The sequence below is a fragment of the Schistocerca serialis genome, chromosome 11, assembly GCF_023864345.2.
Source record: "Schistocerca serialis cubense isolate TAMUIC-IGC-003099 chromosome 11, iqSchSeri2.2, whole genome shotgun sequence".
Classification (NCBI taxonomy): domain Eukaryota; kingdom Metazoa; phylum Arthropoda; class Insecta; order Orthoptera; family Acrididae; genus Schistocerca; species Schistocerca serialis.
The window spans coordinates 18,579,057-18,723,235 of NC_064648.1; positions in this window are offsets into that span (position 1 = coordinate 18,579,057).

Here is a 144,179-nt window from a genome sequence, read left to right on the forward strand (position 1 = left end):
TGTACTTAAGTCGGCATTGGGCCTTTTGTATTAAATTCGGATGCAATTTCTGGGTTTCATCGTTGATAAGAAGGTCCAAGGGATACAGTGAACCTGTAGTGAAGCATCGGAATCTAAAACTGGACTCACAGGAGAGGTTCAAATCATAGAAAGTTATTGTGTCAGTCCTCTTGTACTTTAGTCTTCATTGTGCCTTTTGTATTAAATTCGATGCAATTTCTGTGTTTCATCGTCAATAAGAAGGTCCAAGGGATACAGTAAACCCGAAGTGAAGCATCGGAATTTAGAACTGGACTCACAGGAGAGGTTCAAATCATAGAAAGTTAGAGTGTCAGTGCTCTTGTACTTAAGTCGGCATTGTAGCATTTTTATTAAATTCGGATGCAATTTCAGGGTTTCATCGTCAATAAGACGGTTCAAGGGATACAGTAAACTTGAAGTGAAGCATCGGAATCTAAAACTGGACTCACAGGACAGGTTCAAATCATAGATAGATAGAGTGTCAGTCCTCTTCTACTTAAGTCGGCATTGTGCCGTTTTTATTAAATTCTGATGCAATTTCTGGGTTTCATCGTCAATAAGACGGTCCAAGGGATACAGTAAACCTCAAGTTAAGCATCGGAATCTAAACCTGGATTCACAGGAGAGGTTCAAATCATGGAAAGTTAGATAGTCAGTCCTCTTGTACTTAAGTCGGCATTTTGCCCTTTGTTTTAAAGTCGGATGCAATTTCTGTGCTTCATCGTTAATAAGAAATTCCAAGGAATACAGTAAAAGTGTAGTAAAGCATCGGAATCTAAAACTGGACTCACAGGAGAGGTTCAAATCATGGAAAGTTAGTTAATCTGTCCTCTTGTACTTAATTTGGCATTGTGCCCTTTGTATTAAAGTCGGATGCAATTTCTGTGCTTCATCGTTAATAAGAAGGTCCAAGGGATACAGTGAACCTGTAGTGAAGCATCGGAATCTAAAACTGGACTCACAGGAGAGGTTCAAATCATGGAAAGTTAGTGTGTCAGTCCTCTTGTACGTAAGTCGGCATTGTGCCTTCTGAATTAAATTCGGATGCAATTTCTGTGTTTCATCATCAATAAGAAGGTCCAAGGGATACAGTAAACCTGAAGTGAAGCATCGGAATCTAAAACTGGACTCACAGGAGAGGTTCAAATCATAGAAAATTAGAGTGTCACTCCTCTTGTACTTAAGTCGGCATTGTTCCTTTTGTACTATATTCGGATGCAATATCTGTGTTTCATCGTCAATAAGAAGGTCCAAGGGATACAGTAAACCTGAAGTGAAGCATCGGAATCTAAAACTGGACTCACAGGAGAGGTTCAAATCATAGAAAGTTAGAGTGTCAGTCCTCTTGTACTTAAATCGGCATTGTGCCTTTTGTATTATATTCGGATGCAACTTCTGTGTTTCATCGACAATAAGAAGGTCCAAGCTATACAGTAGACCTGAAGTGAAGCATCGGAATCTGAAACTGGACTCACAGGAGTGGTTCTAATCATAGAAAGTTAGAGTGTCAGTCCTCTTGTACTTAAGTCGGCATTTTGCCCTTTGTTTTAAAGTCGGATGCAATTTCTGTGCATCATCATTAATAAGAAATTCCAAGGGATACAGCAAACCTGTAGTGAACCATCGGAATCTAAAACTGGACTCACGGGAGAGGTTTAAAGCGTAGAAAGTTAGAGTGTCAGTCCTCTTGTACTTAAGTCGTCATTGGGCCTTTTGCATTAAATTCGGATGCTATTTCTGTGTTTCATCGTCAATAAGAAGGTCCAAGGGATACAGTAAACCTGAAGTGAATCTTCGGAATCCAAAACTTGACTCACAGGAGATTTACAAATCATAGAAATTTGGAGTGTCAGTCCTCTTGTACTTACGTCGGCATTGTGCCTTTTGTATTAAATTCGGATGCAACTTCTGTGTTTCATCGTTAATAAGAAGGTCAAAGGAATCCAGTAAACCCGAAGTGAAGCATCGGAATCTAAAACTGGTCTCACAGGAGAGGTTCAAATCATAGATATAAGAGTGTCAGTCCTCTTCTACTTAAGTCGGCATTGTGCCTTTTGTATTAAGTTCGGATGCAGTTTCTGTGTTTCATCGTCAATAAGAAGGCCCAAGGTACACAGTAAACCTGAAGTGAAGCATCGGAATCTAAAACTGGACTCACAGGAGAAGTTCAAATCATAGAAAGTTAGAGTGTCAGTCCTCTTGTACTTAAGTCAGCATTGTGCCTTTTGAATTTAATTCCGATGCAATATCTGTGCTTTATCGTCAATAAGAAGGTCCAAGGGATACAGTAAACCTGAAGTGAAGCATCGGAATCTAAAACTGGACTCACAATAGATTTTCAAATCATAGAAAGTTATAGTGGTAGTCCTCTTGTACTTAAGTTGGCATTGTGCCTTTTTCATTAAATTCGGATGCAATTTCTGTGTTTCATCGTCAGTAAGACGGTCCAAGGTATACAGGAAACCTGAAGTGAAGCATCGGAATCTAAAACTGGACTCACAAGAGAGGTTCAAATCATTGAATGTTAGAGTGTCGGTCCTCTTGTACTTAAGTCGGCATTGTGCCTTTTGTATTAAATTCGGATGCAATTTCTGTGTTTAATCGTCAATAAGATTGTCCAAGCTATACAATACACCTGAAGTGAAGCAACGGAATCTGAAACTGGACTCACAGGAGAGGTTCAAATCATAGAAAGTTAGAGTGTCAGTCCTCATGTACTTAAGTCGGCATTGGGCCTTTTGTATTAAATTCGGATGCAATTTCTGGGTTTCATCGTCAATAAGAAGGTCCAAGGGATACAGTAAACCTGAAGTGAAGCTTCAGAATCTAAAACTGGACTCATAGGAGATTTACAAATCATAGAAATTTGGAGTGTCAGTCCTCTTGCACTTAAGTCTGCATTGTGCCTTTTGAATTAAATTCGATACAATTTCTGTGTTTCATCGTCAATAAGGTGGTCCAATTGATACAGTAAACCTGAAGTGAAGCATCGGAATCTAAAACTGGACTCACAGGAGAGGTTCAAATCATAGAAAGTTAGAGTATCAGTCCTCTTGTACTTAAGTCGGCATTGCGCCTTTTGTATTAAATTCCGATGCAATTTCTGAGTTTCATCGTTAATAAAAAGGTCCAAGGGATACAGTAAACCTGAAGTGAAGCATCGGAATCTTACACTGGACTCACAGGAGAGGTTCAAATCATAGAAAGTTAGCGTGTCAGTCCTCTTGTACTTAAGTCTTCATTGTGCCTTTTGTATTTAATTCGATGCAATTTCTGCGTTGCATCGTCAATAAGAAGGTCCAAGGGATACAGTAAACCTGAAGTGAAGCATCGGAATCTAAAACTGGACTCACAGGAGAGGTTCAAATCACAGAAAGTTAGAGTGTCAGACCACTTCTACTTAAGTCGGCGTTGTGCCATTTTTATTAAATTCGGAAGCAATTTCTGGGTTTCATCGTCAATAAGACGGTTCAAGGGATACAGTAAACCTGAAGTGAATCATCGGAATCTAAAACTGGACTCACAGGAGAGGTTCAAATCATAGAAAGTTAGAGTGTCAGTCCTCTTGTACTTAAGTCGGCATTTTGCCCTTTGTATTAAAGTCGGATGCAATTTCTGTGTTTCATCGTCAATAAGAAGGTCAAAGGGATACAGTAAACCTGAAGTGAAGCATCGGAATCTAAAACTGGACTCACAGGAGAGGTTCAAATCATAGAAAGTTTGTGTGTCAGTCCTCTTGTACTTAAGTCGGCATTGTTCCTTTTGAACTATATTCGGATGCAATATCTGTGTTTCATCGTCAATAAGAAGGTCCAAGGGATACAGTAAACCTGAAGTGAAGCATCAGAATGTAAAACTGGACTCACAGGAGAGGTTCAAATCATAGAAAGTTAGAGTGTCAGTCCTCTTGTACTTAAGTCGGCATTGTGCCTTTTGTATTAAATTCCGATTCAATTTCTGTGTTTCATCGTTAGTAAGAAGGTCCAAGGGATAAAGTAAACGTGAAGTGAAGCATCGGAATCTAAAGCTGGACTCACAGGAGAGGTTCAAATCAAAGAAAGTTTGAGTGTGAGTCCTCTCGTACTTAAGTCTTCATTGTGGCTTTTGTATTAAATTCGATACAATATCTGTGTTTCATCGTCAATAAGAAGGTCCAAGGGATACAGTAAACCTGAAGTGAAGCATCGGAATCTAAAACTGGACTCCCAGGAGAGGTTCATATCATAGAAAGTTAGAGTGTCAGTCCTCTTGTACTTAAGTCGGCATTGTGCCTTTTGTATTAAATTCGGATGCAATTTCTGTGTTTCACCGTCAGAAAGAAGGTCCAAGTTATACAGTAGACCTGAAGTGAAGCATCGGAATTTAACACTGGACTCACAGGAGTGGTTCAAATCATAGAAAGTTAGAGTGTCAGTCCTCTTGTACTTATGACGGCAATGTGCCTTTTGTATTAATTTCGAATGCAGTTTCTGTGTTTCATCGTCAATAAGAAGGTCCAAGGGATACAGTTAACCTGATGTGAAGCATCGGAATCTGAAATTGGACTCACAGGAGAGGGTTAATCATAGAAAGTTAAAATGTCATTCCTCTTGCACTTAAGTCAGCATTGTGCCTTTTGTATTAAATTCCGATGCAATTTATATGTTTCATCGTTAATAAGAAGGGCCAAGTGATACAGTAAACCTGAAGTGAAGCATCGGAATCTAAAGCTGGACTCACAGGAGAGGTTCAAATCATAGAAAGTTTGAGTGTGGGTTCCCTTGTACTTAAGTCTTCATTGTGCCTTTTGTATTAAATTCGATGCAATTTCTGTGTTTCATCGTCAATAAGAAGGTCCAAGGGATACAGTAAACCTCAAGTGAAGAATCGGAATCTAAAACTGGACTCACAGGAGAGGTAAAAATCATAGAAAGTTAGAGTGTCAGTCCTCTTGTACTTTAGTCGGCATTGTTCCATTTTCATTAAATTCGGATGCTGTTTCTGGGTTTCATCGTCAATAAGACGGCCCAAGGGATAGAATAAACCTGAAGTGAAGCATCGGAATCCAAAACTGGAGTCACAGAAGAGGTTCAAATCAAAGAAAGTTAGTGTCAGTCCTCTTGTACATAAGTTGGCATTGTGCCATTTTCTTTAAATTCGGATGCAATTTCTGGGTTTCATCGTCAATAAGACGGTCCAAGGGATACAGTAAACCTGAAGTGAAGCATCGGAATCTAAAATTGGACTCACAGGAGAGGTTCAAATCATAGAAAGTTAGAGTGTCAGTCCTCTTGTACTTCATTCGGCAATGTGCCTTTTGTATTAAATTCAGAAGCAATTTCTGAGTTTCATCGTCAATAAGAAGGTCAAAGGTATACAGAAAACCTGAAGTGAAAAATCGGAATCTAAAACTGGACTCACAGGAGAGGTTTAAAGCATAGAAAGAGTGTCAGTCCTCTTGTACTTAAGTCGGCATTGTGCCATTTTCTTTAAATTCGGATGCAATTTCTGGGTTTCATCGTCAATAAGACGGTCCAAGGGATACAGTAAACCTGAAGTGAAGCATCGGAATCTAAAACTGGACTCACAGGAGAGGTTCAAATCATAGAAAGTTAGAGTGTCAGTCCTCTTGTACGTAAGTCGGCATTGTGCTTATGAATTAAAATCGATGCAATTTCTGTGTTTCATCGTCAATAAGAACGTCCAAGGCATACAGTAAACCTGAAGTGAAGCATCGGGATCTAAAACTGGACTCACATTAGAGGTTCAAATCATAGAAAGTTAGAGTGTCAGTCCTCTTGTACTTAAGTCGGCATTGTTCCATTTGTAGTATATTCGTATGCAATTTCTGTGTTTCATCGCCAATAAGAAGGTCCAAGGGATACAGTAAACCTGAAGTGAAGCATCGGAATCTAAAACTGGACTCACAGGAGAGGTTCAAATCATAGAAAGTTACAGTGTCATTCCTCTTGTACTTAAGTCGGCATTGTGTCTTTTGTATTAAATTCGGATGCAATTTCGGTGATTCATCGTCAATAAGAAGGACCAAGCTACACAGTAGACCTGAAGTGAAGCATCGGAATCTAAAACTGGACTCACAGGAGAGGTTCAAATCATAGAAAGTTAGAGTGTCAGTCCTCTTCGACTTAAGTCGGCATTGTGCCTTTTGTATTAAATTCGATGCTATTTCTGTGTTTCATCGTCAATAAGAAGGTCCAAGGGATACAGTAAACCTGATGTGAAGCTCATAATCTAAAACTGGACTCACAGGAGAGGTTTAAATTATAGAAATTCAGAGTGTCAGTCCTCTTGTACTTCATTCGGCAATGTGCCTTTTGTATTAAATTCAGATGCAATTTCTGTGTTTCATCGTCAATAAGAAGGTCAAAGGTATACAGGAAACCTGAAGTGAAGAATCGGAATCTAAAACTGGACTCACAGGAGAGGTTTAAAGCATAGAAATAGTGTCAGTCCTCTTGTACTTAAGTCGGCATTGTGCCATTTTCTTTAATTTCGGATGCAATTTCTGGGTTTCATCGTCAATAAGACGGTCCAAGGGATACAGTAAACCTGAAGTGAAGCATCGGAATCTAAAAGTGGACTCACAGGAGAGGTTCAAATCATAGAAAGTTAGAGTGTCAGTCCTCTTGTACGTAAGTCGGCATTGTGCTTTTGAATTAAAATCGATGCAATTTCTGTGTTTCATCGTCAATAAGAAGGTCCAAGGCATACAGTAAACCTGAAGTGAAGCATCGGGATCTAAAACTGGACTCACATTTGAGGTTCAAATCATAGAAAGTTAGAGTGTCAGTCCTCTTGTACTTAAGTCGGCATTGTTCCATTTGTAGTATATTCGTATGCAATATCTGTGTTTCATCGCCAATAAGAAGGTCCAAGGGATACAGTATACCTGAAGTGAAGCATCGGAATCTAAAACTGGACTCACAGGATAGGTTCAAATCATAGAAAGTTAGAGTGTCAGTCCTCTTGTACATAAGTCGGCATTGTGCCTTTTGTATTAAATTCGGATGCAATTTCTGTGTTTCATCGTCAGAAAGAAGGTCCAAGTTATAAAGTAGACCTGAAGTGAAGCATCGGAATTTAACACTGGACTCACAGGAGTGGTTCAAAACATAGAAAGTTAGAGTGTCAGTCCTCGTGTACTTAAGTCGGCAATGTGCCTTTTGTATTAAATTCGGATGCAGTTTCTGTGTTTCATCGTCAATAAGAAGGTCCAAGGGATACAGTAAACCAGATGTGATGCATCGGAATCTAAAATTGGACTCACAGGAGAGGTTAAATCATAGAAAGTTAAAATGTCAGTCCTCTTGCACTTAAGTCAGCATTGTGCCTTTTGTATTAAATTCCGATGCAATTTATATGTTTCATCGTTAATAAGAAGGGCCAAGTGATACAGTAAACCTGAAGTGAAGCATCGGAATCTAAAGCTGGACTCACAGGAGAGGTTCAATTCATAGAAAGTTTGAGTGTGAGTTCCCTTGTACTTAAGTCTTCATTGTGCCTTTTGTATTAAATTCGGATGCAATTTCTGTGTTTCATCGTCAGAAAGAAGGTCCAAGTTATACAGTAGACCTGAAGTGAAGCATCGGAATTTAACACTGGACTCACAGGAGTGGTTCAAATCATAGAAAGTTAGAGTGTCAGTCCTCTTGTACTTATGACGGCAATGTGCCTTTTGTATTAATTTCGAATGCAGTTTCTGTGTTTCATCGTCAATAAGAAGGTCCAAGGGATACAGTTAACCTGATGTGAAGCATCGGAATCTGAAATTGGACTCACAGGAGAGGTTAAATCATAGAAAGTTAAAATGTCAGTCCTCTTGCACTTAAGTCAGCATTGTGCCTTTTGTATTAAATTCCGATGCAATTTATATGTTTCATCGTTAATAAGAAGGGCCGAGTGATACAGTAAACCTGAAGTGAAGCATCGGAATCTAAAGCTGGACTCACAGGAGAGGTTCAAATCATAGAAAGTTTGAGTGTGAGTTCCCTTGTACTTAAGTCTTCATTGTGCCTTTTGTATTAAATTCGATGCAATTTCTGTGTTTCATCGTCAATAAGAAGGTCCAAGGGATACAGTAAACCTCAAGTGAAGCATCGGAATCTAAAACTGGACTCACAGGAGAGGTAAAAATCATAGAAAGTTAGAGTGTCAGTCCTCTTGTACTTTAGTTGGCATTGTTCCATTTTCATTAAATTCGGATGCTGTTTCTGGGTTTCATCGTCAATAAGACGGCCCAAGGGATACAATAAACCTGAAGTGAAGCATCGGAATCCAAAACTGGAGTCACAGAAGAGGTTCAAATCATAGAAAGTTAATGTCAGTCCTCTTGTACATAAGTCGGCATTGTGCCATTTTCTTTAAATTCGGATGCAATTTCTGTGTTTCATCGTCAATAAGACGGTCCAAGGGATACAGTAAACCTGAAGTGAAGCATCGGAATCTAAAACTGGACTCACATTAGAGGTTCAAATCATAGAAAGTTACAGTGTCATTCCTCTTGTACTTAAGTCGGCATTGTGTCTTTTGTATTAAATTCGGATGCAATTTCGGTGTTTCATCGTCAATAAGAGGGACCAAGCTACACAGTAGACCTGAAGTGAAGCATCGGAATCTAAAACTGGACTCACAGGAGAGGTTCAAATCATGGAAAGTTAGAGTGTCAGTCCTCTTGTACTTAAGTCGGCATTGTTCCATTTGTAGTATATTCGTATGCAATATCTGTGTTTCATCGCCAATAAGAAGGTCCAAGGAATACAGTAAACCTGAAGTGAAGCATCGGAATCTAAAACTAGACTCACAGGAGAAGTTCAAATCATAGAAAGTTACAGTGTCATTCCTCTTGTACTTAAGTCGGCATTGTGTCTTTTGTATTAAATTCGGATGCAATTTCGGTGTTTCATCGTCAATAAGAGGGACCAAGCTACACAGTAGACCTGAAGTGAAGCATCGGAATCTAAAACTGGACTCACAGGAGAGGTTCAAATCATAGAAAGTTAGAGTGTCAGTCCTCTTCGACTTAAGTCGGCATTGTGCCTTTTGTATTAAATTCGATGCTATTTCTGTGTTTCATCGTCAATAAGAAGGTCCAAGGGATACAGTAAACCTGATGTGAAGCTCGGAATCTAAAACTGGACTCACAGGAGAGGTTTAAATTATAGAAATTCAGAGTGTCAGTCCTCTTGTACTTCATTCGGCAATGTGCCTTTTGTATTAAATTCAGATGCAATTTCTGTGTTTCATCGTCAATAAGAAGGTCAAAGGTATACAGGAAACCTGAAGTGAAGAATCGGAATCTAAAACTGGACTCACAGGAGAGGTTTAAAGCATAGAAAGAGTGTCAGTCCTCTTGTAGTTAAGTCGGCATTGTGCCATTTTCTTTAAATTCGGATGCAATTTCTGGGTTTCATCGTCAATAAGACGGTCCAAGGGATACAGTAAACCTGAAGTGAAGCATCGGAATCTAAAACTGGACTCACAGGAGAGGTTCAAATCATAGAAAGTTAGAGTGTCAGTCCTCTTGTACGTAAGTCGGCATTGTGCTTTTGAATTAAAATCGATGCAATTTCTGTGTTTCATCGTCAATAAGAAGGTCCAAGGCATACAGTAAACCTGAAGTGAAGCATCGGGATCTAAAACTGGACTCACATTAGAGGTTCAAATCATAGAAAGTTAGAGTGTCAGTCCTCTTGTACTTAAGTCGGCATTGTTCCATTTGTAGTATATTCGTATGCAATATCTGTGTTTCATCGCCAATAAGAAGGTCCAAGGGATACAGTATACCTGAAGTGAAGCATCGGAATCTAAAACTGGACTCACAGGATAGGTTCAAATCATAGAAAGTTAGAGTGTCAGTCCTCTTGTACTTAAGTCGGCATTGTGCCTTTTGTATTAATTTCCGATGCAATTTCTGTGTTTCATCGTTAATAAGAAGGTCCAAGGGATACAGTAAACCTGAAGTGAGGCATCGGAATCTAAAGCTGGACTAACAGGAGAGGTTCAAATCAAAGAAAGTTTGAGTGTGAGTCCTCTTGTACTTAAGTGTTCATTGTGCCTTTTGTATTAAATTCGATGCAATTTCTGTGTTTCATCGTCAATAAGAAGGTCCAAGGGATACAGTAAACCTGAAGTGAAGCATCGGAATCTAAAACTGGACTCCCAGGAGAGGTTCATATCATAGACAGTTAAAGTGTCAGTCCTCTTGTACTTAAGTCGGCATTGTGCCTTTTGTATTAAATTCGGATGCAATTTCTGTGTTTCATCGTCAGAAAGAAGGTCCAAGTTATACAGTAGACCTGAAGTGAAGCATCGGAATTTAACACTGGACTCACAGGAGTGGTTCAAAACATAGAAAGTTAAAGTGTCAGTCCTCGTGTACTTAAGTCGGCAATGTGCCTTTTGTATTAAATTCGGATGCAGTTTCTGTGTTTCATCGTCAATAAGAAGGTCCAAGGGATACAGTAAACCTGATGTGAAGCATCGGAATCTAAAATTGGACTCACAGGAGAGGTTAAATCATAGAAAGTTAAAATGTCAGTCCTCTTGCACTTAAGTCAGCATTGTGCCTTTTGTATTAAATTCCGATGCAATTTATATGTTTCATCGTTAATAAGATGGGCCAAGTGATACAGTAAACCTGAAGTGAAGCATCGGAATCTAAAGCTGGACTCACAGGAGAGGTTCAAATCATAGAAAGTTTGAGTGTGAGTTCCCTTGTACTTAAGTCTTCATTGTGCGTTTTGTATTAAATTCGATGCAATTTCTGTGTTTCATCGTCAATAAGAAGGTCCAAGGGATACAGTAAACCTCAAGTGAAGCATCGGAATCTAAAACTGGACTCACAGGAGAGGTAAAAATCAAAGAAAGTTAGAGTGTCAGTCCTCTTGTACTTTAGTCGGCATTGTTCCATTTTCATTAAATTCGGATGCAATTTCTGTGTTTCATCGTCAATAAGAAGGTCCAAGGGATACGCTAAACCTGAAGTGAAGCATCGGAACTAAAACTGGACTCACAGGAGATGTTCAAATCATAGAAATTTAGAGTGTCAGTCCTCTTGTACTTAAGTCTGCATTGTTCCTTTTGTATTAAATTCGGATGCAATTTCTGTGTTTCATCGTTAATAAGAAGGTCCAAGCTACACAGTAGACGTGAAGTGAAGCATCGGAATCTAAAACTGGACTCACAGGAGAGGTTCAAATCATAGAAAGTTAGAGTGTCAGTCCTCTTGTACTTAAGTCGGCATTGTGCCTTTTAAATTAAATTCGATGCATTTTCTGTGTTTCATCGTCAATAAGAAGGTCCAAGGGATACAGTAAACCTGAAGTGAACCATCGGAATCTAAAACTGGACTCACAGGAGAGGTTCAAATCATAGAAAGTTAGAGTGTCAGTCCTCTTGTACTTAAGTCCGCATTGTTCCTTTTGTACTATATTCGGATGCAATATCTGTGTTTCATCGTCAATAAGAAAGTCCAGGGGATACAGTAAACCTGAAGTGAAGCATCGGAATCTAAAACTGGACTCACAGGAGAGGTTCAAATCATAGAAAATTAGAGTGTCAGTCCTCTTGTACTTAAGTCGGCATTGTGCCTTTTGAATTAAATTCGGATGCAATTTCTGTGTTTCATCGTCTATAAGACGGACCAAGCTACACAGTAGACCGGAAGTGAAGCATCGGAATCTAAAACTGGACTCACAGCAGAGGTTCAAATTATAGAAAGTTAGAGGGTCAGTCCTCTTGTACTTAAGTCGGCATTGTGCCTTTTGTATTAAATTCGATACAATTTCTGTGTTTCATCGTCAATAAGAAGGTCCAAGGGATACAGTAAACCTTATGTGAAGCATCGGAATCTAAAACTGGACTCACAGGAGAGGTTCAAATCATAGAAAGTTATAATGTCAGTCCTCTTGTACTTAAGTCGGCATTGTGCCTTTTGTATTAAATTCCGATGCAATTTCTGTGTTTCATCGTTGATAAGAAGGTCCAAGGGATACAGTAAACCTGAAGTGAAGCATCGGAATCTAAAACTGGTCTCACAGGAGAGATTCAAATCATAGAAAGTTAGAGGGTCAGTCCTCTTGTACTTAAGTCGGCATTGGGCCTTTTGTATTAAATTCGGATGCAATTTCTGTGTTTCATCGTCAATAAGTTGGTCCAAGGGATACAGTAAACCTGAAGTGAAGCTTCGGAATCTAAAACTGGACTCACAGGAGATTTACAAATCATAGAAATTTGGAGCGTCTGTCCTCTTGTACTTACGTCGGCATTTTGCCTTTTGTATTAAATTCGGATGCAACTTCTGCGTATCATCGTCAATAAGAAGGTCAAAGGAATACAGTAAACCTAAAGTGAAACATCGGAATCTAAAACAGGACTCACAGGAGAGGTTCAAATCATAGAAAGTTAGAGTGTCAGTCCTCTTGTACTTAAGTCAGCATTGTGCCATTTTTATTAAATTCGGATCCAATTTCTGGGTTTCATCGTCAATAAGACGGTCCAAGGGATACAGTAAACCTGAAGTGAAGCATCGGAATATAAAACTGGACTCACAGGAGAGGTTCAAATCATAGAATGTTAGAGTGTCAGTCCTCTTGTACGTAAGTCGGCATTGTGCCTTTTGAATTAAATTCGAAGCTATTTCTGTGTTTCATCGTGAATAAAAAAGTCCAAGGGATACAGTAAACCTGAAGTAAAGCATCGGAATCTAAAACTGGACTCACAGGAGAGGTTCAAATCATAGAAAGTTAGAGTGTCAGTCGTCTTGTACTTAAGTCGGCATTGTTCCTTTTGTACTATATTCGGATGCAATATCTGTGTTTCATCGTCAATAAGAAAGTCCAGGGGATACAGTAAACCTGAAGTGAAGCATCGGAATCTAAAACTGGACTCACAGGAGAGGTTCAAATCATAGAAAATTAGAGTGTCAGTCCTCTTGTACTTAAGTCGGCATTGTGCCATTTGAATTAAATTCGGATGCAATTTCTGTGTATCATCGTCAATAAGACGTACCAAGCTACACAGTAGACCGGAAGTGAAGCATCGGAATCTAAAACTGGACTCACAGCAGAGGTCCAAATCAAAGAAAGTTAGAGTGTCAGTCCTCTTGTACTTAAGTCGGCATTGTGCCTTTTGTATTAAATTCGATACAATTTCTGTGTTTCATCGTCAATAAGAAGGTCCAAGGGATACAGTAAACCTTATGTGAAGCATCGGAATCTAAAACTGGACTCACAGGAGAGGTTCAAATCATAGAAAGATATAATGTCAGTCCTCTTGTACTTAAGTCGACTATGTGCCTTTTGTATTAAATTCGGAAGCAATTTCTGTGTTTCATCGTCAATAAGAAGGTCCAAGGGATACAGTAACCCTGAAGTGAAGCATCGGAATCTAAAACTGGACTCACAGGAGAGGTTCAAATCCTTGAAATTTAAAGTGTCAGTCCTCTTGTACTTAAGTCGGCATTGTGCCTTTTGTATTAAATTCGGATGCTATATCTGTGTTTCATCGTCAATAAGAAGGTCCAAGCTACACAGTAGACCTGAAGTGAAGCATCGGAAATTAAAACGGGACTCACAGGAGAGGTTCAAATCATAGAAAGTTAGAGTGTCAGTCCTCTTGTACTTAAGTCGGCATTGTGCCTTTTGTATTAAATTCGATGCAATATCTGTGTTTCATCGTAAATAAGAAGGTCCAAGGGTTACAGTAAACCTGAAGCGAAGCATCGGAATCTAAAACTGGACTCACAGAAGAGGTTCAAATCATAGAAAGTTAGAGTGTCAGTCCTCTTGTACTTAAGTCGGCATTGTGCCATTTTCTTTAAATTCAGATGAAATTTCTGAGTTTCAACGCCAATAAGACGGTCCAAGGGATACAGTAAACCTGAAGTAAAGCATCGGAATCTAAAACTGGACTCACAGGAGAGGTTCAAATCATAGAAAGTTAGAGTGTCAGTCCTCTTGTACGTAAGTCGGCATTGTGCTTTTGAATTAAAATCGATGCAATTTCTGTGTTTCATCGTCAATAAGAAGGTACAAGGCATACAGTAAACCTGAAGTGAAGCATCGGGATCTAAAACTGGACTCACATTAGAGGTTCAAATCATAGAAAGTTAGAGTGTCAGTCCTCTTGTACTTAAGTCGGCATTGTTCCATTTGTAGTATATTCGGATGCAATATCTGTGTTTCATCGCCAATAAGAAGGTCCAAGGGATACAGTAAACCTGAAGTGAAGCACCGGAATCTAAAACTGGACTCACAGGAGAGGTTCAAATCATAGAAAGTTACAGTGTCATTCCTCTTGTACTTAAGTCGGCATTGTGTCATTTGTATTAAATTCGGATGCAACTTCGGTCTTTCATCGTCAATAAGAAGGACCAAGCTACACAGTAGACCTGAAGTGAAGCATCGGAATCTAAAACTGGACTTACAGGAGAGGTTCAAATCATAGAAAGTTAGAGTGTCAGTCCTCTTCGACTTAAGTCGGCATTGTGCCTTTTGTATTAAATTCGATGCTTTTTCTGTGTTTCATCGTCAATAAGAAGGTCCAAGGGATACAGTAAACCTGAAGTGAAGCATCGGAATCTAAAACTGGACTCACAGGAGAGGTTCAAATCATAGAAAGTTAGAGTCTCAGTCCTCTTGTACTTAAGTCGGCATTGTGCCTTTTGTATTAGATTCCGATGCAATTTCTGTGTTTCATCGTTGATAAGAAGGTCCAAGGGATACAGTAAACCTGAAGTGAAGCATCGGAGTCTAAAACTGGACTCACAGGAGAGGTTCAAATCATAGAAAGTTAGAGGGTCAGTCCTCTTGTACTTAAGTCTTCATTGTGCCTTTTGTATTAAATTCGATGCAATTTCTGTGTTTCATCGTCAATAAGAAGTTCCAAGGGATACAGTAAACCTGAAGTGAAGCATCGGAATCTAAAACTGGACTCACAGGAGAGGTTCAAATCATAGAAAGTTAGAGTGTCAGTCCTCTTGTACTTAAGTCGATATTGTGACATTTTTATTAAATTCGTATGCAATTTCTGGGTTTCATCGTCAATAAGACGGTCCAAGGGATACAGTAAACCTGAAGTGAAGCATCGGAATCTGAAACTCGACTCACAGGAAATGTTCAAATCATAGAAAGTTAGAGTGTCAGTCCTCTTGTACTTAAGTCGGCATTGGGCCTTTTGTATTAAATTCGGATGCAATTTCTGTGTTTCATCGTCAATAAGTAGGTCCAAGGGATACAGTAAACCTGAAGTGAAGCTTCGGAATCTAAAACTGGACTCACAGGAGATTTACAAATCATAGAAATTTGGAGCGTCTGTCCTCTTGTACTTACGTCGGCATTTTGCCTTTTGTATTAAATTCGGATGCAACTACTGCGTATCATCGTCAATAAGAAGGTCAAAGGAATACAGTAAACCTAAAGTGAAACATCGGAATCTAAAACAGGACTTACAGGAGAGGTTCAAATCATAGAAAGTTAGAGTGTCAGTCCTCTTGTACTTAAGTCGGCATTGTGCCATTTTTTTAAATTCGGATGCAATTTCTGGGTTTCATCGTCAATAAGACGGTCCAAGGGATACAGTAAACCTGAAGTGAAGCATCGGAATCTAAAACTGGACTCAGATCAGAGGTTCAAAGCATAGTAAGTTAGAGTGTCAGTCCTCTTGTACTTAAGTCGGCATTGGGCCTGTTGTATTAAATTCGGATGCAATTTCTGTGTTTCATCGTCAATAAGAAGGTCCAAGTGATACAGTAAACATGAAGTGAAGCTTCGGAATCTAAAACTGGTCTCACAGGAGATTTACAAATCATAGAAATTTGGAGTGTCAGTCCTCTTCTACTTACGTCGGCATTGTGCCTTTTGTATTAAATTCGGATGCAATTTCTGTGTTTCATCGTCAATAAGAAGTTCAAAGGGATACAGTAAACCTGAAGTGAAGCATCGGAATCTAAAACTGAACTCACAGTAGAGGTTCAAATCATAGAAAGTTAGAGTGTCAGTCCTCTTGTACGTAAGTCGGCATTGTGCCTTTTGAATTAAATTCGATGCAATTTCTGTGTTTAATCGTCAATAAGAAGGTCCAAGGCATACAGTAAACCTGAAATGAAGCATCGGAATCTAAAACTGGACTCACAGGAGAGGTTCAAGTCATAGAAAGTTAGAGTGTCAGTCCTCTTGTACTTAAGTCGGCATTGTTCCTTTTGTACTATATTCGGATGCAATATCTGTGTTTCATCGTCAATAAGAAGGTCCAAGGGATACAGTAAACCTGAAGAGAAGCATCGGAAATTAAAACTGGACTCACAGGAGGGGTTCAAATCATAGAAAGTTAGAGTGTCAGTCCTCCTGTACCTATGTTGGCATTGTGCTCTTTTTATTAAAATTGGATGCAATTTCTGGGTTTCATCGTCAATAAGACGGTCCAAGGGATACATTAAACCTGAAGTGAAGCATCGGACTCTAAAACTGGACTCAAAGGAGAGGTTCAAATCATAGAAAGTTAGAGTGTCAGTCCTCTTGTACGTAAGTCGGCATTGTGCCTTTTGAATAAAATTCGATGCAATTTCTGTGTTTCATCGTTAATAAGAAAGTCCAAGGGATACAGTAAACCTGTAGTGAAGCATCGGAATCTAAAACTGAACTCACAGGAGCGGTTCAAATCATAGAAAGTTAGAGTGTCAGTCCTCTTGTACTGAAGTCGGCATTTTGCCCTTTGTTTTAAAGTGGGATGCCATTTCTGTGCTTCATCGTTAATAGGAAGGTCAAAGGAATACAGTAAACCTGAAGTGAACATCGGAATCTAAAACAAGACTCACAGGAGAGGTTCAAATCATAGAAAGTTCGAGTGTCAGTCCTCATGTACGTAAGTCGGCATTGTGCCTTTTGAATTAAATTCGATGCAATTTCTGTGTTTCATCGTCAATAAGAAGGTCCAAGGGATACAGTGAACCTGAAGTGAAGCACCGGAATCTAAAACTGTACTCACAGGAGGGGTTCAAATCATAGAAAGTTAGAGTGTCAGTCCTCTTGTACTTAAGTCGGCATTGTTCCTTTTGTACTAAATTCGGATGCAATATCTGTGTATCATCGTCAATAAGCAGGTCCAAGGGATACGGTAAACCGGAAGTGAAGCATCGGAATCTAAAACTGGACTCACAGGAGATGTTCAAATCATAGAAATTTATAGTGTCTGTCCTCTTGCACTTAAGTCGTCATTGTGCCATTTGTATTAAATTAGGATGCAATTTCTGTGTTTCATCGTCAATATGAAGGTCTAAGGGATACAGTAAACATGGAGTGAAGCATCGGAATCTAAAACTGGACTCACAGGAGAGGTTCAAATCATAGAAAGTTAGAGTGTCAGTCCTCTTGTACTTAAGTCGGCATTGTACCATTTTAATTAAATTCGGATGCAATTTCTGGGTTTCATCGTTAATAAGACGGTAAAAGGGATACAGTAAACCTGAAGTGAAGCATCGGAGTCTAAAACTGGACTCACAGAAGAGGTTCAAATCATAGAAAGTTAGAGTGTCAGTCCTCTTGTACTGAAGTCGGCATTTTGCCCTTTGTTTTAAAGTGGGATGCCATTTCTGTGCTTTATCGTTAATAGGTAGGTCCAAGGGATACAGTAAACCTGTAGTGAAGCATCGGAATCTAAAACTGGACTCACAGGAGTGGTTCAAAGCATAGAAAGTTAGAGTGTCAGTCCTCTTGTACTTAAGTCGGCATTGGGCCTTTTGTATTAAATTCGGATGCAATTTCTGTGTTTTATCGTCAATAAGAAGGTCATAGGGGTACAGTAAACCTGAAGTGAAGCTTCGGAATCTAAAACTGGACTCACAGGAGATTTACAAATCATAGAAATTTTGAGTGTCAGTCCTCTTGTACTTACGTCGGCTTTGTGCCTTTTGTATTAAATTCGGATGCAACTTCTGTGTTTCATCGTCAATAAGAGGGTCAAAGAAATACAGTAAACCTTAAGTAAAGCATCGGAATCTAAAACATGACTCACAGGAGAGGTTCAAATCATAGAAAGTTAGAGTGTCAGTCCTCATGTACGTAAGTCGGCACTGTGCCTTTTGAATTAAATTCGATGCAATTTTTGTGTTTCATCGTCAATAAGAAGGTCCAAGGGATACAGTAATCCTGAAGTGAAGCATCGGAATCTAAAACTGGACTCACAGGAGGGGTTCAAATCATAGAAAGTTACAGTGTCAGTCCTCTTGTACTTATGTCGGCATTGTTCCTTTTGTACTAAATTCGGATGCAATATCTGTGTATCATCGTCAATAAGCAGGTCCAAGGGATACGGTAAACCTGCAGTGAAGCATCGGAATCTAAAACTGGACTCACAGGAGATGTTCAAATCATAGAAATTTATAGTGTCTGTCCTCTTGTACTTAAGTCGGCATTGTACCATTTTAATTAAATTCGGATGCAATTTCTGGGTTTCATCGTCAATAAGACGGCCCAAGGGATACAGTAAACATGAAATGAAGCATCGGAATCTAAAATGGACTCACAGGAGAGGTTCAAATCATAGAAAGTTAGAGTGTCAACCCTCTTGTACTTAAGTCGGCATTGTGCCTTTTTTATTAAATTCGGATGCAATTTCTGTGTTTCATCGTCAATAAGAAGGTCCATGGGATACAGTAAACCTGAAGTGAAGCATCAGATTCTAAAACTGGACTCACAGGAGAGGTTCAAATCATAGAAAGTTAGAGTGTCAGTCCTCTTGTACTTAAGTCGGCATTGTGCCTTTGATATTAAATTCGGATGTAATTTCTGTGTTCCATCGTCAATAAGAAGGTCCAAGGGAAACACTAAACCTGAAGTGAAGCATCGGAATCTAAAACTGGACTCACAGGAGAGGTTCAAATCATAGAAAGTTAGACTGTCAGCCTTCTTATACTTAAGTCGGCATTGTGCCTGTTGTATTAAATTCGGATGCAATTTCTGTGTTTCATCGTCAATAATAAGGTCCAAGGGATAGAGTAAACCTGAAGTGAAGCATCGGAATCTAAAACTGGAATCAAAGGAGAGGTTCAAATCATAGAGATTTAGAGTTCCAGTCCTCTTGTACTTAAGTCGGCATTGTGCCCTTTGTATTAAATTCGGATGCAATTTCTGTGCTTCATCGTTAATAAGAAGGTCCAAGGGCTACAGTAAACCTGTAGTGAAGCATCGGAATCTAAAACTGGACTCACAGGAGAGGTTCAAATCACAGAAAGTTAGAGTGTCAGTCCTCTTGTACTTAAGTCGGCATTGGGCCTTTTGTATTAAATTCAGGTGCAATTTCTGTGTTTCATCGTCAATAAGAAGGTCCAAGGGATACAGTAAACCTGAAGTGAAGCATCGGAATCTAAAACTGAACACACAGGAGATTTTCAAATCATAGAAAGTTGGAGTGTCAGTCCTCTTGTACTTAAGTCGGCATTGTGCCTTATGTATTAAATTTGGATGCAATTTCTGTGTTTCATAGTCAATAAGCAGATCCAAGGGATACAGTAAAACTGAAGTGAAGCATCGGAATCTATAACTGGACTCACAGGAGAGGTTCAAAAGATACAAAGTTAGAGTGCAGTCCTCTTGTACTAAAGTCGGCATTGTTTCTTTTGAATTAAATTCGGATGCAATTTCTATGTTTCATCGTCAATACGAAGGTCCAAGGGATACAGTAAACCTGAAGTGAAGCATCAGAATCTAAAACTGGACTCACAGGAGAGGTTCAAATCATAGAAAGAGTATCAGTCCTCTTGTACTTAAGTCGTCATTCGGCCTTTTGTATTAAATTCGGATGCAATTTCTGTGTTTTATCGTCAATAATAAGGTCCAAGGGATACAGTAAACCTGAAGTGAAGCATCGGAATGTAAAACTGGACTCGCAGGAGAGGTTCAAATCATAGAAAGTTAGATTATCAGTCCTCTTGTACTTAAGTCGGCATTGTGCCCTTTGTATTAAATTCGGATGCAATATCTGTGCTTCATCGTTAATAAGAAAGTCCAAGGGATACAGTAAACCTGTAGTGAAGCATCGAAATCTAAAACTGGACTCACAGGAGCGGTTCAAATCACAGAAAGTTAGAGTGTCAGTCCTCTTGTACTTATGTCGGCATTGGGCCATTTGTATTAAATTCAGATGCAATTTCTGTGTTTCATCGTCAATAAGAAGGTCCAAGGGATACAGTAAACCTGAAGTGAAGCATCGGAACCTAAAACTTAAATCACAGGAGATTTTCAAATCATAGAAAGTTGGAGTGTCAGTCCTCTTGTACTTAAGTCGGCATTGTGCCTTTTGTATTAAAGTGGGATGTAATTTCTGTGTTTCATCGTCAATATGAAGGTCCAAGGGATACAGTGAACCTGAAGTGAAGCATCGGAATCTAAAACTGGACTCACAGGAGAGGTTCAAAAGATAGAAAGTTAGAGTGCAGTCCTCTTGTACTAAAGTCGGCATTGTGCCTTTTGTATTAAATTCGGATGCAATTTCTGTGTTTCATCGTCAATATGAAGGTCCAAGGGATACAGTAAACCTGAAGTGAAGCATCGGAACCTAAAACTTAAATCACAGGAGATTTTCAAATCATAGAAAGTTGGAGTGTCAGTCCTCTTGTACTTAAGTCGGCATTGTGCCTTTTGTATTAAAGTGGGATGCAATTTCTGTGTTTCATCGTCAATATGAAGGTCCAAGGGATACAGTGAACCTGAAGTGAAGCATCGGAATCTAAAACTGGACTCACAGGAGAGGTTCAAATCATAGAAAGTTAGAGTGTAGTCCTCTCGTACTTAAGTCGGCATTGTGCCTTTTGTATTAAATTCGGATGCAATTTCTGTGTTTCATCGTCAATAAGAAGGTCCAAGGGATACAGTAAACCTGAAGTGAAGCATCGGAATCTAAAACTGGACTCATAGGAGAGGTTCAAATCATAGAAAGAGTATCAGTCCTCTTGTACTTAAGTCGGCATTGTGCCCTTTGTAGTAAATTCGGATGCAATTTCTGTGCTTCATCGTTAATAAGAAGGTCCAAGGGATACAGTAAACCTGAAGTGAAGCATCAGAAACTAAAACTGGACTCACAGGAGATTTTCAAATCATAGAAAGTTGGAGTGACAGTCCTCTTGTACTTAAGTCGGCATTGTGCCTTTTGTATTAAATTAGGAAGCAATTTCTGTGTTTCATCGTCAATAAGGAGGTTCAAGGGATACAGTAAACCTGAAGTGAGGCATCGGAATCTAAAACTGGATTCACAGAAGAGGTTCTAATCATAGAAAGTTATAGTGTAGTCCTCTCGTACTTAAGTCGGCATTGTGCCTTTTGTATTAAATTCGGATGCAATTTCTGTGTCTCATCGTCAATAAGAAGGTCCAAGGGATACAGTAAACCTGAAGTGAAGCATCGGAATCTAAAACTGGACTCACAGGAGATTTACAAATCATAGAAATTTGGAGCGTCTGTCCTCTTGTACTTACGTCGGCATTTTGCCTTTTGTATTAAATTCGGATGCAATTTATGTGTTTCATCGTCAATAAGAAGGTCCAAGGGATACAGTAAACCTGAAGTGAAGCATCGGAACCTAAAACTTAAATCACAGGAGATTTTCAAATCATAGAAAGTTGGAGTGTCAGTCCTCTTGTACTTAAGTCGGCATTGTGCCTTTTGTATTAAAGTGGGATGCAATTTCTGTGTTTCATCGTCAATATGAAGGTCCAAGGGATACAGTGAACCTGAAGTGAAGCATCGGAATCTAAAACTGGACTCACAGGAGAGGTTCAAAAGATAGAAAGTTAGAGTGCAGTCCTCTTGTACTAAAGTCGGCATTGTGCCTTTTGTATTAAATTCGGATGCAATTTCTGTGTTTCATCGTCAATATGAAGGTCCAAGGGATACAGTAAACCTGAAGTGAAGCATCGGAACCTAAAACTTAAATCACAGGAGATTTTCAAATCATAGAAAGTTGGAGTGTCAGTCCTCTTGTACTTAAGTCGGCATTGTGCCTTTTGTATTAAAGTGGGATGCAATTTCTGTGTTTCATCGTCAATATGAAGGTCCAAGGGATACAGTGAACCTGAAGTGAAGCATCGGAATCTAAAACTGGACTCACAGGAGAGGTTCAAATCATAGAAAGTTAGAGTGTAGTCCTCTCGTACTTAAGTCGGCATTGTGCCTTTTGTATTAAATTCGGATGCAATTTATGTGTTTCATCGTCAATAAGAAGGTCCAAGGGATACAGTAAACCTGAAGTGAAGCATCGGAATCTAAAACTGGACTCATAGGAGAGGTTCAAATCATAGAAAGAGTATCAGTCCTCTTGTACTTAAGTCGGCATTGTGCCCTTTGTAGTAAATTCGGATGCAATTTCTGTGCTTCATCGTTAATAAGAAGGTCCAAGGGATACAGTAAACCTGAAGTGAAGCATCAGAAACTAAAACTGGACTCACAGGAGATTTTCAAATCATAGAAAGTTGGAGTGACAGTCCTCTTGTACTTAAGTCGGCATTGTGCCTTTTGTATTAAATTAGGAAGCAATTTCTGTGTTTCATCGTCAATAAGGAGGTTCAAGGGATACAGTAAACCTGAAGTGAGGCATCGGAATCTAAAACTGGACTCACAGGAGAGGTTCTAATCATAGAAAGTTATAGTGTAGCCCTCTCGTACTTAAGTCGGCATTGTGCCTTTTGAATTAAATTCGGATGCAATTTCTGTGTCTCATCGTCAATAAGAAGGTCCAAGGCATACAGTAAACCTGAAGTGAAGCATCGGAATCTAAAACTGGACTCACGGGAGGGGATCAAATCATAGAAAATTAGAGTGTCAGTCCTCTTGTACTTAAGTCGTCATTGTGCCTTTTGTATTAAATTCGGATGCAATATCTGTGTTTCATCGTCAATAAGAAGGTCCAAGGGATACAGTAAACCTGAAGTGAAGCATCGGAATCTAAAACTGGACTCACAGAAGAGGTTCAAATCATAGAAAGTTAGAGTATCAGTCCTCTTGTACTTAAGTCGCCATTGTGCCCTTTGTATTAAATTCGGATGCAATTTCTGTGCTTCATCGTTAATAAGAACGTCCCAGGGATACAGTAAACCTGTTTTGAAGCATCGGAGTCTAAAACTGGACTTACAGGAGAGGTTCAAATCATAGAAAGTTAGAGTGTCAGTCCTCTTGTACTTAAGTCGGCATTGGGGTTTTTGTATTAAATTCGGATGCAATTTCTGTGTTTCATCGTCAATAAGAAGGTACAATGGATACTGTAAACCAGAAGTGAAGCATCGGAATCTAAAACTGAACTCACAGGAGATTTTCAAATCATAGAAAGTTGGAGTGTCAGTCCTCTTGTACTTAAGTCGGCATTGTTCTTTTGTATTAAATTCGGATGCAATATATGTGTTTCATCGTCATTAAGAAGGTCCAAGGGTTACAGTAAACCTGAAGTGAAGCATCGAAGTCTAAAACTGGACTCACAGGAGAGGTTCAAATCATAGAAAGTTAGAGTGTCAGTCCTCTTGTACTTAAGTCGGCATTGTGCCTTTTGTATTGAATTCGGATGAAATTTCTGTGTTTCATCGTCAATAAGAAGGTCCAAGGGATACAGTAAACCTGAAGTAAAGCATCGGAATCTAAAGCTGGACTCACAGGAGAGGTTCAAATCATAGAAAGTTAGAGTGTCAGTCCTCTTGTACTTAAGTCGGCATTGTGCCTTTTGTATTACATTCGGATGCAAATTCTGTGTTTCATCGTCAATAAGAAGGCCCAAGGGAAAACAGTAAACCTGAAGTGAAGAATCGGAATCTAAAAATGGACTCACAGGAGAGGTTCAAATCATACAGAGTTAGAGTGTCAGTCCTCTTGTACTTAAGTCGGCATTGTGCCTTATGTATTAAATTCGAATGCAATTTCTGTGTATCATCGTCAATAAGAAGGTCCAAGGGATACAGTAAACCTGAAGTGAAGCATCGGAATCTAAAACTGGACTCACAGGAGAGGTTCAAATCATAGAAAGTTAGAGTATCAGTCCTCTTGTACTTAAGTCGGCATTGTGCCCTTTGTATGAAATTCGGATGCAATATCTGTGATTGATCGTTAATAAGAAGGTCCAAGGGATACAGTAAACCAGTAGTGAAGCATCGGAAACTAAAACTGGACTCACAGGAGAGGTTCAAATCATAGAAAGTTAGAGTGTCAGTCCTCTTTTACTTAAGTCGGCAATGAGCCTTTTGTATTAAATTCGGATGCAATTTCTGTGTTTCATCGTCAATAAGAAGGTCCAAGTGATACAGTAAACCTGAAGTGGAGCATCGGAATCTAAATCTGGACTCACAGGAGATTTTCAAATCATAGAAAGTTGGAGTGTCAGTCCTCTTGTACTTAAGTCGGCAATGTGCCTTTTGTATTAAATTAGGATGCAATTTCTGTGTTTCATCGTCAATAAGAAGCTCCAAGGGATACAGTAAACCTGCAGTGAGGCATCGGAATCTAAAACTGGACTCACAGGAGAGGTTAAAATCATAGAAACTTAGAGTGTCAGTCCTCTTGTACTTAAGTCGGCATTGTGCCCTTTGTATTAAATTCGGATGCAATTTCTGTGTTTCATCGTCAATAAGAGGGTCCAAGGAATACAGTAAACCTGAAGTGGAGCATCGGAATCTAAAACTGGACTAACAGGAGAGGTTCAAGTCATAGAAAGTTTGTGTGTCAGTCCACTTGTACTTAAGTCGGCATTGTGAATTTTGTGTTTAATTCGGATGCAGTTTCTGTGTTTTATCGACAATAAGAGGGTCCAAGGTATACATTAAACCTGAAGTGAAGCATCGGAATCTAAAACAGGACTCACAGGAGGGGTTCAATTCATAGAAAGTTACAGTGTCAGTCCTCTTGTACTTAAGTCGGCATTATGCCTTTTGTATTAAATTCGGATGCAATTTCTGTGTTTCATCGTCAATTAGAAGGTCCAAACCATACAGTAAACCTGAAGTGAAGCATCGGAATCTAAAACTGGACTCACAGGAGAGGTTCAAATCATAGAAAGTTAGAGTGTCAGTCCTTTTGTACTTAATTTGGCATTGTGCCTTTTGTATTGAATTCGGATGCAATTTCTGTGTTTCATCGTCAATAAGAAGGTCCAAGGGATACAGTAAACCTGAAGAAAAGCATCGGAATCTAAAACTGGACTCACAGGAGAGGTTCTAATCATAGAAAGTTAGTGTGTCAATCCTCTTGTACTTAAGTCGGCATTGTGCCTTTTGTATTTCATTCGGATGCAAATTCTGTGTTTCAGCGTCAATAAGAAGGTCCAAGGGATACAGTAAACCAGTAGTGAAGCATCGGAAACTAAAACTGGACTCACAGGAGAGGTTCAAATCATAGAAAGTTAGAGTTTCAGTCCTCTTGTACTTAAGTCGGTATTGTGCCCTTTGTATTAAATTCGGATGCAATTTCTGTGCTTCATCGTTAATAAGAAAGTCCAAGGGATACAGTAAACCTGTAGTGAAGCATCGGAATCTAAAACTGGACTCACAGGAGCGGTTCAAATCACAGAATGTTAGAGTGTCAGTCCTCTTGTACTTAAGTCGGCATTGGGCCATTTATATTAAATTCAGATGCAATTTCTGTGTTTCATCGTCAATAAGAAGGTCCAAGGGATACAGTAAACCTGAAGTGAAGCATCGGAACCTAAAACTTAAATCACAGGAGATTTTCAAATCATAGAAAGTTGGAGTGTCAGTCCTCTTGTACTTAAGTCGGCATTGTGCCTTTTGTATTAAAGTGGGATGCAATTTCTGTGTTTCATCGTCAATATGAAGGTCCAAGGGATACAGTGAACCTGAAGTGAAGCATCGGAATCTAAAACTGGACTCACAGGAGAGGTTCAAAAGATAGAAAGTTAGAGTGCAGTCCTCTTGTACTAAAGTCGGCATTGTGCCTTTTGTATTAAATTCGGATGCAATTTCTGTGTTTCATCGTCAATATGAAGGTCCAAGGGATACAGTAAACCTGAAGTGAAGCATCGGAATCTAAAACTGGACTCACAGGAGAGGTTCAAATCATAGAAAGTTAGAGTGTAGTCCCCTCGTACTTAAGTCGGCATTGTGCCTTTTGTATTAAATTCGGATGCAATTTCTGTGTTTCATCGTCAATAAGAAGGTCCAAGGGATACAGTAAACCTGAAGTGAATCATCGGAATCTAAAACTGGACTCACAGGAGAGGTTCAAATCATAGAAAGAGTATCAGTCCTCTTGTACTTAAGTCGGCATTGTGCCTTTTGTATTAAATTAGGAAGCAATTTCTGTGTTTCATCGTCAATAAGGAGGTCCAAGGGATACAGTAAACCTGAAGTGAAGCATCGGAATCTAAAACTGGACTCACGGGAGGGGATCAAATCATAGAAAATTAGAGTGTCAGTCCTCTTGTACTTAAGTCGTCATTGTGCCTTTTGTATTAAATTCGGATGCAATATCTGTGTTTCATCGTCAATAAGAAGGTCCAAGGGATACAGTAAACCTGAAGTGAAGCATCGGAATCTAAAACTGGACTCACAGAAGAGGTTCAAATCATAGAAAGTTAGAGTATCAGTCCTCTTGTACTTAAGACGCCATTGTGCCCTTTGTATTAAATTCGGATGCAATTTCTGTGCTTCATCGTTAATAAGAACGTCCCAGGGATACAGTAAACCTGTTTTGAAGGATCGGAGTCTAAAACTGGACTTACAGGAGAGGTTCAAATCATAGAAAGTTAGAGTGTCAGTCCTCTTGTACTTAAGTCGGCATTGGGGTTTTTGTATTAAATTCGGATGCAATTTCTGTGTTTCATCGTCAATAAGAAGGTACAAGGGATACTGTAAACCAGAAGTGAAGCATCGGAATCTAAAACTGAACTCACAGGAGATTTTCAAATCATAGAAAGTTGGAGTGTCAGTCCTCTTGTACTTAAGTCGGCATTGTTCTTTTGTATTAAATTCGGATGCAATTTATGTGTTTCATCGTCATTAAGAAGGTCCAAGGGTTACAGTAAACCTGAAGTGAAGCATCGAAGTCTAAAACTGGACTCACAGGAGAGGTTCAAATCATAGAAAGTTAGAGTGTCAGTCCTCTTGTACTTAAGTCGGCATTGTGCCTTTTGTATTGAATTCGGATGAAATTTCTGTGTTTCATCGTCAATAAGAAGGTCCAAGGGATACAGTAAACCTGAAGTAAAGCATCGGAATCTAAAGCTGGACTCACAGGAGAGGTTCAAATCATAGAAAGTTAGAGTGTCAGTCCTCTTGTACTTAAGTCGGCATTGTGCCTTTTGTATTACATTCGGATGCAAATTCTGTGTTTCATCGTCAATAAGAAGGCCCAAGGGAAAACAGTAAACCTGAAGTGAAGAATCGGAATCTAAAAATGGACTCACAGGAGAGGTTCAAATCATACAGAGTTAGAGTGTCAGTCCTCTTGTACTTAAGTCGGCATTGTGCCTTATGTATTAAATTCGAATGCAATTTCTGTGTATCATCGTCAATAAGAAGGTCCAAGGGATACAGTAAACCTGAAGTGAAGCATCGGAATCTAAAACTGGACTCACAGGAGAGGTTCAAATCATAGAAAGTTAGAGTATCAGTCCTCTTGTACTTAAGTCGGCATTGTGCCCTTTGTATGAAATTCGGATGCAATATCTGTGATTGATCGTTAATAAGAAGGTCCAAGGGATACAGTAAACCAGTAGTGAAGCATCGGAAACTAAAACTGGACTCACAGGAGAGGTTCAAATCATAGAAAGTTAGAGTGTCAGTCCTCTTTTACTTAAGACGGCATTGAGCCTTTTGTATTAAATTAGGATGCAATTTCTGTGTTTCATCGTCAATAAGAAGGTCCAAGGGATACAGTAAACCTGAAGTGAGGCATCGGAATCTAAAACTGGACTCACAGGAGAGGTTAAAATCATAGAAACTTAGAGTGTCAGTCCTCTTGTACTTAAGTCGGCATTGTGCCTTTTGTATTAAATTCGGATGCAATTTCTGTGTTTCATCGTCAATAAGAGGGTCCAAGGAATACAGTAAACCTGAAGTGGAGCATCGGAATCTAAAACTGGACTAACAGGAGAGGTTCAAGTCATAGAAAGTTAGAGTGTCAGTCCACTTGTACTTAAGTCGGCATTGTGCCTTTTGTGTTTAATTCGGATGCAGTTTCTGTGTTTTATCGACAATAAGAGGGTCCAAGGTATACATTAAACCTGAAGTGAAGCATCGGAATCTCAAACAGGACTCACAGGAGGGGTTCAATTCATAGAAAGTTACAGTGTCAGTCCTCTTGTACTTAAGTCGGCATTATGCCTTTTGTATTAAATTCGGATGCAATTTCTGTGTTTCATCGTCAATTAGAAGGTCCAAACCATACAGTAAACCTGAAGTGAAGCATCGGAATCCAAAAATGGACACAAAGGAGATTTTCAAATCATAGAAAGATTGAGTGTCAGTCCTCTTGTACTTAAGTCGGCATTGAGCCTTTTCAATTAAATTCGGATGTAATTTCTGTGTTTCAACGCCAATAAGAAGGTCCACGGGAGACAGTAAACCTGAAGTGAAGTATCGGAATCTAAAACTGGACTCACAGGAGAGGTCCAAAGCATAGAAATTTAGGATGCCATTCCTCTTGTACTTAAGTCGGCATTGGGCATTTTGTATTAAATTCGGATGCAATTTCTGTGTTTCATCGTCATTAAGAAGGTCCAAGGGATACAGTAAACCTGAAGTGAAGCATCGGAATCTAAAACTGGACTCACAGGAGAGGTTCAAATCATAGAAAGTTAGAGTGTCGGTCCTTTTGTACTTAATTTGGCATTGTGCCTTTTGTATTGAATTCGGATGCAATTTCTGTGTTTCATCGTCAATAAGAAGGTCCAAGGGATACAGTAAACCTGAAGAAAAGCATCGGAATCTAAAACTGGACTCCCAGGAGAGGTTCAAATCATAGAAAGTTAGTGTGTCAATCCTCTTGTACTTAAGTCGGCATTGTGCCTTTTGTATTTCATTCGGATGCAAATTCTGTGTTTCAGCGTCAATAAGAAGGTCCAAGGGAAACAGTAAACCTGAAGTGAAGCATCGGAATCTAAAACTGGACTCACAGGAGAGGTTCAAATCATAGAGAGTTAGAGTGTCAGTATTCTTGTACTTAAGTCGGCATTGTGCCCTTTGTATTAAAAGCGGATGCAATTTCTGTGCTTCTTCGTTAATAAGAAGGTCTAAGGGCTACAGTAAACCTGTAGTGAAGCATCGGAATCTAAAACTGGACTCACAGGAGAGGTTCAATTCACAGAAAGTTAGAGTGTCAGTCCTCTTGTACTTAAGTCGGCAATGGGCCTTTTGTATTAAATTCAGATGCAATTTCTGTGATTCATCGTCAATAAGAAGGTCCAAGGGATACAGTAAACCTGAAGTGAAGCATCGGAATCTAAAACTGAACTCACAGGAGATTTTCAAATCATAGAAAGTTGGAGTGTCAGTCCTCTTGTACTTAAGTCGGCATTGTGCCTTATGTATTAAATTCGGATGCAATTTCTGTGTTTCTTAGTCAATAAGAAGATCCAAGGGATACAGTAAAAGTGAAGTGAAGCATCGGAATCTATAACTGGACTCACTGGAGAGGTTCAAAAGATAGAAAGTTAGAGTGCAGTCCTCTTGTACTAAAGTCGGCATTGTTTCTTTTGTATTAAATTCGGATGCAATTTCTGTGTTTCATCGTCAATACGAAGGTCCAAGGGATACAGTAAACCTGAAGTGAAGCATCAGAATCTAAAACTGGACTCACAGGAGAGGTTCAAATCATAGAAAGAGTATCAGTCCTCTTGTACTTAAGTCGTCATTCGGCCTTTTGTATTAAATTCGGATGCAATTTCTGTGTTTTATCGTCAATAATAAGGTCCAAGGGATACAGTAAACCTGAAGTGAAGCATCGGAATCTAAAACTGGATTCGCAGGAGAGGTTCAAATCATAGAAAGTTAGAGTATCAGTCCTCTTGTACTTAAGTCGGCATTGTGACCTTTGTATTAAATTCGGATGCAATTTCTGTGCTTCATCGTTAATAAGAAAGTCCAAGGGATACAGTAAACCTGTAGTGAAGCATCGGAATCTAAAACTGGACTCACAGGAGAGGTTCAAATCACAGAAAGTTAGAGTGTCAGTCCTCTTGTACTTAAGTCGGCATTGGGCCTTTTGTATTAAATTCAGATGCAATTTCTGTGTTTCATCGTCAATAAGAAGGTCCAAGGGATACAGTAAACCTGAAGTGAAGCATCGGAACCTAAAACTTAGCTCACAGGAGATTTTCAAATCATAGAAAGTTGGAGTGTCAGTCCTCTTGTACTTAAGTCGGCATTGTGCCTTTTGTATTAAAGTCGGATGCAATTTCTGTGTTTCATCGTCAATATGAAGGTCCAAGGGATACAGTTAACCTGAAGTGAAGCATCGGAATCTAAAACTGGACTCACAGGAGAGGTTCAAAAGATAGAAAGTTAGAGTGCAGTCCTCTTGTACTAAAGTCGGCATTGTGCCTTTTGTATTAAGTTCGGATGCAATTTCTGTGTTTCATCGTCAATATGAAGGTCCAAGTGATACAGTAAACCTGAAGTGAAGCATCGGAATCTAAAACTGGACTCACAGGAGAGGTTCAAATCAGAGAAAGTTAGAGTGTCACTCCTCTTGTACTTTAGTCGGCATTGTGCCTTTTGTATTTAATTCGGATGCCATTTCTGTGTTTCATCGTCAATAAGAAGTTCCAAGGGAAACAGTAAACCTGAAGTGAAGCATCGGAATCTAAAACTGGACTCACAGGAGAGGTTCAAATCATAGAGAGTTACAGTGTCAGTCCTCTTATACTTAAGTCGGCATTGTGCTTTTTGTATTAAATTGGGATGCAATTTCTGTGTTTCATCGTCAATAAGAAGGTCCAAGGGATACAGTAAACCTGAAGTGAAGCATCAGAATCTAAAACTGGACTCATAGGAGAGGTTCAGATCATAGAAAGAGTATCAGTCCTCTTGTACTTAAGTCGGCATTGTGCCCTTTGTAGTAAATTCGGATGCAAATTCTGTGCTTCATCGTTAATAAGAAGGTCCAAGGGATACAGTAAACCTGAAGTGAAGCATCGGAACCTAAAACTGGACTCACAGGAGATTTTCAAATCATAGAAAGTTGGAGTGTCAGTCCTCTCGTACTTAAGTCGGCATTGTGCCTTTTGTATTAAATTAGGAAGCAATTTCTGTGTTTCATCGTCAATAAGAAGGTTCAGGGGATACAGTAAACCTGAAGTGAGGCATCGGAATCTAAAACTGGACTCACAGGAGAGGTTCAAATCATAGAAAGTTAGAGTGTAGTCCTCTCGTACTTAAGTCGGCATTGTGCCTTTTGTATTAAATTCGGATGCAATTTCTGTGTTTCATCGTCAATAAGAAGGTCCAAGGGATACAGTAAACCTGAAGTGAAGCATCGGAACCTAAAACTTAACTCACAGGAGATTTTCAAATCATAGAAAGTTGGAGTGTCAGTCCTCTTGTACTTAAGTCGGCATTGTGCCTTTTGTATTAAAGTCGGATGCAATTTCTGTGTTTCATCGTCAATATGAAGGTCCAAGGGATACAGTAAACCTGAAGTGAAGCATCGGAATTTAAAACTGGACTCACAGGAGAGGTTCAAAAGATAGAAAGTTAGAGTGCAGTCCTCTTGTACTAAAGTCGGCATTGTGCCTTTTGTATTAAATTCGGATGCAATTTCTGTGTTTCATCGTCAATATGAAGGTCCAAGTGATACAGTAAACCTGAAGTGAAGCATCGGAATCTAAAACTGGACTCACAGGAGAGGTTCAAATCAGAGAAAGTTAGAGTGTCACTCCTCTTGTACTTTAGTCGGCATTGTGCATTTTGTATTTAATTCGGATGCCATTTCTGTGTTTCATCGTCAATAAGAAGGTCCAAGGGAAACAGTAAACCTGAAGTGAAGCATCGGAATCTAAAACTGGACTCACAGGAGAGGTTCAAATCATAGAGAGTTAGAGTGTCAGTCCTCATATACTTAAGTCGGCATTGTGCCTTTTGTATTAAATTCGGATGCAATTTCTGTGTTTCATCGTCAATAAGAAGTTCCAAGGGATACAGTAAACCTGAAGTGAAGCATCGGAATCTATAACTGGACTCATAGGAGAGGTTCAAATCATAGAAAGAGTATCAGTCCTCTTGTACTTAAGTCGGCATTGTGCCCTTTGTAGTAAATTCGGATGCAATTTCTGTGCTTCATCGTTAATAAGAAGGTCCAAGGGATACAGTAAACCTGAAGTGAAGCATCAGAACCTAAAACTGGACTCACAGGAGATTTTCAAAACATAGAAAGTTGGAGTGTCAGTCCTCTTGTACTTAAGTCGGCATTGTGCCTTTTGTATTAAATTAGGAAGCAATTTCTGTGTATCATCGTCAATAAGAAGGTTCAAGGGATACAGTAAACCTGAAGTGAGGCATCGGAATCTAAAACTGGACTCACAGGAGAGGTTCAAATCATAGAAAGTTAGAGTGTAGTCCTCTCGTACTTAAGTCGGCATTGTGCCTTTTGTATTAAATTCGGATGCAATTTCTGTATTTCATCGTCAATAAGAAGGTCCAAGGGATACAGTAAACCTGAAGTGAAGCATCGGAATCTAAAACTGGACTCACGGGAGGGGATCAAATCATAGAAAATTAGAGTGTCAGTCCTCTTGTACTTAAGTCGCCATAGTGCCCTTTGTATTAAATTCGGATGCAATTTCTGTGCTTCATCGTTAATAAGAACGTCCCAGGGATACAGTAAACCTGTTTTGAAGCATCGGAATCTAAAACTGGACTTACAGGAGAGGTTCAAATCATAGAAAATTAGAGTGTCAGTCCTCTTGTACTTATGTCGGCATTGGGCTTTTTGTATTAAATTCGGATGCAATTTCTGTGTTTCATCGTCAATAAGAAGGTACAAGGGATACTGTAAACCAGAAGTGAAGCATCGGAATCTAAAACTGAACTCACAGGAGATTTTCAAATCATAGAAAGTTGGAGTGTCAGTCCTCTTGTACTTAAGTCGGCATTGTTCTTTTGTATTAAATTCGGATGCAATTTCTGTGTTTCATCGTCATTAAGAAGGTCCAAGGGTTACAGTAAACCTGAAGTGAAGCATCGAAGTCTAAAACTGGACTCACAGGAGAGGTTCAAATCATAGAAAGTTAGAGTGTCAGTCCTCTTGTACTTAAGTCGGCATTGTGCCTTTTGTATTGAATTCGGATGAAATTTCTGTGTTTCATCGTCAATAAGAAGGTCCAAGGGATACAGTAAACCTGAAGTAAAGCATCGGAATCTAAAGCTGGACTCACAGGAGAGGTTCAAATCATAGAAAGTTAGAGTGTCAGTCCTCTTGTACTTAAGTCGGCATTGTGCCTTTTGTATTACATTCGGATGCAAATTCTGTGTTTCATCGTCAATAAGAAGGCTCAAGGGAAACAGTAAACCTGAAGTGAAGAATCGGAATCTAAAAATGGACTCACAGGAGAGGTTCAAATCATACAGAGTTAGAGTGTCAGTCCTCTTGTACTTAAGTCTGCATTGTGCCTTATGTATTAAATTCGAATGCAATTTCTATGTATCATCGTCAATAAGAAGGTCCAAGGGATACAGTAAACCTGAAGTGAAGCATCGGAATCCAAAACTGGACTCACAGGAGAGGTTCAAATCATAGAAAGTTAGAGTATCAGTCCTCTTGTACTTAAGTCGGCATTGTGCCCTTTGTATGAAATTCGGATGCAATATCTGTGATTGATCGTTAATAAGAAGGTCCAAGGGATACAGTAAACCAGTAGTGAAGCATCGGAAACTAAAACTGGACTCACAGGAGAGGTTCAAATCATAGAAAGTTAGAGTGTCAGTCCTCTTTTACTTAAGTCGGCATTGAGCCTTTTGTATTAAATTCGGATGCAATTTCTGTGTTTCATCGTCAATTAGAAGGTCCAAACCATACAGTAAACCTGAAGTGAAGCATCGGAATCCAAAAAAGGACACACAGGAGATTTTCAAATCATAGAAAGTTTGAGTGTCAGTCCTCTTGTACTTAAGTCGGCATTGTGCCTTTTCAATTAAATTCGGATGCAATTTCTGTGTTTCATCCCCAATAAGAAGGTCCAAAGGAGACAGTAAACCTGAAGTGCAGTATCGGAATCTAAAACTGGACTCACAGGAGAGGTTCAAATCATAGAAAGTTAGAGTATCAGTCCTCTTGTACTTAAGTCGGCATTGTGCCCTTTGTATGAAATTCGGATGCAATATCTGTGATTGATCGTTAATAAGAAGGTCCAAGGGATACAGTAAACCAGTAGTGAAGCATCGGAAACTAAAACTGGACTCACAGGAGAGGTTCAAATCATAGAAAGTTAGAGTGTCAGTCCTCTTTTACTTAAGTCGGCATTGAGCCTTTTGTATTAAATTCGGATGCAATTTCTGTGTTTCATCGTCTATTAGAAGGTCCAAACCATACAGTAAACCTGAAGTGAAGCATCGGAATCCAAAAAAGGACACACAGGAGATTTTCAAATCATAGAAAGTTTGAGTGTCAGTCCTCTTGTACTTAAGTCGGCATTGTGCCTTTTCAATTATATTCGGATGCAATTTCAGTGTTTCATCCCCAATAAGAACGTCCAAAGGAGACAGTAAACCTGAAGTGCAGTATCGGAATCTAAAACTGGACTCACAGGAGAGGTCCAAAGCATAGAAAGTTAGGATGTCATTCCTCTTGTACTTAAGTCGGCATTGGGCATTTTGTATTAAATTCGGATGCAATTTCTGTGTTTCATCGTCATTAAGAAGGTCCAAGGGATACAGTAAACCTGAAGTGAAGCATCGGAATCTAAAACTGAACTCACAGGAGATTTTCAAATCATAGAAAGTTGGAGTGTCAGTCCTCTTGTACTGAAGTCGGCATTGTGCCTTTTGTATTAAATTCGGATGCAATGTCTGTGTTTCATCGTCATTAAGAAGGTATAAGGGATACAGTAAACCTGAAGTGAAGCATCGGAATCTAAAACTGGACTCACAGGAGAGGTTCAAATCATAGAAAGTTAGAGTGTCAGTCCTTTTGTACTTAATTTGGCATTGTGCCTTTTGTATTGAATTCGGATGCAATTTCTGTGTTTCATCGTCAATAAGAAGGTCCAAGGGATACAGTAAACCTGAAGAAGAGCATCGGAATCTAAAACTGGACTCACAGGAGAGGTTCAAATCATAGAAAGTTAGAGTGTCAATCCTCTTGTACTTAAGTCGGCATTGTGCCTTTTGTATTTCATTCGGATGCAAATTCTGTGTTTCAGCGTCAATAAGAAGGTCCAAGCGAAACAGTAAACCTGAAGTGAAGCATCGGAATCTAAAACTGGACTCACAGGAGAGGTTCAAATCACAGAAAGTTAGAGTGTCAGTCCTCTTGTACTTAAGTCGGCAATGGGCTTTTTGTATTAAATTCAGATGCAATTTCTGTGTTTCATCGTCAATAAGAAGGTCCAAGGGATACAGTAAACCTGAAGTGAAGCATCGGAATCTAAAACTGAACTCACAGGAGATTTTCAAATCATAGAAAGTTGGAGTGTCAGTCCTCTTGTACTTAAGTCGGCATTGTGCCTTATGTATTAAATTCGGATGCAATTTCTGTGTTTCATAGTCAATAAGAAGATCCAAGGGATACAGTAAAACTGAAGTGAAGCATCGGAATCTATAACAGGACTCACTGGAGAGGTTCAAAAGATAGAAAGTTAGAGTGCAGTCCTCTTGTACTAAAGTCGGCATTGTTTCTTTTGTATTAAATTGGGATGCAATTTCTGTGTTTCATCGTCAATAAGAAGGTCCAAGGGATACAGTAAACCTGAAGTGAAGCATCGGAACCTAAAACTTAACTCACAGGAGATTTTCAAATCATAGAAAGTTGGAGTGTCAGTCCTCTTGTACTTAAGTCGGCATTGTGCCTTTTGTATTAAAGTCGGATGCAATTTCTGTGTTTCATCGTCAATATGAAGGTCCAAGGGATACAGTAAACCTGAAGTGAAGCATCGGAATCTAAAACTGGACTCACAGGAGAGGTTCAAAAGATAGAAAGTTAGAGTGCAGTCCTCTTGTACTAAAGTCGGCATTGTGCCTTTTGTATTAAATTCGGATGCAATTTCTGTGTTTCATCGTCAATATGAAGGTCCAAGTGATACAGTAAACCTGAAGTGAAGCATCGGAATATAAAACTGGACTCACAGGAGAGGTTCAAATCAGAGAAAGTAAGAGTGCCAATCCTCTTGTACTTTAGTCGGCATTGTGCATTTTGTATTTAATTCGGATGCCATTTCTGTGTTTCATCGTCAATAAGAAGGTCCAAGGGAAACAGTAAACCTGAAGTGAAGCATCGGAATCTAAAACTGGACTCATAGGAGAGGTTCAAATCATAGAAAGAGTATCAGTCCTCTTGTACTTAAGTCAGCATTGTGCCCTTTGTAGTAAATTTGGATGCAATTACTGTGCTTCATCGTTAATAAGAAGGTCCAAGGGATACAGTAAACCTGAAGTGAAGCATCAGAACCTAAAACTGGACTCACAGGAGATTTTCAAATCATAGAAAGTTGGAGTGTCAGTCCTCTTGTACTTAAGTCGGCATTGTGCCTTTTGTATTAAATTAGGAAGCAATTTCTGTGTTTCATCGTCAATAAGAAGGTTCAAGGGATACAGTAAACCTGAAGTGAGGCATCGGAATCTAAAACTGGACTCACAGGAGAGGTTCAAATCATAGAAAGTTAGAGTGTAGTCCTCTCGCACTTAAGTCGGCATTGTGCCTTTTGTATTAAATTCGGATGCAATTTCTGTGTTTCATCGTCAATAAGAATGTCCAAGGGATACAGTAAACCTGAAGTGAAGCATCGGAATCTAAAACTGGACTCACGGGAGGGGATCAAATCATAGAAAATTAGAGTGTCAGTCCTCTTGTACTTAAGTCGCCATAGTGCCCTTTGTATAAAATTCGGATGCAATTTCTGTGCTTCATCGTTAATAAGAACGTCCCTGGGATACAGTAAGCCTGTTTTGAAGCATCGGAATCTAAAACTGGACTTACAGGAGAGGTTCAAATCATAGAAAATTAGAGTGTCAGTCCTCTTGTACTTATGTCGGCATTGGGCTTTTTGTATTGAATTCGGATGCAATTTCTGTGTTTCATCGTCAATAAGAAGGTACAAGGGATACTGTAAACCTGAAGTGAAGCATCGGAATCTAAAACTGAACTCACAGGAGATTTTCAAATCATAGAAAGTTGGAGTGTCAGTCCTCTTGTACTTAAGTCGGCATTGTTCTTTTGTATTAAATTCGGATGCAATTTCTGTGTTTCATCGTCATTAAGAAGGTCCAAGGGTTACAGTAAACCTGAAGTGAAGCATCGGAATCTAAAGCTGGACTCACAGGAGAGGTTCAAATCATAGAAAGTTAGAGTGTCAGTCCTCTTGTACTTAAGTCGGCATTGTGCCTTTTGTATTACATTCGGATGCAAATTCTGTGTTTCATCGTCAATAAGAAGGCCCAAGGGAAACAGTAAACCTGAAGTGAAGAATCGGAATCTAAAAATGGACTCACAGGAGAGGTTCAAATCATACAGAGTTAGAGTGTCAGTCCTCTTGTACTTAAGTCTGCATTGTGCCTTATGTATTAAATTCGAATGCAATTTCTATGTATCATCGTCAATAAGAAGGTCCAAGGGATACAGTAAACCTGAAGTGAAGCATCGGAATCTAAAACTGAACTCACAGGAGATTTTCAAATCATTGAAAGTTGGAGTGTCAGTCCTCTTGTACTGAAGTCGGCATTGTGCCTTTTGTATTAAATTCGGATGCAATGTCTGTGTTTCATCGTCATTAAGAAGGTATAAGGGATACAGTAAACCTGAAGTGAAGCATCAGAATCTAAAACTGGACTCACAGGAGAGGTTCAAATCATAGAAAGTTAGTGTCAGTCCTTTTTTACTTAATTTGGCATTGTGCCTTTGGTATTGAATTCGGATGCAATTTCTGTTTTTCATCGTCAATAAGAAGGTCCAAGGGATACAGTACACCTGAAGAAGAGCATCGGAATCTAAAACTGGACTCACAGGAGAGGTTCAAATCATAGAAAGTTAGAGTGTCAATCCTCTTGTACTTAAGTCAGCATTGTGCCTTTTGTATTAAATTCGGATGCAATATCTGTGTTTCATCGTCAATAAGAAGGTCCAAGCGATACAGTAAACCTGAAGTGTTGCATCGGAATCTAAAACTGGACTCACAGGAGAGGTTCAAAGCATAGAAAGTTGGAGTGACAGTCCTCTTGTACTTAAGTCGGCATTGTGCCTTTTGTATCAAATTCGGATGCAATTTCTGTGTTTCATCGTCAATAAGAAGGTCCAAGGGATACAGTAAACCTGAAGTGAAGCATCGGAATCTAAAACTGGTTTCACAGGAGAGGTTCAAATCATAGAAAGTTAGAGTGTCAGTCCTCTTGTACTTAAGTCGGCATTGTACCTTTTGTAATAAATTCGGATGCAATTTCTGTGTTTCATCGTCAATAAGAATGTCCAAGGGATAGAATAAACCTGAAGTGAAGCATCGGAATCAAAAACTGGACTCACAGAAGAGGTTCAAATCATAGAAAGTTAGAGTATCAGTCCTCTTGTACTTAAGTCGCCATTGTGCCCTTTGTATTAAATTCGGATGCAATTTCTGTGTTTCATCGTTAATAAGAACGTCCCAGGGATACAGTAAACCTGTTTTGAAGTATCGGAATCTAAAACTGGACTTACAGGAGAGGTTCAAATCATAGAAAGTTAGAGTGTCAGTCCTCTTGTACTTAAGTCGACATTGGCTTTTTGTATTAAATTCGGATGCAATTTCTGTGTTTCATCGTCAATAAGAAGGTACAAGGGATACTGTAAACCAGAAGTGAAGCATCGGAATCTAAAACTGAACTCACAGGAGATTTTCAAATCATAGAAAGTTGGAGTGTTAGTCCTCTTGTACTTAAGTCGGCATTGTTCTTTTGTATTAAATTCGGATGCAATTTATGTGTTTCATCGTCATTAAGAAGGTCCAAGGGATACAGTAAACCTGAAGTGAAGCATCGAAGTCTAAAACTGGACTCACAGGAGAGGTTCAAATCATAGAAAGTTAGAGTGTCAGTCCTCTTGTACTTAAGTCGGCATTGTGCTTTTGTATTGAATTCGGATGAAATTTCTGTGTTTCGTCGTCAATAAGAAGGTCCAAGGGATACAGTAAACCTGAAGTAAAGCATCGGAATCTAAAGCTGGACTCACAGGGAGGTTCAAATCATAGAAAGTTAGAGTGTCAGTCCTCTTGTACTTAAGTCGGCATTGTGCCTTTTGTATTACATTCGGATGCAAATTCTGTGTTTCATCGTCAATAAGAAGGCCCAAGGGAAACAGTAAACCTGAAGTAAAGCATCGGAATCTAAAACAGGACTCACAGGAGGGGTTCAAATCATAGAAAGTTACAGTGTCAGTCCTCTTGTACTTAAGTCGGCATTATGCATTTTGTATTAAATTCGGATGCAATTTCTGTGTTTCATCGTCAATTAGAAGGTCCAAACCATACTGTAAACCTGAAGTGAAGCATCGGAATCCAACACTGGACTCACAGGAGAATGTCAAATCATAGAAAGTTTGAGTGTCAGTCCTCTTGTACTTAAGTCGGCATTGTGCCTTTTCAATTAAATTCGGATGCAATTTCTGTGTTTCATCGTCAATAAGAAGGTCCAAGGGAGACAGTAAACCTGAAGTGAAGTATCGGAATCTAAAACTGGACTCACAGGAGAGGTCCAAAGCATAGAAAGTTAGGTTGTCAGTCCTCTTGTACTTAAGTCGGCATTGTGCCTTTTGTACTAAATTCGGATGCAATTTCTGTGTTTCATCGTCAATATGAAGGTCCAAGGTAAACAGTAAACCTGAAGTGAACCATCGGAATCTAAAACTGGACTTACAGGAGAGGTTCAAATCATAGAAAGTTAGAGTGTCATTCCTCTTGTACTTAAGTCGGCATTTGGCATTTTGTATTAAATTCGGATGAAATTTCTGTGTTTCATCGTCATTAAGAAGGTCCAAGGGATACAGTAAACCTGAAGTGAAGCATCGGAATCTAAAACTGAACACACAGGAGATTTTCAAATCATAGAAAGTTGGAGTGTCAGTCCTCTTGTACTTAAGTCGGCATTGGCTTTTTGTATTAAATTCGGATGCAATTTCTGTGTTTCATCGTCAATAAGAAGGTACAAGGGATACTGTAAACCAGAAGTGAAGCATCGGAATCTAAAACTGAACTCACAGGAGATTTTCAAATCATAGAAAGTTGGAGTGTTAGTCCTCTTGTACTTAAGTCGGCATTGTTCTTTTGTATTAAATTCGGATGCAATTTATGTGTTTCATCGTCATTAAGAAGGTCCAAGGGATACAGTAAACCTGAAGTGAAGCATCGAAGTCTAAAACTGGACTCACAGGAGAGGTTCAAATCATAGAAAGTTAGAGTGTCAGTCCTCTTGTACTTAAGTCGGCATTGTGCTTTTGTATTGAATTCGGATGAAATTTCTGTGTTTCATCGTCAATAAGAAGGTCCAAGGGATACAGTAAACCTGAAGAAGAGCATCGGAATCTAAAACTGGACTCACAGGAGAGATTCAAATCATAGAAAGTTAGAGTGTCAATCCTCTTGTACTTAAGTCGGCATTGTGCCTTTTGTATTTCATTCGGATGCAAATTCTGTGTTTCAGCGTCAATCAGAAGGTCCAAGCGAAACAGTAAACCTGAAGTGAAGCATCGGAATCTAAAACTGGACTCACAGGAGAGGTTCAAATCATAGAGAGTTAGAGTGTCAGTATTCTTGTACTTAAGTCGGCATTGTGCCCTTTGTATTAAATTCGGATGCAATTTCTGTGCTTCTTCGTTAATAAGAAGGTCTAAGGGCTACAGTAAACCTGTAGTGAAGCATCGGAATCTAAAACTGGACTCACAGGAGAGGTTCAAATCACAGAAAGTTAGAGTGTCAGTCCTCTTGTACTTAAGTCAGCAATGGGCTTTTTGTATTAAATTCAGATGCAATTTCTGTGTTTCATCGTCAATAAGAAGGTCCAAGGGATACAGTAAACCTGAAGTGAAGCATCGGAATCTAAAACTGAACTCACAGGAGATTTTCAAATCATAGAAAGTTGGAGTGTCAGTCCTCTTGTACTTAAGTCGGCATTGTGCCTTATGTATTAAATTCGGATGCAATTTCTGTGTTTCATAGTCAATAAGAAGATCCAAGGGATACAGTAAAACTGAAGTGAAGCATCGGAATCTATAACTGGACTCACTGGAGAGGTTCAAAAGATAGAAAGTTAGAGTGCAGTCCTCTTGTACTAAAGTCGGCATTGTTTCTTTTGTATTAAATTGGGATGCAATTTCTGTGTTTCATCGTCAATAAGAAGGTCCAAGGGATACAGTAAACCTGAAGTGAAGCATCGGAATCTAAAACTGGACTCACAGGAGAGGTTCAAATCAGAGAAAGTTAGAGTGTCACTCCTCTTGTACTTTAGTCGGCATTGTGCATTTTGTATTTAATTCGGATGCCATTTCTGTGTTTCATCGTCAATAAGAAGGTCCAAGGGAAACAGTAAACCTGAAGTGAAGCATCGGAATCTAAAACTGGACTCATAGGAGAGGTTCAAATCATAGAAAGAGTATCAGTCCTCTTGTACTTAAGTCGGCATTGTGCCCTTTGTAGTAAATTTGGATGCAATTTCTGTGCTTCATCGTTAATAAGAAGGTCCAAGGGATACAGTAAACCTGAAGTGAAGCATCAGAACCTAAAACTGGACTCACAGGAGATTTTCAAATCATAGAAAGTTGGAGTGTCAGTCCTCTTGTACTTAAGTCGGCATTGTGCCTTTTGTATTAAATTAGGAAGCAATTTCTGTGTTTCATCGTCAATAAGAAGGTTCAAGGGATACAGTAAACCTGAAGTGAGGCATCGGAATCTAAAACTGGACTCACAGGAGAGGTTCAAATCATAGAAAGTTAGAGTGTAGTCCTCTCGTACTTAAGTCGGCATTGTGCCATTTGTATTAAATTCGGATGCAATTTCTGTGTTTCATCGTCAATAAGAAGGTCCAAGGGATACAGTAAACCTGAAGTGAAGCATCGGAATCTAAAACTGGACTCACGGGAGGGGATCAAATCATAGAAAATTAGAGTGTCAGTCCTCTTGTACTTAAGTCGCCATAGTGCCCTTTGTATAAAATTCGGATGCAATTTCTGTGCTTCATCGTTAATAAGAACGTCCCTGGGATACAGTAAGCCTGTTTTGAAGCATCGGAATCTAAAACTGGACTTACAGGAGAGGTTCAAATCATAGAAAATTAGAGTGTCAGTCCTCTTGTACTTATGTCGGCATTGGGCTTTTTGTATTAAATTCGGATGCAATTTCTGTGTTTCATCGTCAATAAGAAGGTACAAGGGATACTGTAAACCTGAAGTGAAGCATCGGAATCTAAAACTGAACTCACAGGAGATTTTCAAATCATAGAAAGTTGGAGTGTCAGTCCTCTTGTACTTAAGTCGGCATTGTTCTTTTGTATTAAATTCGGATGCAATTTCTGTGTTTCATCGTCATTAAGAAGGTCCAAGGGTTACAGTAAACCTGAAGTGAAGCATCGGAGTCTAAAACTGGACTCACAGGAGAGGTTCAAATCATAGAAAGTTGGAGTGTCAGTCCTCTTGTACTTAAGTCGGCATTGTGCCTTTTGTATTAAAGTCGGATGCAATTTCTGTGTTTCATCGTCAATAAGAAGGCCCAAGGGAAACAGTAAACCTGAAGTGAAGAATCGGAATCTAAAAATGGACTCACAGGAGAGGTTCAAATCATACAGAGTTAGAGTGTCAGTCCTCTTGTACTTAAGTCTGCATTGTGCCTTATGTATTAAATTCGAATGCAATTTCTATGTATCATCGTCAATAAGAAGGTCCAAGGGATACAGTAAACCTGAAGTGAAGCATCGGAATCTAAAACTGAACTCACAGGAGATTTTCAAATCATTGAAAGTTGGAGTGTCAGTCCTCTTGTACTGAAGTCGGCATTGTGCCTTTTGTATTAATTTCGGATGCAATGTCTGTGTTTCATCGTCATTAAGAAGGTGTAAGGGATACAGTAAACCTGAAGTGAAGCATCAGAATCTAAATCTGGACTCACAGGAGAGGTTCAAATCATAGAAAGTTAGTGTCAGTCCTTTTTTACTTAATTTGGCATTGTGCCTTTGGTATTGAATTCGGATGCAATTTCTGTGTTTCATCGTCAATAAGAAGGTCCAAGGGATACAGTAAACCTGAAGAAGAGCATCGGAATCTAAAACTGGACTCACAGGAGAGGTTCAAATCATAGAAATTTAGAGTGTCAATCCTCTTGTACTTAAGTCAGCATTGTGCCTTTTGTATTAAATTCGGATGCAATATCTGTGTTTCATCGTCAATAAGAAGGTCCAAGGGATACAGTAAACCTGAAGTGATGCATCGGAATCTAAAACTGGACTCACAGGAGAGGTTCAAAGCATAGAAAGTTGGAGTGACAGTCCTCTTGTACTTAAGTCGGCATTGTGCCTTTTGTATCAAATTCGGATGCAATTTCTGTGTTTCATCGTCAATAAGAAGGTCCAAGGGATACAGTAAACCTGAAGTGAAGCATCGGAATCTAAAACTGGTTTCACAGGAGAGGTTCAAATCATAGAAAGTTAGAGTGTCAGTCCTCTTGTACTTAAGTCGGCATTGTACCTTTTGTAATAAATTCGGATGCAATTTCTGTGTTTCATCGTCAATAAGAATGTCCAAGGGATAGAATAAACCTGAAGTGAAGCATCGGAATCAAAAACTGGACTCACAGAAGAGGTTCAAATCATAGAAAGTTAGAGTATCAGTCCTCTTGTACTTAAGACGCCATTGTGCCCTTTGTATTAAATTCGGATGCAATTTCTGTGTTTCATCGTTAATAAGAACGTCCCAGGGATACAGTAAACCTGTTTTGAAGCATCGGAATCTAAAACTGGACTTACAGGAGAGGTTCAAATCATAGAAAGTTAGAGTGTCAGTCCTCTTGTACTTAAGTCGGCATTGGCTTTTTGTATTAAATTCGGATGCAATTTCTGTGTTTCATCGTCAATAAGAAGGTACAAGGGATACTGTAAACCAGAAGTGAAGCATCGGAATCTAAAACTGAACTCACAGGAGATTTTCAAATCATAGAAAGTTGGAGTGTTAGTCCTCTTGTACTTAAGTCGGCATTGTTCTTTTGTATTAAATTCGGATGCAATTTATGTGTTTCATCGTCATTAAGAAGGTCCAAGGGATACAGTAAACCTGAAGTGAAGCATCGAAGTCTAAAACTGGACTCACAGGAGAGGTTCAAATCATAGAAAGTTAGAGTGTCAGTCCTCTTGTACTTAAGTCGGCATTGTGCTTTTGTATTGAATTCGGATGAAATTTCTGTGTTTCATCGTCAATAAGAAGGTCCAAGGGATACAGTAAACCTGAAGTGAAGCATCGGAATCTAAAGCTGGACTCACAGGGAGGTTCAAATCATAGAAAGTTAGAGTGTCAGTCCTCTTGTACTTAAGTCGGCATTGAGCCTTTTGTATTACATTCGGATGCAAATTCTGTGTTTCATCGTCAATAAGAAGGCCCAAGGGAAACAGTAAACCTGAAGTAAAGCATCGGAATCTAAAACAGGACTCACAGGAGGGGTTCAAATCATAGAAAGTAACAGTGTCAGTCCTCTTGTACTTAAGTCGGCATTATGCCTTTTGTATTAAATTCGGATGCAATTTCTGTGTTTCATCGTCAATTAGAAGGTCCAAACCATACAGTAAACCTGAAGTGAAGCATCGGAATCCAACACTGGACTCACAGGAGAATGTCAAATCATAGAAAGTTTGAGTGTCAGTCCTCTTGTACTTAAGTCGGCATTGTGCCTTTTCAATTAAATTCGGATGCAATTTCTGTGTTTCATCGTCAATAAGAAGGTCCAAGGGAGACAGTAAACCTGAAGTGAAGTATCGGAATCTAAAACTGGACTCACAGGAGAGGTCCAAAGCATAGAAAGTTAGGTTGTCAGTCCTCTTGTACTTAAGTCGGCATTGTGCCTTTTGTACTAAATTCGGATGCAATTTCTGTGTTTCATCATCAATATGAAGGTCCAAGGTAAACAGTAAACCTGAAGTGAACCATCGGAATCTAAAACTGGACTTACAGGAGAGGTTCAAATCATAGAAAGTTAGAGTGTCATTCCTCTTGTACTTAAGTCGGCATTTGGCATTTTGTATTAAATTCGGATGAAATTTCTGTGTTTCATCGTCATTAAGAAGGTCCAAGGGATACAGTAAACCTGAAGTGAAGCATCGGAATCTAAAACTGAACACACAGGAGATTTTCAAATCATAGAAAGTTGGAGTGTCAGTCCTCTTGTACTGAAGTCGGCATTGTGCCTTTTGTATTAAATTCGGATGCAATGTCTGTGTTTCATCGTCATTAAGAAGGTATAAGGGATACAGTAAACCTGAAGTGAAGCATCGGAATCTAAAACTGGACTTACAGGAGAGGTTCAAATCATAGAAAGTTAGAGTGTCATTCCTCTTGTACTTAAGTCGGCATTGTGCCTTTTCTGTTAAATTCGGATGCAATTTCTGTGTTTCATCGTCAATAAGAGGGTCCAAGGGATACAGTAAACCTGACGTGGAGCATCGAAATCTAAAACTGGACCAACAGGAGAGGTTCAAATCATAGAAAGTTAGAGTGTCAGTCCTCTTGTACTTAAGTCGGCATTGTGCCTTTTCTATTAAATTCGGTTGCAATTTCTGTGTATCATCGTCAATAAGAAGGTCCAAGGGAGACAGTAAACCTGAAGTGAAGTATCGGAATCTAAAACTGGACTCACAGGAGAGGTTCAAACCATAGAAAGTTAGGGTGTCAGTCCTCTTGTTCTTAAGTCGGCATTGTGCCTTTTGTATTAGATTCGGAAGCAATTTCTGTGTTTCATCATCAATAAGAAGGTCCAAGTGATACAGTAAACCTGAAGTGAAGCATCGGAATCTAAAACTGGACTCACAGGAGAGGTACAAATCATAGAAATTTAGAGTGTCAATCCTCTTGTACTTAAGTCGGCCTTGTGCCTTTTGTATGAAATTCGGATGCAATGTCTGTGTTTCATTGTCAATAAGAAGGTCCAAGGGAAACAGTAAACCTGAAGTGAAGCATCGGAATCTAAAACTGGACTCACAGGAGAGGTTCAAATCATAGAAAGTTAGAGTGTCAGTCCTCTTGTGCTTAAGTCGGATTTGTGCCTTTTGTATTGAATTCGGGTGCAATTTCTGTGTTTCATCGTCAATAAGAAGGTCCAAGGGATACAGTAAACCTGAAGTGAAGCATCGGAATCTAAAACTGGACTCACAGGAGAGGTTCAAATCATAGAAATTTAGAATGTCAGTCCTCTTGTACTTATGTCGGCATTGTGCCTTTTCTATTAAATTCGGATGCCATTTCTGTGTTTCATCGTCAATAAGAAGGTCCAAGGGAGACAGTAAACCTGAAGTGAAGTATCGGAATCTAAAACTGGACTCACAGGAGAGGTTCAAACTAAAGAAAGTTAGGGTGTCAGTCCTCTTGTACTTAAGTCGGCATAGGGCCTTTTGTATTAAATTTGGATGCAATTTCTGTGTTTCATCGTCAATAAGAAGGTCCAAGGGATACAGTAAACCTGAAGTGAAGCATTGGAATCTAAAACTGGACTCACAGGATATTTTCAAATCATAGAAAGTTGGAGAGTCAGTCCTCTTGTACTTAAGTCGGCATTGTGCCTTTTGTATTAAATTCGGATGCAATATCTGTGTTTCATCGTCAATAAGAGGGTCCAAGGGATACAGGAAACCTGACGTGGAGCATCGGAATCTAAAACTGGACTAACAGGAGATGTTCAAATCATAGAAAGTTAGAGTGTCAGTCCTCTTGTACTTAAATCGGCATTGTGCCTTTTCTGTTAAATTCGGATGCAATTTCTGTGTTTCATCGTCAATAAGAAGGTCCAAGGGAGACAGTAAACCTGAAGTGAAGCATGGGAATCTAAAACTGGACTCACAGGAGAGGTTCAAATCAAAGAAAGTTAGAGTGTCAATCCTCTTGTACTTAAGTCGGCATGGTGCCTTTTGTATTAAATTCGGATGCAATGTCTGTGTTTCATTGTCAATAAGAAGGTCCAAGGGAAACAGTAAACCTGAAGTGAAGCATCGGAATCTAAAACTGGACTCACAGGAGAGGATCAAATCATAGAAAGTTAGAGTGTCAGTCCTCTTGTACTTAAGTCGGCATTGTGCCCTTTGTATTAAATTCGGATGCAATTTCTGTGTTTCATTGTCCATAAGAAGGTCCAAGGGAAACAGTAAACCTGAAGTGAAGTATCGGAAATTAAAACTGGACTCACAGGAGAGGTTCAAAGCATAGAAAGTTAGAGTGTCAGTCCTCTTGTACTTAAGTCGGCATTGGGCCTTTTGTATTAAATTCGGATGCAATTTCTGTGTTTCATCGTCAATAAGAAGGTCCAAGGGATAGAGTAAACCTGAAGTGAAGCATCGGAAGCTAAAACTGGACTCACAGGAGATTTACAAATCATAGGAATTTGGTGTGTCAGTCCTCTTGTACTGAAGTCGGCATTGTGCCTTTTGTATTAAATTCGGAATCAATCTCTGTGTTTCATCGTCAATAAGAGGGTCCAAGGGATACAGAAAACCTGAAGTGAGGCATCGGAATCTAAAACTGGACTACCAGGAGATGTTAAAATCATAGAAAGTTAGAGGTTCAGTCCTCTTGTACTTAAGTCGTCATTGTGCCTTTTGTATTAAATTCGATTCAATTTCTGTGTTTCATCGTCAATAAGAAGGTCCACGGGATACAGTAAACCTGAAGTGAAGTATCGGAAACTAAAAATGGACTCACAGGAGAGGTTCAAATCATAGAAAATTTGAGTGTCACCCCTCTTGTACTTAAGTCAGCATTGTGCCAATTTTATTAAATTCGAATGCAATTGCTTTGTTTCATCGTCAATAAGACGGTCCAAGGGATACAGTAAACCTGAAGTGAAGCATCGGAATCTAAAACTGGACTCACAGGAGAGGTTCAAATCATAGAAAGTTAGAGTGTCAGTCCTCTTGTACTTAAGTCGGCATTGTGCCCTTTGTATTAAATTCGGATGCAATTTCTGTGTTTCATCGTCAATAGGAAGGTCCAAGGGAGACAGTAAACCTGAAGTGCAGTTTCGGAATCTAAAACTGGACTCACAGGAGAGGTTCAAACCATAGAAAGTTAGGGTGTCAGTCCTCTTGTGCTTAAGTCGGCATATTGCTTTTTGTATTGAATTCGGGTGCAATTTCTGTGTTTCATCGTCAATAAGAAGGTCCAAGGGATATAGTAAACCTGAAGTGAAGTATCGGAATCTAAAACTGGACTCACTGGAGAGGTTCAAATCATAGAAAGTTAGAGTGTCAGTCCTCTTGTACCTAAGTCGGCATTGTGCCTTATCTATTAAATTCGGATGCAATTTCTGTGTTTCATCGACAATAAGAAGGTCCAAGGGAGACAGTAAACCTGAAGTGAAGTATCGGAATCTAAAACGTGACTCACAGGAGAGGTTCAAACCATAGAAAGTTAGGGTGTCAGGCCTCTTGTACTTAAGTCGGCATTGTGGCTTTTGTATTAAATTCGGATGCAATTTCTGTGTTTCATCGTCAATAAGAAGGTCCAAGCGATACAGTAAACCTGAAGTGAAGCATCGGAATCTAAAACTGGACTCACAGGAGAGTTTCAAATCATAGAAAGTTAGAGTGTCAATCCTCATGTACTTAAGTCGACATTGTGCCTTTTGTATTAAATTCGGATGCAATGTCAGTGTTCTATTGTCAATAAGAAAGTCCAAGGGAAACAGTAAACCTGAAGTGAAGCTTGGGAATCTAAAACTGGACTCACAGGAGAGGTTCAAATCATAGAATGTTAGAGTGTCAGTCCTCTTGTGCTTAAGTCGGCATTGTGCCTTTTGTATTGAATTTGGGTGCAATTTCTGTGTTTCATCGTCAATAAGAAGGTCCAAGGGATACAGTAAACCTGAAGTGAAGCATCGGAATCTAAAACTGGACTCACAGGAGAGGTTCAAATCATAGAAAGTTAGAGTGTCAGTCCTATTGTACTTAAGTCGTCATTGTGCCTTTTGTATTTAATTAGATTCAATTTCTGTGTTTCATCGTCAATAAGAAGTTTCACGGGATACAGTAAACCTGAAGTGAAGTATCAGAAACTAAAACTGGACTCACAGGAGAGGTTCAAATCATAGAAAGTTAGAGTGTCAGTCCTCTTGTACTTAAGTCGGCATTGTGCCAATTATATTAAATTCGGATGCAATTTCTGGGTTTCATCGTCAAACAGACGGTCCAAGGGTTACAGTAAACCTGAAGTGAAGCATCGGAATCTAAAACTGGACTCACAGGACAGGTTCAAATCATAGAAAGTTAGAGTGTCAGTCCTCTTGTACTTAAGTCGGAATTGTGCCCTTTGTATTAAATTCGGATGCAATGTCTGTGTTTCATCGTCATTAAGAAGGTATTAGGGATATAGTAAACCTGAAGTGAAGTATCGGAATCTAAAACTGGACTCACAGGAGAGGTTCAAATCATAGAAAGTTAGAGTGTCAATCCTCTTGTACTTTAGTCGGCATTGTGCCTTTTGTATTTCATTCGGATGCAAATTCTGTGTTTCAGCGTCAATAAGAAGGTCCAAGGGAAACAGTAAACCTGAAGTGAAGCATCGGAATCTAAAACTGGACTCACAGGAGAGGTTCAAATCATAGAGAGTTAGAGTGTCAGTATTCTTGTACTTAAGTCGGCATTGTGCCTTATGTATTAAATTCGGATGCAATTTCTGTGTTTCATCGTCAATAAGAAGGTCCAAGGGATACAATAAACCTGAAGTGAAGCATCAGAATCTAAAACTGGACTCACAGGAGATTTTCAAATCATAGAAAGTTGGAGTGTTAGTCCTCTTGTACTTAAGTCGGCATTGTGCCTTTTCTATTAAATTCGGTTGCAATTTCTGTGTATCATCGTCAATAAGAAGGTCCAAGGGAGACAGTAAACCTGAAGTGAAGTATCGGAATCTAAAACTGGACTCACAGGAGAGGTTCAAACCATAGAAAGTTAGGGTGTCAGTCCTCTTGTTCTTAAGTCGGCATTGTGACTTTTGTATTAAATTCGGAAGCAATTTCTGTGTTTCATCATCAATAAGAAGGTCCAAGTGATACAGTAAACCTGAAGTGAAGCATCGGAATCTAAAACTGGACTCACAGGAGAGGTACAAATCATAGAAATTTAGAGTGTCAATCCTCTTGTACTTAAGTCGGCCTTGTGCATTTTGTATGAAATTCGGATGCAATGTCTGTGTTTCATTGTCAATAAGAAGGTCCAAGGGAAACAGTAAACCTGAAGTGAAGCATCGGAATCTAAAACTGGACTCACAGGAGAGGTTCAAATCATAGAAAGTTTGAGTGTCAGTCCTCTTGTGCTTAAGTCGGCTTTGTGCCTTTTGTATTGAACTCGGATGCAATTTCTGTGTTTCATCGTCAATAAGAAGGTCCAAGGGATACAGTAAACCTGAAGTGAAGCATCGGAATCTAAAACTGGACTCACAGGAGAGGTTCAAATCATAGAAATTTAGAATGTCAGTCCTCTTGTACTTATGTCGGCATTGTGCGTTTTCTATTAAATTCGGATGCCATTTCTGTGTTTCATCGTCAATAAGAAGGTCCATGGGAGACAGTAAACCTGAAGTGAAGTATCGGAATCTAAAACTGGACTCACAGGAGAGGTTCAAACTATAGAAAGTTAGGGTGTCAGTCCTCTTGTACTTAAGTCGGCATTGGGCCTTTTGTATTAAATTTCGATGCAATTTCTGTGTTTCATCGTCAATAAGAAGGTCCAAGGGATACAGTAAACCTGAAGTGAAGCATTGGAATCTAAAACTGGACTCACAGGATATTTTCAAATCATAGAAAGTTGGAGAGTCAGTCCTCTTGTACTTAAGTCGGCATTGTGCCTTTTGTATTAAATTCGGATGCAATATCTGTGTTTCATCGTCAATTAGAGGGTCCAAGGGAAACAGTAAACCTGAAGTGAAGTATCGGAAATTAAAACTGGACTCACAGGAGAGGTTCAAATCATAGAAAGTTATAGTGTCAGTCCTCTTGTACTTAAGTCGGCATTGTGCCAATTATATTAAATTCGGATGCAATTTCTGGGTTTCATTGTCAATAAGAAGGTCCAAGGGTTACAGTAAACCTGAAGTGAAGCATCGGAATCTAAAACTGGACTCACAGGACAGGTTCAAATCATAGAAAGTTAGAGTGTCAGTCCTCTTGTACTTAAGTCGGAATTGTGCCCTTTGTATTAAATTCGGATGCAATGTCTGTGTTTCATCGTCATTAAGAAGGTATTAGGGATATAGTAAACCTGAAGTGAAGTATCGGAATCTAAAACTGGACTCACAGGAGATGTTAAAATCATAGAAAGTTAGAGGTTCAGTCCTCTTGTACTTAAGTCGTCATTGTGCCTTTTGTATTAAATTCGATTCAATTTCTGTGTTTCATCGTCAATAAGAAGGTCCACGGGATACAGTAAACCTGAAGTGAAGTATTGGAAACTAAAAATGGACTCACAGGAGAGGTTCAAATCATAGGAAGTTAGAGTGTCAGTCCTCTTGTACTTAAGTCAGCATTGTGCCAATTTTATTAAATTCGGATGCAATTTCTTTGTTTCATCGTCAATAAGACGGTCCAAGGGATACAGTAAACCTGAAGTGAAGCATCGGAATCTAAAACTGGACTCACGGGAGAGGTTCAAATCATAGAAAGTTAGAGTGTCAGTCATCTTGTACTTAAGTCGGCATTGTGCCCTTTGTATTAAATTCGGATGCAATTTCTGTGTTTCATCGTCAATAGGAAGGTCCTAGGGAGACAGTAAACCTGAAGTGCAGTTTCGGAATCTAAAACTGGACTCACAGGAGAGGTTCAAACCATAGAAAGTTAGGGTGTCAGTCCTCTTGTGCTTAAGTCGGCATATTGCCTTTTGTATTGAATTCGGGTGTAATTTCTGTGTTTCATCGTCAATAAGAAGGTCCAAGGGATATAGTAAACATGAAGTGAAGTATCGGAATCTAAAACTGGACTCACTGGAGAGGTTCAAATCATAGAAAGTTAGAGTGTCAGTCCTCTTGTACCTAAGTCGGCATTGTGCCTTATCTATTAAATTCGGATGCAATTTCTGTGTTTCATCGACATTAAGAAGGTCCAAGGGAGACAGTAAACCTGAAGTGAAGTATCGGAATCTAAAACTGGACTAACAGGAGAGGTTCAAATCATAGAGAGTTAGAGTGTCAGTATTCTTGTACTTAAGTCGGCATTGTGCCTTACGTATTAAATTCGGATGCAATTTCTGTGTTTCATCGTCAATAAGTAGGTCCCAGGGATACAATAAACCAGAAGAGAAGCATCAGAATCTAAAACTGGACTCACAGGAGATTTTCAAATCATAGAAAGTTGGAGTGTTAGTCCTCTTGTACTTAAGTCGGCATTGTGCCCTTTGTATTAAATTCGGATGCAATTTCTGTGTTTCATCGTCAATAGGAAGGTCCAAGGGAGACAGTAAACCTGAAGTGCAGTTTCGGAATCTAAAACTGGACTCACAGGAGAGGTTCAAACCATAGAAAGTTAGGGTGTCAGTCCTCTTGTGCTTAAGTCGGCATATTGCCTTTTGAATTGAATTCGGGTGCAATTTCTGTGTTTCATCGTCAATAAGAAGGTCCAAGGGATATAGTAAACCTGAAGTGAAGTATCGGAATCTAAAACTGGACTCACTGGAGAGGTTCAAATCATAGAAAGTTAGAGTGTCAGTCCTCTTGCACCTAAGTCGGCATTGTGCCTTATCTATTAAATTTGGATGCAATTTCTGTGTTTCATCGACAATAAGAAGGTCCAAGGGAGACAGTAAACCTGAAGTGAAGTATCGGAATCTAAAACTGGACTCACAGGAGAGGTTCAAACCATAGAAAGTTGGAGTGTTAGTCCTCTTGTACTTAAGTCGGCATTGTGCCCTTTGTATTAAATTCGGATGCAATTTCTGTGTTTCATCGTTAATAGGAAGGTCCATGGGAGACAGTAAACCTGAAGTGCAGTTTCGGAATCTAAAACTGGACTCACAGGAGAGGTTCAAACCATAGAAAGTTAGGGTGTCAGTCCTCTTGTGCTTAAGTCGGCATATTGCCTTTTGAATTGAATTCGGGTGCAATTTCTGTGTTTCATCGTTAATAAGAAGATCCAAGGGATACAGTAAACCTGTAGTGAAGCATCGGAATCTAAATCTGGAATCACAGGAGAGGCTCAAAGCATAGAAAGTTAGAGTGTCAGTCCTCTTGTACTTAAGTCGGCATTGGGCATTTTGTATTAAATTCGGATGCAATTTCTGTGTTTCATCGTCAATAAGAAAGTCCAAGGGATACAGTAAACCTGAAGTGAAGCATCGGAAGCAAAAACTGGACTCACATGAGATTTACAAATCATAGAAATTTGGAGTGTCAGGCCTCTTGTACTGAAGTCGGCATTGTGCCTTTTGTATTAAATTCGGTTCAATCTCTGTGTTTCAACGTCAATAAGAAGGTCATAGGGATACAGTAAACCTGAAGTGAGGCATCGGAATCTAAAACTGGACTCACAGGAGAGGTTAAAATCATAGAAACTTAGAGTGTCAGTCCTCTTGTACTTAAGTCGGCATTGTGCCTTTTGTATTAAATTCGGATGCAAATTCTGTGTTTCAAGGTCAATAAGAGGGTCCAAGGGATACAGTAAACCTGAAGTGGAGCATCGGAATCTAAAACTGGACTAACAGGAGAGGTTCAAATCATAGAGAGTTAGAGTGTCAGTCCTCTTGTACTTAAGTCGGCATTGTGCCTTTTGTATCAAATTCGCATGCACTATCTGTGTTTCATCGTCAATTAGAAAGTCCAAGGTATACAGCAAACCTGAAGTGAAGCATCGGAATCTAAAACTGGACTCACAGGCGAGGTTCAAATCATAGAAAGTTAGAGTGTCAGTCCTCTTGTACTTACGTCGTCATTGTACCTTTTGTATTAAATTATATTCAAATTCTGTGTTTCATCGTCAATAAGAAGGTCCAAGGGATACAGTAAACCTGAAGTGAAGTATCGGAATCTAAAACTGGACTCACAGGAGAGGTTCAAACCATAGAAAGTTAGGGTGTCAGTCCTCTTGTACTTAAGTCGGCATTGTGCCTTTTGTATTTAATTCGGATGCAATTTCTGTGTTTCATCGTCAATAAGAAGGTCCAAGGGATACAGTAAACCAGTAGTGAAGCATCGGAATCTGAAACTGGACTCATAGGAGATTCTCAAATCATAGAAAGTTGGAGAGTCAATCCTCTTGTACTTAAGTCGGCAATGTGCAATTTGTATTAAATTAGGATGCAATTTCTGTGTTTCATCGTCAATAAGAAGCTCCAAGGGATACAGTAAACCTGAAGTGAGGCATCGGAATCTAAAACTGGACTCACAGGAGAGGTTAAAATCATAGAAACTTAGAGTGTCAGTCCTCTTGTACTTGAGTCGGCATTGTGATTTTTCTATTAAATTCCGATGCAAATTCTGTGTTTCATCGTCAATAAGAAGGTCCAAGGGAGACAGTAAACCTGAACTGAAGTATAGGAATCTAAAACTGGACTCACAGGAGAGGTTCAAACCATAGAAAGTTAGGGTGTCAGTCCTCTTGTACTTAAGTCGGCATTGTGCCTTTTGTATTTAATTCGGATGCAATTTCTGTGTTTCATCGTCAATAAGAAGGTCCAAGGGATACAGTAAACCAGTAGTGAAGCATCGGAATCTAAAACTGGACTCATAGGAAAGGTTCAATTCATAGAAAGTTAGAGTGTCAGTCCTCTTGTACTTAAGTCGGCATTCGGCCTTTTGTATTAAATTCGGATGCAATTTCTGTGTTTCATCGTCAATAAGAAGGTCCAAGGGATACAGTAAACCTGAACTGAAGCATCGGAATCTAAAACTGGACTCACAGGAGATTTTCAAATCATAGAAAGTTGGAGAGTCAGTCCTCTTGTACTTAAGTCGGCAATGTGCATTTTGTATTAAATTAGGATGCATTTTCTGTGTTTCATCGTCAATAAGAAGCTCCAAGGGATACAGTAAACCTGAAGTGAAGCATCGGAATCTAAAACTGGACTCACAGGAGAGGTTCAAACCATAGAAAGTTAGGGTGTCACTCCTCTTGTGCTTAAGTCGGCATATTGCCTTTTGTATTGAATTCGGGTGCAATTTCTGTGTTTCATTGTCAATAAGAAGGTCCAAGGGATACAGTAAACCTGAAGTGAAGCATCGGGATCTAAAACTGGACTCACAGGCGAGGTTCAAATCATAGCAAGTTAGAGTGTCAGTCCTCTTGTACTTACGTCGTCATTGTACCTTTTGTATTAAATTAGATTCAAATTCTGTGTTTCATCGTCAATAAGAAGGTCCAAGGGATACAGTAAACCTGAAGTGAAGTATCGGAATCTAAAACTGGACTCACAGGAGAGGTTCAAACCATAGAAAGTTAAGGTGTCAGTCCTCTTGTACCTGAGTCGGCATTGTGCCTTTTGTATTTAATTCGGATGCAATTTCTGTGTTTGATCGTCAATAAGAAGGTCAAAGGGATACAGTAACCCAGTAGTGAAGCATCGGAATTAAAGCTGGACTCACAGGAGAGATGCAATTCATAGAAAGTTAGAGTGTCAGTCCTCTTGTACTTAAGTCGGCATTGGGCCTCTTGTATTAAATTCGGATTCAATTTCTGTGTTTCATCGTCAATAAGAAGGTCCAAGGGATACAGTAAACCTTAAGTGAAGCATCGGAATCTGAAACTGGACTCATAGGAGATTCTCAAATCATAGAAAGTTGGAGAGTCAATCCTCTTGTACTTAAGTCGGCAATGTGCAATTTGTATTAAATTAGGATTCAATTTCTGTGTTTCATCGTCAATAAGAAGCTCCAAGGGATACAGTAAACCTGAAGTGAGGCATCGGAATCTAAAACTGGACTCACAGGAGAGGTTAAAATCATAGAAACTTAGAGTGTCAGTCCTCTTGTACTTAAGTCGGCATTGTGCCTTTTGTATTAAATTCGGATGCAATTTCTGTGTTTCATCGTCAATAAGAGGGTCCAAGGGATACAGTAAACCTGAAGTGGAGCATCGAAATCTAAAACTGGACTTACAGGAGAGGTTCAAATCATAGAAAGTTAGAGTGTCAGTCCTCTTGTACTTAAGTCGGCATTGTGCCTTTTGTATTAAATTCCGATGCAATTTCTGTGTTTCATCGTCAATTAGAAGGTCCAAGGTATACAATAAACCTGAAGTGAAGCATCGGAATCTAAAACTGAACTCACAGGAGAGGTTGAAAACATAGAAATTTAGAGTGTCAGTCCTCTTGTACTTGAGTCGGCATTGTGATTTTTCTATTTAATTCCGATGCAAATTCTGTGTTTCATCGTCAATAAGAAGGTGCAAGGGAGACAGCAAACCTGAACTGAAGTATCGGAATCTAAAACTGGACTCACAGGAGAGGTTCAAACCATAGAAAGTTAGGGTGTCAGTCCTCTTGTACTTAAGTCGGCATTGTGCCTTTTGTATTAAATTCGGATGCAATTTGTGTGTTTCATCGTCAATAAGAAGGTCCAAGGGATACAGTAAACCAGTAGTGAAGCATCGGAATCTAGAACTGGACTCACAGGAAAGGTTCAATTCATAGAAAGTTAGAGTGTCAGTCCTCTTGTACTTAAGTCGGCATTCGGCCTTTTGTATTAAATTCGGATGCAATTTCTGTGTTTCATCGTCAATAAGAAGGTCCAAGGGATACAGTAAACCTGAAGTGAAGCATCAGAATCTAAAACTGGACTCACGGGAGATTTTCAAATCATAGAAAGTTGGAGAGTCAGTCCTCTTGTACTTAAGTCGGCAATGTGCATTTTGTATTAAATTAGGATGCAATTTCTGTGTTTCATCGTCAATAAGAAGCTCCAAGGGATACAGTAAACCTGAGGTGAGGCATCGGAATCTAAAAGTGGACTCACAGGAGAGGTTCAAACCATAGAAAGATAGGGTGTCAGTCCTCTTGTACTTAAGTCGGCATTGTGCCTTTTGTATTATATTCGGATGCAACTTCTGTGCTTCATCGTCAATAAGAGGGTCCAAGGGATACAGTAAACCTGACGTGGAGCATCGGAATCTAAAACTGGACTAACAGGAGAGGTTCTAATCATAGAAAGTTAGAGTGTCAGTCCACTTGTACCTAAGTCGGCATTGTGACTTTTTTATTAAATTCGGATGCAATTTCTGTGTTTCATCGACAATAAGAAGGTCTAAGGGATACAGTAAACCTGAAGTAAAGCATCGGAATCTAAAACAGGACTCACAGGAGAGGTCAAATCAGAGAAAGTTACAGTGTCAGTCCTCTTGTTCTTAAGTCGGCATTGTGCCTTTTTTATTCAATTCGGATGCAATTTCTGTGTTTCATCGTCAATTAGAAAGTCCAAGGTATACAGTAAACCTGAAGTGAAGCATCGGAATCTAAAACTGGACTCACAGGAGAGGTTCAAACATAGGAAGTTAGAGTGTCAGTCCTCTTGTACTTAAGTAGGCATTGTGATTTTTCTATTAAATTCGGATGCAATTTCATTGTTTCATCGTCAATAAGAAGGTCCAAGGGAGACAGTAAACCTGAAGTGAAGTATCGGAAACTAAAACTGGACTCACAGGAGAGGTTCAAATCATAGAAAGTTAGAGTGTCAGTCCTCTTGTACTTAAGTCGGCATTGTGCTTTTTTTTAAAATTCGGATACCATTTCTGTGTTTCATCGTCAATAAGAAGGTCCAAGGGATACAGTAAACATGAAGTGAAGCATCGGAATCTAAAACTGGACTCACAGGAGATTTTCAAATCATAGAAAGTTGGAGAGTCAGTCCTCTTGTACTTAAGTCGGGAATGTGCCTTTTGTATTAAATTAGGATGCATTTTCTGTGTTTCATCGTCAATAAGAAGCTCCAAGGGATACAGTAAACCTGAAGTGAAGCATCGGAATCTAAAACTGGACTCACAGGAGAGGTTCAAATCATAGAACCTTAGAGTGTCAGTCCTCTTGTACTTAAGTCGGCATTGTGCCTTTTGTATTAAATTCGGATGATATTTCTGTGTTTCATCGTCAATAAGAGGGTCCAAGGGATACAGTAAACCTGACGTGGAGCATCGGAATCTAAAACAGGACTAACAGGAGAGGTTCAAATCATAGAAAGTTAGAGTGTCAGTCCTCTTGTACGTAAGTCGGCATTGTGCCTTTTCTATTAAATTTGGATGCAATTTCTGTGTTTCATCGTCAATAAGAAGGTCCAATGTATACAGTAAACATTAAGTGAAGCATCTGAATTTGAAACTGGACTCACAGGAGAGGTTCAAATCATAGAAAGTTAGAGTGTCAATCCTCTTGTACATAAGTCGGCATTGTGCCTTTTCTATTAAATTCAGATGCTATGTCTGTGTTTCATTGTCAATAAGAAGGTCCAAGGGAAACAGTAAACCTGAAGTGAAGCATCGGAATCTAAAACTGGACTAACAGGAGAGGTTGAAATCATAGAAAGTTAGAGTGTCAGTCCTCTTGTGCTTAAGTCGGCAGTGTGCCTTTTGAATTGAATTCTGGGTCAATTTCTGTGTTTCATCGTCAATTAGAAGGTCCAAGGCATACAGTAAACCTGAAGTGAAGCATCGTAATCTAAAACTGGACTCACAGGAGATGTTCAAATCATAGAAAGTTAGAGTGTCAATCCTCTTGCACTTAAGTCGGCATTGTGCCTTTTGTATTAAATTCGGATGCAATGTCAGTGTTTCATTGTCAATAAGAAGGTCCAAGGGAAACAGTAAACCTGAAGTGAAGCATCGGAATCTAAAACTGGACTCCCAGGAGTGGTTCAAATCATAGGAAGTTAGAGTGTCAGTCCTCTTGTGCTTAAGTCGGCATTGTGCCTTTTGTATTGAATTCGCGTGCAATTTCTGTGCTTCATCGTCAATAAGAAGGTCCAAGGGATACAGTAAACCTGAAGTGAAGCATCGGAATCTAAAACTGAACTCACAGGAGAGATTCAAATCATAGAAAGTTAGAGTGTCAGTCCTCTTGTACTCAAGTCGTCATTGTGCCTTTTGTATTAAATTAGATTCAATTTCTGTGTTTCATCGTCAATAAGAAGGTCCAAGGGATACAGTAAACCAGTAGTGAAGCATCGGAATCTGAAACTGGACTCACAGGAGAGGTTCAAATCATAGAAAGTTAGAGTGTCAGTCCTCTTGTACTTAAGTCGGCATTGGGCCTTTGTATTAAATTCGAATGCCATTTCTGTGTTTCATCGTCAATAAGAAGGTCCAAGGGATACAGTAAACCTGAAGTGATGCATCTTAATCTAAAACTGGACTCACAGGAGATTTTCAAATCATAGAAAGTTGTCGAGTCAGTCCTCTTGTACTTAAGTCGGCAATGTGCCTTTTGTATTAAATTAGGATGCAATTTCTGTGTTTCATCGTCAATAAGAAGCTCCAAGGGATACAGTAAACCTGAAGTGAAGCATCGGAATCTAAAGCTGGACTCACAGGAGAGGTTCAAATCATAGAACCTTAGAGTGTCAGTCCTCTTGTACTTAAGTCGGCATTGTGCCTTTTGTATTTAATTCGTATGCAATTTCTGTGTTTGATCGTCAATAAGAGGGTCCAAGGGATACAGTAAACCTGACGTGGAGCATCGGAATCTAAAACTGGACTAACAGGAGAGGTTCAAATCATAGAAAGTTAGAGTGTCAGTCCTCTTGTACTTAAGTCGGCATTGTGCCTTTTCTATTAAATTCGGATGCAATTTCTGTGTTTCATCGTCAATAAGAAGGTCCAAGGGAGACAGTAAACCTGAAGTGAAGCATCGGAATCTAAAACTGGACTCACAGGAGATTTTCAAATCATAGAAAGTTGGAGAGTCAGTCCTCTTGTACTTAAGTCGGCAATGTGCATTTTGTATTAAATTAGGATGCAATTTCTGTGTTTCATCGTCAATAAGAAGCTCCAAGATATACAGTAAACCTGAAGTGAAGCATCGGAATCTAAAACAGGACTTACAGGAGTGGTCAAATAATGCAAAGTTACAGTGTCAGTCCTCTTGTACTTAAGTCGGCATTGTGCCTTTTGTATTAAATTCGGATGCAATTTCTGTGTTTCATCGTCAAAAAGAGGGTCCAAGGGATACAGTAAACCTGACGTGGAGCATTGGAATCTAAAACTGGACTAACAGGAGAGGTTCAAATCATAGAAAGTTAGAGTGTCAGTCCTCTTGTACTTAAGTCGGCATTGTGCCTTTTCTATTAAATTCGGATGCAATTTCTGTGTTTCATCGTCAATAAGAACGTCCAAGGGAGACAGTAAACCTGAAGTGAAGTATCGGAATCTAAAACTGGACTCACAGGAGAGGTTCAAACCATAGAAAGTTAGGGTGTCAGTCCTCTTGTACTTCAGGCGGCATTGTGCCTTTTGTATTAAACTCGGATGCTATTTCTGTGTTTCATCGTCAATAAGAAGGTCCAATGGATACAGTAAACATTAAGTGTAGCACCTGAATCTAAAACTGCACTCACAGGAGAGGTTCAAATCATAGAAAGTTAGAGTGTCAATCCTCTTGTACTTAAGTCGGCATTGTGCCTTTTGTATTAAATTCGGATGCAATGTCTGTGTTTCATTGTCAATAAGAAGGTCCAACGGAAACAGTAAACCTGAAGTGAAGCATCGGAATCTAAAACTGGACTCGCAGGAGAGGTTCAAATCATAGAAAGTTAGAGCGTCAGTCCTGTTGTAAATAAGTCGTCGTTGTGCCTTTCATATTAAATTCGATTCAATTTCTGTGTTTCATCGTCAATAAGAAGGTCCACGGGATACAGTAAAACTGAAGTGAAGTATCGGAAACTAAAACTGGACTCACTGGAGAGGTTCAAATCATAGAAAATTAGAGTGTCAGTCCTCTTGTACTTAAGTCGGCATTGTGCCCTATGTATTAAATTCGTATGCAATTTCTGTGCTTCATTGTTAATAAGAATGTCCAAGGGATACAGTAAACCTGTAGTGAAGCATTGGAATCTAAATCTCGACTCACAGGAGAGGTTCAAAGCATAGAAAGTTAGAGTGTCAGTCCTCTTGTACTTAAGTCGGCATTGGGCCTTTTGTATTAAATTCGGATGCAATTTCTGTGTTTCATCGTCAATAAGAAGTTTCAAGGGATACAGTAAACCTTAAGTGAAGCATCGGAATCTAAAACTGGACACACTGGAGATTCTCAAATCATAGAAAGTTGGAGAGTCAGTCCTCTTGTACTTAAGTCGGCAATGTGCATTTTGTATTAAATTAGGATGCAATTTCTGTGTTTCATCGTCAATAACAAGCTCCAAGGGATACAGTAAACCTGAAGTGAGGCATCGGAATCTAAAACTGAACTCACAGGAGAGGTTGAAAACATAGAGAGTTAGAGTGTCAGTCCTCTTGTACTTAAGTCGGCATTGTGCCTTTTCTATTAAATTCCGATGCAATTTCTGTGTTTCATCGTCAATAAGAAGGTCCAAGGGAGACAGTAAACCTGAACTGAAGTATAGGAATCTAAAACTGAACTCACAGGAGAGGTTTAAACCATAGAAAGTTAGGGTGTCAGTCCTCTTGTACTTAAGTCGGCATTGTGCCTTTTGTATTAAATTCGGATGCAATTTCTGTGTTTCAACGTCAATATGAAGGTCCAAGGGATACAGTAAACCAGTAGTGAAGCATCGGAATCTAAAACTGGACTCACAGGAGAGGTTCAATTCATAGAAAGTTAGAGTGTCAGTCCTCTTGTACTTAAGTCGGCATTGGGCCTTTTGTATTAAATTCGGATGCAATTTCAGTGTTTCATCGTCAATAAGATGGTCCAAGGGATACAGTAAATCTTAAGTGAAGCATCGGACTCTAAAACTGGACACACAGGAGATTCTCGAATCATAGAAAGTTGGAGAGTCAGTCCTCTTGTACTTAAGTCGGCAATGTGCATTTTGTATTAAATAAGGATGCAATTTCTGTGTTTCATCGTCAATAACAAGCTCCAAGGGATACAGTAAACCTGAAGTGAGGCATCGGAATCTAAAACTGAACTCACAGGAGAGGTTGAAAACATAGAAAGTTAGAGTGTCAGTCCTCCTGTACTTAAGTCGGCATTGTGCCTTTTCTATTAAATTCCGATGCAATTTCTGTGTTTCATCGTCAATAAGAAGGTCCAAGGGAGACAGTAAACCTGAACTGAAGTATAGGAATCTAAAACTGGACTCACAGGAGAGGTTCAAATCATAGAACCTTAGAGTCTCAGTCCTCTTGTACTTAAGTCGGCATTGTGCCTTTTGTATTAAATTCGGATGCAACTTCTGTGTTTCATCGTCAATAAGAGGGTCCAAAAGATACAGTAAACCTGACGTGGAGCATCGGAATCTAAAACTGGAATAACAGGAGAGGTTCGAATCATAGAAAGTTAGAGTGTCAGTCCACTTGTACTTAAGTCGGCATTGTGACTTTTTTATTAAATTCGGTTGCAATTCCTGTGTTTCATCGACAATAAGAAGGTCTTAGGGATACAGTAAACCTGAAGTGAAGCATCGGAATCTAAAACAGGACTCACGGGAGAGGTCAAATCATAGAAATTTACAGTGTCAGTCCTCTTGTACTTAAGTCGGCATTGGGCCTTTTGTATTAAATTCGAATGCCATTTCTGTGTTTCATCGTTAATAAGAAGGTCCAAGGGATACAGTAAACCTGAAGTGAAGCATCTTAATCTAAAACTGGACTCACAGGAGGTTTTCAAATCATAGAAAGTTCGAGAGTCAGTCCTGTTGTACTTAAGTCGGCAATGTGCCTTTTTTATTAAATTAGGATGCAATTTCTGTGTTTCATCGTCAATAAGAAGCTCCAAGGGATACAGTAAACCTGAAGTGAAGCATCGGAATCTAAAACTGGACTCACAGGAGAGGTTCAAATCATAGAACCTTAGAGTGTCAGTCCTCTTGTACTTAAGTCGGCATTGTGCTTTTTCTATTAAATTCGGATGCAATTTCTGTGTTTCATCGTCAATAAGAAGGTCCAAGGGAGACAGTAAACCTGAAGTGAAGCATCGGAATCTAAAACTGGACTCACAGGAGATTTTCAAATCATAGAAAGTTGGAGAGTCAGTCCTCTTGTACTTAAGTCGGCAATGTGCATTTTGTATTAAATTAGGATGCAATTTATGTGTTTCATCGTCAATAAGAAGCTCCAAGGTATACAGTTAACCTGAAGTGAAGCATCGGAATCGAAAACAGGACTTACAGGAGTGGTCAAATCTTAGAAAGTTACAGTGTCAGTCCTCTTGTACTTAAGTCGGCATTGTGCCTTTTGTATTAAATTCGGATGCAATTTCTGTGTTTCATCGTCAATAAGAGGGTCCAAGGGATACAGTAAACCTGACGTGGAGCATCGGAATCTAAAACTGGACTAACAGGAGAGGTTCAAATCATAGAAAGTTAGAGTGTCAGTCCTCTTGTACTTAAGCCGGCATTGTGCCTTTTGTATTAAATTCGGATGCAATTTCTGTGTTTCATCGTCAATTAGAAGGTCCAAGGTATACAGTAAACCTGAAGTGAAGCATCGGAATCTAAAACTGAACTCACAGGAGAGGTTGAAAACATAGAAAGTTAGAGTGTCAGTCCTCTTGTACTTAAGTCGGCATTGTGCCTTTTCTATTAAATTCCGATGCAATTTCTGTGTTTCATCGTCAATAAGAAGGTCCAAGGGAGACAGTAAACCTGAACTGAAGTATCGGAATCTAAAACTGAACTCACAGGAGAGGTTCAAACCATAGAAAGTTAGGGTGTCAGTCCTCTTGTACTTAAGTCGGCATTGTGCCTTTTGTATTAAATTCGGATGCAATTTCTGTGTTTCAACGTCAATAAGAAGGTCCAAGGGATACAGTAAACCAGTAGTGAAGCAACGGAATCTAAAACTGGACTCACAGGAGAGGTTCAATGCATAGAATGTTAGAGTGTCAGTCCTCATGTACTTAAGTCGGCATTGGGCCTTTTGTATGAAATTCGGATGCTATTTCTGTGTTTCATCGTCAATAAGAAGGTCCAATGGATACAGTAAACATTAAGTGAAGCACCTGAATCTAAAACTGGACTCACAGGAGAGGTTCAAATCATAGAAAGTTAGAGTGTCAATCCTCTTGTACTTAAGTCGGCATTGTGCCTTTTGTATTAAATTCGGATGCAATGTCTGTGTTTCATTGTCAATAAGAAGGTCCAACGGAAACAGTAAACCTGAAGTGAAGCATCGGAATCTAAAACTGGACTCGCAGGAGAGGTTCAAATCATAGAAAGTTAGAGCGTCAGTCCTGTTGTAAATAAGTCGTCGTTGTGCCTTTTGTATTAAATTCGATTCAGTTTCTGTGTTTCATCGTCAATAAGAAGGTCCATGGGATACAGTAAACCTGAAGTGAAGTATCGGAAACTAAAACTGGACTCACAGGAGAGGTTCAAATCATAGAAAGTTAGAGGGTCAGTCCTCTTGCACTTAAGTCGGCATTGTGCCCTTTGTATTAAATTCGGATGCAATTTCTGTGCTTCATTGTTAATAAGAATGTCCAAGGGATACAGTAAACCTGTAGTGAAGCAGTGGAATCTAAATCTGGACTCACAGGAGAGGTTCAAAGCATAGAACGTTAGAGTGTCAGTATTATTGTACTTAAGTCGGCATTGGGCCTTTTGTAATAAATTCGGATGCAATTTCTGTGTTTCATCGTCAATAAGAAGGTTCAAGGGATACAGTAAACCTTAAGTGAAGCATCGGAATCTAAAACTGGAATAACAGGAGAGGTTCGAATCATAGAAAGTTAGAGTGTCAGTCCACTTGTACTTAAGTCGGCATTGTGACTTTTTTATTAAATTCGGATGCAATTTCTGTGTTTCATCGTCAATTAGAAAGTCCAAGGTATACAGTAAACCTGAAGTGAAGCATCGGAATCTAAAACTGGACTCACAGGAGAGGTTCAAATCATAGGAAGTTAGAGTGTCAGTCCTCTTGTACTTAAGTAGGCATTGTGATTTTTCTATTAAATTCGGATGCAATTTCATTGTTTCATCGTCAATAAGAAGGTCCAAGGGAGACAGTAAACCTGAAGTGAAGTATCGGAATCTAAAAATGGACTCACAGGAGAGGTTCAAACCATAGAAACTTAGTGTGTCAGTCCTCTTGTACTTAAGTCGTCATTGTGCCTTTTGTATTAAATTAGATTCAATTTCTGTGTTTCATCGTCAATAAGAAGGTCCAAGGGATACAGTAAACCAGTAGTGATGCATCGGAATCTGAAACTGGACTCACAGGAGAGGTTCAAATCATAGAAAGTTAGAGTGTCAGTCCTCTTGTACTTAAGTCGGCATTAGATTCAATTTCTGTGTATCATCGTCAATAAGAAGGTCCAAGGGATACAGTAAACCAGTAGTGAAGCATCGGAATCTGAAACTGGACTCACAGGAGAGGTTCAAATCATAGAAAGTTAGAGTGTCAGTCCTCTTGTACTTAAGTCGGCATTGGGCCTTTTGTATTAAATTCGAATGCCATTTCTGTGTTTCATCGTCAATAAGAAGGTCCAAGGGATACAGTAAACCTGAAGTGAAGCATCTTAATCTAAAACTGGACTCACAGGAGATTTTCAAATCATAGAAAGTTGGAGAGTCAGTCCTCTTGTACTTAAGTCGGCAATGTGCCTTTTGTATTAAAGTAGGATGCAATTTCTGTGTTTCATCGTCAATAAGAAGCTTCAAGGGATACAGTAAACCTGAAGTGAAGCATCGGAATCTAAAACTGGACTCACAGGAGAGGTTCAAATCATAGAACCTTAGAGTGTCAGTCCTCTTGTACTTAAGTCGGCATTGTGCCTTTTGTATTTAATTCGTATGCAATTTCTGTGTTTGATCGTCAATAAGAGGGTCCAAGGGATACAGTAAACCTGACGTGGAGCATCGGAATCTAAAACTGGACTAACAGGAGAGGTTCAAATCATAGAAAGTTAGAGTGTCAGTCCTCTTGTACTTAAGTCGGCATTGTGCCTTTTGTATTTAATTCGGATGCAATTTCTGTGTTTCATCGTCAATAAGAAGGTCCAAGGAAGACAGTAAACCTGAAGTGAAGCATCGGAATTTAAAACTGGACTCACAGGAGATTTTCAAATCATAGAAAGTTGGAGAGTCAGTCCTCTTGTACTTAAGTCGGCAATGTGCATTTTGTATTAAATTAGGATGCTATTTCTGTGTTTCATCGTCAATAAGAAGCTCTAAGGTATACAGTAAACCTGAAGTGAAGCATCAGAATCTAAAACAGGACTTACAGGAGTGGTCAAATCATAGAAAGTTACAGTGTCAGTCCTCTTGTACTTAAGTCGGCATTGTGCCTTTTGTATTAAATTCGGATGCAATTTCTGTGTTTCATCGTCAATAAGAGGGTCCAAGAGATACAGTAAACCTGACGTGGAGCATCGGAATCTAAAACTGGACTCACAGGAGAGGTTCAAACCATAGAAAGTTAGGGTGTCAGTCCTCTTGTACTTAAGTCGGCATTGTGCCTTTTGTATTAAATTCGGATGCTATTTCTGTGTTTCATCGTCAATAAGAAGGTCCAATGGTTACAGTAAACATTAAGTGAAGCACCTGAATCTAAAACTGGACTCACAGGAGAGGTTCAAATCATAGAAAGTTAGAGTGTCAATCCTCTTGTACTTAAGTCGGCATTGTGCCTTTTGTATTAAATTCGGATGCAATGTCTGTGTTTCATTGTCAATAAGAAGGTCCAAGGGAAACAGTCAACCTGAAGTGAAGCATCGGAATCTAAAAGTGGACTCGCAGGAGAGTTTCAAATCATAGAAAGTTAGAGCGTCAGTCCTGTTGTAAATAAGTCGTCGTTGTGCCTTTTGTATTAAATTCGATTCAATTTCTGTGTTTCATCGTCAATAATAAGGTCCACGGGATACAGTAAACCTGAAGTGAAGTATCGGAAACTAAAACTGGACTCCCAGGAGAGGTTCAAATCATAGAAAGTTAGAGTGTCAGTCCTCTTGTACGTAAGTCGGCATTGTGCCCTTTGTATTAAATTCGGATGCAATATCTGTGCTTCATTGTTAATAAGAATGTCCAAGGGATACAGTAAACCTGTAGTGAAGCATTGGAATCTAAATCTGGACTCACAGGAGAGGTTCAAAGCATAGAAAGTTTGAGTGTCAGTCCTCTTGTACTTAAGTCGGCATTGGGCCTTTTGTATTAAATTCGGATGCAATTTCTGTGTTTCATCGTCAATAAGAAGGTTCAAGGGATACAGTAAACCTTAAGTGAAGCATCGGAATCTAAAACTGGACACACAGGAGATTCTCAAATCATAGAGAGTTGGAGAGTCAGTCCTCTTGTACATAAGTCGGCAATGTGCATTTTGTATTAAATTAGGATGCAATTTCTGTGTTTCATCGTCAATAACAAGCTCTAAGGGATACAGTAAACCTGAAGTGAGGCATCGGAATCTAAAACTGGACTCACAGGAGTGGTTAAAATCATAGAAACTTAGAGTGTCAGTCCTCTTGTACATAAGTCGGCATTGTGCCTTTTGTATTAAATTCGTTATGTAATTTCTGTGTTTCATCGTCAATAAGAGGGTCCAAGGGATACAGTAAACCTGAAGTGGAGCATCGGAATCTAAAACTGGACTTACAGGAGAGGTTGAAATCATAGAAAGTTAGAGTGTCAGTCCTCTTGTACTTAAGTCGGCATTGTGCCTTTTGTATTAAATTCGGATGCAATTTCTGTGTTTCATCGTCAATTAGAAGGTCCAAGGTATACAGTAAACCTGAAGTGAAGCATCGGAATCAAAAACTGAACTCACAGGAGAGGTTGAAAACATAGAAAGTTAGAGTGTCAGTCCTCTTGTACTTAAGTCGGCATTGTGCCTTTTCTATTAAATTCCGATGCAATTTCTGTGTTTCATCGTCAATAAGAAGGTCCAAGGGAGACAGTAAACCTGAACTGAAGTATCGGAATCTAAAACTGAACTCACAGGAGAGGTTCAAACCATAGAAAGTTAGGGTGTCAGTCCTCTTGTACTTAAGTCGGCATTGTGCCTTTTGTATTAAATTCGGATGCAATTTCTGTGTTTCAACGTCAATAAGAAGGTCAAAGGGATACAGTAAACCAGTAGTGAAGCATCGGAATCTAAAACTGGACTTACAGGAGAGGTTCAATTCATAGAAAGTTAGAGTGTCAGTCCTCTTGTACTTAAGTCGGCATTGGGCCTTTTGTATTAAATTTTGATGCAATTTCTGTGTTTCATCGTCAATGAGAAGGTCCAAGGGATACAGTAAACCTGAAGTGAAGCATTGGAATCTAAAACTGGACTCACAGGAGATTTTCAAATCACAGGAAGTTGGAGAGTCAGTCCTCTTGTACTTAAGTCGGCAATGTGCATTTTGTATTAAATTAGGATGCAATTTCTGTGTTTCATCGTCAATAAGAAGCTCCATGGGATACAGTAAACCTGAGGTGAGGCATCGGAATCTAAAACTGGACTCACAGGAGAGGTTCAAATCATAGAACCTTAGCATCTCAGTCCTCTTGTACTTAAGTCGGCATTGTGCCTTTTGTATTAAATTCGGATGCAACTTCTGTGTTTCATCGTCAATAAGAGGGTCCAAGGGATACAGTAAACCTGACGTGGAGCATCGGAATCTAAAACTGGAATAACAGGAGAGGTTCGAAACATAGAAAGTTAGAGTGTCAGTCCACTTGTACTTAAGTCGGCATTGTGACTTTTTTATTAAATTCGGATGCAATTCCTGTGTTTCATCGACAATAAGAAGATCTAAGGGATACAGTAAACCTGAAGTGAAGCATCGGAATCTAAAACAGGACTCACGGGAGAGGTCAAATCATAGAAATTTACAGTGTCAGTCCACTTGTACTTAAGGCGGCATTGTGCCTTTTGTATTAAATTCGGATGCAATTTCTGTGTTTCATCGTCAATTAGAAAGTCCAAGGTATACAGTAAACCTGAAGTGAAGCATCGGAATCTAAAACCGGACTCACAGGAGAGGTTCAAATCATAGGAAGTTAGAGTGTCAGTACTCTTGTACTTAAGTAGGCATTGTGATTTTTCTATTAAATTCGGATGCAATTTCATTGTTTCATCGTCAATAAGAAGGTCCAAGGGAGACAGTAAACCTGAAGTGAGGTATCGGAATCTAAAACTGGACTCACAGGAGAGGTTCAAATCATAGAAACTTAGTGTGTCAGTCCTCTTGTACTTAAGTCGTCATTGTGCCTTTTGTATTAAATTAGATTCAATTTCTGTGTTTCATCGTCAATAAGAAGGTCCAAGGGATACAGTAAACCAGTAGTGATGCATCGGAATCTGAAACTGGACTCACAGGAGAGGTTCAAATCATAGAAAATTAGAGTGTCAGTCCTCTTGTACTTAAGTCGGCATTAGATTCAATTTCTGTGTATCATCGTCAATAAGAAGTTCCAAGGGATACAGTAAACCAGTAGTGAAGCATCGGAATCTGAAACTGGACTCACAGGAGAGGTTCAAATCATAGAAAGTTAGAGTGTCAGTCCTCTTGTACTTAAGTCGGCATTGGGCCTTTTGTATTAAATTCGAATGCCATTTCTGTGTTTCATCGTCAATAAGAAGGTCCAAGGGATACAGTAAACCTGAAGTGAAGCATCTTAATCAAAAACTGGACTCACAGGAGATTTTCAAATCATAGAAAGTTGGAGAGTCAGTCCTCTTGTACTTAAGTCGGCAATGTGCATTTTGTATTAAATTAGGATGCAATTTCTGTGTTTCATCGTCAATAAGAAGCTCCAAGGTATACAGTAAACCTGAAGTGAAGCATCAGAATCTAAAACAGGACTTACAGGAGTGGTCAAATCATAGAAAGTTACAGTGTCAGTCCTCTTGTACTTAAGTCGGCATTGTGCCTTTTGTATTAAATTCGGATGCAATTTCTGTGTTTGATCGTCAATAAGAGGGTCCAAGAGATACAGTAAACCTGACGTGGAGCATCGGAATCTAAAACTGGACTAACAGGAGAGGTTCAAATCATAGAATGTTAGAGTGTCAGTCCTCTTGTACTTAAGTCGGCATTGTGCCTTTTCTATTAAATTCGGATGCAATTTCTGTGTTTCATCGTCAATAAGAAGGTCCAAGGGAGACAGTAAACCTGAAGTGAAGTATCGGAATCTAAAACTGGACTCACAGGAGAGGTTCAAACCATAGAAAGTTAGGGTGTCAGTCCTCTTGTACTTAAGTCGGCATTGTGCCTTTTGTATTAAATTCGGATGCTATTTCTGTGTTTCATCGTCAATAAGAAGGTCCAATGGATACAGTAAACATTAAGTGAAGCACCTGAATCTAAAACTGGACTCACAGGAGAGGTTCAAATCATAGAAAGTTAGAGTGTCAATCCTCTTGTACTTAAGTCGGCATTGTGCCTTTTGTATTAAATTCGGATGCAATGTCTGTGTTTCATTGTCAATTAGAAGGTCCAAGGGAAACAGTAAACCTGAAGTGAAGCATCGGAATCTAAAACTGGACTCGCAGGAGAGGTTCAAATCATAGAAAGTTAGAGCGTAAGTCCTGTTGTAAATAAGTCGTCGTTGTGCCTTTTGTATTAAATTCGATTCAATTTCTGTGTTTCATCGTCAATAAGAAGGTCCACGGGATACAGTAAACCTGAAGTGAAGAATCGGAAACTAAAACTGGACTCACAGGAGAGGTTCAAATCATAGAAAGTTAGAGTGTCAGTCCTCTTGTACTTAAGTCGGCATTGTGCCCTTTGTATTAAATTCGGATGCAATTTCTGTGCTTCATTGTTAATAAGAATGTCCAAGGGATACAGTAAACCTGTAGTGAAGCATTGGAATCTAAATCTGGACTCACAGGAGAGGTTCAAAGCATAGAAAGTTAGAGTGTCAGTCCTCTTGTACTTAAGTCGGCATTGGGCCTTTTGTATTAAATTCGGATGCAATGTCTGTGTTTCATCGTCAATAAGAAGGTTCAAGGGATACAGTAAACCTTAAGTGAAGCATCGGAATCTAAAACTGGACACACAGGAGATTCTCAAATTATAGAAAGTTGGAGAGTCAGTCCTCTTGTACTTAAGTCGGCAATGTGCATTTTGTATTAAATTAGGATGCAATTTCTGTGTTTCATCGTCAATAACAAGCTCTAAGGGATACAGTAAACCTGAAGTGAGGCATCGGAATCTAAAACTGAACTCACAGGAGAGGTTGAAAACATAGAAAGTTAGAGTGTCAGTCCTCTTGTACTTAAGTCGGCATTGTGCCTTTTCTATTAAATTCCGATGCAATTTCTGTGTTTCATCGTCAATAAGAAGGTCCAAGGGAGACAGTAAACCTGAACTGAAGTATCGGAATCTAAAACTGAACTCACAGGAGAGGTTCAAACCATAGAAACTTAGGGTGTCAGTCCTCTTGTACTTAAGTCGGCATTGTGCCTTTTGTATTAAATTCGGCTGCAATTTCTGTGTTTCAACGTCAATAAGAAGGTCCAAGGGATACAGTAAACCAGTAGTGAAGCATCGGAATCTAAAACTGGACTTACAGGAGAGGTTCAATTCATAGAAAGTTAGAGTGTCAGTCCTCTTGTACTTAAGTCGGCATTGGGCCTTTTGTATTAAATTCGGATGCAATTTCTGTATTTCATCGTCAATGAGAAGGTCCAAGGGATACAGTAAACCTGAAGTGAAGCATCGGAATCTAAAACTGGACTCACAGGAGATTTTCAAATCACAGAAAGTTGGAGAGTCAGTCCTCTTGTACTTAAGTCGGCAATGTGCATTTTGTATTAAATTAGGATGCAATTTCTGTGTTTCATCGTCAATAAGAAGCTCCATGGGATACAGTAAACCTGAGGTGAGGCAACGGAATCTAAAACTGGACTCACAGGAGAGGTTCAAATCATAGAACCTTAGCATCTCAGTCCTCTTGTACTTAAGTCGGCATTGTGCCTTTTGTATTAAATTGGGATGCAACTTCTGTGTTTCATCGTCAATAAGAGGGTCCAAGGGATACAGTAAACCTGACGTGGAGCATCGAAATCTAAAACTGGAATAACAGGAGAGGTTCGAATCATAGAAAGTTAGAGTGTCAGTCCACTTGTACTTAAGTCGGCATTGTGACTTTTTTATTAAATTCGGATGCAATTCCTGTGTTTCATCGACAATAAGAAGGTCTAAGGGATACAGTAAACCTGAAGTGAAGCATCGGAATCTAAAACAGGACTCACGGGAGAGGTCAAATCATAGAAATTTACAGTGTCAGTCCTCTTGTACTTAAGTCGGCATTGTGCCTTTTGTATTAAATTCGGATGCAATTTCTGTGTTTCATCGTCAATAAGAGGGTCCAAGGGATACAGTAAACCTGACGTGGAGCATCGGAATCTAAAACTGGACTAACAGGACAGGTTCAAATCATAGAAATTTATAGTGTCAGTCCTCTTGTACTTAAGTCGGCATTGTGCCTTTTCTATTAAAATCGGATGCAATTTCTGTGTTTCATCGTCAATAAGAAGGTCCAAGGGAGACAGTAAACCTGAAGTGAAGTATCGGAATCTAAAACTGGATTCACTGGAGAGGTTCAAACCATAGAAAGTTAGGGTGTCAGTCCTCTTGTACTTAAGACGGCATTGTGCTTTTTGTATTAAATTCGGATGCAATTTCTGTGTTTCATCGTCAATAAGAAGGTCCAATGGATACAGTAAACATTAAGTGAAGCATCTGAATCTAAAACTGGACTCACAGGAGAGGTTCAAATCAGAGAAAGTTAGAGTGTCAATCCTCGTGTACATAAGTCGGCATTGTGCCTTTTGTATTAAATTCAGATGCAATGTCTGTGTTTCATTGTCAATAAGTAGGTCCAAGAGAAACAGTAAACCTGAAGTGAAGCATTGGAATCTAAAACTGGACTCACAGGAGAGGTTCAAATCGTAGAAAGTTAGAGTGTCAGTCCTCTTGTGCTTAAGTCGGCATTGTGCCTCTTGAATTGAATTCTGGTGCAATTTCTGTGTTTCATCGTCAATAAGAAAGTCCAAGGTATACAGTAAACCTGAAGTGAAGCATCGGAATCTAAAACTGGACTCACAGGTGAGGTTCAATTCATAGGAAGTTAGAGTGTCAGTCCTCTTGTACTTAAGTAGGCATTGTGATTTTTCTATTAAATTCGGATGCAATTTCATTGTTTCATCGTCAATAAGAAGGTCCAAGGGAGACAGTAAACCTGAAGTGAAGTATCGGAATCTAAAACTGGACTCACAGGAGTCGTTCAAATCATAGAAACTTAGCGTGTCAGTCCTCTTGTACTTAAGTCGTCATTGTGCCTTTTGTATTAAATTAGATTCAATTTCTGTGTTTCATCGTCAATAAGAAGGTCCAAGGGATACAGTAAACCAGTAGTGATGCATCGGAATCTGAAACTGGACTCAAAGGAGAGGTTCAAATCATAGAATGTTAGAGTGTCAGTCCTCTTGTACTTAAGTCGGCATTGGGCCTTTTGTATTAAATTCGGATACCATTTCTGTGTTTCATCGTCAATAAGATGGTCCAAGGGATACAGTAAACCTGAAGTGAAGCATCGGAATCTAAAACTTGACTCACAGGAGATTTTCAAATCATAGAAAGTTGGAGAGTCAGTCCTCTTGTACTTAAGTCGGCATTGTGACTTTTTTATTAAATTCGGATGCAATTCCTGTGTTTCATCGACAATAAGAAGGTCTAAGGGATACAGTAAACCTGAAGTGAAGCATCGGAATCTAAAACAGGACTCACGGGAGAGGTCAAATCATAGAAATTTACAGTGTCAGTCCTCTTGTACTTAAGTCGGCATTGTGCCTTTTGTATTAAATTCGGATGCAATTTCTGTGTTTCATCGTCAATAAGAGGGTCCAAGGGATACAGTAAACCTGACGTGGAGCATCGGAATCTAAAACTGGACTAACAGGACAGGTTCAAATCATAGAAATTTATAGTGTCAGTCCTCTTGTACTTAAGTCGGCATTGTGCCTTTTCTATTAAAATCGGATGCAATTTCTGTGTTTCATCGTCAATAAGAAGGTCCAAGGGAGACAGTAAACCTGAAGTGAAGTATCGGAATCTAAAACTGGATTCACTGGAGAGGTTCAAACCATAGAAAGTTAGGGTGTCAGTCCTCTTGTACTTAAGACGGCATTGTGCTTTTTGTATTAAATTCGGATGCAATTTCTGTGTTTCATCGTCAATAAGAAGGTCCAATGGATACAGTAAACATTAAGTGAAGCATCTGAATCTAAAACTGGACTCACAGGAGAGGTTCAAATCAGAGAAAGTTAGAGTGTCAATCCTCGTGTACATAAGTCGGCATTGTGCCTTTTGTATTAAATTCAGATGCAATGTCTGTGTTTCATTGTCAATAAGTAGGTCCAAGAGAAACAGTAAACCTGAAGTGAAGCATTGGAATCTAAAACTGGACTCACAGGAGAGGTTCAAATCGTAGAAAGTTAGAGTGTCAGTCCTCTTGTGCTTAAGTCGGCATTGTGCCTCTTGAATTGAATTCTGGTGCAATTTCTGTGTTTCATCGTCAATAAGAAAGTCCAAGGTATACAGTAAACCTGAAGTGAAGCATCGGAATCTAAAACTGGACTCACAGGTGAGGTTCAATTCATAGGAAGTTAGAGTGTCAGTCCTCTTGTACTTAAGTAGGCATTGTGATTTTTCTATTAAATTCGGATGCAATTTCATTGTTTCATCGTCAATAAGAAGGTCCAAGGGAGACAGTAAACCTGAAGTGAAGTATCGGAATCTAAAACTGGACTCACAGGAGTCGTTCAAATCATAGAAACTTAGCGTGTCAGTCCTCTTGTACTTAAGTCGTCATTGTGCCTTTTGTATTAAATTAGATTCAATTTCTGTGTTTCATCGTCAATAAGAAGGTCCAAGGGATACAGTAAACCAGTAGTGATGCATCGGAATCTGAAACTGGACTCAAAGGAGAGGTTCAAATCATAGAATGTTAGAGTGTCAGTCCTCTTGTACTTAAGTCGGTATTGGGCCTTTTGTATTAAATTCGGATACCATTTCTGTGTTTCATCGTCAATAAGATGGTCCAAGGGATACAGTAAACCTGAAGTGAAGCATCGGAATCTAAAACTTGACTCACAGGAGATTTTCAAATCATAGAAAGTTGGAGAGTCAGTCCTCTTGTACTTAAGTCGGGAATGTGCCTTTTGTATTAAATTAGGATGCAATTTCTGTGTTTCATCGTCAATAAGAAGCTCCAAGGGATACAGTAAACCTGAAGTGAAGCATCGGAATCTTAAACTGGACTCACAGGAGAGGTTCAAATCATAGAACCTTAGAGTGTCAGTCCTCTTGTACTTAAGTCGGCATTGTGCCTTTTGTATTAAATTCGGATGCAATTTCTGTGTTTCATCGTCAATAAGAGGGTCCAAGGGATACAGTAAACCTGACGTGGAGCATCGGAAACTAAAACTGGACTAACAGGACAGGTTCAAATCATAGAAAGTTATAGTGTCAGTCCTCTTGTACTTTAGTCGGCATTGTGCCTTTTCTATTAAAATCGGATGCAATTTCTGTGTTTCATCGTCAATAAGAAGGTCCAAGGGAGACAGTAAACCTGAAGTGAAGTATCGGAATCTAAAAGTGGATTCACTGGAGAGGTCCAAACCATAGAAAGTTAGGGTGTCAGTCCCCTTGTACTTAAGTCGGCATTGTGCCTTTTGTATTAAATTCGGATGCAATTTCTGTGTTTCATCGTCAATAAGAAGGTCCAATGGATACAGTAAACCTGAAGTGAAGCATTGGAATCTAAAACTGGACTCACAGGAGAGGTTCAAATCATAGAAAGTTAGAGTGTCAGTCCTCTTGTGCTTAAGTCGGCATTGTGCCTTTTGAATTGAATTCTGGTGCAATTTCTGTGTTTCATCGTCAATAAGAAGGTCCAAGGGATACAGTAAACCTGAAGTGAAGCATCGGAATCTAAAACTGGACTCACAGGAGAGGTTCAAATAATAGAAAATTAGAGTGTCAATCCTCTTGTACTTAAGTCGGCATTGTGCCTTTTGTATTAAATTCGGATGCAATGTCTGTGTTTCATTGTCAATAAGAAGGTCCAAGGGAAACAGTAAACCTGAAGTGAAGCATCGGAATCTAAAACTGGACTCACAGGAGATGTTCAAATCATAGAAATTTAGAGTGTCAATCCTCTTGCACTTAAGTCGGCATTGTGCCTTTTGTATTAGATTCGGGTGCAATGTCAGTGTTTCATTGTCAATAAGAAGGTCCAAGGGAAACAGTAAACCTGAAGAGAAGCATCGGAATCTAAAACTGGACTCACAGGAGAGGTTGAAATCATAGAAAGTTAGTGTGTCAATCCTCTTGTGCTTAAGACGCCATTGTGCCTTTTGTATTGAATTCGGGTGCAATTTCTGAGTTTCATCGTCAATAAGAAGGTCCAAGGGATACAGTAAACCTGATGTGAAGCATCGGAATCTAAAACTGGACTCACAGGAGAGGTTCAAATCATAGAAAGTTAGAGTGTCAGTCCTCTTGTACTTAAGTCGTCATTGTGCCTTTTGTATTAAATTAGATTCAATTTCTGTGTTTCATCGTCAATAAGAAGGTCCAAGGGATACAGTAAACCAGTAGTGAAGCATCGGAATCTGAAACTGGACTCACAGGAGAGGTTCAAATCATAGAAAGTTAGAGTGTCAGTCCTCTTGTACTTAAGTCGGAATTGGGCCTTTTGTATTAAATTCGAATGCCATTTCTGTGTATCATCGTCAATAAGGAGGTCCAAGGGATACAGTAAACCTGAAGTGAAGCATCTTAATCTATAACTGGACTCACAGGAGATTTTCAAATCATAGAAATTTTGAGAGTCAGGCCTCTTGTACTTAAGTTGGCAATGTGCCTTTTGTATTAAATTAGGATGCAATTTCTGTGTTTCATCGTCAATAAGAAGCTCCAAGGGATACAGTAAACCTGAAGTGAAGCATCGGAATCTAAAACTGGACTCACAGGAGAGGTTCAAATCATAGAACCTTAGAGTGTCAGTCCTCTTGTACTTAAGTCGGCATTGTGCCTTTTGTATTTAATTCGGATGCAATTTCTGTGTTTCATGGTCAATTAGAAAGTCCAAGGTATACAGTAAACCTGAAGTGAAGCATCGGAATCTAAAACTGGACTCACAGGAGAGGTTCAAATCATAGAAAGTTAGAGTGTCAGTCCTCTTGTACTTAAGTAGGCATTGCGATTTTTCTATTAAATTCGGATGCAATTTCATTGTTTCATCGTCAATAAGAAGGTCCAAGGGATACAGTAAACCTGACGTGGAGCATCGGAATATAACACTGGACTCACAGGAGATTTTCAAATCATAGAAAGTTGGAGAGTCAGTCCTCTTGTACCTAAGTCGGCAATGTGCATTTTGTATTAAATTAGGATGCAATTTCTGTGTTTCATCGTCAATAAGAAGCTCCAAGGTATACAGTAAACCTGAAGTGAAGCATCGGACTCTAAAACAGGACTCACAGGAGAGGTCAAATCATAGAAAGTTACAGTGTCAGTCCTCTTGTGCTTAAGTCGGCATTGTGCCTTTTCTATTAAAATCGGATGCAATTTCTGTGTTTCATCGTCAATAAGAAGGTCCAAGGGAGACAGTAAACCTGAAGTGAAGTATCGGAATCTAAAAGTGGATTCACTGGAGAGGTTCAAACCATAGAAAGTTAGGGTGTCAGTCCCCTTGTACTTAAGTCGGCATTGTGCCTTTTGTATTAAATTCGGATGCAATTTCTGTGTTTCATCGTCAATAAGAAGGTCCAATGGATACAGTAAACCTGAAGTGAAGCATTGGAATCTAAAACTGGACTCACAGGAGATTTTCAAATCATAGAAATTTTGAGAGTCAGGCCTCTTGTACTTAAGTTGGCAATGTGCCTTTTGTATTAAATTAGGATGCAATTTCTGTGTTTCATCGTCAATAAGAAGCTCCAAGGGATACAGTAAACCTGAAGTGAAGCATCGGAATCTAAAACTGGACTCACAGGAGAGGTTCAAATCATAGAACCTTAGAGTGTCAGTCCTCTTGTACTTAAGTCGGCATTGTGCCTTTTGTATTTAATTCGGATGCAATTTCTGTGTTTCATGGTCAATTAGAAAGTCCAAGGTATACAGTAAACCTGAAGTGAAGCATCGGAATCTAAAACTGGACTCACAGGAGAGGTTCAAATCATAGAAAGTTAGAGTGTCAGTCCTCTTGTACTTAAGTAGGCATTGCGATTTTTCTATTAAATTCGGATGCAATTTCATTGTTTCATCGTCAATAAGAAGGTCCAAGGGATACAGTAAACCTGACGTGGAGCATCGGAATCTAACACTGGACTCACAGGAGATTTTCAAATCATAGAAAGTTGGAGAGTCAGTCCTCTTGTACCTAAGTCGGCAATGTGCATTTTGTATTAAATTAGGATGCAATTTCTGTGTTTCATCGTCAATAAGAAGCTCCAAGGTATACAGTAAACCTGAAGTGAAGCATCGGACTCTAAAACAGGACTCACAGGAGAGGTCAAATCATAGAAAGTTACAGTGTCAGTCCTCTTGTACTTTAGTCGGCATTGTGCCTTTTTTATTAAAATCGGATGCAATTTCTGTGTTTCATCGTCAATAAGAAGGTCCAAGGGAGACAGTAAACCTGAAGTGAAATATCGGAATCTAAAAGTGGATTCACTGGAGAGGTTCAAACCATAGAAAGTTAGGGTGTCAGTCCCCTTGTACTTAAGTCGGCATTGTGCCTTTTGTATTAAATTCGGATGCAATTTCTGTGTTTCATCGTCAATAAGAAGGTCCAATGGATACAGTAAACCTGAAGTGAAGCATTGGAATCTAAAACTGGACTCACAGGAGAGGTTCAAATCATAGAAAGTTAGAGTGTCAGTCCTCTTGTGCTTAAGTCGGCATTGTGCCTTTTGAATTGAATTCTGGTGCAATTTCTGTGTTTCATCGTCAATAAGAAGGTCCAAGGGATACAGTAAACCTGAAGTGAAGCATCGGAATCTAAAACTGGACTCACAGGAGAGGTTCAAATAATAGAAAATTAGAGTGTCAATCCTCTTGTACTTAAGTCGGCATTGTGCCTTTTGTATTAAATTCGGATGCAATGTCTGTGTTTCATTGTCAATAAGAAGGTCCAAGGGAAACAGTAAACCTGAAGTGAAGCATCGGAATCTAAATCTGGACTCACAGGAGATGTTCAAATCATAGAAATTTAGAGTGTCAATCCTCTTGCACTTAAGTCGGCATTGTGCCTTTTGTATTAGATTCGGGTGCAATGTCAGTGTTTCATTGTCAATAAGAAGGTCCAAGGGAAACAGTAAACCTGAAGAGAAGCATCGGAATCTAAAACTGGACTCACAGGAGAGGTTGAAATCATAGAAAGTTAGTGTGTCAATCCTCTTGTGCTTAAGACGCCATTGTGCCTTTTGTATTGAATTCGGGTGCAATTTCTGAGTTTCATCGTCAATAAGAAGGTCCAAGGGATACAGTAAACCTGATGTGAAGCATCGGAATCTAAAACTGGACTCACAGGAGAGGTTCAAATCATAGAAAGTTAGAGTGTCAGTCCTCTTGTACTTAAGTCGTCATTGTGCCTTTTGTATTAAATTAGATTCAATTTCTGTGTTTCATCGTCAATAAGAAGGTCCAAGGGATACAGTAAACCAGTAGTGAAGCATCGGAATCTGAAACTGGACTCACAGGAGAGGTTCAAATCATAGAAAGTTAGAGTGTCAGTCCTCTTGTACTTAAGTCGGAATTGGGCCTTTTGTATTAAATTCGAATGCCATTTCTGTGTATCATCGTCAATAAGGAGGTCCAAGGGATACAGTAAACCTGAAGTGAAGCATCTTAATCTATAACTGGACTCACAGGAGATTTTCAAATCATAGAAATTTTGAGAGTCAGGCCTCTTGTACTTAAGTTGGCAATGTGCCTTTTGTATTAAATTAGGATGCAATTTCTGTGTTTCATCGTCAATAAGAAGCTCCAAGGGATACAGTAAACCTGAAGTGAAGCATCGGAATCTAAAACTGGACTCACAGGAGAGGTTCAAATCATAGAACCTTAGAGTGTCAGTCCTCTTGTACTTAAGTCGGCATTGTGCCTTTTGTATTTAATTCGGATGCAATTTCTGTGTTTCATGGTCAATTAGAAAGTCCAAGGTATACAGTAAACCTGAAGTGAAGCATCGGAATCTAAAACTGGACTCACAGGAGAGGTTCAAATCATAGAAAGTTAGAGTGTCAGTCCTCTTGTACTTAAGTAGGCATTGCGATTTTTCTATTAAATTCGGATGCAATTTCATTGTTTCATCGTCAATAAGAAGGTCCAAGGGATACAGTAAACCTGACGTGGAGCATCGGAATCTAACACTGGACTCACAGGAGATTTTCAAATCATAGAAAGTTGGAGAGTCAGTCCTCTTGTACCTAAGTCGGCAATGTGCATTTTGTATTAAATTAGGATGCAATTTCTGTGTTTCATCGTCAATAAGAAGCTCCAAGGTATACAGTAAACCTGAAGTGAAGCATCGGACTCTAAAACAGGACTCACAGGAGAGGTCAAATCATAGAAAGTTACAGTGTCAGTCCTCTTGTACTTAAGTCGGCATTTTGCCTTTTGTATTAAATTCGGTTGCAATTTCTGTGTTTCATGGTCAATTAGAAAGTCCAAGGTATACAGTAAACCTGAAGTGAAGCATCGGAATCTAAAACTGGACTCACAGGAGAGGTTCAAATCATAGAAAGTTAGAGTGTCAGTCCTCTTGTACTTAAGTAGGCATTGCGATATTTCTATTAAATTCGGATGCAATTTCATTGTTTTATCGTCAATAAGAAGGTCCAAGGGAGACAGTAAACCTGAAGTGAAGTATTGGAATCTAAAACTGGACTAACAGGAGAGGTTCAAACCATTGAAAGTTAGAGTGTCAGTCCCTTTGTACTTAAGTCGGCATTGTTACTATTGTATTAAATTAGATGCAATTACTGTGTTCCATCGTCAATAAGAAGGTCCAAGGGATACAGTAAACCAGTAGAGAAGCATCGGAATCTGAAACTGGACTCACAGGATAGGTTCAAATCATAGAAAGTTAGAGTGTCATTCCTCTTGTACTTAAGTCGTCATTATGCCTTTTGTATTAAATTAGATTCAATTTCTGTGTTTCATCGTCACTAAGGAGGTCCAAGGGATACAGTAAACCAGTAGTGAAGCATCGGAATGTGAAACTGGACTCACAGGAGAGGATCAAATCATAGAAAGTTAGAGTGTCAGTCCTCTTGTGCTTAAGTCGGCATGTGCCTTTTGAATTGAATTCGGGTGTAATTTCTGTGTTTCATCGTCAATTAGAAGGTCCAAGGGATACAGTAAACCTGAAGTGAAGCATCGGAATCTAAAACTGGACTCACAGGAGAGGTTCAAATAATAGAAAATTAGAGTGTCAATCCTCTTGTCCTTAAGTCGGCATTGTGCCATTTGTATTAAATTCGGATGCAATGTCTGTGTTTCATTGTCAATAAGAAGGTCCAAGGGAAACAGTAAACCTGAAGTGAAGCATCGGAATCTAAAACTGGACTCACAGGAGAGGTTCAAATCATAGAAAGTTAGAGTGTCAGTCCTCTTGTACTTAAGTCGGCGTTGTGCCTTTTGTATTAAATTCGGATGCAATGTCAGTGTTTCACAGTCAATAAGAAGGTCCAAGGGAAACAGTAAACCTGAAGTGAAGCATCGGAATCTAAAACTGGACTCAAAGGAGAGGTTCAATTCATAGAAAGTTAGAGTGTCAGTCCTCTTGTGCTTAAGTCGGCATTGTGCCTTTTGTATTGAATTCGGGTGCAATTTCTGTGTTTCATCGTCAATAAGAAGGTCCAAGGGAAACAGTAGACCTGAAGTGAAGCATCGGAATCTAAAACTGGACTCACAGGAGAGGTTCAAATCATAGAAAGTTAGAGTGTCATTCCTCTTGTACTTAAGTCGTCATTGTGCCTTTTGTATTAAATTAGATTCAATTTCTGTGTTTCATCGTCACTAAGGAGGTCCAAGGGATACAGTAAACCAGTAGTGAAGCATCGGAATGTGAAACTGGACTCACAGGAGAGGATCAAATCATAGAAAGTTAGAGTGTCAGTTCTCTTGTACTTAAGTCGGCATTGGGCCTTTTGTATTAAATTCGGATGCCACTTCTGTGTTTCATCGTCAATAAGAAGGTCCAAGTGATACAGTAAACCTGAAGTGAAGCATCGGAATCTAAAACTGGACTCACAGGAGAGGTTCAAATCATAGAAAGTTAGAGTGTCAGTCCTCTTGTACTTAAGTAGGCATTGCGATTTTTCTATTAAATTCGGATGCAATTTCATTGTTTCATCGTCAATAAGAAGGTCCAAGGGATACAGTAAACCTGACGTGGAGCATCGGAATCTAACACTGGACTCACAGGAGATTTTCAAATCATAGAAAGTTGGAGAGTCAGTCCTCTTGTACCTAAGTCGGCAATGTGCATTTTGTATTAAATTAGGATGCAATTTCTGTGTTTCATCGTCAATAAGAAGCTCCAAGGTATACAGTAAACCTGAAGTGAAGCATCGGACTCTAAAACAGGACTCACAGGAGAGGTCAAATCATAGAAAGTTACAGTGTCAGTCCTCTTGTACTTTAGTCGGCATTGTGCCTTTTCTATTAAAATCGGATGCAATTTCTGTGTTTCATCGTCAATAAGAAGGTCCAAGGGAGACAGTAAACCTGAAGTGAAGTATCGGAATCTAAAAGTGGATTCACTGGAGAGGTTCAAACCATAGAAAGTTAGGGTGTCAGTCCCCTTGTACTTAAGTCGGCATTGTGCCTTTTGTATTAAATTCGGATGCAATTTCTGTGTTTCATCGTCAATAAGAAGGTCCAATGGATACAGTAAACCTGAAGTGAAGCATTGGAATCTAAAACTGGACTCACAGGAGAGGTTCAAATCATAGAAAGTTAGAGTGTCAGTCCTCTTGTGCTTAAGTCGGCATTGTGCCTTTTGAATTGAATTCTGGTGCAATTTCTGTGTTTCATCGTCAATAAGAAGGTCCAAGGGATACAGTAAACCTGAAGTGAAGCATCGGAATCTAAAACTGGACTCACAGGAGAGGTTCAAATAATAGAAAATTAGAGTGTCAATCCTCTTGTACTTAAGTCGGCATTGTGCCTTTTGTATTAAATTCGGATGCAATGTCTGTGTTTCATTGTCAATAAGAAGGTCCAAGGGAAACAGTAAACCTGAAGTGAAGCATCGGAATCTAAATCTGGACTCACAGGAGATGTTCAAATCATAGAAATTTAGAGTGTCAATCCTCTTGCACTTAAGTCGGCATTGTGCCTTTTGTATTAGATTCGGGTGCAATGTCAGTGTTTCATTGTCAATAAGAAGGTCCAAGGGAAACAGTAAACCTGAAGAGAAGCATCGGAATCTAAAACTGGACTCACAGGAGAGGTTGAAATCATAGAAAGTTAGTGTGTCAATCCTCTTGTGCTTAAGACGCCATTGTGCCTTTTGTATTGAATTCGGGTGCAATTTCTGAGTTTCATCGTCAATAAGAAGGTCCAAGGGATACAGTAAACCTGATGTGAAGCATCGGAATCTAAAACTGGACTCACAGGAGAGGTTCAAATCATAGAAAGTTAGAGTGTCAGTCCTCTTGTACTTAAGTCGTCATTGTGCCTTTTGTATTAAATTAGATTCAATTTCTGTGTTTCATCGTCAATAAGAAGGTCCAAGGGATACAGTAAACCAGTAGTGAAGCATCGGAATCTGAAACTGGACTCACAGGAGAGGTTCAAATCATAGAAAGTTAGAGTGTCAGTCCTCTTGTACTTAAGTCGGAATTGGGCCTTTTGTATTAAATTCGAATGCCATTTCTGTGTATCATCGTCAATAAGGAGGTCCAAGGGATACAGTAAACCTGAAGTGAAGCATCTTAATCTATAACTGGACTCACAGGAGATTTTCAAATCATAGAAATTTTGAGAGTCAGGCCTCTTGTACTTAAGTTGGCAATGTGCCTTTTGTATTAAATTAGGATGCAATTTCTGTGTTTCATCGTCAATAAGAAGCTCCAAGGGATACAGTAAACCTGAAGTGAAGCATCGGAATCTAAAACTGGACTCACAGGAGAGGTTCAAATCATAGAACCTTAGAGTGTCAGTCCTCTTGTACTTAAGTCGGCATTGTGCCTTTTGTATTTAATTCGGATGCAATTTCTGTGTTTCATGGTCAATTAGAAAGTCCAAGGTATACAGTAAACCTGAAGTGAAGCATCGGAATCTAAAACTGGACTCACAGGAGAGGTTCAAATCATAGAAAGTTAGAGTGTCAGTCCTCTTGTACTTAAGTAGGCATTGCGATTTTTCTATTAAATTCGGATGCAATTTCATTGTTTCATCGTCAATAAGAAGGTCCAAGGGATACAGTAAACCTGACGTGGAGCATCGGAATCTAACACTGGACTCACAGGAGATTTTCAAATCATAGAAAGTTGGAGAGTCAGTCCTCTTGTACCTAAGTCGGCAATGTGCATTTTGTATTAAATTAGGATGCAATTTCTGTGTTTCATCGTCAATAAGAAGCTCCAAGGTATACAGTAAACCTGAAGTGAAGCATCGGACTCTAAAACAGGACTCACAGGAGAGGTCAAATCATAGAAAGTTACAGTGTCAGTCCTCTTGTACTTAAGTCGGCATTTTGCCTTTTGTATTAAATTCGGTTGCAATTTCTGTGTTACATGGTCAATTAGAAAGTCCAAGGTATACAGTAAACCTGAAGTGAAGCATCGGAATCTAAAACTGGACTCACAGGAGAGGTTCAAATCATAGAAAGTTAGAGTGTCAGTCCTCTTGTACTTAAGTAGGCATTGCGATATTTCTATTAAATTCAGATGCAATTTCATTGTTTTATCGTCAATAAGAAGGTCCAAGGGAGACAGTAAACCTGAAGTGAAGTATTGGAATCTAAAACTGGACTAACAGGAGAGGTTCAAACCATTGAAAGTTAGAGTGTCAGTCCCTTTGTACTTAAGTCGGCATTGTTACTTTTGTATTAAATTAGATGCAATTACTGTGTTCCATCGTCAATGAGAAGGTCCAAGGGATACAGTAAACCAGTAGAGAAGCATCGGAATCTGAAACTGGACTCACAGGATAGGTTCAAATCATAGAAAGTTAGAGTGTCATTCCTCTTGTACTTAAGTCGTCATTATGCCTTTTGTATTAAATTAGATTCAATTTCTGTGTTTCATCGTCACTAAGGAGGTCCAAGGGATACAGTAAACCAGTAGTGAAGCATCGGAATGTGAAACTGGACTCACAGGAGAGGATCAAATCATAGAAAGTTAGAGTGTCAGTCCTCTTGTGCTTAAGTCGGCATGTGCCTTTTGAATTGAATTCGGGTGTAATTTCTGTGTTTCATCGTCAATTAGAAGGTCCAAGGGATACAGTAAACCTGAAGTGAAGCATCGGAATCTAAAACTGGACTCACAGGAGAGGTTCAAATAATAGAAAATTAGAGTGTCAATCCTCTTGTCCTTAAGTCGGCATTGTGCCATTTGTATTAAATTCGGATGCAATGTCTGTGTTTCATTGTCAATAAGAAGGTCCAAGGGAAACAGTAAACCTGAAGTGAAGCATCGGAATCTAAAACTGGACTCACAGGAGAGGTTCAAATCATAGAAAGTTAGAGTGTCAGTCCTCTTGTACTTAAGTCGGCGTTGTGCCTTTTGTATTAAATTCGGATGCAATGTCAGTGTTTCACAGTCAATAAGAAGGTCCAAGGGAAACAGTAAACCTGAAGTGAAGCATCGGAATCTAAAACTGGACTCAAAGGAGAGGTTCAATTCATAGAAAGTTAGAGTGTCAGTCCTCTTGTGCTTAAGTCGGCATTGTGCCTTTTGTATTGAATTCGGGTGCAATTTCTGTGTTTCATCGTCAATAAGAAGGTCCAAGGGAAACAGTACACCTGAAGTGAAGCATCGGAATCTAAAACTGGACTCACAGGAGAGGTTCAAATCATAGAAAGTTAGAGTGTCATTCCTCTTGTACTTAAGTCGTCATTGTGCCTTTTGTATTAAATTAGATTCAATTTCTGTGTTTCATCGTCACTAAGGAGGTCCAAGGGATACAGTAAACCAGTAGTGAAGCATCGGAATGTGAAACTGGACTCACAGGAGAGGATCAAATCATAGAAAGTTAGAGTGTCAGTTCTCTTGTACTTAAGTCGGCATTGGGCCTTTTGTATTAAATTCGGATGCCACTTCTGTGTTTCATCGTCAATAAGAAGGTCCAAGTGATACAGTAAACCTGAAGTGAAGCATCTTAATCTAAAACTGGACTCACAGAAGATTTCCAAATCATAGAAAGTTGGAGAGTCAGTCCTCTTGTACTTAAGTCGGCAATGTGCCTTTTGTATTAAATTATGATGCAATTTCTGTGTTTCATCGTCAATAAGAAGGTCCAAGGGATACAGTAAACCGGAAGTGAAGCATCGGAATCTAAAAGTGGACTCACAGGAGAGGTTCAAATAATAGAAAATTAGAGTGTCAATCCTCTTGTACTTAAGTCGGCATTGTGCCTTTTGTATTAAATTCGGATGCAATGTCTGTGTTTCATTGTCAATAAGAAGGTCCAAGGGAAACAGTAAACCTGAAGTGAAGCATCGGAATCTAAAACTGGACTCACAGGAGAGGTTCAAATCATAGAAAGTTAGGGTGTCAGTCCTCTTGTACTTAAGTCGGCATTGTGCCTTTTGTATTAAATTAGATTCAATTTCTGTGTTTCATCGTCAATAAGAAGGTCCAAGGGATACAGTAAACCAGTAGTGAAGCATCGGAATCTGAAACTGGACTCACAGGAGAGGTTCAAATCATAGAAAGTTAGAGTGTCAGTCCTCTTGTACTTAAGTCGGAATTGGGCCTTTTGTATTAAATTCGAATGCCATTTCTGTGTATCATCGTCAATATGAAGGTCCAAGGGATACAGTAAATCTGAAGTGAAGCATCTTAATCTAACACTGGACTCACAGGAGATTTTCAAATCATACAAAGTTGGAGAGTCAGACCTCTTGTACTTAAGTCGGCAATGTGTCTTTTGTATTAAATTAGGATGCAATTTCTGTGTTTCATCGTCAATAAGAAGCTCCAAGGGATACAGTAAACCTGAAGTGAAGCATCGGAATCTAAAACTGGACTCACAGGAGAGGTTCAAATCATAGATCCTTATAGTGTCAGTCCTCTTGTACTTAAGTCCGCATTGTGCCTTTTGTATTTAATTCGTATGCAATTTCTGTGTTTCATCGTCAATAAGAGGGTCCAAGGGATACAGTAACCCTGACGTGGAGCATCGGAATCTAAAACTGGACTAACAGGAGAGGTTCAAATCATAGAAAGTTAGAGTGTCTGTCCACTTGTACTTAAGTCGGCATTGTGCCTTTTCTATTAAATTCGGATGCAATTTCTGTGTTTCATCGTCAATAAGAAGGTCCAAGGGAGACAGTAAACCTGAAGTGAAGCATCGGAATCTAAAACTGGACTCACAGGAGATTTTCAAATCATAGAAATTTGGAGAGTCAGTCCTCTTGTACCTAAGTCGGCAATGTGGATTTTGTATTAAATTAGGATGCAATTTCTGTGTTTCATCGTCAATAAGAAGCTCCAAGGTATACAGTAAACCTGAAGTGAAGCATCGGAATCTAAAACAGGACTCACAGGAGAGGTCAAATCATAGAAAGTTACAGTGTCAGTCCTCTTGTACTTAAGTCGGCATTTTGCCTTTTGTATTAAATTCGGATGCAATTTCTGTGTTTCATGGTCAATTAGAAAGTCCAAGGTATACAGTAAACCTGATGTGAAGCATCGGAATCTAAAACTGGACTCACAGGAGAGGTTCAAATCATAGAAAGTTAGAGTGTCAGTCCTGTTGTACTTAAGTAGGCATTACGATTTTTCTATTAAATTCGGATGCAATTTCATTGTTTCATCGTCAATAAGAAGGTCCAAGGGAGACAGTAAACCTGAAGTGAAGTATCGGAATCTAAAACTGGACTAACAGGAGAGGTTCAAACCATAGAAAGTTAGAGTGTCAGTCCCTTTGTACTTGAGTCGGCATTGTAACTTTTGTATTAAATTAGATGCAATTACTGTGTTTCATCGTCAATAAGAAGGTCCAAGCGATACAGTAAACCAGTAGTGAAGCATCGGAATCTGAAACTGGTCTCACAGGATAGGTTCAAATCATAGAATGTTAGAGTGTCAGTCGTCCTGTACTTAAGTCGGCATTGGGCCTTTTGTATTAAATTCGGATACCATTTCTGTGTTTCATCGTCGATAGGAAGGTCCAAGGGATACAGTAAACCTGACGTGGAGCATCGGAATCTAAAACTGGACTAACAGGAGAGGTTCAAATCATAGAAAGTTAGAGTGTCAGTCCTCTTGTACTTAAGTCGGACATCCTATTAAATTCGGATGCAATTTCTGAGTTTCATCGTCAATAAGAAGGTCCAAGGGATACAGAAATCCTGAAGTGAAGTATCGGAATCCAAAACTGGATTCACAGGAGAGGTTCAAACCGTAGAAAGGTAGGGTGTCAGTCCTCTTGTACTTAAGTCGGCATTGTGCCTTTTGTATTATAATCGGATGCAATTTCTGTGTTTCATCGTCAGTAAGAAGGTCCAATGGATACAGTACACATTAAGTGAAGCATCTGAATCTAAAACTGGACTCACAGGAGAGGTTCAAATCATAGAAAGTTAGAGTGTCAATCCTCTTGTACATAAGTCGGCACTGTGCCTTTTGTATTAAATTCAGATGCAAAGTCTGTGTTTCATTGTCAATAAGAAGGTCCAAGGGAAACAGTAAACCTACAGTGAAGCATCGGAATCTAAAACTGGACTCACAGGAGAGGTTCAAATCATAGAATGTTAGAGTGTCAGTCCTCTTGTGCTTAAGTCGGCATGTGCCTTTTGAATTGAATTCGGGTGTAATTTCTGTGTTTCATCGTCAATAAGAAGGTAAAAGGGATACAGTAAACCTGAAGTGAAGCATCGGAATCTAAAAGTGGACTCACAGGAGAGGTTGAAATAATAGAAAATTAGAGTGTCAATCCTCTTGTCCTTAAGTCGGCATTGTGCCTTTTGTATTAAATTCGGATGCAATGTCTGTGTTTCATTGTCAATAAGAAGGTCCAAGGGAAACAGTAAACCTGAAGTGAAGCATCGGAATCTAAAACTGGACTCACAGGAGAGGTTCAAATCATAGAAAGTTAGAGTGTCAGTCCTCTTGTACTTAAGTCGGCGTTGTGCCTTTTGTATTAAATACGGATGTAATGTCAGTGTTTCACAGTCAATAAGAAGGTCCAAGGGAAACAGTAAACCTGAAGTGAAGCATCGGAATCTAAAACTGGACTCTCAGGAGAGGTTCAAATCATAGAAAGTTAGAGTGTCAGTCCTCTTGTGCTTAAGTCGGCATTGTGCCTTTTGTATTGAATTCGGGTGCAATTTCTGTGTTTCATCGTCAATAAGAAGGTCCAAGCGATACAGTAGACCTGAAGTGAAGCATCGGAATCTAAAACTGGACTCACAGGAGAGGTTCAAATCATAGAAAGTTAGAGTGTCATTCCTCTTGTACTTAAGTCGTCATTGTGCCTTTTGTATTAAATTAGATTCAATTTCTGTGTTTCATCGTCACTAAGAAGGTCCAAGGGATACAGTAAACCAGTAGTGAAGCATCGGAATGTGAAACTGGACTCACAGGAGAGGTTCAAATCATAGAATGTTAGAGTGTCAGTCCTCTTGTACTTAAGTCGGCATTGGGCCTTTTGTATTAAATTCGGATGCCATTTCTGTGTTTCATCGTCCATAAGAAGGTCCAAGAGATACAGTAAACCTGAAGTGAAGCATCTTAATCTAAAACTGGACTCACAGAAGATTTTCAAATCATAGAAAGTTGGAGAGTCAGTCCTCTTGTACTTAAGTCGGCAATGTGCCTTTTGTATTAAATTAGGATGCAATTTCTGTGTTTCATCGTCAATAAGAAGGTCCAAGGGATACAGTAAACCTGAAGTGAAGCATCGGAATCTAAAAGTGGACTCACAGGAGAGGTTCAAATAATAGAAAATTAGAGTGTCAATCCTCTTGTACTTAAGTCGGCATTGTGCCTTTTGTATTAAATTCGGATGCAATGTCTGTGTTTCATTGTCAATAAGAAGGTCCAAGGGAAACAGTAAACCTGAAGTTAAGCATCGGAATCTAAAACTGGACTCACAGGAGAGGTTCAAATCATAGAAAGTTAGAGTGTCAGTCCTCTTGTACTTAAGTCGGCATTGTGCCTTTTGTATTAAATTCGGATGCAATTTCTGTGTTTCATCGTCAATAAGAAGGTCCAAGGGTACAGTAAACCTGAAGTGAAGCATCGGAATCTAAAACTGGACCCACAGGAGATGTTCAAATCATAGAAAGTTAGAGTGTCAATCCTCTTGCACTTAAGTCGGCATTGTGCCTTTTGTATTAAATTCGGATGCAATGTCAGTGTTTCATTGTCAATAAGAAGGTCCAAGGGAAACAGTAAACCTGAAGTAAAGCATCGGAATCTAAAACTGGACTCACAGGAGAGGTTCAAATAATAGAAAATTAGAGTGTCAATCCTCTTGTACTTAAGTCGGCATTGTGCCTTTTGTATTAAATTCGGATGCAATGTCTGTGTTTCATTGTCAATAAGAAGGTCCAAGGGATACAGTAAACCTGAAGTGAAGCATTGGAATCCAAAACAGGACTCACAGGAGAGGTTCAAATCAAAGAACCTTAGAATGTCAGTCCTCTTGTACTTAAGTCGGCATTGTGCCTTTTGTATTAATTTCGGATGGAATTTCTGTGTTCCATCGTCAATAAGAGGGTCCAAGGGATACAGTAAACCTGACATGGAGCATCGGAATCTAAAACTGGACTAACAGGAGAGGTTCAAATCATAGAAAGTTAGAGTGTGAGTCCTCTTGTACTTAAGTCGGACTTCCTATTAAATTCGGATGCAATTTCTGAGTTTCATCGTCAATAAGAAGGTCCAAGGGAGACAGTAACCCTGAAGTGAAGTATCGCAATCTAAAACTGGACTCACAGGAGAGGTTCAAACCATAGAAAGTTAGAGTGGCACTCCCTTTGTACTTAAGTCGGCATTGTAACTTTTGTATTAAATTAGATGCAATTACTGTGTTTCATCGTCAATAAGAAGGTCCAAGCGACACAGTAAACCAGTAGTGAAGCATCGGAATCTGAAACTGGTCTCACAGGATAGGTTCAAATCATAGAATGTTAGAGTGTCAGTCGTCTTGTACTTAAGTCGGCATTGGGCCTTTTGTATTAAATTCGGATACCATTTCTGTGTTTCATCGTCAATAGGAAGGTCCAAGGGATACAGTAAACCTGACGTGCAGCATCGGAATCTAAAACTGGACTAACAGGAGAGGTTCAAATCATAGAAAGTTAGAGTGTCAGTCCTCTTGTACTTAAGTCGGACTTCCTATTAAATTCGGATGCAATTTCTGAGTTTCATCGTCAATAAGAAGGTCCAAGGGATACAGTAATCCTGAAGTGAAGTATCGGAATCCAAAACTGGATTCACAGGAGAGGTTCAAACCGTAGAAAGGTAGGGTGTCAGTCCTCTTGTACTTAAGTCGGCATTGTGCCTTTTGTATTATATTCGGATGCAATTTCTCTGTTTCATCGTCAGTAAGAAGGTCCAATGGATACAGTACACATTAAGTGAAGCATCTGAATCTAAAACTGGACTCACAGGAGAGGTTCAAATCATAGAAAGTTAGAGTGTCAATCCTCTTGTACATAAGTCGGCACTGTGCCTTTTGTATTAAATTCAGATGCAAAGTCTGTGTTTCATTGTCAATAAGAAGGTCCAAGGGAAACAGTAAACCTGAAGTGAAGCATCGGAATCTAAAACTGGACTCACAGGAGAGGTTCAAATCATAGTATGTTAGAGTGTCAGTCCTCTTGTGCTTAAGTCGGCATGTGCCTTTTGAATTGAATTCGGGTGTAATTTCTGTGTTTCATCGTCAATAAGAAGGTAAAAGGGATACAGTAAACCTGAAGTGAAGCATCGGAATCTAAATGTGGACTCACAGGAGAGGTTCAAATAATAGAAAATTAGAGTGTCAATCCTCTTGTCCTGAAGTCGGCATTGTGCCTTTTGTATTAAATTCGGATGCAATGTCTGTGTTTCATTGTCAATAAGAAGGTCCAAGGGAAACAGTAAACCTGAAGTGAAGCATCGGAATCTAAAACTGGACTCACAGGAGAGGTTCAAATCATAGAAAGTTAGAGTGTCAGTCCTCTTGTACTTAAGTCGGCGTTGTGCCTTTTGTATTAAATTCGGATGCAATGTCAGTGTTTCACAGTCAATAAGAAGGTCCAAGGGAAACAGTAAACCTGAAGTGAAGCATCGGAATCTAAAACTGGACTCACAGGAGAGGTTCAAATCATAGAAAGTTAGAGTGTCAGTCCTCTTGTACTTAAGTCGGCATTGGGCCTTTTGTATTAAATTCGGATGTCATTTCTGTGTTTCATCGTCCATAAGAAGGTCCAAGAGATACAGTAAACCTGAAGTGAAGCATCTTAATCTAAAACTGGACTCACAGAAGATTTTCATATCATAGAAAGTTGGAGAGTCAGTCCTCTTGTACTTAAGTCGGCAATGTGCCTTTTGTATTAAATTAGGATGCAATTTCTGTGTTTCATCGTCAATAAGAAGGTCCAAGGGATACAGTAAACCTGAAGTGAAGCATCGGAATCTAAAAGTGGACTCACAGGAGAGGTTCAAATAATAGAAAATTAGAGTGTCAATCCTCTTGTACTTAAGTCGGCATTGTGCCTTTTGTATTAAATTCGGATGCAATGTCTGTGTTTCATTGTCAATAAGAAGGTCCAAGGGAAACAGTAAACCTGAAGTGAAGCATCGGAATCTAAAACTGGACTCACAGGAGAGGTTCAAATCATAGAAAGTTAGAGTGTCAGTCCTCTTGTACTTAAGTCGGCATTGTGCCTTTTGTATTAAATTCGGATGCAATTTCTGTGTTTCATCGTCAATAAGAAGGTCCAAGGGTACAGTAAACCTGAAGTGAAGCATCGGAATCTAAAACTGGACCCACAGGAGATGTTCAAATCATAGAAAGTTAGAGTGTCAATCCTCTTGCACTTAAGTCGGCAATGTGCCTTTTGTATTAAATTCGGATGCAATGTCAGTGTTTCATTGTCAATAAGAAGGTCCAAGGGAAACAGTAAACCTGAAGTAAAGCATCGGAATCTAAAACTGGACTCACAGGAGAGGTTCAAATAATAGAAAATTAGAGTGTCAATCCTCTTGTACTTAAGTCGGCATTGTGCCTTTTGTATTAAATTCGGATGCAATGTCTGTGTTTCATTGTCAATAAGAAGGTCCAAGGGATACAGTAAACCTGAAGTGAAGCATTGGAATCCAAAACAGGACTCACAGGAGAGGTTCAAATCAAAGAACCTTAGAACGTCAGTCCTCTTGTACTTAAGTCGGCATTGTGCCTTTTGTATTAAATTCGGATGCAATTTCTGTGTTCCATCGTCAATAAGAGGGTCCAAGGGATACAGTAAGCCTGACGTGGAGCATCGGAATCTAAAACTGGACTAACAGGAGAGGTTCAAATCATAGAAAATTAGAGTGTCAGTCCTCTTGTACTTAAGTCGAACTTCCTATTAAATTCGGATGCAATTTCTGAGTTTCATCGTCAATAAGAAGGTCCAAGGGAGACAGTAACCCTGAAGTGAAGTATCGGAATCTAAAACTGGACTCACAGGAGAGGTTCAAATAATAGAAATTAGAGTGTCAATCCTCTTGTACTTAAGTCGGCATTGTGCCTTTTGTATTTAATTCGTATGCAATTTCTGTGTTTCATCGTCAATAAGAGGGTCCAAGGGATACAGTAACCCTGACGTGGAGCATCGGAATCTAAAACTGGACTAACAGGAGAGGTTCAAATCATAGAAAGTTAGAGTGTCTGTCCACTTGTACTTAAGTCGGCATTGTGCCTTTTCTATTAAATTCGGATGCAATTTCTGTGTTTCATCGTCAATAAGAAGGTCCAAGGGAGACAGTAAACCTGAAGTGAAGCATCGGAATCTAAAACTGGACTCACAGGAGATTTTCAAATCATAGAAATTTGGAGAGTCAGTCCTCTTGTACCTAAGTCGGCAATGTGGATTTTGTATTAAATTAGGATGCAATTTCTGTGTTTCATCGTCAATAAGAAGCTCCAAGGTATACAGTAAACCTGAAGTGAAGCATCGGAATCTAAAACAGGACTCACAGGAGAGGTCAAATCATAGAAAGTTACAGTGTCAGTCCTCTTGTACTTAAGTCGGCATTTTGCCTTTTGTATTAAATTCGGATGCAATTTCTGTGTTTCATGGTCAATTAGAAAGTCCAAGGTATACAGTAAACCTGATGTGAAGCATCGGAATCTAAAACTGGACTCACAGGAGAGGTTCAAATCATAGAAAGTTAGAGTGTCAGTCCTGTTGTACTTAAGTAGGCATTACGATTTTTCTATTAAATTCGGATGCAATTTCATTGTTTCATCGTCAATAAGAAGGTCCAAGGGAGACAGTAAACCTGAAGTGAAGTATCGGAATCTAAAACTGGACTAACAGGAGAGGTTCAAACCATAGAAAGTTAGAGTGTCAGTCCCTTTGTACTTGAGTCGGCATTGTAACTTTTGTATTAAATTAGATGCAATTACTGTGTTTCATCGTCAATAAGAAGGTCCAAGCGATACAGTAAACCAGTAGTGAAGCATCGGAATCTGAAACTGGTCTCACAGGATAGGTTCAAATCATAGAATGTTAGAGTGTCAGTCGTCCTGTACTTAAGTCGGCATTGGGCCTTTTGTATTAAATTCGGATACCATTTCTGTGTTTCATCGTCGATAGGAAGGTCCAAGGGATACAGTAAACCTGACGTGGAGCATCGGAATCTAAAACTGGACTAACAGGAGAGGTTCAAATCATAGAAAGTTAGAGTGTCAGTCCTCTTGTACTTAAGTCGGACATCCTATTAAATTCGGATGCAATTTCTGAGTTTCATCGTCAATAAGAAGGTCCAAGGGATACAGAAATCCTGAAGTGAAGTATCGGAATCCAAAACTGGATTCACAGGAGAGGTTCAAACCGTAGAAAGGTAGGGTGTCAGTCCTCTTGTACTTAAGTCGGCATTGTGCCTTTTGTATTATATTCGGATGCAATTTCTGTGTTTCATCGTCAGTAAGAAGGTCCAATGGATACAGTACACATTAAGTGAAGCATCTGAATCTAAAACTGGACTCACAGGAGAGGTTCAAATCATAGAAAGTTAGAGTGTCAATCCTCTTGTACATAAGTCGGCACTGTGCCTTTTGTATTAAATTCAGATGCAAAGTCTGTGTTTCATTGTCAATAAGAAGGTCCAAGGGAAACAGTAAACCTACAGTGAAGCATCGGAATCTAAAACTGGACTCACAGGAGAGGTTCAAATCATAGAATGTTAGAGTGTCAGTCCTCTTGTGCTTAAGTCGGCATGTGCCTTTTGAATTGAATTCGGGTGTAATTTCTGTGTTTCATCGTCAATAAGAAGGTAAAAGGGATACAGTAAACCTGAAGTGAAGCATCGGAATCTAAAAGTGGACTCACAGGAGAGGTTGAAATAATAGAAAATTAGAGTGTCAATCCTCTTGTCCTTAAGTCGGCATTGTGCCTTTTGTATTAAATTCGGATGCAATGTCTGTGTTTCATTGTCAATAAGAAGGTCCAAGGGAAACAGTAAACCTGAAGTGAAGCATCGGAATCTAAAACTGGACTCACAGGAGAGGTTCAAATCATAGAAAGTTAGAGTGTCAGTCCTCTTGTACTTAAGTCGGCGTTGTGCCTTTTGTATTAAATACGGATGTAATGTCAGTGTTTCACAGTCAATAAGAAGGTCCAAGGGAAACAGTAAACCTGAAGTGAAGCATCGGAATCTAAAACTGGACTCTCAGGAGAGGTTCAAATCATAGAAAGTTAGAGTGTCAGTCCTCTTGTGCTTAAGTCGGCATTGTGCCTTTTGTATTGAATTCGGGTGCAATTTCTGTGTTTCATCGTCAATAAGAAGGTCCAAGCGATACAGTAGACCTGAAGTGAAGCATCGGAATCTAAAACTGGACTCACAGGAGAGGTTCAAATCATAGAAAGTTAGAGTGTCATTCCTCTTGTACTTAAGTCGTCATTGTGCCTTTTGTATTAAATTAGATTCAATTTCTGTGTTTCATCGTCACTAAGAAGGTCCAAGGGATACAGTAAACCAGTAGTGAAGCATCGGAATGTGAAACTGGACTCACAGGAGAGGTTCAAATCATAGAAAGTTAGAGTGTCAGTCCTCTTGTACTTAAGTCGGCATTGGGCCTTTTGTATTAAATTCGGATGCCATTTCTGTGTTTCATCGTCCATAAGAAGGTCCAAGAGATACAGTAAACCTGAAGTGAAGCATCTTAATCTAAAACTGGACTCACAGAAGATTTTCAAATCATAGAAAGTTGGAGAGTCAGTCCTCTTGTACTTAAGTCGGCAATGTGCCTTTTGTATTAAATTAGGATGCAATTTCTGTGTTTCATCGTCAATAAGAAGGTCCAAGGGATACAGTAAACCTGAAGTGAAGCATCGGAATCTAAAAGTGGACTCACAGGAGAGGTTCAAATAATAGAAAATTAGAGTGTCAATCCTCTTGTACTTAAGTCGGCATTGTGCCTTTTGTATTAAATTCGGATGCAATGTCTGTGTTTCATTGTCAATAAGAAGGTCCAAGGGAAACAGTAAACCTGAAGTTAAGCATCGGAATCTAAAACTGGACTCACAGGAGAGGTTCAAATCATAGAAAGTTAGAGTGTCAGTCCTCTTGTACTTAAGTCGGCATTGTGCCTTTTGTATTAAATTCGGATGCAATTTCTGTGTTTCATCGTCAATAAGAAGGTCCAAGGGTACAGTAAACCTGAAGTGAAGCATCGGAATCTAAAACTGGACCCACAGGAGATGTTCAAATCATAGAAAGTTAGAGTGTCAATCCTCTTGCACTTAAGTCGGCATTGTGCCTTTTGTATTAAATTCGGATGCAATGTCAGTGTTTCATTGTCAATAAGAAGGTCCAAGGGAAACAGTAAACCTGAAGTAAAGCATCGGAATCTAAAACTGGACTCACAGGAGAGGTTCAAATAATAGAAAATTAGAGTGTCAATCCTCTTGTACTTAAGTCGGCATTGTGCCTTTTGTATTAAATTCGGATGCAATGTCTGTGTTTCATTGTCAATAAGAAGGTCCAAGGGATACAGTAAACCTGAAGTGAAGCATTGGAATCCAAAACAGGACTCACAGGAGAGGTTCAAATCAAAGAACCTTAGAATGTCAGTCCTCTTGTACTTAAGTCGGCATTGTGCCTTTTGTATTAATTTCGGATGGAATTTCTGTGTTCCATCGTCAATAAGAGGGTCCAAGGGATACAGTAAACCTGACATGGAGCATCGGAATCTAAAACTGGACTAACAGGAGAGGTTCAAATCATAGAAAGTTAGAGTGTGAGTCCTCTTGTACTTAAGTCGGACTTCCTATTAAATTCGGATGCAATTTCTGAGTTTCATCGTCAATAAGAAGGTCCAAGGGAGACAGTAACCCTGAAGTGAAGTATCGCAATCTAAAACTGGACTCACAGGAGAGGTTCAAACCATAGAAAGTTAGAGTGGCAGTCCCTTTGTACTTAAGTCGGCATTGTAACTTTTGTATTAAATTAGATGCAATTACTGTGTTTCATCGTCAATAAGAAGGTCCAAGCGACACAGTAAACCAGTAGTGAAGCATCGGAATCTGAAACTGGTCTCACAGGATAGGTTCAAATCATAGAATGTTAGAGTGTCAGTCGTCTTGTACTTAAGTCGGCATTGGGCCTTTTGTATTAAATTCGGATACCATTTCTGTGTTTCATAGTCAATAGGAAGGTCCAAGGGATACAGTAAACCTGACGTGCAGCATCGGAATCTAAAACTGGACTAACAGGAGAGGTTCAAATCATAGAAAGTTAGAGTGTCAGTCCTCTTGTACTTAAGTCGGACTTCCTATTAAATTCGGATGCAATTTCTGAGTTTCATCGTCAATAAGAAGGTCCAAGGGATACAGTAATCCTGAAGTGAAGTATCGGAATCCAAAACTGGATTCACAGGAGAGGTTCAAACCGTAGAAAGGTAGGGTGTCAGTCCTCTTGTACTTAAGTCGGCATTGTGCCTTTTGTATTATATTCGGATGCAATTTCTCTGTTTCATCGTCAGTAAGAAGGTCCAATGGATACAGTACACATTAAGTGAAGCATCTGAATCTAAAACTGGACTCACAGGAGAGGTTCAAATCATAGAAAGTTAGAGTGTCAATCCTCTTGTACATAAGTCGGCACTGTGCCTTTTGTATTAAATTCAGATGCAAAGTCTGTGTTTCATTGTCAATAAGAAGGTCCAAGGGAAACAGTAAACCTGAAGTGAAGCATCGGAATCTAAAACTGGACTCACAGGAGAGGTTCAAATCATAGTATGTTAGAGTGTCAGTCCTCTTGTGCTTAAGTCGGCATGTGCCTTTTGAATTGAATTCGGGTGTAATTTCTGTGTTTCATCGTCAATAAGAAGGTAAAAGGGATACAGTAAACCTGAAGTGAAGCATCGGAATCTAAATGTGGACTCACAGGAGAGGTTCAAATAATAGAAAATTAGAGTGTCAATCCTCTTGTCCTGAAGTCGGCATTGTGCCTTTTGTATTAAATTCGGATGCAATGTCTGTGTTTCATTGTCAATAAGAAGGTCCAAGGGAAACAGTAAACCTGAAGTGAAGCATCGGAATCTAAAACTGGACTCACAGGAGAGGTTCAAATCATAGAAAGTTAGAGTGTCAGTCCTCTTGTACTTAAGTCGGCGTTGTGCCTTTTGTATTAAATTCGGATGCAATGTCAGTGTTTCACAGTCAATAAGAAGGTCCAAGGGAAACAGTAAACCTGAAGTGAAGCATCGGAATCTAAAACTGGACTCACAGGAGAGGTTCAAATCATAGAAAGTTAGAGTGTCAGTCCTCTTGTACTTAAGTCGGCATTGGGCCTTTTGTATTAAATTCGGATGTCATTTCTGTGTTTCATCGTCCATAAGAAGGTCCAAGAGATACAGTAAACCTGAAGTGAAGCATCTTAATCTAAAACTGGACTCACAGAAGATTTTCATATCATAGAAAGTTGGAGAGTCAGTCCTCTTGTACTTAAGTCGGCAATGTGCCTTTTGTATTAAATTAGGATGCAATTTCTGTGTTTCATCGTCAATAAGAAGGTCCAAGGGATACAGTAAACCTGAAGTGAAGCATCGGAATCTAAAAGTGGACTCACAGGAGAGGTTCAAATAATAGAAAATTAGAGTGTCAATCCTCTTGTACTTAAGTCGGCATTGTGCCTTTTGTATTAAAATCGGATGCAATGTCTGTGTTTCATTGTCAATAAGAAGGTCCAAGGGAAACAGTAAACCTGAAGTGAAGCATCGGAATCTAAAACTGGACTCACAGGAGAGGTTCAAATCATAGAAAGTTAGAGTGTCAGTCCTCTTGTACTTAAGTCGGCATTGTGCCTTTTGTATTAAATTCGGATGCAATTTCTGTGTTTCATCGTCAATAAGAAGGTCCAAGGGTACAGTAAACCTGAAGTGAAGCATCGGAATCTAAAACTGGACCCACAGGAGATGTTCAAATCATAGAAAGTTAGAGTGTCAATCCTCTTGCACTTAAGTCGGCAATGTGCCTTTTGTATTAAATTCGGATGCAATGTCAGTGTTTCATTGTCAATAAGAAGGTCCAAGGGAAACAGTAAACCTGAAGTAAAGCATCGGAATCTAAAACTGGACTCACAGGAGAGGTTCAAATAATAGAAAATTAGAGTGTCAATCCTCTTGTACTTAAGTCGGCATTGTGCCTTTTGTATTAAATTCGGATGCAATGTCTGTGTTTCATTGTCAATAAGAAGGTCCAAGGGATACAGTAAACCTGAAGTGAAGCATTGGAATCCAAAACAGGACTCACAGGAGAGGTTCAAATCAAAGAACCTTAGAACGTCAGTCCTCTTGTACTTAAGTCGGCATTGTGCCTTTTGTATTAAATTCGGATGCAATTTCTGTGTTCCATCGTCAATAAGAGGGTCCAAGGGATACAGTAAGCCTGACGTGGAGCATCGGAATCTAAAACTGGACTAACAGGAGAGGTTCAAATCATAGAAAGTTAGAGTGTCAGTCCTCTTGTACTTAAGTCGAACTTCCTATTAAATTCGGATGCAATTTCTGAGTTTCATCGTCAATAAGAAGGTCCAAGGGAGACAGTAATCCTGAAGTGAAGTATCGGAATCTAAAACTGGACTCACAGGAGAGGTTCAAATAATAGAAATTAGAGTGTCAATCCTCTTGTACTTAAGTCGGCATTCGGCTTTTTGTATTAAATTCGGATGCAATGTCCGTGTTTCATTGTCAACAAGAAGGTCCAAGGGATACAGTAAACCTGAAGTGAAGCATCGGAATCCAAAACAGGACTCACAGGAGAGGTTCAAATCAAAGAACCTTAGAATGTCAGTCCTCTTGTACTTAAGTCGGCATTGTGCCTTTTGTATTAAATTCGGATGGAATTTCTGTGTTCCATCGTCAATAAGAGGGTCCAAGGGATACAGTAAACCTGACGTGGAGCATCGGAATCTAAAACTGGACTAACAGGAGAGGTTCAAATCATAGAAAGTTAGAGTGTCAGTCCTCTTGTACTTAAGTCGGACTTCCTATTAAATTCGGATGCAATTTCTGAGTTTCATCGTCAATAAGAAGGTCCAAGGGAGACAGTAACCCTGAAGTGAAGTATCGGAATCTAAAACTGGACTCACAGGAGAGGTTCAAACCATAGAAAGTTAGAGTGGCAGTCCCTTTTTACTTAAGTCGGCATTGTAACTCTTGTATTAAATTAGATGCAATTACTGTGTTTCATCGTCAATAAGAAGGTCCAAGCGACACAGTAAACCAGTAGTGAAGCATCGGAATCTGAAACTGGTCTCACAGGATAGGTTCAAATCATAGAATGTTAGAGTGTCAGTCGTCTTGTACTTAAGTCGGCATTGGGCCTTTTGTATTAAATTCGGATACCACTTCTGTGTTTCATCGTCAATAGGAAGGTCCAAGGGATACAGTAATCCTGACGTGCAGCATCGGAATCTAAAACTGGACTAAGAGGAGAGGTTCAAATCATAGAAAGTTAGAGTGTCAGTCCTCTTGTACTTAAGTCGGACTTCCTATTAAATTCGGATGCAATTTCTGAGTTTCATCGTCAATAAGAAGGTCCAAGGGATACAGTAATCCTGAAGTGAAGTATCGGAATCCAAAACTGGATTCACAGGAGAGGTTCAAACCGTAGAAAGGTAGGGTGTCAGTCCTCTTGTACTTAAGTCGGCATTGTGCCTTTTGTATTATATTCGGATGCAATTTCTCTGTTTCATCGTCAGTAAGAAGGTCCAATGGATACAGTACACATTAAGTGAAGCATCTGAATCTAAAACTGGACTCACAGGAGAGGTTCAAATCATAGAAAGTTAGAGTGTCAATCCTCTTGTACATAAGTCGGCACTGTGCCTTTTGTATTAAATTCAGATGCAAAGTCTGTGTTTCATTGTCAATAAGAAGGTCCAAGGGAAACAGTAAACCGTAAGTGAAGCATCGGAATCTAAAACTGGACTCACAGGAGAGGTTCAAATCATAGAAAGTTAGAGTGTCAGTCCTCTTGTGCTTAAGTCGGCATGTGCCTTTTGAATTGAATTCGGGTGTAATTTCTGTGTTTCATCGTCAATAAGAAGGTAAAAGGGATACAGTAAACCTGAAGTGAAGCATCGGAATCTAAAAGTGGACTCACAGGAGAGGTTCAAATAATAGAAAATTAGAGTGTCAATCCTCTTGTCCTTAAGTCGGCATTGTGCCTTTTGTATTAAATTAGATTCAATTTCTGTGTTTCATCGTCACTAAGAAGGTCCAAGGGATACAGTAAACCAGTAGTGAAGCATCGGAATGTGAAACTGGACTCACAGGAGAGGTTCAAATCATAGAAAGTTAGAGTGTCAGTCCTCTTGTACTTAAGTCGGCATTGGGCCTTTTGTATTAAATTCGGTTGCCATTTCTGTGTTTCATCGTCAATAAGAAGGTCCAAGAGATACAGTAAACCTGAAGTGAAGCATCTTAATCTAAAACTGGACTCACAGAAGATTTTCAAATCATAGAAAGTTGGAGAGTCCGTCCTCTTGTACTTAAGTCGGCAATGTGCCTTTTGTATTAAATTAGGATGCAATTTCTGTGTTTCATCGTCAATAAGAAGGTCCAAGGGATACAGTAAACCTGAAGTGAATCATCGGAATCTAAAAGTGGACTCACAGGAGAGGTTCAAATAATAGAAAATTAGAGTGTCAATCCTCTTGTACTTAAGTCGGCATTGTGCCTTTTGTATTAAATTCGGATGCAATGTCTGTGTTTCATTGTCAATAAGAAGGTCCAAGGGATACAGTAAACCTGAAGTGAATCATCGGAATCCAAAACAGGACTCACAGGAGAGGTTCAAATCAAAGAACCTTAGAATGTCAGTCCTCTTGTACTTAAGTCGGCATTGTGCGTTTTGTATTAAATTCGGATGCAATTTCTGTGTTCCATCGTCAATAAGAGGGTCCAAGGGATACAGTAAACCTGACGTGGAGCATCGGAATCTAAAACTGGACTAACAGGAGAGGTTCAAATCATAGAAAGTTAGAGTGTCAGTCCTCTTGTACTTAAGTCGGACTTCCTATTAAATTCGGATGCAATTTCTGAGTTTCATCGTCAATAAGAAGGTCCAAGGGAGACAGTAACCCTGAAGTGAAGTATCGGAATCTAAAACTGGACTCACAGGAGAGGTTCAAATCATAGAAAGTTAGAGTGTCAGTCCTCTTGTGCTTAAGTCGGCATGTGCCTTTTGAATTGAATTCGGGTGTAATTTCTGTGTTTCATCGTCAATAAGAAGGTCCAAGGGATACAGTAAACCTGAAGTGAAGCATCGGAATCTAAAACTGGACTCACAGGAGAGGTTCAAATAATAGAAAATTAGAGTGTCAATCCACTTGTCCTTAAGTCGGCATTGTGCCTTTTGTATTAAATTCGGATGCAATGTCTGTGTTTCATTGTCAATAAGATGGTCCAAGGGAAACAGTAAACCTGAAGTGAAGCATCGGAATCTAAAACTGGACTCACAGGAGAGGTTCAAATCATAGAAAGTTAGAGTGTCAGTCCTCTTGTACTTAAGTCGGCGTTGTGCCTTTTGTATTAAATTCGGATGCAATGTCAGTGTCTCACAGTCAATAAGAAGGTCCAAGGGAAACAGTAAACCTGAAGTGAAGCATCGGAATCTAAAACTGGACTCAAAGGAGAGGTTCAAATCATAGAAAGTTAGAGTGTCAATCCACTTGTGCTTATGTCGGCATTGTGCCTTTTGTATTGAATTCGGGTGCAGTTTCTGTGTTTCATCGTCAATAAGAAGTTCCAAGGGATACAGTAGACCTGAAGTGAAGCATCGGAATCTAAAACTGGACTCACAGGAGAGGTTCAAATCATAGAAAGTTAGAGTGTCATTCCTCTTGTACTTAAGTCGTCATTGTGCCTTTTGTATTAAATTAGATTCAATTTCTGTGTTTCATCGTCACTAAGGAGGTCCAAGGGATACAGTAAACCAGTAGTGAAGCATCGGAATGTGAAACTGGACTCACAGGAGAGGTTCAAATCATAGAAAGTTAGAGTGTCAGTCCTCTTGTACTTAAGTCGGCATTGGGCCTTTTGTATTAAATTCGGATGCCACTTCTGTGTTTCATCGTCAATAAGAAGGTCCAAGGGATACAGTAAACCTGAAGTGAAGCATCTTAATCTAAAACTGGACTCACAGAAGATTTTCAAATCATAGAAAGTTGGAGAGTCAGTCCTCTTGTACTTAAGTCGGCAATGTGCCTTTTGTATTAAATTATGATGCAATTTCTGTGTTTCATCGTCAATAAGAAGGTCCAAGGGATACTGTAAACCTGAAGTGAAGCATCGGAATCTAAAAGTGGACTCACAGGAGAGGTTCAAATAATAGAAAATTAGAGTGTCAATCCTCTTGTACTTAAGTCGGCATTGTGCCTTTTGTATTAAATTCGGATGCAATGTCTGTGTTTCATTGTCAATAAGAAGGTCCAAGGGAAACAGTAAACCTGAAGTGAAGCATCGGAATCTAAAACTGGACTCACAGGAGAGGTTCAAATCATAGAAAGTTAGAGTGTCAGTCCTCTTGTACTTAAGTCGGCATTGTGCCTTTTGTATTAAATTAGATTCAATTTCTGTGTTTCTTCGTCAATAAGAAGGTCCAAGGGATACAGTAAACCAGTAGTGAAGCATCGGAATCTGAAACTGGACTCACAGGAGAGGTTAAAATCATAGAAAGTTAGAGTGTCAGTCCTCTTGTACTTAAGTCGGAATTGGGCCTTTTGTATTAAATTCGAATGCCATTTCTGTGTATCATCGTCAATAAGAAGGTCCAAGGGATACAGCAAACCTGAAGTGAAGCATCTTAATCTAAAACTGGACTCACAGGAGATTTTCAAATCATACAAAGTTGGAGAGTCAGACCATTTGTACTTAAGTCGGCAATGTGCCTTTTGTATTAAATTAGGATGCAATTTCTGTGTTTCATCGTCAATAAGAAGCTCCAAGGGATACAGTAAACCTGAAGTGAAGCATCGCAATCTAAAACTGGACTCACAGGAGAGGTTCAAATCATAGAACCTTATAGTGTCAGTCCTCTTGTACTTAAGTCGGCATTGTGCCTTTTGTATTTAATTCGTATGCAATTTCTGTGTTTCATCGTCAATAAGAGGGTCCAAGGGATACAGTAAACCTGACGTGGAGCATCGGAATCTAAAACTGGACTAACAGGAGAGGTTCAAATCATAGAAAGTTAGAGTGTCTGTCCACTTGTACTGAAGTCGGCATTGTGCCTTTTCTATTAAATTCGGATGCAATTTCTGTGTTTCATCGTCAATAGGAAGGTCCAAGGGAGACAGTAAACCTGAAGTGAAGCATCGGAATCTAAAACTGGACTCACAGGAGATTTTCAAATCATAGAAATTTGGAGAGTCAGTCCTCTTGTACTTAAGTCGGCAATGTGCATTTTGGATTAAATTAGGATGCAATTTCAGTGTTTCATCGTCAATAAGAAGCTCCAAGGTATACAGTAAACCTGAAGTGAAGCATCGGAATCTAAAACAGGACTCACAGGAGAGGTCAAATCATAGAAAGTTACAGTGTCAGTCCTCTTGTACTTAAATCGGCATTTTGCGTTTTGTATTAAATTCGGATGCAATTTCTGTGTTTCATGGTCAATTAGAAAGTCCAAGGTATACAGTAAACCTGAAGTGAAGCATCGGAATCTAAAACTGGACTCACAGGAGAGGTTCAAATCATAGAAAGTTAGAGTGTCAGTCCTGTTGTACTTAAGTAGGCATTACGATTTTTCTATTAAATTCGGATGCAATTTCATTGTTTCATCGTCAATAAGAAGGTCCAAGGGAGACAGTAAACCTGGAGTGATGTATCGGAATCTAAAACTGGACTAACAGGAGAGGTTCAAACCATAGAAAGTTAGAGTGTCAGTCCCTTTGTACTTAAGTCGGCATTGTAACTTTTGTATTAAATTAGATGCAATTACTGTGTTTCATCGTCAATAAGAAGGTCCAAGCGATACAGTAAACCAGTAGTGAAGCATCGGAATCTGAAACTGGTCTCACAGGATAGGTTCAAATCATAGAATGTTTGAGTGTCAGTCGTCTTGTTCTTAAGTCGGCATTGGGGTTTTTGTATTAAATTAGGATACCATTTCTGTGTTTCATCGTCAACAGGAAGGTCCAAGGGATACAGTAAACCTGACGTGGAGCATCGGAATCTAAAACTGGACTAACAGGAGAGGTTCAAATCATAGAAAGTTAGAGTGTCAGTCCTCTTGTACTTAAGTCGGCGTTGTGCCTTTTGTATTAAATTCGGATGCAATGTCAGTGTTTCACAGTCAATAAGAAGGTCCAAGGGTAACAGTAAACCTGAAGTGAAGCATCGGAATCTAAAACTGGACTCACAGGAGAGGTTCAAATCATAGAAAGTTAGAGTGTCAGTCCTCTTGTGCTTTAGTCGGCATTGTGCCTTTTGTATTGAATTCGGGTGCAATCTCTGTGTTTCATCGTCAATAAGAAGGTCCAAGGGATACAGTAGACCTGAAGTGAAGCATCGGAATCTAAAACTGGACTCACAGGAGAGGTTCAAATCATAGAAAGTTAGAGTGTCATTCCTCTTGTACTTAAGTCGTCATTGTGCCTTTTGTATTAAATTAGATTCAATTTCTGTGTTTCATCGTCACTAAGAAGGTCCAAGGGATACAGTAAACCAGTAGTGAAGCATCGGAATGTGAAACTGGACTCACAGGAGAGGTTCAAATCATAGAAAGTTAGAGTGTCAGTCCTCTTGTACTTAAGTCGGCATTGGGCCTTTTGTAATTAATTCGGATGCCATTTCTGTGTTTCATCGTCAATAAGAAGGTCCAAGGGATACAGTAAACCTGAAGTGAAGCATCTTAATCTAAAACTGGACTCACAGGAGATTTTCAATTCATAGAAAGTTGGAGAGTCAGTCCTCTTGTACTTAAGTCGGCAATGTGCCTTTTGTATTAAATTAGGATGCAATTTCTGTGTTTCATCGTCAATAAGAAGGTCCAAGGGATACAGTAAACCTGAAGTGAAGCATCGGAATCTAAAAGTGGACTCACAGGAGAGGTTCAAATAATAGAAAATTAGAGTGTCAATCCTCTTGTACTTCAGTCGGCATTGTGCCTTTTGTATTAAATTCGGATGCAATGTCTGTGTTTCATTGTCAATAAGAAGGTCCAAGGGAAACAGTAAACCTGAAGTGAAGCATCGGAATCTAAAACTGGGCTCACAGGAGAGGTTCAAATCATAGAAAGTTAGAGTGTCAGTCCTCATGTACTTAAGTCGGCATTGTGCCTTTTGTATTAAATTCGGATGTAATTTCTGTGTTTCATCGTCAATAAGAAGGTCCAAGGGATACAGTAAACCTGAAGTGAAGCATCGGAATCTAAAAATTGGACCCACAGGAGATGTTCAAATCATAGAAAGTTAGAGTGTCAATCCTCTTGCACTTAAGTCGGCATTGTGCCTTTTGTATTAAATACGGATGCAATGTCAGTGTTTCATTGTCAATAAGAAGGTCCAAGGGAAACAGTAAACCTGAAGTAAAGCATCGGAATCTAAAACTGGACTCACAGGAGAGGTTGAAATCATAGAAAGTTAGTGTGTCAGTCCTCTTGTGCTTAAGTCGGCATTGTGCCTTTTGTATTGAATTCGGGTGCAATTTCTGTGTTTCATCGGCAATAAGAAGCTCCAAGGGATACAGTAAACCTGATGTGAAGCATCGGAATCTAAAACTGGACTCACAGGAGAGGTTCAAATCATAGAAAGTTTGAGTGTCAGTCCTCTTGTACTTAGGTCGTCATTGTGCCTTTTGTATTAAATTAGATTCAATTTCTGTGTTTCATCGTCAATAAGAAGGTCCAAGGGATACAGTAAACCAGTAGTGAAGCATCGGAATCTGAAACTGGACTCACAGGAGAGGTTCAAATCATAGAAAGTTAGAGTGTCAGTCCTCTTGTACTTAAGTCGGAATTGGGCCATTTGTATTAAATTCGAATGCCATTTCTGTCTATCATCGTCAATAAGAAGGTCCAAGGGATACAGTAAACCTGAAGTGAAGCATCTTAATCTAAAACTGGACTCACAGGAGATTTTTAAATCATACAAAGTTGGAGAGTCAGACCTCTTGTACTTAAGTCGGCAATGTGCCTTTTGTATTAAATTAGGATGCAATTTCTGTGCTTCATCGTCAATAAGAAGCTCCAAGGGATACAGTAAACCTGAAGTGAAACATCGGAATCTAAAACTGGACTCACAGGAGAGGTTCAAATCATAGAACCTTATAGTGTCAGTCCTCTTGTACTTAAGTCGGCATTGTGCCTTTTGTATTTAATTCGTATGCAATTTCTGTGTTTCATCGTCAATAAGAGGGTCCAAGGGATACAGTAAACCTGACGTGGAGCATCGGAATCTAAAACTGGACTAACAGGAGAGGTTCAAATCATAGAAAATTAGAGTGTCAATCCTCTTGTACTTAAGTCGGCATTGTGCCTTTTGTATTAAATTCGGATGCAATGTCTGTGTTTCATTGTCAATAAGAAGCTCCAAGGGAAACAGTAAACCTGAAGTGAAGCATCGGAATCTAAAACTGGACTCACAGGAGAGGTTCAAATCATAGAAAGTTAGAGTGTCAGTCCTCTTGTACTTAAGTCGGCATTGTGCCTTTTGTATTAAATTCGGATGCAATTTCTGTGTTTCATCGTCAATAAGAAGGTCCAAGGTATACAGTAAACCTGAAGTGAAGCATCGGAATCTAAAACTGGACCCACAGGAGATGTTCAAATCATAGAAAGTTAGAGTGTCAATCCTCTTGCACTTAAGTCGGCATTGTGCCTTTTGTATTAAATTCGGATGCAATGTCAGTGTTTCATTGTCAATAAGAAGGTCCAAGGGAAACAGTAAACCTGAAGTAAAGCATCGGAATCTAAAACTGGACTCACAGGAGAGGTTGAAATCATAGAAAGTTAGAGTGTCAGTCCCTTTGTACTTAAGTCGGCATTGTAACTTTTGTATTAAATTAGATGCAATTACTGTGTTTCATCGTCAATAAGAAGGTCCAAGCGATACAGTAAACCAGTAGTGAAGCATCGGAATCTGAAACTGGACTCACAGGATAGGTTCAAATCATAGAATGTTAGAGTGTCAGTCCTCTTGTACTTAAGTCGGCATTGGGCCTTTTGTATTAAATTCGGATACCATTTCTGTGTTTCATCGTCAATAGGAAGGTCCAAGGGATACAGTAAACCTGAAGTGAAGCATCGGAATCTAAAACTGGAATCACAGGAGATTTTCAATTCATTGAAAGTTGGAGAGTCAGTCCACTTGTACTTATGTCGGGAATGTGCCTTTTGTATTAAATTAGGATGCAATTTCTGTGTTTCATCGTCAATAAGAAGCTCCAAGGGATACAGTAAACCTGAAGTGAAGCATCGGAATCTAAAACAGGACTCACAGGAGAGGTTCAAATCAAAGAACCTTAGAATGTCAGTCCTCTTGTACTTAAGTCGGCATTGTGCCTTTTGTATTAAATTCGGATGCAATTTCTGTGTTTCATCGTCAATAAGAGGGTCCAAGGGATACAGTAAACCTGACGTGGAGCATCGGAATCCAAAACTGGACTAACAGGAGAGGTTCAAATCATAGAAAGTTAGAGTGTCAGTCCTCTTGTACTTAAGTCGGCATTGTGCCTTTCCTATTAAATTCGGATGCAATTTCTGAGTTTCATCGACATTAAGAAGGTCCAAGGGAGACAGTAAACCTGAAGTGAAGTATCGGAATCTAAAACTGGATTCACAGGAGAGGTTCAAACCATAGAAAGTTAGGGTGTCAGTCCTCTTGTACTTAAGTCGGCATTGTGCCTTTCCTATTAAATTCGGATGCAATTTCTGAGTTTCATCGACATTAAGAAGGTCCAAGGGAGACAGTAAACCTGAAGTGAAGTATCGGAATCTAAAACTGGATTCACAGGAGAGGTTCAAACCATAGAAAGTTAGGGTGTCAGTCCTCTTGTACTTAAGTCGGCATTGTGCCTTTTGTATTAAATTCGGATGCAATTTCTGTGTTTCATCGTCAATAAGAAAGTTCAATGGATACAGTAAACATTAATTGAAGCATCTGAATCTAAAACTGGACTCACAGGAGAGGTTCAAATCATAGAAAGTTAGAGTGTCAATACTCTTGTACATAAGTCGGCATTGTGCATTTTGTATTAAATTCAGATGCAAAGTCTGTGTTTTATTGTCAATAAGAAGGTCCAAGGGATACAGTAAACCTGAAGTGAAGCATCGGAATCTAAAACTGGACTCACAGGAGAGGTTCAAATCATAGAAAGTTAGAGTGTCAGTCCTCTTGTACTTAAGTCGGCATTGTGCCTTTTGTATTAAATTCGGATGCAATTTCTGTGTTTCATCGTCAATAAGAAGGTCCAAGGTATACAGTAAACCTGAAGTGAAGCATCGGAATCTAAAACTGGACCCACAGGAGATGTTCAAATCATAGAAAGTTAGAGTGTCAATCCTCTTGCACTTAAGTCGGCATTGTGCCTTTTGTATTAAATTCGGATGCAATGTCAGTGTTTCATTGTCAATAAGAAGGTCCAAGGGAAACAGTAAACCTGAAGTAAAGCATCGGAATCTAAAACTGGACTCACAGGAGAGGTTGAAATCATAGAAAGTTAGAGTGTCAGTCCCTTTGTACTTAAGTCGGCATTGTAACTTTTGTATTAAATTAGATGCAATTACTGTGTTTCATCGTCAATAAGAAGGTCCAAGCGATACAGTAAACCAGTAGTGAAGCATCGGAATCTGAAACTGGACTCACAGGATAGGTTCAAATCATAGAATGTTAGAGTGTCAGTCCTCTTGTACTTAAGTCGGCATTGGGCCTTTTGTATTAAATTCGGATACCATTTCTGTGTTTCATCGTCAATAGGAAGGTCCAAGGGATACAGTAAACCTGAAGTGAAGCATCGGAATCTAAAACTGGAATCACAGGAGATTTTCAATTCATTGAAAGTTGGAGAGTCAGTCCACTTGTACTTATGTCGGGAATGTGCCTTTTGTATTAAATTAGGATGCAATTTCTGTGTTTCATCGTCAATAAGAAGCTCCAAGGGATACAGTAAACCTGAAGTGAAGCATCGGAATCTAAAACAGGACTCACAGGAGAGGTTCAAATCAAAGAACCTTAGAATGTCAGTCCTCTTGTACTTAAGTCGGCATTGTGCCTTTTGTATTAAATTCGGATGCAATTTCTGTGTTTCATCGTCAATAAGAGGGTCCAAGGGATACAGTAAACCTGACGTGGAGCATCGGAATCCAAAACTGGACTAACAGGAGAGGTTCAAATCATAGAAAGTTAGAGTGTCAGTCCTCTTGTACTTAAGTCGGCATTGTGCCTTTCCTATTAAATTCGGATGCAATTTCTGAGTTTCATCGACATTAAGAAGGTCCAAGGGAGACAGTAAACCTGAAGTGAAGTATCGGAATCTAAAACTGGATTCACAGGAGAGGTTCAAACCATAGAAAGTTAGGGTGTCAGTCCTCTTGTACTTAAGTCGGCATTGTGCCTTTTGTATTAAATTCGGATGCAATTTCTGTGTTTCATCGTCAATAAGAAAGTTCAATGGATACAGTAAACATTAATTGAAGCATCTGAATCTAAAACTGGACTCACAGGAGAGGTTCAAATCATAGAAAGTTAGAGTGTCAATACTCTTGTACATAAGTCGGCATTGTGCATTTTGTATTAAATTCAGATGCAAAGTCTGTGTTTTATTGTCAATAAGAAGGTCCAAGGGATACAGTAAACCTGAAGTGAAGCATCGGAATCTAAAACTGGACTCACAGGAGAGGTTCAAATAATAGAAAATTAGAGTGTCAATCCTCTTGTTCTTAAGTCTTCATTGTGCCTTTTGTATTAAATTCGGATGCAATGTCTGTGTTTCATTGTCAATAAGAAGGTCCAAGGGAACAGTAAACCTGAAGTGAAGCATCGGAATCTAAAACTGGATTCACAGGAGAGGTTCAAATCATAGAAAGTTAGAGTGTCAGTGCTCTTGTACTTAAGTCGGCGTTGTGCCTTTTGTATTAAATTTGGATGCAATTCAGTGTTTCACAGTCAATAAGAAGGTCCAAGGGAAACAGTAAACCTGAAGTCAAGCATCGGAATCTAAAACTGGACTCACAGGAGAGGTTCAAATCATAGAAAGTTAGAGTGTCAGTCCTCTTGTGCTTAAGTCGGCATTGTGCCTTTTGTATTGAATTCGGGTGCTATTTCTGTGTTTCATCGTCAATAAGAAGGTCCAAGGGATACAGTAGACCTGAAGTGAAGCATCGGAATCTAAAACGGGACTCACAGGAGAGGTTCAAATCATAGAAAGTTAGAGTGTCATTCCTCTTGTACTTAAGTTGTCAGTGTGCCTTTTGTATTAAATTAGATTCAATTTCTGTGTTTCATCGTCACTAAGAAGGTCCAAGGGATACAGTAAACCAGTAGTGAAGCATCGGAATCTGAAACTGGACTCACAGGAGAGGTTCAAATCATAGAAAGTTAGAGTGTCAATCCTCTTGTACTTAAGTCGGCATTGTGCCTTTTGTATTTAATTCGTATGCAATTTCTGTGTTTCATCGTCAATAAGAGGGTCCAAGGGATACAGTTAACCTGACGTGGAGCATCGGAATCTAAAACTGGACGAACAGGAGAGGTTCAAATCATAGAAAGTTAGAGTGTCAATCCTCTTGTACTTAAGTCGGCATTGTGCCTATTGTATTAAATTGAGATGCAATGTCTGTGTTTCATTGTCAATAAGAAGGTCCAAGGGAAACAGTAAACCTGAAGTGAAGCATCGGAATCTAAAACTGGACTCACAGGAGAGGTTCAAATCATAGAAAGTTAGAGAGTCAGTCCTCTAGTGCTTAAGTCGGCATTGTGCCTTTTGTACTGAATTCGGGTGCAATTGCTGTGTTTCATCGTCAAGAAGAAGGTCCAAGGGATACAGTAAACCTGAAGTGAACCATCGGAATCCAAAACTGGAGTCACAGAAGAGGTTCAAATCATAGAAAGTTAGAGTATCAGTCCTCTTGTACTTAAGTCGGCATTGTGCCCTTTGTATTAAATTCGGAAGCAATTTGTGTGCTTCATCGTTAATAAGAAGGTCCAAGGGATACAGTAAACCTGTAGTGAAGCATCGGAGTCTTAAACTAGACTCACACGAGAGGTTCAGATCACAGAAAGTTAGAGTGTCAGGTCTCTTGTACTTAAGTCGGCATTGGGCCTTTTGTATTATATTCGGATGCAATTTCTGCGTTTCTTCGTCAATAAGAAGGTCCAAGGGATACAGTAAACATGAAGTGAAGCATCGGAATATAAAACGGGACTCACGGTTAGGTTCAAATCATAGAAAGTTAGACTGTCAATCCTCTTATACTTAAGTCGTCATTGTGCCTTTTGTATTAAATTAGGATGCAATTTCTGTGTTTCATTGTCAATAAGAAGGTCCAAGGGATACAGTAAACCTGACGTGGAGCATCGGAATCTAAAACTGGACTAACAGGAGAGGTTCGAATCATAGAGAGTTAGAGTGTCAGTCCACTTGTACTTAAGTCAGCATTGTGAATTTTTGTTAAATTCGGATGCAATTTCTGTGTTTCATCGACAATAAGAAGGTCTAAGGGATACAGTAAACCTGAAGTGAAGCATCGGAATCTAAAACAGGACTCACAGGGAAGGTCAAATCATAGAAAGTTAGAGTGTCAGTCCTCTTGTACTTAAGTCGGCATTGTGCCTTTTCTATTAAATTCGGATGTAATTTCTGTGTTTCATCGTCAATAAGAAGGTCCAAGGGAGACAGTAAACCTGAAGTGAAGTATCGGAATCTAAAACTGGATTCACAGGAGAGGTTCAAAGCATAGAAAGTTAGGGTGTCAGTCCTCTTGTACTTAAGTCGGGATTGTGCCTTTTGTATTAAATTCGGATGCAATTTCTGTGTTTCATCGTCAATAAGAAGGTCCAATGGATACAGTAAACATTAAGGGAAGCATCTGAATCTAAAACTGGACTCACAGGAGAGGTTCAAATCATAGAAAGTTAGAGTGTCAATCCTCTTGTACTTAAGTCGGCATTGTGCCTTTTGTATTAAATTCGGATGCAATGTCTGTGTTTCATTGTCAATAAGAAGGTCCAAGGGAAACAGTAAACCTGAAATGAAGCATCGGAATGTAAAACTGGACTCACAGGGGAGGTTCAAATCATAGAGAGTTAGAGTGTCAGTCCTCTTGTGCTTAAGTCGGCATTGTGCCTTTTGAAATGAATTCGGGTGCAATTTCTGTGTTTCATCGTCAATAAGAAGGTCCAAGGGACACAGTAAACTTGAAGTGAAGCATCGGAATCTAAAACTGGACTCACAGGAGAGGTTCAAATCATAGAAAGTTAGAGCATCTGTCCTCTTGTACCTAAGTCGTCGTTGTGCCTTTTGTATTAAATTCCATTCAATTTCTGTGTTTCATCGTCAATAAGAAGGACCACGGGATACAGTAAACCTGAAGTGAAGTATCGGAAACTAAAACTGGACTCACAGGAGAGGTTCAAATAATAGAAAGTTAGAGTGTCAGTCCTCTTGTACTTAAGTCGGCAGTGTGCCAATTTTGTTAAATTCGGATGCAATTTCTTGGATTCATCGTCAATACGACGGTCCAAGGGATACAGTAAACCTGAAGTGCAGCATCGGAATCTAAAACTGGACTCACAGGAGAGGTTCAAATCATAGAAAGTTAGAGTGTCAGTCCTCTTGTACTTAAGTCGGCATTGTGCCCTTTGTATTATATTCGGATGCAATTTCTGTGCTTCATCGTTAATAAGATGGTCCAAGGGATACAGTAAACCGGTAGTGAAGCATCGGAATCTAAATCTGGACTCACAGGAGAGGTACAAAGCATAGAAAAATAGAGTGTCAGTCCTCTTGTACTTAAGTCGGCATTGGGCCTTTTGTATTAAATTCGGATGCAATTTCTGTGTTTCATCGTCAATAAGAAAGTTCAAGGGATACAGTAAACCTGAAGTGAAGCATTGGAAGCTAAAACTGGACTCACAGGAGATTTACAAATCATAGAAATTTGGAGTGTCAGTCCTCTTGTACTGAAGTCGGCATTGTGCCTTTTGTATTAAATTCGGATTCAATCTCTGTATTTCATCGTCAATAAGAAGGTCAAAGGGATACAGTAAACCTGAAGTGAGGCATCTGAATCTAAAACTGGACTCACAGGAGATGTTAAAATCATAGAAACTTAGAGTGTCAGTCCTCTTGTACTTAAGTCGGCATTGTGCCTTTTGTATTAAATTCGGATGCAATTTCTGTGTTTCATCGTCAATAAGAGGGTCCAAGGGATACAGTAAACCAGTAGTGAAGCATTGGAATCTAAAACTGGACTCACAGGAGAGGTTCAAATCATAGAAAGTTAGAGTGTCAGTCCTCTTGTACGTAAGTCGGCATTGTGCCCTTTGTATTAAATTCGGATGCAATTTCTGTGCTTCATCGTTAATAAGATGGTCCAAGGGATACAGTAAACCGGTAGTGAAGCATCGGAATCTAAATCTGGACTCACAGGAGAGGCACAAAGCATAGAAAAATAGAGTGTCAGTCCTCTTGTACTTAAGTCGGCATTGGGCCTTTTGTATTAAATTCGGATGCAATTTCTGTGTTTCATCGTCAATAAGAAAGTTCAAGGGATACAGTAAACCTGAAGTGAAGCATTGGAAGCTAAAACTGGACTCACAGGAGGGGTCAAATCATAGAAAGTTAGAGTGTCAGTCCTCTTGTACTGAAGTCGGCATTTTGCCTTTTGTATTAAATTCGGATTCAATCTCTGTGTTTCATCGTCAATAAGAAGGTCAAAGGGATACAGTAAACCTGAAGTGAGGCATCGGAATCTAGAACTGGACTCACAGGAGAGGTTAAAATCATAGAAACTTAGAGTGTCAGTCCTCTTGTACTTAAGTCGGCATTGTGCCTTTTGTATTAAATTCGGATGCAATTTCTGTGTTTCATCGTCAATAAGAGGGTCCAAGGGATACAGTAAACCAGTAGTCAAGCATCGGAATCTATAACTGGACTCACAGGAGAGGTTCAAATCGTAGAAAGTTAGAGTGTCAGTCCTCTTGTACTTAAGTCGGCATTGAGTCGTTTGTATTAAATTCGGATGCAATTTCTGTGTTTCATCGTCAATAAGAAGGTCCAAGGAATACAGTAAACCTGAAGTGAAGCATCGGAATCTAAAACTGGACTCACAGGAGATTCTCAAGTCATAGAAAGTTGGAGAGTCAGTCCTCTTGTACTTAAGTCGGCAATGTGCATTTTGTATTAAATTAGGATGCAATTTCAGTGTTTCATCGTCAATAAGAAGCTCCAAGTGATACAGTAAACCTGAAGTGAGGCATCGGAATTTAAAACTGGACTCACAGGAGAGGTTAAAATCATAGAAACTTAGAATGTCAGTCCTCTTGTACTTAATTCGGCATTGTGCCTTTTGTATTAAATTCGGATGCAATTTCTGTGTTTCATCGTCAATAAGAGGGTGCAAGGGATACAGTAAACCTGGAGCATCGGAATCTAAAACTGGACTAACAGGAGAGGTTTAAAACATAGAAAGTTAGAGTGTCAGTCCTCTTGTACTTAAGTCGGCATTGGGCCTTTTGTATTAAATTCGGATGCAATTTCTGTGATTCATCGTCAATAAGAAGGTCCAAGGGATACAGTAAACCTGAAGTGAAGCTTCGGAATCTAAAACTGGACTCACAGGAGATTTCCAAATCATAGAAAGTTGGAGAGTCAGTCCTTTTGTACTTAAGTCGGCAATGTGCATTTTGTATTAAATTAGGATGCAATTTCTGTGTTTCATCGTCAATAAGAAGCTCCAAGGGATACAGTAAACCTGAAGTGAGGCATCGGAATCTAAAACTGGACTCACAGGAGAGGTTCAAAATATTGAATCTTAGGGTCTCAGTCCTCTTGTACTTAAGTCGGCATTGTGCCTTTTGTATTAAATTCGGATGCAACTTCTGTGTTTCATCGTCAATAAGAGGGTCCAAGGGATACAGTAAACCTGACGTGGAGCATCGGAATCTAAAACTGGACTAACTGAAGAGGTTCGAATCATAGAGAGTTAGAGTGTCAGTCCACTTGTACTTATGTCAGCATTGTGAATTTTTATTAAATTCGGATGCAATTTCTGTGTTTCATCGACAATAAGAAGGTCTAAGGGATACAGTAAACCTGAAGTGAAGCATCGGAATCTAAAACAGGACTCACAGGAGAGGCCAAATCATAGAAAGTTACAGTGTCAGTCCTCTTGTACTTATGTCGGAATTGTGCCTTTTGTATTAACTTCGGATGCAATTTCTGTGTTTCATCGTCAATTAGAAGGTCCAAGGTATACAGTAAACCTGAAGTGAAGCATCGGAATCTAAAACTGGACTCACAGGAGAGGTTCAAATCATAGAAAGTTAGAGTGTCAGTCCTCTTGTGCTTAAGTCGGCATTGTGCCTTTTGTATTGAATTCGGGTGCAATTGCTGTGTTTTATCGTCAAGAAGAAGGTCCAAGGGATACTGTAAACCTGAAGTGAAGCATCGGAATATAAAACTGGACTCACAGGAGAGGTTCAAATCATAGAAAGTTAGAGTGTCAGTCCTCTTGTACTTAAGTCGTCATTGTGCCTTTTTTTTAAACTCGATTCAATTTCTGAGTTTCATCGTCAATAAGAAGGTCCACGGGATACAGTAAATCTGAAGTGAAGTATCGGAAACTAAAACTGGACTCACAGGAGAGGTTCAAATCATAGAAAGTTAGAGTGTCAGTCCTCTTGTATTTAAGTCGGAATTGTGCCAATTTTATTAAATTCGGATCCAATTTCTGGGATTCATCGTCAATAAGACGGTTCAAGGGATACAGTAAACCTGAAGTGAAGCAACGGAATCTAAAGCAGGACTCACAGGAGAGGTTCAAATCATAGAAAGTTAGAGTGTTAGTCCTCTTGTACTTAAGTCGGCATTGTGCCCTTTGTATTAAATTCGGATGCAATATCTGTGCTTCATCGTTGATAAGAAGGTCCGAGGGATACAGTAAACCTGTAGTGAAGCATCGGAATCTAAATCTGGAGTCACAGGAGAGGTTCAAAGCATAGAAAGTTAGAGTGTCAGTCCTCTTGTACGTTAGTCGGCATTGTGCCTTTTCAATTAAATTCGCTGCAATTTCTGTGTTTCATCGTCAATAAGAAGGTCCAAGGGATACAGTAAACCTGAAGTGAAGCATCGGAATCCAAAACTGGAGTCACAGAAGAGGTTCAAATCATAGAAAGTTAGAGTATCAGTCCTCTTGTACTTAAGTCGGCATTGTGCCCTTTGTATTAAATTCGGATGCTATTTGTGTGCTTCATCGTTAATAAGAAGGTCCAAGGGATACAGTAAACCTGAAGTGAAGCATCGGAATCTAAAACTGGACTCGCAGGAGAGGTTCAAATCATAGAAAGTTAGAGTGTCAGTCCTCTTGTACTTATGTCGGCATTGTGCCTTTAGTATTATATTCGGATGTAATTGCTGTGTTCCACCGTCAATAAGAAGGTCCAAGGGAAACAGTAAACCTGAAGTGAAGCATCGGAATCTAAAACTGGACTCACAGGAGAGGTTCAAATCATAGAAAGTTAGAGTGTCAGTCTTCTTATACTTAAGTCGGCATTGTGCCTGTTGTAATAAATTCGGATGCAAATTCTGCGTTTCTTCGTCAATAAGAAGGTCCAAGGGATACAGTAAACATGAAGTGAAGCATCGGAATCTAAAACGGGACTCACAGGATAGGTTCAAATCATAGAAAGTTAGACTGTCAATCCTCTTATACTTAAGTCGGCATTGTGCCTTTTGTATTAAATTCGGATGCAATTTCTGTGTTTCATTGTCAATAAGAAGGTCCAAGGGATACAGTAAACCTGAAGTGAAGCATCGGAATCTAAAACTGGACTCGCAGGAGAGGTTCAAATCATAGAAAGTTAGAGTGTCAGTCCTCTTGTACTTATGTCGGCATTGTGCCTTTTGTATTATATACGGATGTAATTGCTGTGTTCCACCGTCAATAAGAAGGTCCAGGGGAAACAGTAAACCTGAAGTGAAGCATCGGAATCTAAAACTGGACTCACAGGAGAGGTTCAAATCATAGAAAGTTAGAGTGTCAGTCTTCTTATACTTAAGTCGGCATTGTGCCTGTTGTATTAAATTCGGATGCAATTTCTGTGTTTCATCGTCAATAAGAAGGTCCAAGGGATACAGTAAACCTGAAGTGAACCATCGTAATCCAAAACTGGACTCACAGGAGAGGTTCAAATCATAGAAAGTTAGAGTATCAGTCCTCTTGTACTTAAGTCGGCATTGTGCCCTTTGTATTAAATTCGGATGCAATTTGTGTGCTTCATCGTTAATAAGAAGGTCCAAGGGATGCAGTAAACCTGTAGTGAAGCATCGGAATCTAAAACTAGACTCACACGAGAGGTTCAATTCACAGAAAGTTAGAGTGTCAGTCCTCTTGTAATTAAGTCGGCATTGGGCCTTTTGTATTAAATTCGGATGCAATTTGTGTGTTTCATCGTCAATAAGAAGGTCCAAGGGATACAGTAAACCTGAAGTGAAGCACTGGAATCTAAAACTGAACTCACAGGAGATTTTCAAATCATAGAAAGTTGGAGTGTCAGTCCTCTTGTACTTAGTCGGCATTGTGCCTTTTGTATTAAATCGGATGCAATTTCTGTGTTTCATTGTCAGTTAGAAGGTCCAAGGTATACTGTAAACCTGAAGTGAAATATCTGAATCTAAAACTGGACTCACAGGAGAGGTTCAAATAATAGATAATTAGAGTGTCAATCCTCTTGTACTTAGGTCGGCATTGTGCCTTTTGTATTAAATTCGGATGCAATGTCTGTGTTTCATTGTCAATAAGAAGGTCCAAGGGAAACAGTAAACCTGAAGTGATGCATCGGAATCTAAATCTGGACTCACAGGAGTGGTTCAAATCATAGAAAGTTAGATTGTCAGTCCCCTTGTGTTTAAGTCGGCAACGTGCCTTTTGTATTGAATTCGGGTGCAATTGCTGTGTTTCATCGTCAAGAAGAAGGTCCAAGGGATACAGTAAACCTGAAGTGAAGCATCGGAATCTAGAACTGGACTCACAGGAGAGGTTCAAGTAATAGAAAATTAGAGTGTCAATCCACTAGTACTTAGGTCGGCATTGTGCCTTTTGTATTAAATTCGGATCCAATGTCTGAGTTTCATTGTCAATAAGAAGGTCCAAGGGAAACCGTAAACCTGAAGTGAAGAATCGGAATCTAAAACTGGACTCACAGGAGAGGTTCAAATCATAGAAAGTTATAGTGTCAGTCCTCTTGTACTTAAGTCGGCATTGTTCCTTTTGTACTAAATTCGGTTCCAATATCTGTGTATCATCGTCAATAAGCAGGTCCAAGGGATACAGTAAACCTGAAGTGAAGCATCGAAATCTAAAACTGGACTCACAGGAGATGTTCAAATCATAGAAATTTAGAGTGTCTGTCCTCTTGCACTTAAGTCGTCATTGTGCCATTTGTATTAAATTCGGATGCAATTTCTGCGTTTCTTCGTCAATATGAAGGTCCAAGGGATACAGTAAACATGAAGTGAAGCATCGGAATCTAAAACGGGACTCACAGGATAGGTTCAAATCATAGAAAGTTAGAGTGTCAATCCTCTTATACTTAAGTCGGCATTGTGCCTTTTGTATTAAATTCGGATGCAATTTCTGTGTATCATTGTCAATAAGAAGGTCCAAGGGATACAGTAAACCTGAAGTGAAGCATCGGAATGTAAAACTGGACTCACAGGAGAGGTTCAAATCATAAAAAGTTAGAGTGTCAGTCCTCTTGTACTTAAGTCGGCATTGTGCATTTTCTATTATATTCGGATTCAATTTCTGTGTTTCATCGTAAATACGAAGGTCCAAGGGAGACAGTAAACCTGAAGTGAAGTTTCGGAATCTAAAACTGGACTCACAGGAGAGGTTCAAATCATAGAAACTTAGAGTGTCAGTCTTCTTGTACTTAAGTCGGCATTGTGCCTGTTGTATTAAATTCGGATGCAAATTCTGTGTTTCATCGTCAATAAGAAGGTCCAAGGGATACAGTAAACCTGAAGTGAAGCATCGGAATCTAAACTGAACTCACAGGAGGTTTTCAAATCATAGAAAGTTGGAGTGTCAGTCCTCTTGTACTTAAGTCGGCATTGGGCCTTTTGTATTAAATTCGGATGCAATTTCTGTGTTTCATCGTCAATAACAAGGTCCAAGGGATACAGTAAACCTGAAGTGAAGCATCGGAATCTAAAACTGAACTCACAGGAGATTTTCAAATCATAGAAAGTTAGAGTGTCAGTCCTCTTGTACTTAAGTCGGCATTGGGCGTTTTGTATTAAATTCGGATGCAATTTCTGTGTTTCATCGACAATAAGAAGGTCTAAGGGATACAGTAAACCTGAAGTGAAGCATCGGAATCTAAAACAGGACTCACAGGAGAGGTCAAATCATAGAATGTTACAGTGTCAGTCCTCTTGTACTAAAGTCGGCATTGTGCCTTTTGTATTAAATTCGGATGTAATTTCTGTGTTTCATCGTCAATAAGAAGGTCCAAGGGATACAGTAAACCTGAAGTGAAGCATCGGAATCTAGAACTGGACTCACCGGAGAGGTTCAAGTAATAGAAAATTAGAGTGTCAATCCACTAGTACTTAGGTCGGCATTGTGCCTTTTGTATTAAATTCGGATCCAATGTCGGAGTTTCATTGTCAATAAGAAGGTCCAAGGGAAACCGTAAACCTGAAGTGAAGAATCGGAATCTAAAACTGGACTCACAGGAGAGGTTCAAATCATAGAAAGTTAGAGTGTCAGTCCTCTTGTGCTTAAGTCGGCATTGTGCCTTTTGTATTGAATTCGGGTGCAATTTCTGTGTTTCATCGTCAATAAGAAGGTCCAAGGGATACAGTAAACCTGAAGTGAAGCATCGGAATATAAAACTAGACTCACAGGAGAGGTTTAAATCATAGAAAGTTAGAGTGGCAGTCCTCTTGTACATAAATCGTCATTGTGCCTTTTGTATTAAATTCGATTCAATTTCTGAGTTTCATCGTCAATAAGACGGTCCAATGGATGCAGTAAACCTGAAGTGAAGCATCGGAAACTAAAGCAGGACTCACAGGAGAGGTTCAAATCATAGAAAGTTAGAGTGTTAGTCCTCTTGTACTTAAGTCGTCATTGTGCCTTTGGTATTAAATTCGATGCAATTTCTGTGTTACATCGTCATTAAGAAGGTCCACGGGATACAGTAAACCTGAAGTGAAGTATCGGAAACTAAAACTGGTCTCACAGGAGAGGTTCAAATCATAGAAAGTTAGAGTGTTAGCCCTCTTGTACTTAAGTCGGCATTGTGCCAATTTTATTAAATTCGGATGCAATTTCTGGGTTTCATCGTCAATGAGACGGTCCAAGGGATACAGTAAACCTGAAGTGAAGCATCGGAATCTAAAACTGGACTCACAGGAGGGATTCAAATCATACAAAGTTAGAGTGTTAGTCCTCTTGTACTTAAGTCGGCATTGTTCCTTTTGTACTAAATTCGGTTGCAATATCTGTGTATCATCGTCAATAAGCAGGTCCAAGGGATACAGCAAACCTGAAGTGAAGCATCGGAATCTAAAACTGGACTCACAGGAGATGTTCAAATCATAGTAATATAGAGTGTCTGTCCTCTTGCACTTAAGTCGTCATTGTGCCATTTGTATTAAATTCGGATGCAATTTCTGCGTTTCTTCGTCAATATGAAGGTCCAAGGGATACAGTAAACATGAAGTGAAGCATCGGAATCTAAAACGGGACTCACAGGATAGGTTCAAATCATAGAAAGTTAGACTGTCAATCCTCTTATACTTAAGTCGGCATTGTGCCTGTTGTATTAAATTCGGATGCAATTTCTGTGTTTCATCGTCAATAAGAAGGTCCAAGGGATACAGTAAACCTGAAGTGAACCATCGGAATCCAAAACTTGACTCACAGGAGAGGTTCAAATCATAGAAAGTTAGAGTATCAGTCCTCTTGTACTTAAGTCGGCATTGTGCCCTTTGTATTAAATTCGGATGCAATTTGTGTGCTTCATCGTTAATAAGAAGGTCCAAGGGATACAGTAAAACTGAAGTGAAGCATCGGAATCTAAAACTGAACTCACAGGAGATTTTCAAATCATAGAAAGTTGGAGTGTCAGTCCTCTTGTACTTAAGTAGGCATTGTGCCTTTTGTATTAAATCGGATGCAATTTCTGTGTTGCATTGTCAGTTAGAAGGTCCAAGCTATACAGTAAACCTGAAGTGAAATATCTGAATCTAAAACTGGACTCACAGGAGAGGTTCAAATAATAGAAAATTAGAGTGTCAATCCTCTTGTACTTAAGTCGGCATTGTGCCTTTTGTATTAATTTCGGATGCAATGTCTGTGTTTCATTGTCAATAAGAAGGTCCAAGGGAAACAGTAAACCTGAAGTGAAGCATCGGAATCTAAAACTGGACTCACAGGAGAGGTTCAAATCATAGAAAGTTAGATTGTCAGTCCCCTTGTGTTTAAGTCGGCATTGTGCCTTTTGTATTGAATTCGGGTGCAATTGCTGTGTTTCATCGTCAAGAAGAAGGTCCAAGAGATACAGTAAACCTGAAGTGAAGCATCGGAATCTAAAACTGGACTCACAGGAGAGGTTCAAATCATAGAAAGTTAGAGTGTCAGTCCTCTTGTACTTAAGTCGTCATTGTGCCTTTGGTATTAAATTCGATGCAATTTCTGTGTTTCATCGTCAATAAGAAAGTCCACGGGATACAGTAAACCTGAAGTGAAGTATCGGAAACTAAAACTGGACTCACAGGAGAGGTGTAAATCATAGAAAGTTAGAATGTCAGCCCTCTTGTACTTAAGTCGGCATTGTGCCAATTTTATTAAATTCGGATGCAATTTCTGGGTTTCATCGTCAATGAGACGGTCCAAGGGATACAGTAAACCTGAAGTGAAGCATCGGAATCTAAAATTGGACTCACAGGAGGGATTCAAATCATACAAAGTTAGAGTGTCAGTCCTCTTGTACTTAAGTCGGCATTGTTCCTTTTGTACTAAATTCGGTTGCAATATCTGTGTATCATCGTCAATAAGCAGGTCCAAGGGATACAGTAAACCTGAAGTGAAGCATCGAAATCTAAAACTGGACTCCCAGGAGATGTTCAAATCATAGAAATTTAGAGTGTCTGTCCTCTTGCACTTAATTCGTCATTGTTCCATTTGTATTAAATTCGGATGCAATTTCTGCGTTTCTTCGTCAATATGAAGGTCCAAGGGATACAGTAAACATGAAGTGAAGCATCGGAATCTAAAACGGGACTCACAGGATAGGTTCAAATCATAGAAAGTTAGAGTGTCAATCATCTTATACTTAAGTCGGCATTGTGCATTTTCTATTAAATTCGGATTCAATTTCTGTGTTTCATCGTAAATACGAAGGTCCAAGGGAGACAGTAAACCTGAAGTGAAGTTTCGGAATCTAAAAGTGGACTCACAGAAGAGGTTCAAATCATAGAAACTTAGAGTGTCAGTCTTCTTATACTTAAGTCGGCATTGTGCCTGTTGTATTAAATTCGGATGTAATTGCTGTGTTCCACCGTCAATAAGAATGACCAAGGGAAACAGTAAACCTGAAGTGAAGCATCGGAATCTAAAACTAGACTCACAGGAAAGGTTCAAATCATAGAAAGTTAGAGTGTCAGTCTTCTTATACTAAAGTCGGCATTGTGCCTGTTGTATTAAATTCGGATGCAATTTGTGTGCTTCATCGTTAATACGAAGGTCCAAGGGATACAGTAAACCTGTAGTGAAGCTTCAGAAACTAAAACTAGACTCACACGAGAGGTTCAAATCACAGAAAGTTAGAGTGTCAGTCCTCTTGTACTTAAGTCGGCTTCGTGCCTGTTGTATTAAATTCGGATGCAAATTCTGTGTTTCATTGTCAATAAGAAGGTCCAAGGGATACAGTAAACCTGAAGTGAAGCATCGGAATCTAAACTGAACTCACAGGAGGTTTTCAAATCATAGAAGGTTGGAGTGTCAGTCCTCTTGTACTTAAGTCGGCATTGGGCCTTTTGTATTAAATTCGGATGCAATTTCTGTGTTTCATCGTCAATAACAAGGTCCAAGGGATACAGTAAACCTGAAGTGAAGCATCGGAATCTAAAACTGAACTCACAGGAGATTTTCAAATCATAGAAAGTTAGAGTGTCAGTCCTCTTGTACTTAAGTCGGCATTGGGCCTTTTGTATTAAATTCGGATGCAATTTCTGTGTTTCAGCGACAATAAGAAGGTCTAAGGGATACAGTAAACCTGAAGTGAAGCATCGGAATCTAAAACAGGACTCACAGGAGAGGTCAAATCATAGAAAGTTACAGTGTCAGTCCTCTTGTACTTAAGTCGGCATTGTGCCTTTTGTATTAAATTCGGATGCAATTTCTGTGTTTCATCGACAATAAGAAGGTCTAAGGGATACAGTAAACCTAAAGTGAAGCATCGGAATCTAAAACAGGACTCACAGGAGAGGTCAAATCTTAGAAAGTTACAGTGTCAGTCCTCTTGTACTTAAGTCGGCATTGTGCCTTTTCTATTAAATTCGAATGCAATTTCTGTGTTTCATCGTCAATAAGAAGGTCCAAGGGAGACAGTAAACCTGAAGTGAAGTATCGGAATCTAGAACTGGACTCACAGGAGAGGTTCAAATAATAGAAAATTAGAGTGTCAATCCACTAGTACTTAGGTCGGCATTGTGCCTTTTGTATTAAATTCGGATCCAATGTCTGAGTTTCATTGTCAATAAGAAGGTCCAAGGCAAACCGTAAACCTGAAGTGAAGCATCGGAATCTAAAACTGGACTCACAGGAGAGATTCAAATCATAGAAAGTTAGAGTGTCAGTCCCCTTGTGCTTAAGTCGGCATTGTGCCTTTTGTATTGAATTCGGGTGCAAATTCTGTGTTTCATCGTCAATAAGAAGGTCCAAGGGATACAGTAAACCTGAAGTGAAGCATCGGAATCTAAAACTAGACTCACAGGAGAGGTTTAAATCATAGAAAGTTAGAGTGTCAGTCCTCTTGTACATAAATCGTCATTGTGCCTTTTGTATTAAATTCGATTCAATTTCTGAGTTTCATCGTCAATAAGACGGTCCACGGGATACAGTAAACCTGAAGTGAAGTATCGGAAACTAAAACTGGACTCACCGGAGAGGTTCAAATCATAGAAAGTTAGAGTGTCCGCCGTCTTGTACTTAAGTCGGCATTGTGCCAATTTTATTAAATTCGGATGCAATTTCTGGGTTTCATCGTCAATAACACGGTCCAAGGGATACAGTAAACCTGAAGTGCAGCATCGGAATCTAAAACTGCACTCACAGGAGGGGTTCAAATCATAGAAAGTTAGAGTGTCAGTCCTCTTATACTTAAGTCGTCTTTGTTCCTTTTGTACTAAATTCGGATGCAATATCTGTGTCTCATCGTCAATAAGCAGGTCCAAGGGATACAGTAAATCTGAAGTGAAGCATCGGAATCTAAAACAGGACTCACAGGAGAGGTTCAAACCATAGGAAGTTAGGGTGTCAGTCCTCTTGTACTTAAGTCGGCATTGGGCCTTTTGTATTAAATTCGGATGCAATTTCTGTGTTTCATCGACAATAAGAAGGTCTAAGGGATACAGTAAACCTAAAGTGAAGCATCGGAATCTAAAACAGGACTCACAGGAGAGGTCAAAACTTAGAAAGTTACAGTGTCAGTCCTCTTGTACTTAAGTCGACATTGTGCCTTTTCTATTAAATTCGAATGCAATTTCTGTGTTTCATCGTCAATAAGAAGGTCCAAGGGAGACAGTAAACCTGAAGTGAAGTATCGGAATCTAAAACTGGACTCACAGGAGAGGTTCAAACCATAGGAAGTTAGGGTTTCAGTCCTCTTGTACTTAAGTCGGCATTGTGCCTTTTGTATTAAATTCGGATGCAATTTCTGTGTTTCATCGTCAATAAGAAGGTCCAAGGGATACAGTAAACCTGAAGTGAAGCATCGGAATCTAGAACTGGACTCACAGGAGAGGTTCAAATAATAGAAAATTAGAGTGTCAATCCACTAGTACTTAGGTCGGCATTGTCCCTTTTGTATTAAATTCGGATCCAATGTCTGAGTTTCATTGTCAATAACAAGGTCCAAGGGAAACCGTAAACCTGAAGTGATGCAACGGAATCTAAAACTGGACTCACAGGAGAGGTTCAAATCATAGAAAGTTAGAGTGTCAGTCCTCTTGTGCTTAAGTCGGCATTGTGCCTTTTGTATTGAATTCGGGTGCAAATTCTGTGTTTCATCGTCAATAAGAAGGTCCAAGGGATACAGTAAACCTGAAGTGAAGCATCGGAATCTAAAACTAGACTCACAGGAGAGGTTTAAATCATAGAAAGTTAGAGTGTCAGTCCTCTTGTACATAAATCGTCATTGTGCCTTTTGTATTAAATTCGATTCAATTTCTGAGTTTCATCGTCAATAAGACGGTCCAAGGGATACAGTAAACCTGAAGTGAAGCATCGGAAACTAAAGCAGGACTCACAGGAGAGGTTCAAATCATAGAAAAAGAGTGTTAGTCCTCTTGTACTTAAGTCGGCATTGTGCCCTTTGTATTAAATTCGGATGCAATATCGGTGCTTCATCGTTAATAAGAAGGTCCAAGGGATACAGTAAACCTGTAGTGAAGCATTGGAATCTAAATCTGGACTCACAGGAGAGGTTCAAAGCATAGAAAGTTAGAGTGTCAGTCCTCTTGCACTTATGTCAGCATTGGGCCTTTTGTATTAAATTCGGATGCAATTTCTGTGTTTCATCGTCAATAATAAGGTCCGAGGGATACAGTAAACCTGAAGTGAAGCATCGGAATCTAAAACTAGACTCACAGGAGAGGTTTAAATCATAGAAAGTTAGAGTGTCTGTCCTCTTGTACTTAAGTCGGCATGTGCCTTTTGTATTAAATTAGGATGCAATTTCTGTGTTTCATCGTCAATAAAAAGCTCCAAGGGATACAGTAAACCTGAAGTGAGGCATCGGGATCTAAAACTGGACTCACAGGAGAGGTTTAAATCATAGAAAGTTAGAGTGTCAGTCCACTTGTACTTAAGTCGGCATTGTGCCTTTTGTATTAAATTCGGATGCAATTTCTGTGTTTCATCGACAATAAGAAGGCACAAGGGATACAGTAAACCTGAAGTGAAGCATCGGAATCTAAAACAGGACTCACAGGAGAGGTTCAAAACATAGAAAGTTACAGTGTCAGTCCTCTTGTACTTAAGTCGTCATTGTGCCTTTTGTATTAAATTCGGATGCAATTTCTGTGTTTCATCGTCAGTTAGAAGGTCCAAGGTTTACAGTAAACCTGAAGTGAAGCATCGGAATCTAAAACTGGACTCACAGGAGAGGTTCAAATCATAGAAAGTTAGAGTGTCAGTCCTCTTGTACTTAAGTCGGCATTGTGCATTTTCTATTAAATTCGGATGCAATTTCTGTGTATCATCGTCAATACGAAGGTCCAAGGGAGACAGTAAACCTGAAGTGAAGTATCGGAATCTAAAAGTGGACTCACAGGAGAGGTTCAAACGTTAGACAGTTAAGGTGTCAGTCCTCTTGTACTTAAGTCGGCATTGTGCCATTTGTATTAAATTCGGATGCAATTTCTGTGTTTCATCGTCAATAAGAAGGTCCAAGGGATACAGTAAACATGAAGTGAAGCATCGGAATCTAAAACTGGACTCACAGGAGAGGTTCAAATCATAAAAAGTTAGAGTGTCAATCATCTTGTACTTAAGTCGGCATTGTGCCTTTTGTATTAAATTCGGATGCAATGTCAGTGTTTCATTGTCAATAAGAAGGTCCAAGGGAAAAGGTAAACCTGAAGTGAAGCATCGGAATCTAAAACTGGACTCACAGGAGAGGTTCACATCATAGAAAGTTAGAATGCCAGTCCTCTTGTGCTTAAGTCGGCATTGTTCCTTTTTTATTGAATTCGGGTGCAATTTCTGTGTTTCATCGTCAATAAGACGGTCCAAGGGATACAGTAAACCTGCAGTGAAGCATCGGAAACTAAAGCAGGACTCACAGGAGAGGTTCAAATCATAGAAAATTAGAGTGTTAGTCCTCTTGTACTTAAGTCGGCATTGTGCCCTTTGTATTAAATTCGGATGCAATATCTGTGCTTCATCGTTAATAAGAAGGTCCAAGGGATACAGTAAACCTGTAGTGAAGCATTGGAATCTAAAACAGGACTCACAGGAGAGGTTGAAACCATAGGAAGTTAGGGTGTCAGTCCTCTTGTACTTAAGTCGGCATTGTGCCTTTTGTATTAAATTCGGATGCAATTTCTGTGTTTCATCGTCAATAAGAAGGTCCAAGGGATACAGTAAACCTGAAGTGAAGCATCGGAATCTGAAACAGGACTCACAGGAGAGGTCAAATCATAGAAAGTTAGAGTGTCAGTCCTCTTGTACTTAAGTCGGCATTGTGCCAGTTGTATTAAATTCGGATGCAATTTCTGTGTTTCATCGTCAATAAGAAGGTCCAAGTGATACAGTAAACCTGAAGTGAAGCATCGGAATATAACTGAACTCACAGGAGATTTTCAAATCATAGAAAGTTGGAGTGTCAGTCCTCTTGTACTTAATTCGGCATTGGGCCTTTTGTATTAAATTCGGATGCAATTTCTATGTTTCATCGTCAATAACAAGGTCCAAGGAATACAGTAAACCTGAAGTGAAGCATCGGAATCTAAAACTGAACTCACAGGAGATTTTCAAATCATAGAAATTTAGAGTGTCAGTCCTCCTGTACTTAAGTCAGCATTGGGCCTTTTGTATTAAATTCGGATGCAATTTCTGTGTTTCATCGAAAATAAGAAGGTCTAAGGGATACAGTAAACCTGAAGTGAAGCATCGGAATCTAAAACAGGACTCACAGGAGAGGTCAAATCATAAAAAGTTACAGTGTCAGTCCTCTTGTACTTATGTCGGCATTGTGCCTTTTCTATTAAATTCGAATGCAATTTCTGTGTTTCATCGTCAATAAGAAGGTCCAAGAGAGACAGTAAACCTGAAGTGAAGTATCGGAATCTAAAACTGGACTCACAGGAGAGGTTCAAACCATAGGAAGTTAGGGTGTCAGTCCTCTTGTACTTAAGTCGGCATTGTGCCTTTTGTATTAAATTCGGATGCAATTTCTGTGTTTCATCGTCAATAACAAGGTCCAAGGGATACAGTAAACATGAAGTGAAGCATCTGAATCTAAAACGGGACTCACAGGATAGGTTCAAATCATAGAAAGTGAGAGTGTCAATCCTCTTATACTTAAGTCGGCATTGTGCCTGTTGTATTAAATTCGGATGCAATTTCTGTGTTTCATCGTCAATAAGAAGGTCCAAGGGATACAGTAAACCTGAAGTGAACCATCGGAATCCAAAACTTGACTCACAGGAGAGGTTCAAATCATAGAAAGTTAGAGTATCGGTCCTCTTGTACTTAAGTCGGCATTGTGCCCTTTGTATTAAATTCGGATGCAATTTGTGTGCTTCATCGTTAATAAGAAGGTCCAAGGGATACAGTAAAACTGAAGTGAAGCATCGGAATCTAAAACTGAACTCACAGGAGATTTTCAAATCATAGAAAGTTGGAGTGTCAGTCCTCTTGTACTTAAGTCGGCATTGTGCCTTTTGTATTAAATCGGATGCAATTTCTGTGTTGCATTGTCAGTTAGAAGGTCCAAGCTATACAGTAAACCTGAAGTGAAGTATCGGAAACTAAAACTGGACTCACAGGAGAGGTGTAAATCATAGAAAGTTAGAATGTCAGCCCTCTTGTACTTAAGTCGGCATTGTGCCAATTTTATTAAATTCGGATGCAATTTCTGGGTTTCATCGTCAATGAGACGGTCCAAGGGATACAGTAAACCTGAAGTGAAGCATCGGAATCTAAAATTGGACTCACAGGAGGGATTCAAATCATACAAAGTTAGAGTGTCAGTCCTCTTGTACTTAAGTCGGCATTGTTCCTTTTGTACTAAATTCGGTTGCAATATCTGTGTATCATCGTCAATAAGCAGGTCCAAGGGATACAGTAAACCTGAAGTGAAGCATCGAAATCTAAAACTGGACTCACAGGAGATGTTCAAATCATAGAAATTTAGAGTGTCTGTCCTCTTGCACTTAATTCGTCATTGTTCCATTTGTATTAAATTCGGATGCAATTTCTGCGTTTCTTCGTCAATATGAAGGCCCAAGGGATACAGTAAACATGAAGTGAAGCATCGGAATCTAAAACGGGACTCACAGGATAGGTTCAAATCATAGAAAGTTAGAGTGTCAATCCTCTTATACTTAAGTCGGCATTGTGCATTTTCTATTTAATTCGGATTCAATATCTGTGTTTCATCGTAAATACGAAGGTCCAAGGGAGACAGTAAACCTGAAGTGAAGTTTCGGAATCTAAAAGTGGACTCACAGAAGAGGTTCAAATCATAGAAACTTAGAGTGTCAGTCTTCTTATACTTAAGTCGGCATTGTGCCTGTTGTATTAAATTCGGATGTAATTGCTGTGTTCCACCGTCAATAAGAATGTCCAAGGGAAACAGTAAACCTGAAGTGAAGCATCGGAATCTAAAACTGGACTCACAGGAAAGGTTCAAATCATAGAAAGTTAGAGTGTCAGTCCTCTTATACTTAAGTCGGCATTGTGCCTGTTGTATTAAATTCGGATGCAATTTCTGTGTTTCATCGTCAATAATAAGGTCCAAGGGATACAGTAAACCTGAAGTGAAGCATCGGAATCCAAAACTGGACTCACAGGAGGGGTTCAAAGCATAGAAAGTTAGAGTATCAGTCCTGTTGTACTTAAGTCGGCATTGTGCCCTTTGTATTAAATTCGGATGCAATTTGTGTGCTTCATCGTTAATAAGAAGGTCCAAGGGATACAGTAAACCTGTAGTGAAGCTTCGGAAACTAAAACTAGACTCACACGAGAGGTTCAAATCACAGAAAGTTAGAGTGTCAGTCCTCTTGTACTTAAGTCGGCATTGTGCCTGTTGTATTAAATTCGGATGCAAATTCTGTGTTTCATTGTCAATAAGAAGGTCCAAGGGATACAGTAAACCAGAAGTGAAGCATCGGAATCTAAACTGAACTCACAGGAGGATTTCAAATCATAGAAGGTTGGAGTGTCAGTCCTCTTGTACTTAAGTCGGCATTGGGCCTTTTGTATTAAATTCGGATGCAATTTCTGTGTTTCACCGTCAATAACAAGGTCCAAGGGATACAGCAAACCTGAAGTGAAGCATCGGAATCTAAAACTGAACTCACAGGAGATTTTCAAATCATAGAAAGTTAGAGTGTCAGTCCTCTTGTACTTAAGTCGGCATTGGGCCTTTTGTATTAAATTCGGATGCAATTTCTGTGTTTCAGCGACAATAAGAAGGTCTAAGGGATACTGTAAACCTGAAGTGAAGCATCGGAATCTAAAACAGGACTCACAGGAGAGGTCAAATCATAGAAAGTTACAGTGTCAGTCCTCTTGTACTTAAGTCGGCATTGTGCCTTTTGTATTAAATTCGGATGCAATTTCTGTGTTTCATCGACAATAAGAAGGTCTAAGGGATACAGTAAACCTAAAGTGAAGCATCGGAATCTAAAACAGGACTCACAGGAGAGGTCAAATCTTAGAAAGTTACAGTGTCAGTCCTCTTGTACTTAAGTCGGCATTGTGCCTTTTCTATTAAATTCGAATGCAATTTCTGTGTTTCATCGTCAATAAGAAGGTCCAAGGGAGACAGTAAACCTGAAGTGAAGTATCGGAATCTAGAACTGGACTCACAGGAGAGGTTCAAATAATAGAAAATTAGAGTGTCAATCCACTAGTACTTAGGTCGGCATTGTGCCTTTTGTATTAAATTCGGATCCAATGTCTGAGTTTCATTGTCACTAAGAAGGTCCAAGGCAAACCGTAAACCTGAAGTGAAGCATCGGAATCTAAAACTGGACTCACAGGAGAGGTTCAAATCATAGAAAGTTAGAGTGTCAGTCACCTTGTGCTTAAGTCGGCATTGTGCCTTTTGTATTGAATTCGGGTGCAAATTCTGTGTTTCATCGTCAATAAGAAGGTCCAAGGGATACAGTAAACCTGAAGTGAAGCATCGGAATCTAAAACTAGACTCACAGGAGAGGTTTAAATCATAGAAAGTTAGAGTGTCAGTCCTCTTGTACATAAATCGTCATTGTGCCTTTTGTATTAAATTCGATTCAATTTCTGAGTTTCATCGTCAATAAGACGGTCCACGGGATACAGTAAACCTGAAGAGAAGTATCGGAAACTAAAACTGGACTCAACGGAGAGGTTCAAATCATAGAAAGTTAGAGTGTCAGCCGTCTTGTACTTAAGTCGGCATTGTGCCAATTTTATTAAATTCGGATGCAATTTCTGGGTTTCATCGTCAATAACACGGTCCAAGGGATACAGTAAACCTGAAGTGCAGCATCGGAATCTAAAACTGCACTCACAGGAGGGGTTCAAATCATAGAAAGTTAGAGTGTCAGTCCTCTTATACTTAAGTCGTCTTTGTTCCTTTTGTACTAAATTCGGATGCAATATCTGTGTCTCATCGTCAATAAGCAGGTCCAAGGGATACAGTAAACCTGAAGTGAAGCATCGGAATCTAAAACAGGACTCACAGGAGAGGTTCAAACTATAGGAAGTTAGGGTGTCAGTCCTCTTGTACTTAAGTCGGCATTGGGCCTTTTGTATTAAATTCGGATGCAGTTTCTGTGTTTCATCGACAATAAGAAGGTCTAAGGGATACAGTAAACCTACAGTGAAGCATCGGAATCTAAAACAGGACTCACAGGAGAGGTCAAATCTTAGAAAGTTACAGTGTCAGTCCTCTTGTACTTAAGTCGACATTGTGCCTTTTCTATTAAATTCGAATGCAATTTCTGTGTTTCATCGTCAATAAGAAGGTCCAAGGGAGACAGTAAACCTGAAGTGAAGTATCGGAATCTAAAACTGGACTCACAGGAGAGGTTCAAACCATAGGAAGTTAGGGTGTCAGTCCTCTTGTACTTAAGTCGGCATTGTGCCTTTTGTATTAAATTCGGATGCAATTTCTGTGTTTCATCGTCAATAAGAAGGTCCAAGGGATACAGTAAACCTGAAGTGAAGCATCGGAATCTAAAACTAGACTCACAGGAGAGGTTTAAATCATAGAAAGTTAGAGTGTCAGTCCTCTTGTACATAAATCGTTATTGTGCCTTTTGTATTACATTCGATTCAATTTCTGAGTTTCATCGTCAATAAGACGGTCCAAGGGATACAGTAAACCTGAAGTGAAGCATCGGAAACTAAAGCAGGACTCACAGGAGAGGTTCAAATCATAGAAAAAGAGTGTTAGTCCTCTTGTACTTAAGTCGGCATTGTGCCCTTTGTATTAAATTCGGATGCAATATCGGTGCTTCATCGTTAATAAGAAGGTCCAAGGGATACAGTAAACCTGTAGTGAAGCATTGGAATCTAAATCTGGACTCACAGGAGAGGTTCAAAGCATAGAAAGTTAGAGTGTCAGTCCTCTTGCACTTATGTCAGCATTGGGCCTTTTGTATTAAATTCGGATGCAATTTCTGTGTTTCATCGTCAATAAGAAGGTCCGAGGGATACAGTAAACCTGAAGGGAAGCATCGGAAGCTAAAACTGGTCTCTCAGGAGATATACAAATTATAGAAATTTCAAGTGTCTGTCCTCTTTTACTGAAGTCGGCATTGTGCCTTTTGTATTAAATTCGGATTCAATTTCTGTGTTTCATCGTCAATAAGAAGGTCAAAGGGATACAGTAAACCTGAGGTGAAGCATCGGAATCTAAAACTGGAGATGTTCAAATCATAGAATATTAGAGCGTCAGTCCTCTTGTACGTTAGTCGGCATTGTGCCTTTTGAATTAAATTCGATGCAATTTCTGTGTTTCATCGTCAATAAGAAGCTCCAAGGGATACAGTAAACCTGAAGTGAAGTATTGGATTCTAAAACTGGACTCACAGTTTATTTTCAAATCATAGAAAATTGGAGTGTCTGTCCTCTTGTACTTAAGTCGGTATGTGCCTTTTGTATTAAATTAGGATGCAATTTCTGTGTTTCATCGTCAATAAAAAGCTCCAAGGGATACAGTAAACCTGAAGTGAGGCATCGGAATCTAAAACTGGACTCACAGGAGAGGTTTAAATCATAGAAAGTTAGAGTGTCAGTCCACTTGTACTTAAGTCGGCATTGTGCCTTTTGTATTAAATTCGGATGCAATTTCTGTGTTTCATCGACAATAAGAAGGCACAAGGGATACAGTAAACCTGAAGTGAAGCTTCGGAATCTAAAACAGGACTCACAGGAGAGGTTCAAAACATAGAAAGTTACAGTGTCAGTCCTCTTGTACTTAAGTCGTCATTGTGCCTTTTGTATTAAATTCGGATGCAATTTCTGTGTTTCATCGTCAGTTAGAAGGTCCAAGGTTTACAGTAAACCTGAAGTGAAGCATCGGAATCTAAAACTGGACTCACAGGAGAGGTTCAAATCATAGAAAGTTAGAGTGTCAGTCCTCTTGCACTTAAGTCGGCATTGTGCATTTTCTATTAAATTCGGATGCAATTTCTGTGTATCATCGTCAATACGAAGGTCCAAGGGAGACAGTAAACCTGAAGTGAAGTATCGGAATCTAAAAGTGGACTCACAGGAGAGGTTCAAACGTTAGAAAGTTAAGGTGTCAGTCCTCTTGTACTTAAGTCGGCATTGTGCCCTTTGTATTAAATTCGGATGCAATTTCTGTGTTTCATCGTCAATAAGAAGGTCCAAGGGATACAGTAAACATGAAGTGAAGCATCGGAATCTAAAACTGGACTCACAGGAGAGGTTCAAATCATAAAAAGTTAGAGTGTAAATCATCTTGTACTTAAGTCGGCATTGTGCCTTTTGTATTAAATTCGGATGCAATGTCAGTGTTTCATTGTCAATAAGAAGGTCCAAGGGAAAAGGTAAACCTGAAGTGAAGCATCGGAATCTAAAACTGGACTCACAGGAGAGGTTCACATCATAGAAAGTTGGAATGTCAGTCCTCTTGTGCTTAAGTCGGCATTGTTCCTTTTGTATTGAATTCGGGTGCAATTTCTGTGTTTCATCGTCAATAAGACGGTCCAAGGGATACAGTAAACCTGCAGTGAAGCATCGGAAACTAAAGCAGGACTCACAGGAGAGGTTCAAATCATAGAAAATTAGAGTGTTAGTCCTCTTGTACTTAAGTCGGCATTGTGCCCTTTGTATTAAATTCGGATGCAATATCTGTGCTTCATCGTTAATAAGAAGGTCCAAGGGATACAGTAAACCTGTAGTGAAGCATTGGAATCTAAAACAGGACTCACAGGAGAGGTTCAAACCATAGGAAGTTAGGGTGTCAGTCCTCTTGTACTTAAGTCGGCATTGTGCCTTTTGTATTAAATTCGGATGCAATTTCTGTGTTTCATCGTCAATAAGAAGGTCCAAGGGATACAGTAAACCTGAAGTGAAGCATCGGAATCTGAAACAGGACTCACAGGAGAGGTCAAATCATAGAAAGTTAGAGTGTCAGTCCTCTTGTACTTAAGTCGGCATTGTGCCTGTTGTATTAAATTCGGATGCAATTTCTGTGTTTCATCGTCAATAAGAAGGTCCAAGTGATACAGTAAACCTGAAGTGAAGCATCGGAATATAACTGAACTCACAGGAGATTTTTAAATCATAGAAAGTTGGAGTGTCAGTCCTCTTGTACTTAATTCGGCATTGGGCCTTTTGTATTAAATTCGGATGCAATTTCTGTGTTTCATCGTCAATAACAAGGTCCAAGGGATACAGTAAACCTGAAGTGAAGCATCGGAATCTAAAACTGAACTCACAGGAGATTTTCAAATCATAGAAATTTAGAGTGTCAGTCCTCCTGTACTTAAGTCGGCATTGGGCCTTTTGTATTAAATTCGGATGCAATTTCTTTGTTTCATCGAAAATAAGAAGGTCTAAGGGATACAGTAAACCTGAAGTGAAGCATCGGAATCTAAAACAGGACTCACAGGAGAGGTCAAATCATAAAAAGTTACAGTGTCAGTCCTCTTGTACTTATGTCGGCATTGTGCCTTTTCTATTAAATTCGAATGCAATATCTGTGTTTCATCGTCAATAAGAAGGTCCAAGGGAGACAGTAAACCTGAAGTGAAGTATCGGAATCTAAAACTGGACTCACAGGAGAGGTTCAAACCATAGGAAGTTAGGGTGTCAGTCCTCTTGTACTTAAGTCGGCATTGTGCCTGTTGTATTAAATTCGGATGCAATTTCTGTGTTTCATCGTCAATAAGAAGGTCCATGGGATACAGTAAACCTGAAGTGAAGCATCGGAATCCAAACTGATCTCACAGGAGATTTTCAAATCATAGAAAGTTGGAGTGTCAGTCCTCTTGTACTTAAGTCGGCATTGGGCCTTTTGTATTAAATTCGGATGCAATTTCTGTGTTTCATCGTCAATAACAAGGTCCAAGGGATACAGTAAACCTGAAGGTAAGCATCGGAATCTAAAACTGAACTCACAGGAGATTTTCAAATCATAGAAATTTAGAGTGTCAGTCCTCTTGTACTTAAGTCGGCATTGGGCCTTTTGTATTAAATTCGGATGCAATTTCTGTGTTTCATCAACAATAAGAAGGTCTAAGGGATACAGTAAACTTGAAGTGAAGCATCGGAATCTAAAACAGGACTCACAGGAGAGGTCAAATCTTAGAAAGTTACAGTGTCAGTCCTCTTGTACTTAAGTCGGCATTGTGCATTTTCTATTAAATTCGAATGCAATTTCTGTGTTTCATCGTCAATAAGAAGGTCCGAGGGATACAGTAAACCTGAAGTGAAGCATCGGAAGCTAAAACTGGTCTCTCAGGAGATTTACAAATTATAGAAATTTGAAGTGTCTGTCCTCTTGTACTGAAGTCGGCATTGTGCCTTTTGTATTAAATTCGGATTCAATTTCTGTGTTTCATCGTCAATAAGAAGGTCAAAGGGATACAGTAAACCTGAGGTGAAGCATCGGAATCTAAAACTGGAGATGTTCAAATCATAGAATGTTAGAGCGTCAGTCCTCTTGTACGTTAGTCGGCATTGTGCCTTTTGAATTAAATTCGATGCAATTTCTGTGTTTCATCGTCAATAAGAAGCTCCAAGGGATACAGTAAACCTGAAGTGAAGTATTGGATTCTAAAACTGGACTCACAGTTGATTTTCAAATCATAGAAAATTGGAGTGTCTGTCCTCTTGTACTTAAGTCGGCATGTGCCTTTTGTATTAAATTAGGATGCAATTTCTGTGTTTCATCGTCAATAAAAAGCTCCAAGGGATACAGTAAACCTGAAGTGAGGCATCGGAATCTAAAACTGGACTCACAGGAGAGGTTTAAATCATAGAAAGTTAGAGTGTCAGTCCACTTGTACTTAAGTCGGCATTGTGCCTTTTGTATTAAATTCGGATGCAATTTCTGTGTTTCATCGACAATAAGAAGGCACAAGGGATACAGTAAACCTGAAGTGAAGCATCGGAATCTAAAACAGGACTCACAGGAGAGGTTCAAAACATAGAAAGTTACAGTGTCAGTCCTCTTGTACTTAAGTCGTCATTGTGCCTTTTGTATTAAATTCGGATGCAATTTCTGTGTTTCATCGTCAGTTAGAAGGTCCAAGGTTTACAGTAAACCTGAAGTGAAGCATCGGAATCTAAAACAGGACTCACAGGAGAGGTTCAAAACATAGAAAGTTACAGTGTCAATCATCTTGTACTTAAGTTGGCATTGTGCCTTTTGTATTAAATTCGGATGCAATGTCAGTGTTTCATTGTCAATAAGAAGGTCCAAGGGAAAAGGTAAACCTGAAGTGAAGCATCGGAATCTAAAACTGGACTCACAGGAGAGGTTCACATCATAGAAAGTTAGAATGTCAGTCCTCTTGTGCTGAAGTCGGCATTGTTCCTTTTGTATTGAATTCGGGTGCAATTTCTGTGTTTCATCGTCAATAAGACGGTCCAAGGGATACAGTAAACCTGCAGTGAAGCATCGGAAACTAAAGCAGGACTCACAGGAGAGGTTCAAATCATAGAAAATTAGAGTGTTAGTCCTCTTGTACTTAAGTCGGCATTGTGCCCCTTGTATTAAATTCGGATGCAATATCTGTGCTTCATCGTTAATAAGAAGGTCGAAGGGATACAGTAAACCTGTAGTGAAGCATTGGAATCTAAAACAGGACTCACAGGAGAGGTTCAAACCATAGGAAGTTAGGGTGTCAGTCCTCTTGTACTTAAGTCGCCATTGTGCCTTTTGTATTAAATTCGGATGCAATTTCTGTGTTTCATCGTCAATAAGAAGGTCCAAGGGATACAGTAAACCTGAAGTGAAGCATCGGAATCTGAAACAGGACTCACAGGAGAGGTCAAATCATAGAAAGTTAGAGTGTCAGTCCTCTTGTACTTAAGTCGGCATTGTGCCTGTTGTATTAAATTCGGATGCAATTTCTGCGTTTCATCGTCAATAAGAAGGTCCAAGTGATACAGTAAACCTGAAGTGAAGCATCGGAATATATCTGAACTCACAGGAGATTTTAAAATCATAGAAAGTTGGAGTGTCAGTCCTCTTGTACTTAATTCGGCATTGGGCCTTTTGTATTAAATTCGGATGCAATTTCTGTGTTTCATCGTCAATAACAAGGTCCAAGGGATACAGTAAACCTGAAGTGAAGCATCGGAATCTAAAACTGAACTAACAGGAGATTTTCAAATCATAGAAATTTAGAGTGTCAGTCCTCCTGTACTTAAGTCGGCATTTGGCCTTTTGTATTAAATTCGGATGCAATTTCTGTGTTTCATCGAAAATAAGAAGGTCTAAGGGATACAGTAAACCTGAAGTGAAGCATCGGAATCTAAAACAGGACTCACAGGAGAGGTCAAATCATAAAAAGTTACAGTGTCAGTCCTCTTGTACTTATGTCGGCATTGTGCCTTTTCTATTAAATTCGAATGCAATTTCTGTGTTTCATCGTCAATAAGAAGGTCCAAGGGAGACAGTAAACCTGAAGTGAAGTATCGGAATCTAAAACTGGACTCACAGGAGAGGTTCAAACCATAGGAAGTTAGGGTGTCAGTCCTCTTGTACTTAAGTCGGCATTGTGCCTGTTGTATTAAATTCGGATGCAATTTCTGTGTTTCATCGTCAATAAGAAGGTCCATGGGATACAGTAAACCTGAAGTGAAGCATCGGAATCCAAACTGAACTCACAGGAGATTTTCAAATCATAGAAAGTTGGAGTGTCAGTCCTCTTGTACTTAAGTCGGCATTGGGCCTTTTGTATTAAATTCGGATGCAATTTCTGTGTTTCATCGTCAATAACAAGGTCCAAGGGATACAGTAAACCTGAAGTGAAGCATCGGAATCTAAAACTGAACTCACAGGAGATTTTCAAATCATAGAAATTTAGAGTGTCAGTCCTCTTGTACTTAAGTCGGCATTGGGCCTTTTGTATTAAATTCGGATGCAATTTCTGTGTTTCATCAACAATAAGAAGGTCTAAGGGATACAGTAAACCTGAAGTGAAGCATCGGAATCTGAAACAGGACTCACAGGAGAGGTCAAATCTTAGAAAGTTACAGTGTCAGTCCTCTTGTACTTAAGTCGGCATAGTGCCTTTTCTATTAAATTCGAATGCAATTTCTGTGTTTCATCGTCAATAAGAAGGTCCAAGGGAGACAGTAAACCTGAAGTGATGTATCGGAATCTAAAACTGGACTCACAGGAGAGGTTCAAACCATAGGAAGTTAGGGTGTCAGTCCTCTTGTACTTAAGTCGGCATTGTGCCTTTTGTATTAAATTCGGATGCAATTTCTGTGTTTCATCGTCAATAAGAAGGTCCAAGGGATACAGTAAACCTGAAGTGAAGCATCGGAATCTATAAGTGGACTCACAGGAAAGGTACAAATAATAGAAAATTAGAGTGTCAATCCACTGGTACTTAGGTCGGCATTGTGCCTTTTGTATTAAATTCGGATCCAATGTCTGAGTTTCATAGTCAATAAGAAGGTCCAAGGGAAACCGTAAACCTGAAGTGAAGCATCGGAATCTAAAACTGGACTCACAGGAGAGGTTCAAATCATAGAAAGGTAGAGTGTCAGTCCTCTTGTGCTTAAGTCGGCATTGTGCCTTTTGTATTGAATTCGGGTGCAATTTCTGTGTTTCATCGTCAATAAGAAGGTCCAAGGGATACAGTAAACCTGAAGTGAAGCATCGGAATCTAAAACTAGACTCACAGGAGAGGTTTAAATCATAGAAAGTTAGAGTGTCGGTCCTCTTGTACATAAACCGTCATTGTGCCTTTTGTATTAAATTCGATTCAATTTCTGAGTTTCATCGTCAATAAGACGGTCCAAGGGATACAGTAAACCTGCAGTGAAGCATCGGAAACTAAAGCAGGACTCACAGGAGAGGTTCAAATCATAGAAAATTAGAGTCTTAGTCCTCTTGTACTTAAGTCGGCATTGTGCCCTTTGTATTAAATTCGGATGCAATATCTGTGCTTCATCGTTAATAAGAAGGTCCAAGGGATACAGTAAACCTGAAGTGAAGCATCGGAATCTGAAACAGGACTCACAGGAGAGGTCAAATCATAGAAAGTTAGAGTGTCAGTCCTCTTGTACTTAAGTCGGCATTGTGCCTGTTGTATTAAATTCGGATGCAATTTCTGTGTTTCATCGTCAATAAGAAGGTCCAAGTGATACAGTAAACCTGAAGTGAAGCATCGGAATATAACTGAACTCACAGGAGATTTTTAAATCATAGAAAGTTGGAGTGTCAGTCCTCTTGTACTTAATTCGGCATTGGGCCTTTTGTATTAAATTCGGATGCAATTTCTGTGTTTCATCGTCAATAACAAGGTCCAAGGGATACAGTAAACCTGAAGTGAAGCATCGGAATCTAAAACTGAACTCACAGGAGATTTTCAAATCATAGAAATTTGGAGTGTCAGTCCTCCTGTACTTAAGTCGGCATTGGGCCTTTTGTATTAAATTCGGATGCAATTTCTGTGTTTCATCGAAAATAAGAAGGTCTAAGGGATACAGTAAACCTGAAGTGAAGCATCGGAATCTAAAACAGGACTCACAGGAGAGGTCAAATCATAAAAAGTTACAGTGTCAGTCCTCTTGTACTTATGTCGGCATTGTGCCTTTTCTATTAAATTCGAATGCAATATCTGTGTTTCATCGTCAATAAGAAGGTCCAAGGGAGACAGTAAACCTGAAGTGAAGTATCGGAATCTAAAACTGGACTCACAGGAGAGGTTCAAACCATAGGAAGTTAGGGTGTCAGTCCTCTTGTACTTAAGTCGGCAATGTGCCTGTTGTATTAAATTCGGATGCAATATCTGTGTTTCATCGTCAATAAGAAGGTCCATGGGATACAGTAAACCTGAAGTGAAGCATCGGAATCCAAACTGATCTCACAGGAGATTTTCAAATCATAGAAAGTTGGAGTGTCAGTCCTCTTGTACTTAAGTCGGCATTGGGCCTTTTGTATTAAATTCGGATGCAATTTCTGTGTTTCATCGTCAATAACAAGGTCCAAGGGATACAGTAAACCTGAAGGTAAGCATCGGAATCTAAAACTGAACTCACAGGAGATTTTCAAATCATAGAAATTTAGAGTGTCAGTCCTCTTGTACTTAAGTCGGCATTGGACCTTTTGTATTAAATTCGGATGCAATTTCTGTGTTTCATCAACAATAAGAAGGTCTAAGGGATACAGTAAACTTGAAGTGAAGCATCGGTATCTAAAACAGGACTCACAGGAGAGGTCAAATCTTAGAAAGTTACAGTGTCAGTCCTCTTGTACTTAAGTCGGCATTGTGCATTTTCTATTAAATTCGAATGCAATTTCTGTGTTTCATCGTCAATAAGGAGGTCCGAGGGATACAGTAAACCTGAAGTGAAGCATCGGAAGCTAAAACTGGTCTCTCAGGAGATTTACAAATTATAGAAATTTGAAGTGTCTGTCCTCTTGTACTGAAGTCGGCATTGTGCCTTTTGTATTAAATTCGGATTCAATTTCTGTGTTTCATCGTCAATAAGAAGGTCAAAGGGATACAGTAAACCTGAGGTGAAGCATCGGAATCTAAAACTGGAGATGTTCAAATCATAGAATGTTAGAGCGTCAGTCCTCTTGTACGTTAGTCGGCATTGTGCCTTTTGAATTAAATTCGATGCAATTTCTGTGTTTCATCGTCAATAAGAAGCTCCAAGGGATACAGTAAACCTGAAGTGAAGTATTGGATTCTAAAACTGGACTCACAGTTGATTTTCAAATCATAGAAAATTGGAGTGTCTGTCCTCTTGTACTTAAGTCGGCATGTGCCTTTTGTATTAAATTAGGATGCAATTTCTGTGTTTCATCGTCAATAAAAAGCTCCAAGGGATACAGTAAACCTGAAGTGAGGCATCGGAATCTAAAACTGGACTCACAGGAGAGGTTTAAATCATAGAAAGTTAGAGTGTCAGTCCACTTGTACTTAAGTCGTCATTGTGCCTTTTGTATTAAATTCGGATGCAATTTCTGTGTTTCATCGTCAGTTAGAAGGTCCAAGGTTTACAGTAAACCTGAAGTGAAGCATCGGAATC